This window comes from Rhinichthys klamathensis, unplaced genomic scaffold (genome assembly GCF_029890125.1).
Source record: "Rhinichthys klamathensis goyatoka isolate OS25496 unplaced genomic scaffold, OSU_Roscu_1.1 h1tg000549l_1, whole genome shotgun sequence".
NCBI classification, from domain to species: domain Eukaryota; kingdom Metazoa; phylum Chordata; class Actinopteri; order Cypriniformes; family Leuciscidae; genus Rhinichthys; species Rhinichthys klamathensis.
Genome location: NW_026607020.1, coordinates 907,483 through 1,051,661, shown reverse-complemented (window position 1 = coordinate 1,051,661; position 144,179 = coordinate 907,483). Strand labels below are relative to the sequence as shown.

At 41.8% G+C, this 144,179-nt stretch overlaps 1 protein-coding gene and 1 pseudogene across 5 annotated transcripts; one reads left to right on the top strand and one right to left on the bottom strand.

Annotated features, from left to right (window-relative positions):
- Nucleotides 1–83,071: 83,071 nt before the first annotated feature.
- Nucleotides 83,072–137,734, top strand: sh2d3ca (SH2 domain containing 3Ca). 5 transcript variants are annotated; one of them, XM_056238997.1, is made up of 13 exons: nucleotides 83,072–83,201; nucleotides 85,168–85,882; nucleotides 94,846–94,885; nucleotides 124,168–124,296; nucleotides 127,868–128,295; nucleotides 130,254–130,328; nucleotides 130,632–130,756; nucleotides 132,070–132,560; nucleotides 133,693–133,808; nucleotides 134,027–134,198; nucleotides 134,365–134,476; nucleotides 135,235–135,441; nucleotides 136,691–137,734. In XM_056238997.1, the coding sequence occupies exons 1-13, from the start codon at nucleotides 83,183–83,185 to the stop codon at nucleotides 136,864–136,866; spliced, it is 2,805 nt and encodes a 934-aa protein (XP_056094972.1). In that variant the 5' UTR covers nucleotides 83,072–83,182; the 3' UTR covers nucleotides 136,867–137,734. The 5 variants fall into 5 exon arrangements, with proteins under 5 accessions (XP_056094972.1, XP_056094976.1, XP_056094975.1 ...); XM_056239001.1 differs by lacking the exons at nucleotides 83,072–83,201; nucleotides 130,254–130,328 and having other exon boundaries at nucleotides 85,768–85,882; XM_056239000.1 differs by lacking the exons at nucleotides 83,072–83,201; nucleotides 85,168–85,882; nucleotides 94,846–94,885 and adding an exon at nucleotides 102,253–102,630.
- LOC130073534 (5S ribosomal RNA) lies at nucleotides 111,432–111,548 on the bottom strand (annotated as a pseudogene).
- Nucleotides 137,735–144,179: the final 6,445 nt, after the last annotated feature.

Sequence of the window (144,179 nt, the reverse complement as noted above, 5' to 3'; positions counted from 1 at the left end):
ACAGTACCTTTATACCGTTGTTAAAAAATGTAACTTGCTACTGAGCTACTGTAACGTTACTGAAAATTGTGGATAAGTTAGTAGCGTATGATAATGAGAAAGTTTGAATCTGTTTCCTGCAGGAAGTTCTGGATTGATGGGACTGAAGTGCTCAGAGTTTGACAGAGATTTTTCTTGAGCATGTCAGTATTTCCTTGACCCCCTTTGGCTTAGCTTACCCTCAACTGTCGAGGAACAAAAATGTAATACCACCGCCAAACCCCCCCCCCCACCCCCCCCCCCCCCCCCCCCCCCCCCCTCACATCTCCCCAATTCTACAAGACCAAAAGATCCTTTCATCTTCTCTTTTTCATCCTCCATTTCTGTCTTTCTCTCAGGAGTCACTTCGGCCCTCAAGCCCACACTCTATCACTTCAAAGGATGAGCAAACAAGAGGAAGAGGACGGGGGAGGGCGAGTGAGAGAGAAAGTGATTTTGATCTGACAGACATGCCGGAAATAAGACAATAAAAAAAACGTACAACAAAAAGCCCATTACTTTAGTTTCACAAACAAACTCAATTTTCAGAGTTAGATTGGACGACACGTAATCTACTCTTTATCCAAAGAAAACAACTTATCTGTGTTTTTACTAAAGCCAAACACTGAAACACAAGTGAAACATGTCATTTTACATCAATAATGTGACTTATTTCTAATTAAAACCAAATATTCAAAAAGAATATTCAATAAACATTTAGACAGAGATTGATTTTATCCCTCGGGAATTTAATGGATTGTGAAAAGTGGGCATTAAAACAGAATGGAGCGAAGAGTTGGAAGGGGGAAAGGCTGAAAAAAAAAGGAAAGACGTTTTATAGCCAGTTTTATAGCCTTTAATTTTAATGAAAGATTATGAGGACAAATATTTTTAAACTGAATTATTGAAAAGGAATGAACGAATGAATGAATGAATGAATGAATAAATAGCCTAAATAAAAATATTATTATTCAATTAATAATAAAGCTATATAATATTTTAATTCATTTTTTGGTTTTTATATATTCTTATAGTTAAAACACATTGTAATTTTTTCTCTCTTATATTTTTGAGGTGAACCTGATTTCGCCAAGTGCAACATGTTTCTGGATCAACATCTCAACATCTTTGTTGATCCTGTAAGAACATTCCATCAAGTTTAGGCTTACAACCAGGGTTAGGTGCTTCTACATCAGTGTTATTCACCTTTCATTTCACTCTTATTATTGGAAGAAGTTATGGTTAGGTTGAGGGGTTGGGATAGGGTTAGAACTAAATTTTCAGACAGGAATGTTGTTCCAGGGTCAACAAAATATGTTGATCCAGGAACGTCTTGGCAAAATCACAGTGATCTATTTTTGACAGACCCCCTAGCACCCTCTTACAACACTAAAAACGGCCCCAGAAATTCGTTATTAGAGATGTACTGTTACTTTGCCAATCAAATATTTAATGTGCTACTTGAGGGCAACATGTGGCTAGTGGTGAACCACCATTTCTCTTTTATTTTTCCCTCACACGTTAGCCACACTTTACTCTTCTTCATCCATTAGCAACCATAAATACAAACCGTTTCTGTTCAATTTAATCATGATCTTTCTCAAAACAGTTTATACAACCACACTGCACAACCACTTTACTGTAATGAGACGACATTTCCACACAAACCAATTATCTTAAACCTCAATGAAGCTGTTGAGAGCACAAATCAGGCTGTGAGTGTGTGTAAACCCAAAACTTGAATTGCATGTGGCCTGGCATGAATCACAGCGCTTAGCTGTTAGCTGTTAGCATCCAGAAGAGCACTTAATCTTGCCGTCTGTGAATATTCGTCCGCCAGATACACACTAGACTCTCATCCAACAATTCTCTTCCAGATACACAGACACACACTCACAGGTCACATTACGTTACACCTAGCTTCACCTTCAGATGGGACGCCTACGAGCCGCCCGCAGACGGTTCGCCAACGGTCTGTGTCTGATGTCTTTTACACACAAAATGCCATGAGCTGACTGAAATCTTCAGATCTGATTGTCTGGCTTCGGCACAATTTTCATGATGCACGTTTTTTTATCAGTCCACCAGGAAATAAAGTTGTGTTTACTAGGTTGCTACAATCAGCACTTCTGAAGAAGTACTTGCTGAGGTTCATGATGTCATATTTCCATTTAAAGGGATAATTCATTACATTTTTAAAATTAAACTTCAGATGAAAACGGTCATTTACTCACCATAACACCATTCCAGACAAGTTTGACTTGCTTTCTTCTCTGGAACCGAAAAGAAGGTATTTTGAAGAACTGTTTTTGTTCATACAATGAAAGTCATTGGGGTCCAAAACAAGATTGGATCCCACTGTATAGACAAAAATCACTGACCCTGCGTTTCGACTATGCCTCCTTCTATACTATAGTAAGTTAAAAACAGTATGTGAGCCGAGTAGTGTGTCTGAATTCATATTCATAAAACAGTAGGCGTAAAGTATCCAGATGACCTACTATTTCCGGCGAGATTCTGAAGTGCACATGATGGACACTTTACTATCCCACGAGGCCCCGGGAGAGGATTTGTGAACTCAACTGATGCCGTAGGTCACACATGACATGGTGGATGCAGAACGCCAGAACCAAATATAGTCCCTATGCAATTTCAGACGCAAAGACTTAAAAAAAAAAGATCTTCTTTTGTCTTCAAAGTAATACAGGGTTGGAACAACATGAGTGTGAGTCAATGATTGCTCACTTGGTGCCAGTCTGTTGGTAATTTCACAAGGTTTCAACAGAATTAAGCAGAAAATTCTATATATGGGAAGTAATCGCCCCCCGCCCACATGTGCATATATGTGACGTACATGAATACCTATTTCACATCAAGGAATCAAGAGCAACAATGATTTGCACTCAAGGGGGTGTTTCATATAGGCAAGGCAAGGCAAGTTTATTTTTATAGCACATTTCATACACAATAGTAATTCTTTAATTACCATTGTGTATGAAATGTGCTTTACACAGAAGAAATGAATCAAAAGAAATAAGATAATTAAAACAGTTTAGATATAGATAGTTTAGATAATAATTAAAAAATAATTTAAAATACAGTACAAACAGTCGGACGAACAGTGACACAGTGCTCATTCAGTAAATGCACATATATTAGTAAATAGTAATAGTGGTGTGGTGTTATAGCAGAGGCCGAAGACCTCTCACAGGAGGAGAGGAGGGCGAGCTGGGCCCGCAGGCTTTGCTGGTTGCGGGGCCTGCCGCTTTTGGTTGATATCTGGGGGTTTGCAGCAAACGAGTGGGATAGTTTGGTTCCAGCGTACACCGGTTCTTCCATTCTTTCTGAGAAGCACAGAAGTGGAGATGCTGGAGAGAGGGATAACGTGTCTGGGGAGAGGGGCTGTTGCTCTTGTGTTATCGGAGGCTGTAGTATGCTTTCCTGGTTTCCCTGGCTGTTTTCCAGAAAGTGGTCCTTGGGAGCTGAATCTTGGAGCAGGTCTGATATGTCCCGGTCTGTCTGTGGTGAGCTCTGTGGGCAGGGCTCTGCTGAGACTGTGTCCGTGAGCAGAGGTTGTTGTGGCTGAGTGGTCTTATCATCGTTGTCCTTGTTTGATTTGTCAACCGCATGTCCATTTAGGTGCTGAAGTGAAGTCCTGTGGTCATTCATACTGTGTGTGTGTGTGTGTGTGTGTGTGTGTGTGCCATTCAGGTTGAGTGGATTGGCACACACTGCAGAAGGATGATGGAGGGAGAAGTAGATATTGTCCTTTAGCACTCTTGAACCAGTTCAAAGTCCTTTTAGGCAAGTCATGCCACTCGGCCGCCATCTTGGCAACGCCTCCGGGCAGCTATTTCGGACTAACAAGACCAGGCTCCTATCTAAATGAATGGGCAGAGAGTCAGAACTGCACTTTCACTGGTCACCGGGACATAAAACTGCTTGTATAGAAACAGCAGTAAAATATGATAAAAATCGCTGAAAAAGTTTGATGAATTGCCCCAAAATAAGGTTTAAAAGGCCTTTTTCCCCACAGGTTATACGTTTACTACGCATGCGCAAGGGTTTTCGTCTCCGCTGTCGCAAACCTCAACTGTGCACATGCGTCAGTGGAACCAGACGACAGGTGTTGTGGCAAAAACTCATCTCAAACATACATCACTGCGTAAGAGACACTCAGAGTCAAATTATATAAAATAGAAGTATTTATTCTTGCAAGAATAGGAGCAGTCTAATACACAGTTGTTACCCTGTGCAGAAGAGTGACACACCCCCAGACAGACTGAACCAGCTTTTATCTAAGTTTCAAGGCCTTCTTTCCCCCAGAGCCTTCCTCCCAGTAGTTTTCCATAGACTAAGCCCCCCTGCACCAAATGGCCTTCCGACATCTAGGTCAGAGGTCCCTGTTCGTCTGCTCCCTGGAGTGTCTCCCCCTTCTGCTTCCCCAGGTACATAAACAGAATCTTGTCTCACTACAAGTAAGAGACACACATGTGACATTCTTTGAATCATCTATATTTTACACATTGAATAGGTTCTCTCTCTTATGATATCTGTTAGGGATCAATGACTATTAAAATTTCCACAACACAGGCTTACATGTTTCCCGGCTTGACTGTTAAAAGCAGACGATTGGCTTTCCAGCGGGAGGGGCGGGGCATGTGCATACAACCGCCATCTTTGGCGTTACGGGTTTTCCCTATATAGTTGAATTGAGGATTGAGGAAGTGGCATGTCCCTATATAAATTGTCTCTGACCAGTTTGTTTGGGTGATGGCCATCCTGTTGAAACATTTGCCTCTGACTCCAGAAAAGATTGAAGTTGTCAATGAAGTTCATTCCTTTTATATTGCAGGTTTTTTGCAGCCATGTGTTAAGCCCAAGCAACCGTGAAAACCTGTTTGTTCCTCTTGCTGGGAGTGGTCCACTGATGAATGTCTGAACTTTCAGTCTTTTCAGTGTTTCAAAAAGTTCATTGAAATCCTTCTTAAGGAGTTCTGACTGCTCTTTATGAATATCATTCCTCCCCACATTAATGAGAAGTCGATTCGCAGTGTTATGTTTCATCAGAATGTTCTGAAGTTCCCTGTTTACATCAGAAGTCGTTGCTTGAGGAAGGCAGCACGTAGTTGTATCCCTGCTGCTAATGTTTCTGATTATGGAGTCACCCACTATCAGAGTCCCGGGCCCGGCTGCGCTCTGAGATGAGTGCCGCTGTCTGCTCGACCTTGAGCGTCAGTTAGCATCAGTGTTAGCTACTGGCTGATTCGATCTTTGTTTGATCACATTCATCACGTTTGGGGATTCCTCATCTACATTCATTAATACTTCAAATCTGTTCTCAAGATGTATAGGCGGTGGTAGGAGACCAGTGTTTGCAATCCTTGTCAGAGCCGTATCTGGGGTAGAGGAGGCTACTGCGGCAATATGTGATGCTCGGGACAATCTGATGTCTCGAGTGCCTTTGGGTCTTGCTCCCTGTTTGTGCCATCGATTTGTATGTCGATCAGTTACTTGTGTCTCTACACTCAGTATGGCCTGTCGAGGAGCACTAGATTCGAGGGACTCACCGGCCGTATGCTTGACGAAGCTCTGTCCTGTGTTCCGTCTGGTTTGGTGGTCCCGCAAGTAACTTTGTTTCAAGAACTTGTTTCAAGAAGAATATAGGGATTATATAAGTGTTCACTTCTGCTATATTCTCTAAGATCTCTGGTTGCTTTACAGGTTTTCTGTGTAGGGACCTGCTTTAATTGAGTTCTGATGAGTATTTGTGTTTTGTGTGGCTGCTTAAATGAGGAGTGAATCCTGTGGCCCTCTGGGGCCAACTGCAGGTATCATCCAGTGACAGGGAGCTAGAAGCGAAATGAGAAAAGAAGACAAGAGACAATTGGCACCTTTGGTGTGGAACATTTTACACTGTGTGTTTGTGCGTAGGTGTTTAACCTAGCAGTGCAAAATTAGACCAAAGATTTCTGGTGACAAAACCCTCAAAGTGTAAATTGATTCAATGTATTTTTACGTATTGAGTTTTCTTATATGAAAGCTTTGTGTAAGAAACAGACTGATATTCAAGCCGTTATTCACCCTCAGGCTGTAACTTTCGAATCTTCTTGTGCATATTTAAACAGGCCAGGTACATTTGATCCAATGGCGTTTGTCATCATTAGCGCCAAAAGGGGCATGTCACGTTTTGACGTGGCATATTTGAATACACACAAAATATTTTCTTTTATAGGAATGGTTTAAGTTATGGTTAGTCTAGGTAATTGGTTTAAATCAATTGCTAAATTTCATTCCATTTTAAACTGTGAAATTATTTTCATTTATTTGATTATTTATTAATTACATATTATTATTGTTATTATTATATTAAATCTAATTTATTTTCAGGAGAAATTAAGCATATTTTCCCCTTAAAAGTTTTACCATAATATCTTTATATTCCTAAATGTGATTCTCATTAAATGATTGTGAAGCAAAAAATGAAAATATTATTTTGAATTTAAAAATATTAAAAATGAATATATATAATGAATATACAAAGTTATATATGTATATATATACATACAGTATGTTATATATATATATATACACATTTAAATTGTGTCATTAAAAAACTGGCAGTGAAAAAATGGTGCTAAAATATAGAGTTCATTTGCATTATGCTAAATATTATTTATTTTTCTAAAGGTTTTGACAGGTTTTGTGAGATAAAGCTAATTAATATATATATATATTTTTTTAAATCAACATTTGTCTATGGCATGTCCCCATTTAGATAACTATGTTTAGGGTTATTTTCTGTATTTGGACAGCACTCGTTCTTTCAATCAACATTTGCTCTATTGAAAAGTGAGAATGATTTCTTGTAATCTCATGCCAAAGCAACATCTCAACACTCTTTTATCCCCAGCCTGGCTACACACACACACACACCTGAGCTCCCTAATGGCAGCTCTGGCTTTGGAACCCTTACACTTTGATGAAAATGAGCATGGGTATTTACATAATCCACTTTTAACTTTTAATTGGCTAGCTTTATTAATGCCACTTGCTTGTCTTGTTTAAACCAGCTAATTGCCCCCATATTTAGAATGGCATGTGCCTATCCTCTACTGACTATGATGGAGAAACGGTGGTAGACATGCATTCATCGAGTGAGGCACGAATCCAAAATAAAATGCACGCTTCAGTTGAGAAAACAGCTTGTTTGTCAGGTTTTCACGTTCACACAGGTAAGACAGGTCTTACACTTGCACCGCAGTATTAAGTCTCTTTCGGCATTTGTTTACTCCAGCAGAACAGCTTTGTAACGTTAGCTTTGGCGGCCATTATGCAAAATTCTCAAGGCTGTTCGCTTTTGCAGCTCATTCCTCACCCTGGATTTGAATATGATTTTCATTCAAATGGGATTCTTCTCATTTTTCCCTTTCACACACTCCTTCTCTTCCTCTTCTACCCGCTGCTACTCTCTCAAGCTCTCATCCTATGCCTCTTTCAAGTGTCTGTGCCTGAGAAAAGAAATAAACAAATGAATTCCCATCAGTCAAACGCTCACGGCAAACAGAAGGATGCATGCGTTCGTGCCTGTCTGTGAGCATGTTGTGCCATATTAGCAACTGATGGGTTTTCTCCATCATAACCTGCACGCAATGCTCCCACAATGTTCCCAGACTCATCCGAATTCCCAGATGAGCATCAGAGGGAATTGACTGTAATCCTGCTAACACACGCTCTCGGACGCGTGCCTATCTCCTCCATTATCCCCAGGACCCGCCGTGTGTCTGGAAGCTAAACATAGCTGCCCTCCGGCCCACCGCTGTCTCACTGCTGTCTGACCCCTCTGCCCATGACGCCACCATAATCACACCAGATGGAGGTGTCCATGTATGCACTGTACTCGATTTTGGGCTGTTTATTTGGTTACACTTTATTTCGATGGTCCACTTTAGACATTCTACTAACTATAAGTAACTTTGCAACATGTCAACTAACTCTCATTACAGTTTTAGTAGAGTGTATAGACAGTTAAGTTAGGGTTCGGGTAAGGTGAGTAAGTTGATGTAGTTAGACATTACTTATAGTCAATGTCTGTTGGGGGACAATCAAAATAAAGTGCTAGCAGATATTAAGCAGACAGTGTACTAATACTCTCATGACTGCTAGTTGACATGTACGCCCTGTTTACACCTGCTATTAAGATTTGACGTTTTGGTTATTTGGATCACAAGTAGACGACGGAGACACATTCCCGTTTACACCTGGTGTTTTAATCCGTCTCTTTTGTCCACTTTCGACCACTTCTGTCCTGATTTCTTTGAGGGGAGGGTCTATGTGTGGGTTAATGTATGGGTTTTTCAGATGTTTCAATCTAATGAATGAAATAAACTCACGGAATTTACATATGAACCCAGAGACGACAGAAAAACATACGGAGAGCATCGGCTTTAGTTTCTGCTCTGACAGCCGCAAGACCAACGTACTCGGTTACTAACGTAACCTCGGTTCTCTCTAGAGAGGGAACGAGTCCTGCGTAATAGCTTTACGCTAGGGGAAAAACTCTTTTCCACGAGATATTGAAGCCAAAAATTATCCTTAATTTTTTATTAATGTAAAACGCTTTGCAGCAGCAAGCAGACATAGGCGAAACAGCTCGCGCGCCTATTGGTTGCTCTTGGGGCAAATGCAGCAGCCTATCGAGAGAGACTCTGCGTGACGTAATGACCAATGGGGGCAATTCGCGCCCATATCGTCACGTCCCGCCAGAAAGGGCGTGGTCTCACCCTATAAATATGCTCGTTAGGCTGGTACAAGCTGGTTTTTATCGCTGAAGCGAACCAGAGCGTATTCCAAGCACGGCAAGATACGCAGTACTCGTTCCCTCTCTAGAGAGAACCGAGGTTACATTAGTAACCGAGTACGTTCTCTTACGAGAGTATCTCTCGTACTGCGTAATAGCTTTACGCTAGGGGAACACAATGCAACACGCCGTGCGTACAGGGATCCAACACCAAAGTCCCAAGGGCCGAAGCCCAGGGCTTATGTAGTGCATAATCACCATAAACTCACATAGAGTGGAGGAAGAGAGGCTGGAAGCGTCATTCCCTATAAAAAAGCACCCAGCGGGGCTATCATATGACAATAAAACGCGCAGCCAGGGTGAAAGCTTTCAGCCTGATCTGGGTGGCCATACGTGTGTCAACACTCATGGGGCTGCAGTAAACTCAGCATCTGGGCCGCACAGCGGGGCAGATAGCACTGAATTTTAGACCGCCAAAAGCTTAGCTTGTAAGGCGGGTACCTCCAGGTTATAGTATTTTATAAATGTAGACGGCGAGGCCCAGCCCGCGGCCGTACAGATATCTTGCAGGGAAACCGTGCTCGACCAAGCCCACGAAGAGGCCACGCCTCTCATGGAGTGCGCTCTGACACCCAAGGGGCACTGTAGGCCCTTTGCAGAGTAAGCAAGCGCAATGGCATCCACTATCCATCTGGATAGGCTCTGTTTTGAGGCGGCGAGTCCCTTGGAACGCCCGCCAAACAAAACGAAAAGCTGCTCCGTCTGTCTGAAAACAGACGAGCGTGACACATAAGCTCTCAATGCCCTGACGGGGCAAAGGAGACTCGCGTCCTCCTCCTCACTGAGAACCGGAAGGGCGGACAGGGAAATTACCTAGGCCCTAAACGGTGTATTGAGGGATTTCGGGACATACCCGTGCTTAGGTTTGAGAATGACCTTCGAGTCATTAGGCCCAAACTCCATACACGATGCGCTTACTGAAAGCGCCTGCAAGTCCCCTATGCGCTTCACTGAAGCGAGAGCCATGAGAAACACTGTTTTGAACGACAGGTGTTTCATGTCCACCAGCTGGATTGGCTCGAACGGGGCGCCTTTCATGGCCTCCAGGACCGTGGAAAGGTCCCACGTCGGGACTGAAGGGGGCCTGGGAGGGTTCAGCCTCCGAGCTCCCCTAAGGAAACACACGCCTAAGTCGTTTTTTCCCCAGCGACTGGCCAGACACCGGTTTTGCAAACGTTGCTATGGCCGCCACATATACTTTGAGCGTGGATGGGGTCCTGCCCTTATCCAGTAGCTCTTGAAGGAAGGAAAGCACTTCCGAAACCCCGCATTCCACAGGTGAAAAAGCTCTGGGCTTGACACCATGCAGAGAAAACAGACCATTTCGAGGAGTAGAGCCGCCTGGTAGACGGAGCTCTAGCCTGCGCGATCGTGTTTAACACTCCTTCTGGGAGGCTAGCGGGTACCCGTTGATGGCCCATGCGTGCAGGGACCACAACTCCGGGCGAGGGTGAGAGAGGAGGTCTCTCCTCAATGGTACAGGCCATGGGGCAGTGCTGGTCAGCTGCATCAGGGCAGGGAACCACGTCTGGTTTGTCCAGAGCGGAGCTACGAGCAGCACTGGGCATCCGTTCTCCCTGATTCGTTCCAACACCTGAGGCAGGAGCGAGACAGGAGGAAAAGCATATAGGGGGCAGCGGGGCCAAACATGAGCCAGCGCGTCCTTGCTTTTCGAGAAAAACTCCGGGCAATGAGCGTTTTCGTGGGACGCGAATAGGTCCACCTGTGCTCTGCCGAACGTTTTCCACAGCAGCTGGACCGTCTGCGGGTGCAGCGACCATTCCTCTGCTGGAACATTGTTCCTGGACAGTCTGTCTGGTCCCACATTCAGGTGACCAGGCACGTGCGCTGCTCTCACCTGTGCTGAGCCCAGACCAGGAGGCGTTCCGTCAGCCTGTGAAGGTTTCGTGACCTGACGCCGCCCTGGCGATTTATGTATGCCACCACTGACATGTTGTCCGACCGGACCAAGACGTGGTGGCCTGTTACCTGGGGACAAAAACGCCGTAGCGCTTTGTCGACTGCTATTGTCTCCAAGCAGTTTATGTGAAGGAGCTTTTCCCGTTCTGACCACAGGCCAGCTAGCGGTCTGCCCTCGAGCAGCGCTCCCCACCCCGAGGTGGAGGCGTCCGTAGACACCACCTTCACACTCGAAGCGGTCCCCAGACTCACACCTGACTGATACCAGTCGGTTATTTTCCAAGGTTCCAGAGCTGAAACACACTGTAGGTTGACCCTGAGGCGAAACAGACCCGCTGTCCATGCCCTGGGTGGAACCCGCGCTTTCAGCCACATCTGCAGTGGGCGCATGCGAAGCAAGCCCCACTGGAGTACAGAGGCCGCTGAGGCCATCAGCCCCAGCATTTTCTGAAACCTTTTGAGCGGAACTATCGAGCCGTGGCGGAAGGATTTCGCGACGCGCTGAATATTTAGTCCGCGCTCTGGTGACAGACGTGCCGTCATGGATAGCGAGTCTAACACTGTTCCCAGAAAGGAAATTTTCTGACTGGGAGACAGTGAGCTCTTCGCCCAATTGACTGTGAGGCCCAGCTCCTCGAGGTGCTCGAGTAATGCGGCCCTGTGTTCTATGAGCTCCGATCGTGATCGAGCTAGAATCAGCCAATCGTCCAAGTAGTTCAGGACTCGCATGCCCTGAAGTCTCAGGGGTGCGAGCGCCGCGTCCATGTACTTCGTGAATGTACGAGGTGCTAGGGACAGGCCGAACGGCAGGACTGCGTATTGATATGCCTGGCCCTCGAAAGCGAATCTCAAGAATCGCCTGTGAGGGGACGCTATTTGTATTTGTAAATAGGCGTCTTTCAGATCTATTGACATAAACCAGTCCCCGTGGCGCACTTGCGCGTGGATTTTCCTGGTCGTAAGCATTCTGAACTGGCGCTTCACAAGCGCTCTGTTCAGCTGTCGCAGATCTAAAATGGGTCTGAGACCTCCATCTTTTTTCGGTACCAGAAAATATCTGCTGTGTTTGCTCTGAGCTTGAGATAAAGGTTCTATAGCACCTTTGCTCAGTAGTTTCGCTATCTCGGCTCGAAGTAGATGAGATACTTTGTTTTCCACCGTCGTCTCGACGCGCGCCGTATAACTGCAGGGACGTCGAGCGAACTGTAGCGAATAGCCTCTTTTTATAGTGTTCAGCACCCATTCTGATACCCCAGGAAGCTGTGCCCACACTTTCGCGTGAATAGCTAGGGGTAGAATGAGATCTGGGCTCTGGCCGAGACATAGTGACGGCAAGAGAGCTCCGGCGTGCTGTAACGCAGACACTGTGTTTACAGTGTGTGAGGCGGGGGACGCGCCGATCGCGGCGGGCAGCCTGGCCGCGCTCAAAACCATTATAGCAGTTTGCTGAGGGAGAGAGAGCGGGGCGAGCCCCGTGGGGCTTAACATGTCTGTGAGTGAATGTGGGCGCAGGACAGCGGGCACATTTACTGCACTGAAAAACACCGTCGGCCTGAGCTGACTGAATGCGTGTTGGTTTCGTTTTCACAGAACCCGTGGGACATGTGGTGTGTAGTGTTTGTGGGCACTGAGACGTAGGCACATTCACTACATTTAGTGCACAATCGACATGAGGCGATTTTGTTTGTGCGAGCCCTGCATTTTTGCGGGCTGTGTTTGTGTGTAGAAATGAGCCCTGGGTTGTAGGCATTTTCAATACACTCATAACACCATCGGCTGTGGCCGGAATACCAGAAAATACACCATTTATGTGATTTATCTGGGTCGCCGTGGGAACAGCATTTGTGTGCAGGCAAGCGGGCATGGTACTGGCTTGCTTACTGCAAAATACACTGGAACAGTCACATTTTCTGGAACTGAACGAGCGAAAATTTCAGTGGAAGTCTGGCCACGGCGAGACTGAAACACCGTCGATTTCCTAGGAGGCTAGGAAGACTTGTGTTGGTTTCGTTTTACAGAAACCGTGGTAGAGTTTGTTGGCACTGGGTTGTGGGCACATTCACTACATTTAATGCACAATTGACATGCGTCGATTTCATTTGTGCGAGCCCTGTACCGTGGCGGGCTGTGTTTGTGTGTAGAAATGAACACTGGGCTGTGAGCATTTTATTACACTTATAACACCATCGGCTGTGGCCGGAAAACCAGAAATACAATGATTACATGATTTTTCTGGGTCGCCGTGGAAACGGCCTTTATGTGCAGGCAAGCGGGCCGTGGTACCAGCTTGTTTACTGCAAAATACACTGGAACAGTCGCATTTTCTGGAACTGAACGAGCGAAAAGTTTCGGTGGAAGTCTGGCCGCGGCGAGACTAAACTTTTATCTGCTGCGAGAGGGCGGGGATCGAACACGGGTCTCCCGCGTGAAAGCTTCGGGTTCCGCCACTGGGCCACAGGGAGAACTACACTAGCTCAAGCAGATAAGAGAGCGTCATCACAGTTCAGTCAGGACCACTTGAGTCAAGAAAACCAAAAACAATTATTTTCCAAAATATTTATTTGCATGATTGTTAAAGTTACATTTGGCGGTATGGCTCTGTTCTGAATTACCCATTCTTTTCATGAGCTCCATGAAAGCTAGTCGGGTAACAGCAGCAGCTTCTGGGGACAATCTCCCATTTAAACTGGGAAAGCAGCAAACAAATCCCCCAATTGAGAACAGAGCATGCATCAGTGAAAACAGAATGACACTGATTAAGTTAAACAGAGTAAAGGAGGAGCTAGGGGAGGAGGTGGGTTGCAAGCATGCAGTGGAAGCAGCTAAGCAGACAGACTGAAAAAACTTTAAATAAAGCCCTTGATTGAAAGAACTAATTGAAGGCGTATGAATCGGATCAGCTGATAGGCTGTATCAGCTGATAGGTGAGCTTGACTACGCGGCCTGCCTGAACTAACGCTGAACGCTAGATTTCAGTCAGGACCACTTGAGTCAAGAAAACCAAAAACAATTATTTTCCAAAATATTTATTTGCATGATTGTTAAAGTTACATTTGGCGGTATGGCTCTGTTCTGAATTACCCATTCTTTTCATGAGCTCCATGAAAGCTAGTCGGGTAACAGCAGCAGCTTCTGGGGACAATCTCCCATTTAAACTGGGAAAGCAGCAAACAAATCCCCCAACAGACCATACCAGGCAATCATCCCTGGCTCTTTTGCTAAAAACGAAGAGCCAGGAGAGGATCGAAATGAGCATTCAGGAAGCCAACCTTATTTAGTTTATAGGAATAAGCTAAAAAATATTACGAGAAGATAGCCATGAAATGAAGCTAGATCTAATGAAGCTGTAATTAAAAAGCCAATTAATTACTGAAGCAATATTTATTCAACTACAGATCATCACAAGCATCACTCATAGCTTTCTGAGCCTCAAGAATGGCTCGAGTATCTGGCCGGAGATACCGTTCATAAGCTGCCGAAGACCATCTCCCCATAGCTTTAAGGGTGGAAACGGGAGCAGAGGAAGCAGCCGTTGTAGCAGCCCCTATGCGCAATGAATGAGCTGAAAAACGCCCTGGGGGAAGCCCGCAGTATTGACAAAGCAGGCGGAAGCGGGATGCAAACCAGGCTCTGGACATAGGCTTCCCCTCCTCCGTTGCAAATAATGGGTCCTCCGGACGAGCTTGAGGACGACTCCTCAGATAAGCCAACATAGAAGACAGAGGACAAAAAGCAGAATTAGTTTCAGAAACGTAAACAAAAGCTCCTTCCCTGTTCCTATCAGATTTTGAGTGTTTCAGAAATATGGTGAAGTGGTGAGAACAAACTGAAACATCAGAAATTGTGAGGTCATGTGACGGATTAAAGGAATCTGTGCGTGTTGAGAACTCGCCACCTCTGAGAAAGCCATAGAAAGCAGTAAGCAAAACAGATTCTAACATCATATCAGTATAAATCCCAAAGCATCCCGCTCTCAGATGTGATATTAATTTTCTCAAAAGTGGAAGTGTGAGAGGGAGACGATGATCATTGCCTTTAGGCTTCTCTTTTTTAAGTCCATTAAGCAGGAGACGAATCGATGAATTTTCAAGCAAGCTGGAGGTAGATGGATCCAAGCAGCGCAGGTGGAATTGGATGCCGGCGATCATACTTTTAATGGATGAAGGCTGCATTTTTCGGGACTCAAAACAGTGAACTATAAAAGCACTAACATATGAAACATTGACAGGAAGTACATTTACAGAGAAGGTGGCACAAAAAGAACTAAAATGAGACCAAGCAGTGTCATACATTTTTAATGTCGATGTTGCTAGACCACTGCGCATGTACTTAGCTGCTGAATGAAAATAAGATTGAAGGGTCATGTCTAATCTATTACGGTTTGGCTGAAAGGAGGGCAGACCAAGCTGGTTGATGCTGAACCCGGACACAGGAGGTGGAATTTCTGAAATTCAAATCGAGAAAGTGAATCAGCAACTTGATTGTTTAAGCCTGGAATGTGAGCAGCTCGAAAAATGAAGTTATCCAAGACCGATACCCAAGTAAGGCGCCTGACGAATCTGTTGATAAACGGAACTGATGAGCGACCCTTGTTAATAATATTAACAGTTGCCTCATTATCGCAAAAAAACAGAATTTGTTTTCTGGACCATTGTTTGCCCCACAAAATACAAGCTATCACAATGGGATATAATTCAAACAGAGCGGTAGACATATTATCAGGCATGGATATCAGCTCCTTTGGCCATTTACTAGCAAACCACTGACCATTAAAAACCCCCCCAAAACCGACAGAAGGCGCAGCATCTGTATACAATTTAAGGGTTGCAGAAGACTCCAGATCATCGTAAAGAAAAAAAGAAATGCCATTCCAATTATTAAGGAGCAACGACCAGAACCTGAGATCTGATCTGCAGCCTGCATCTAGGGTAACTATGTCCTTAAGATCTTTAACGGATTTGGATAGATCGAGGAGTCTGGCGATAAAAGACCTGCCTTGGGGAATTATACGCATCGCAAAATTAAGATGGCCTAGAAGAGAAAGCAATTCTCTTTTTGAAAAACGTGTGGCCATCTGAGCATTTCTCATGATTTCTCTAATGCGATTTAATTTCTCAAGGGGCAACGAGGCTTGCATTAAATTAGAATCTAATGTAATGCCTAAAAACTCAATAACTTTAAGAGGGCCCAAAGTTTTCTCCTCAGAAAGGGGAACACCTAAATCGGCGAAAGTGTGTTTTAATGCCGAAATGCATCTCTCTGGCTTTGCATTTTTATAATCCACTAGCAGAAAATCGTCTAAAAGATGGAGCACGTGCGGTATTTTGCAGTTATTAAGAAGAATCCAACATAGCGCCTCTGAAAGTGTATCAAATATTTTTGGACTACTGCGACAACCAAAAGTAAGCCTGACCGAAAAATATAATTTTTCCCTCCATTTAATGCCAAATAAATGCCACTGTGATGGATGTAAAGGCATTACTTTAAAGGCGTCTGTAATATCTGCTTTTGCGAGCCAAGCACCCCTACCTGCTTTTTTAATGAATTTAATTGCATCGTCAACAGTTGCGTAAAAAAGAGAAAACGGAGCTAAAGGAATAAGACTGTTGATACTTTGAGCAGCGTCATTATGGGGGGCAGACAAGTCGAAAATTAAGCGCTTCTTCCCTGAATATTTCCGAGTAGCGATCCCTATAGGATTAATCCGACAAATTGGGAAAGGAGACTTCTCAAAAGGCCCAATCAGGAATCCTTTCTTCACTTCCTTTTCCAACAAAATATCAACAATTTCAGGTTCTTTAACAGCAGAAAGCAAATTATTACAGGAAAAAGAAAGATTAGGCAACCATAACAATCCTGCAAAAAAACCTTGAATAAGTCCCGTTAATAAATAATTGACAAAGCAGCGGTTAGGATGATTTTTTAGTGCCTGTCCCAGCTTTGGAACATTGACTGGGGTTGATGGCTTTATTTCTTTTTCTCCCTTTTCATAAAGCGGGTTCGTCTTGGGCACACAGATTTTGGGTGGCCGTCCCCGCAGTAACTACAAGCATGAACATATTTACAATTATAAAATTTGCAAACATTTTCATTAAATTATAGCACAAAGGAGTAGCGAATGGTGTTACCTTCGAGTCAACATTTTGAAAATCAGGCTTAGAAGTTAGAGGAGACACAGATTTTGGGCATAGATTGAGAGTATGAGAATGAGAGCCACAGATTGAGCAGGAGAGAGCTTGATGACCAGTGAAATGTCTGCTTATGAGGGTTAAGTCGACTACAGACCAGTCCAATCTCTGATTAAAACGTTGAATAAACATCGCAGCTTTTGCAGAGAAAGATTTGTGATAGTCATAGAAGAGAGTTCCTCCATAAGTCAAAGCCAAGTCAGAAATAATAGCTAAATATGTGTCCAGCTCGGCTCTACGAGACGGATAGATTTCGCAAATGACATCTCTGAAAACCCCAAATGCCACGTTAAATTCAGCAAGTGTTAACATCTTTGAAAGCCGGGGATCGCTGTCTTTAAGCATAACGGACACATCGCCGCAATCAACGACACGCTTCTCACTCATTTCTGAGCACAGTAATATTTTTACAAGATTGACATCATTACCTGCCACGATTTGGCTTCTCAACTGATGAGAAATCGCCGCGGCCGGCGGAAAGAATGGAGAGCCTGAAGACACGGGAACTGCACTTCCCATCGTTCTTCGCGGAATAGTCGCCGCATTGACGACGTCATCATCCAGCTGCGGAGTAAACACGGGCAGCCGCGCCCTGCTTGAAGTGGAGTTCTCGAAAGACTGGCCGGAGATGAGAAGATTTGCCGAGGACCTAGATGATGGACCGGACTCCAAAGCCTGAATTCTGGAGTTCATGTCGGAGAGCGAAAACTGAATGCTGGACAATGCTGATAACACTGGATCATGGCTTTGGACTGAAGAAGAGTTGACTGCTCGGTTTGAGACGGCTGGACCACCTGCCCGCTTGGGTGCAACATCAGACGAAGTAAAAGTCGGTTCGGAGTTCTTTCTCTTTTGCGGCTGTTTCCTGCCAGAGAATGGAGGAGGAGGAGGAAGATCTGCTGCTGGGACGTCAATCTTTTCACAGAGCAAAGCAAACAGTTCTTTATGCGTAGCTCCAGTCGGTGTCGGTATATCGTGTCTATATAAGGTTTCCAGTAACTTCGGCAGTGGCCAATCAATGATGCTAGGAGGACTAAAAGATTTACTCGCGAGGCGAGAGCTCCGACGGACAGAAGCGTTGCTTTCGTCTTGAAAGGCTTCCTCTGCTTGATTTAATTGTTGCTGGGATTCTTCAATGGATTCAACTTGCCACGGATCTTCATCAAGTGCGGTGGTAGACATGATCAGCAGCAGTTGAGTGAGTACAGCAAAATATAGGAGTACTCTCATCGTATGCGAGAAACTATGTTTGCAAGCATGCAGTGGAAGCAGCTAAGCAGACAGACTGAAAAAACTTTAAATAAAGCCCTTGATTGAAAGAACTAATTGAAGGCGTATGAATCGGATCAGCTGATAGGCTGTATCAGCTGATAGGTGAGCTTGACTACGCGGCCTGCCTGAACTAACGCTGAACGCTAGATTTTTGTGTGTGTCGGCGTTTGTATGCAGGTGTGCGTGTTATACAACAGGCTCATTGCTGCAATAATGACATTTTCAGCCGCTCAAACTAGGAGCTGAGAAATGTTTAAGAAATGGAGATTAGTCCGGCCTCGGCGGGGACTAAAACACACTCTTTTCTCATTTGCCGGTGACGCACGCCCATGGGGGGCGGGGTAGATTTCTTATAACGTGAAGAAAGCTAGCCGCGGTTTTAGGGCTCGCGGTCTTGATGCTGGCCCGTTTCCTTGACGACTCGCGGACAGAAGGCGGAGGTCCACAGAGCTCGCCTGTTGCGCGGCGGTTGCGCGGGCGCCTCCCAATCGAGGCCGATGCTTTCCACGGCCTGAGAGAGCAGACGCATCAGCTCAGTCTCAATGCCGGTTCTCTTACCAGTGGTCTGGCGGGAAACGCTAGCGGAGGGGAGGTCCACGGAGCTCGCCCAATCCTCGCTATCGGATGCCAGAAGAGAACACGCCTCGGTGGGTTCGTCGAACTCGTGGACGGACGCGGCGGGGGGCAGGCGGCGGCCGTTGTCCGTCAGTGAGCGACTCGAGCGAAGCCGGCGAAGCTGGCGGGCGAACCGGCGAGCTTTGGCGGGCTGGAGAAAGCTCGGGAGCGCGCTGGGCGCGGCGCTTCTTGCGGCGCGGCACCACGGCGGGCTGTGGTGAAGGCTCGGAGAATGATGCCAGGCGAGTCCTCAGAGTCACCATAGGCAAAAACTCGCAATGAGGGCATCCGCCGTCAGCGAGCGCGAGAGCCGCGTGATCCTCACCCAGGCAGGAAACACAGATGACGTGCCGGTCTCCGTCGCTGAGCGGGGCGCGGCACGAGCCACAGGATGGCATCTTTAAAAAGACGCAGCTCTTTTGTGAAGAGAAGTGTGAGTCGCATCAAGTAAGCGAGCAAACACTCTCAGCAGAGTAAAGATACACAGAGTATAAAAGGATATAGAACGCCGGAAAGCGCAGCAGGTACGGCAGTTGAAGGCGGCGAGGCCAGCGACTCCAGAGCTCGTCCCGCTGAAAGGCTTGCTTCGACGGCGCGGCTTCTCACTCCGGATCCAGCGATGCGTGTGCGTCGCTGAAGAGATAAAAATCAGCTTGTACCAGCCTAACGAGCATATTTATAGGGTGAGACCACGCCCTTTCTGGCGGGACGTGACGATATGGGCGCGAATTGCCCCCATTGGTCATTACGTCACGCAGAGTCTCTCTCGATAGGCTGCTGCATTTGCCGCAAGAGCAACCAATAGGCGCGCGAGCTGTTTCGCCTATGTCTGCTTGCTGCTGCAAAGCGTTTTACATTAATAAAAAATTAAGGATAATTTTTGGCTTCAATATCTCGTGGAAAAGAGTTTTTCCCCTAGCGTAAAGCTATTACGCAGTACGAGAGATACTCTCGTGAGAGAACTGAACGCTGCGGTCTCTCGATACAGTTTAAATCCCGTCTGGCTAGCGCACTTCGACGCATTAGGTCAGTGGGCGGAGAGTCTCATACAATCTCTGTTACCGTAAATTGTATGTTTATCTCTGTAAAGCTGCTTTGAAACAATCTCCATTGTTAAAAGCGCTATATAAATGAAGATGACTTGACTTGACTTGACTTGAGAGTAGGCGTCTTTTTTGTCTGTTCGAATGCATTCGACCACATGAGCGTTCACACTACGAAAGCAATCTGGTCAAATGTGTTCCCTTTCGAGAGGTTCCTCCTATTGCGTAAGCTTACGCTATGGGAAAACTCCTTTTCTCGAGAAATATTGAAGTCTTTATGTAAAACGCATTGCAGCTGCACAGCATACAGCAATGAGCGAGGCAGCTCGGTCATTGGCTGTGCTGCGGCAACTTGCACGAACCAATGACGGGGCGACTCTGAACCCGCTTCCAATGAGCGTGCTTCGCGCCCACGCGCGTCAGAGCCCGCCGAGATGGGCGTGGCCAAGGGCTATATATTGGGCGCCCCGTCGTCTGAGTTCTTTAGATTTAATCTCCTTCAGCAAAGAACCTTCTCTTCGCTGGATCCTCCGGATTTATTGGAGTCTTTTCGCCGCCGCCGTCGACAAGCCTACAGCAGGACTGCTTCGAGGACGCCGGCGCCTTCAGCCGCCTTCGATCGCCCTTCTGCTAAGCCATCCGGCGCGCACCATCTATATCCTTTTTCAAAAAGCTATCAGTGTTCGCCCCCGCGACACTTTTTCTAAAAGAGTCAAATTTCTCAAGGCGTTGTTTCAAATGCCTTCCTGCGCCTCGTGTCGAGGCCCTCTTCAGGACGGGGATCGTCACATCATCTGCGCCCGCTGCTTGGGACCGGACCACGCAGAGGCTGCCCTTACTCGAGGCGGATGTCCCGAGTGTGACGCCCTGGGCCTCACCGAGCTGCGCGCTCGCTTCGCCGTTTTCACCGCGAAAGAGCCCACCTCTTCCGTGCTGCCATCTCCTCTAGTCGAGCCGCGAAAGAAAAAACGCCGCTCACAGAGGCCGCCGGAGCACGCGGTTTGCAGTGATGTCACGCCGGGCCAATCCCCGCGTGCTTCACCAACACCCGAAGACTCCCCGCCGCCAGTCCAGTTCACACAGGCGGACCAGCACCCCTCCAGCGGAGCGATGGGGCTCGTCTCGTTTGGCGCGTCAGGGGATGACGATGATAAGGATGACAGTTTTTCCTGTGATGCTGCATCCGACGATTGGCCGGGCTCGTCCTTCGACCCCGCGCCATCGACATTAGCGGGCACGAGCGCGGGCTCCAGCATGGACTCTGAGATCGTCCGCATTCTCTCTAAGGCCGTGGAAGACCTCGGGCTCGATTGGTCTTCCCCGGAAGAACCCGCCCGCAGCCGACTGGACGAGTGGTTCCTGCAGGGGCGCCGACAGGCCCCTCGACAAAGACCCTCCCCCTTCTTCCCGGAAGTTCACGACGAACTCACGAAGTCGTGGAAAGCCCCGCACTCCGCTCGCCTGAAGCCTTCTTTTTCTTTGTCGCTCTCCTCTGTGGACGGCGCAAAAGAAAGAGGCTATGAGGGGACTCCGCCCCTCGAGGAAGCTGTGGCCAATCATCTGTGTCCACCCTCCAACGCTGGATGGAAAGCTAAAGCTTCTCATCCCTCGAAGCCTTGCCGATCTACTTCAGCTCTCGCCGGTCGCGCATACGCCGCCGCCGGCCAAGCTGCATCAGCGCTTCACTCTATGGCTGTCCTCCAGGTTTTTCAAGCCAAACTTCTCCGCAGTATGGACGAGTCTGGACCCGATCCTGAGGCATTTAAGGACCTACGCAGCGCCACTGACATAGCGCTGCGAGCTACAAAAGCCACCGCCCAATCCATCGGCCGTGCTATGGCTAACCTGACTGTCCTTGAGCGCCATCTGTGGCTGACGCTAACAGAAATGAAGGATGCAGATAAGGCGTCTTTTCTCGACGCGCCTATCTCCCAAAGCGGCCTGTTTGGACCAGCGGTGAAGGAGTTCGCCGAGCGCTTCACCGAAGCCCGTAAGGACTCACAGGCTATGCGTCACTTCCTGCCCAAGCGATCTAGCTCATCGCAGAGCCGCCAACGGCCGCCTCAGCAGCAGCGAGCTAAGACGGCGCCCCCCGTCTCTCAGCCCAAACCTGAAACGGATTTTCGACGCCGCTCGCGCTCCGCCAACAGGAAACAGCCGCCCGAGCGACGGGGACCTCGGCCCAGGATTGTGCTGAACCCAGAGCCTCGTAAGTCCTCCTAGCTACAGGGAGGAAAAGGGAGAGCGCGTGTCTCGCAAGAGCCGGACCGTTCTCTCCAAAACGTTTAAAGCATTACCCAGTCCCCTTACAGGCGGTTGGAAATGTCTATACAGCAGCCAATGTGCCAGCCACACAGCTCGCCCACCTGCAAACAAACGCCGTTTTTACGGCGACACACAGAAATCACATAAAGAGCTATTTTCTGCCTGTGTCATTAAAGGGTCACGTGTCCACACCAAAGTGCGCATTCCCACATATCAAAACTGTAAACTCAGTGCCAAATGTTTTCCCAGCTCAGGCTGGACGCCCCATAAATGTAGATTGTGTGCCAACTGTTACGTATGCACCACTACACACAAGCACTGTTCCCACAGTTATAAACACTTCCCCAGTAAAAGCGGGAAGTTGTATAAGAGTAGCGCGTGTGCCCGCTGTTATGCACGCACCCCATCTCACAAACACTGTTTATATGGCCAAAAACCTCCCGCCACGAGCGGGAAGTTTTATGAAAGTGGCGCGCGTGCCTACCACAGTCTATGCACCCCCACCCATAAGCACTATACACACAGTGTTAAACATTTCCCCATCTCGCTCTGTGAGCGTTACAGCGAGCGTGCCTGTAATCTCACACGCACCCCTGCACTCGGCATTCAACAAAGCTGCTCAGCGCGCGCCCGCGCCGCTGACAGCTGTGAGCTCGGTATTAACACAGAACGATTCGCTGGCGGGAGCCATACGTCACTGCGACACGCCCCCGGCCAGCATTCAGCCCATATCTGTGCGAGCGAAAGCTTGGGAAAATATCCCCGACATGCCGAAATGGGTTTTGAACATAATAAAACACGGTTACTCGCTCCAATTCGCTCGCAGACCGCCCCGCTTCACAGCAGTGGTAGAGACGAAAGTGAGAAAAGATGTTTCACATGTTCTACGCACCGAGATGCTCAAACTAATAGAGAAAGGTGCTATAGAAACAGTGCCCCCCTCTATGAGCGAGGCAGGTTTTTACAGCCGCTATTTTCTCGTCCCGAAAAAGGATGGCGGTCTCCGCCCCATCCTAGATCTCAGACATCTGAACAAAGCTTTAATGATTCGCTCGTTCAGAATGTTAACAACCAAGCATATCCTCGCGCAAGTTCGCCCGGGGGATTGGTTTCTGTCAGTGGATCTGAAAGACGCTTACTTTCACATTCCAATAGCGCCTCATCACAGGCCATTTCTGAGATTCGCTTTCGAGGGACAGTCATACCAGTACACAGTACTACCATTCGGCCTGTCACTGGCACCCCGTACATTTACGAAATGTATGGATGCAGCACTTTCCCCCCTGAGACAGCGGGGAGTGCGAATACTGAATTATCTCGACGATTGGCTAATCCTAGCACAATCAGAGAGCCAGTTAGTGACACACAGGTCTTGGATTATCAGTCATCTAGAGTGCCTGGGTCTAAAAATCAATTTTGCAAAGAGCATGCTATCCCCCAGCCAGAATATTTCTTTCCTGGGAATAGTGCTAGACTCAGTGCAGATGACGGCGCGCCTCTCATCAGAGCGCGCGCTCACTATCCGGCGCCTTGCAACATCGTTCAGAGCGGGTGCGCGCGCCCCCGTCAAGCGATTTCAGAGGATGCTCGGTCTCATGGCCTCAGCATCAGCTGTACTCCAGCTAGGATTGTTGCACATGCGTCCTCTCCAACGCTGGCTCAAAAGCCGTGTCCCCACTCACGCGTGGCGCTCGGGCCACTTTTTAATCAGAGCAAATCACGGCTGCATAAAAGCCCTGACGCCCTGGAAAGCTGTCGACTGGTATCAGTCCGGTGTGAGTTTGGGCGTGAACACAAGGAGAAAAATGATCACGACAGATGCCTCCAAAATAGGCTGGGGGGCCCTTTACGAGGGCAGGCCTGTCTCCGGCTTATGGTCAAACCCGGAGAAGCGCCTACATATAAACTGTCTGGAATTGAAAGCGGTCGCTTTGGCTCTCAGAGCCCTGCTCCCGTACCTGAAGGACGAGCACGTTCTAGTCCGAACGGACAACATGACGGTAGTCTCGCATATAAATCGTCAGGGTGGACTCAGATCGAGCTCCCTGCACTCGATGGCCAGGGAGCTCCTCCTATGGTCCCAGCGCAACCTGCGCTCACTGAGAGCAGCGCATGTGCCAGGCGTTCTGAACCAGGGAGCGGACATGCTGTCCAGAGACAAAGTTCTCCCAGGAGAATGGTCTCTCCACCCCCTGACGATTCAGTGGTTATGGCAAACCTTTGGCAGAGCAGAGGTCGACCTCTTTGCCTCCAAGGAAAATGCGCACTGCCCTCTCTTCTTTTCAAAGAGCACAGACGCGCTCGCCCAAGTCTGGCCGAGCCGCCCGCTGTATGCCTTCCCTCCGGTCGCGATGCTACCTCAGGTCATCAGTCGGATCAGGGAGGAGAAATGTGCAGTGCTCCTGGTAGCCCCACTCTGGAAGAACCAGACGTGGTTTCCAGAACTGATGCAGATGATGCAATCTGCCCCATGGCCGATTCCACTGAGGCTAGATCTCCTCAGGCAGGCCAACGGGATGATCTTCCATCCCCGCCCCGATCTGTGGGCCCTCCATGCGTGGCCCCTCAACGGATTCCCGGGAACCTCCCCAGTGGAGTGTTGAGAACCATCACTGAGGCGCGAGCGCCCTCTACGAGGCGCTTATATGCCCAGAAATGGAAGGTGTTCAGTGACTGGTGTAAACCCAGGAACCTGAACCCTGAGACATGCGAAGTACCGAGTGTGCTCGTTTTCTTACAAGAACTGTTGGAGGCAGGCCGCACCCCCTCCACGCTCAAAGTATATGTGGCTGCCATAGCGGCATCACATGAACCGGTCGAAGGACGCACACTAGGGAAAAACTACCTAGTTGTTCGTTTCCTGAGGGGCGCCAGGAGGATGAATCCCCCACGCCCCCCCTCGGTGCCGATTTGGGACCTGGCCACGGTCCTGGACGCACTTAAGCGTGCCCCGTTCGAACCCCTCCGAACTGTGCACCTTAAACAGCTCTCGCTCAAAACTGCTCTCTTGCTGGCTCTCGCCTCGGTCAAGAGAGTGGGCGATCTGCACGCGCTGTCTTCAAGCGCTAACTGCCTGGAGTTTGGACCTAACGACAGCAGGGTTGTCCTCAGGCCAAAACACGGGTATATTCCTAAGGTGCTCTCTACTCCTTTCAGAGCACAGGTGATATCTTTGGCCGCGCTATCGTCCCCAGCAGACGAAGGTGACGCTAATTTACTCTGCCCGGTCAGGGCACTCAGAGTATATTTGGAACGCTCTGCCCTGTTCAGACAGACAGAGCAGTTGTTCGTATGCTTTGGCGGCCGCACTAAAGGTCTGGCTGTGTCAAAGCAAAGAATATCGCGCTGGATAGTTGATGCTATAGCGCTGGCTTATGAAGCCAAGGGCCTTCAGTGCCCCTTGGGCATCAGAGCTCACTCTACGAGAGGCATGGCCTCCTCGTGGGCGTGGTCGAGTGGGATACCCATTCAAGATATTTGTGCGGCTGCAGGCTGGGCCTCACCGTCCACATTTATCAGGTTTTATAACCTACAGGTCCCCTCATTGCATTCTAACATACTGTCGGTCTAACCATCATAGGCTGGGGTGTGTACATGCTGAGCATTGTCTCCTCCCTCATAGAATCACATCTTGAAACTGATGTGGAGGATTTTTCATACATGACAGTACATGAAAATGTGCTTGTGTGTGTCTCTGGACGCCCATCGGGCCGTTCCACGTTGTCCTTTATAAAACCCGCCTTCGGCTGGCTTGTTGGATAATCACTTTGCTCAAAGGCTCAGGCTCCGGCCTCCGGCTTAATAGAAGCGAAGTCAGCACGCACGGCGTTTTACATGGCGTTCCCATAGCGTAAGCTTACGCAATAGGAGGAACCTCTCGAAAGGGAACGACTCGGTTACTAACGTAACCTCGGTTCCCTGAGAGGAGGGAACGAGTATTGCGTAATCTGCCGTGCTTGTGCTTGGTCAGTTTGCTTCAGTCGAATTGAACCTAAAGAACTCAGACGACGGGGCGCCCAATATATAGCCCTTGGCCACGCCCATCTCGGCGGGCTCTGACGCGCGTGGGCGCGAAGCACGCTCATTGGAAGCGGGTTCAGAGTCGCCCCGTCATTGGTTCGTGCAAGTTGCCGCAGCACAGCCAATGACCGAGCTGCCTCGCTCATTGCTGTATGCTGTGCAGCTGCAATGCGTTTTACATAAAGACTTCAATATTTCTCGAGAAAAGGAGTTTTCCCATAGCGTAAGCTTACGCAATACTCGTTCCCTCCTCTCAGGGAACCGAGGTTACGTTAGTAACCGAGTCGTTTTCGACAACCTCTGGAAGTGGTTGAAAGTCGCAAGCTCAAAACGTTTTAGACCCCGTTTACACTTGTATTTAGCATTTAAAATGCTTCTTAAAGGTCCCATATTGTACAGCTTTCAGGAGTTTTATTTTAGGTTTTGATGTCCTTAAGAATATATATTTGCGGTATAAGTACCAAAAACCCTCACGGTCCCACTTTATATTAAGTGGCTTTAAGTACTATGCAGTTACATTGAAATTAATAATTTGATACAACGGACTTATTGTGTATATATGTTTTTACATTGTACTTATATTTTGAAAATACCTGCATGAAATTACAGCTGTAATTAATTTATGTAATTACATTTGTAATTACACTGTTGCCCCTTCCCTTACACCTTAACCTACCCCTTAAACCTACCCATACCACCACACCTGACCCTAACCTTACCCGTATCACACCTCAATAGCAGCAAAAGTGTTTTACAATACAACCTGAACACAATAAGTACATTGTACTTATTTTTCGATGTAAGTACATAGTACTTAAAGCCACTTAAAGGAACACTCCGACTTTTTGGGACTTTAGCCTATATTCACCTTATCCCCCAGAGTTAGAAAAGTCCATAGATACCTTTTTCATCTCCGTGCGTGCTATAAGTCTGTTTGACGCACCCACCGCTAGCCTAGCTTAGCACAAAGACTGGATGTAAATGGTTGCAGCTAGCATACTAATCCAAATAAGTGACAAAATAACGCAAACATGTTTCTATTTACATGTTGTGATTTGTATAGTCACAGAGTGTACAAAAAACAAAGTCACATGAGACACAGACATATTTTAACCGTATAAATACTGGGAACTATATTCTCTGAAGGCGAAGCACTGCTACTTGGGCGGAGTGATAACCGCAGCACCTGAGACGCGCTCTCTGCTCCTCACCACGGCGCGTCTCAGGTGCTGTGCTGCGGTTATCACTCCGCCCAAGTAGCAGTGCTTCGCCTTCAGAGAATTTAGTTCCCAGTATTTATACGGTTAAAATATGTCTGTGTCTCATGTGACTTTGTTTTTTGTACACTCTGTGACTATACAAATCACAACATGTAAATAGGAAAATGTTTGCGCTATTTTGTCACTTATTTGGATTAGTATGCTAGCTGCAACCATTTACATCCAGTCTTTGTGCTAAGCTAGGCTAGCGGTGGGTGCGTCAGATAGAGTTACAGCACGCACGGAGACGAAAAAGGTATGTATGGACTTATCTAACTCTGGGGGATAAGGTGAATAGGCTAAAGTTTCAAAAAGTCGGAGTGTTCCTTTAATATAAAGTGGGACCACCATCTCAATATATTTTTTACAGCTCCTTTTTCAGGAGCTCTGCTAAGAACAGGTCGATTTTGGCCTGTCTATTTAATATTCATGAGCCTCTCTTCTGATTGGCCTGTTGTTTTCTGAGTGACGCACGGCCAGGCCAACCACAGGTAACTAGGGTCATGTATGCTGTAGCTGCTGTGGCTTGGTGATGCTCACAAGTAAGGTAAATAAAACACCTGTAAAGATGGACATTGCTGAGGGAAATGTTATCTGGCCTTAAATGTTCGAGCCGGACTCAGACTCCGAATCGGCGACGACAGGAAACAACCAACCACCTCCTCAAACGCACTTACAAAAGGATGTTTCAGAATGGTAATTCATGGAGTATTATAATTACCATTACATCAATGCTGCTCGCAGATTAAACATTAACGCTAATTTAAACTGTCTGTAAACAAACTCAGATGCAAGTACACTAAACGTTAGTTTCTGTTAGCATTAGCAAAACAAAAGACACACAGAGACTGAATGAACTCAATCTCACCATCTTTAACTCAATAAAATAATATTGTATTGTTCTTTGTAACTTTTATGTGTCTCGTCTTTATTTTTCTTTGTCTATTCTATGCACAGAACTTTGGCCAACCAAGGTGGATTTTAAATGTGCTTTATAAATAAACTGAATTGAACTGAACTGAATATTTAACAGAAAATTTTTAATTGGGTCATCATTTCCTCACCCTCATTTCCTTGTTCCAAAATTTTAGCCGTTATTGCTCTCCTCCATAGTTCCCAATTCTCTATCGCACTTCCTCATATTTAAACCTTGATTCCAAAGCCCACAAGAACCATTGTGGCAACGTTTGGTCGCATCAAGTCTGCTGCAACATGCCCTTGTGAAAAAGAAGTACCGGTACTAATATAATAGTAAAGTAATAGTAATTATGCTTTAAAAGAATATACTTAAGTGCAAACTGAATGTAATGTCTTTTGGGTACTTAATTGCAATTGAATGAAAAGGTATATTACAGTGTAAATTTATATTAGATGCAATTAGTCATTTCAATTGAAGCGTGTATCAGATTGTGTATTTACACCAAGTGCAAATAGCCCACATTGTTGGCAGAGGCTATTTACACTAACTCCACCCACCAATGTCTGGCTGAGAAAAACAAAATTACAACAAAAAAAACCATCTGAAAACAGGAGCAGTGGTGTGGAAAGTAAGGTGGGTGGCGTTAACATTTGACATGATAAACCCAAGTTCGAATCCACCTTTTTCTGAACTCATTCTTCCTATAACTCATATAAAATGCCTAATGAGTAGTGGGAAAAAAGTGTTTAGCGTGTAGGGATAGGGGGATATGGGGATAGGGGAAGGTGAAGAGGTGGGCTTTAGGAATGGGGACAAGTTATGTCCCTATAAGGTGGCATCCATTTTTGATTTGAATAAATATAATCATATACACTGTATATATATATTAATATTATTATAACATATGTTATTCCATACTTTTTTTTATAATGTACCACAGTACATTGAGGTGCAAAGTCTGCAAACACTAAGTTTTTAGACTAAGTGCAAAGGAAATACTGCTATTTTCACTTCCACTTTATAGCCTCTGCCTTAAAATACATTAACTTTAAATCTTATATCAAATCGAACACACTACAGTTGAAATTATGATCAAGTACTTGTGCTTTAGTATGTTAGTCAACACATCAAAATAAGTGTGCTTCTTAAAGCATGACAAAAGATTATTAAATATAATTCTAACTAAATTGACAATAAAGTATTAATTAAGCACACTTCTTTTTAACAATGGACATGACACTTACATTTTTATGTTCAGTTTCAGAATGGACTAGCCAATCAAAGTTCACAACAAGCATATTCATATAATCTCACTAATCAAAATAGAAGTGTCTCCACCTGCTTAACTCACTTAATTCCACCTTTTATCTCCACTGTCTAGGAAACTCTTGAGTTTGACGTATTGTCTCATGCTTGATAAACTCGTCTTCCTATTCCCATGTCCCTCTTATGGATTATTTGAGCATGGAAATTAAGTGAGATGTTTGGTGAAAGAATTATGGGTAAATCAATTAAGACTCAGACTAATGGGGAAGGGCAGTAACCCACTTAGCTCAGCTGTTGCAACAGAAAACTACGGAAATCTGATATTGAGTTTGACAAGGGCAACATCTGGCCAGCTGCACCACAACAGATGCAAGACGGGTAGGACTGGGAGGAGAGAGATAGTGGAGGGAGTGAGATAGAGAGAAAGGAAATAGAGCGGGGAGAGAAACACAGCGTATGTGTGGTGGAGTATCAGTGATGGACAGACACACCGAGGTTCAATTCACACCTTCTGGTGATGATTCTATCTGGAGCTGACACTGAGTTGTGTTACCTCATCAGTTCCTGTCTCTCTCCTTCACTCCTCTTCCTCTCTTACACAATCTGCTTCAGCCCTCTTCACTGCAAAACAAGAAGAAAAAATAAATCGAAAGAAACATTCTTAAGACAAGTACAAGATAAATTTACCTGAGAAGCAAAGTTGTCAGATGACATGTTTTCAGAGAATGTTAGTATGTTAAATTAAGTTTTTTTCTTACCCCATTATTTTTATTATGATTAAAGCTATTTACTCTTTGTAAACAAGTACTTTTGTACACACTTAACATACGATTTTGCGTGGCAGTAACATCTCGGTTACGTATGTAACCCTCGTTCCCTGAAGGAGGGAACGGAGACGTTACGTCAGTGACCGACGAAATGGGGGTTTCGCTAGAGAGCCCAATCATCTTTGAGTATTAGAAAACGAGCCAATGGTATGAAAATACCATGGGTCTGTGGAATTTGCATCTCGAACTCCGTCCCGCCGCGTGGGTATAAAAGGAGCCGCGAGTGCAATCTTGCATTATGTTACCTGCTGAGGAGCCGAGACTGTGCGCTGTGGCTGTTTCAGTGGTACAGCGGAAGTGGCATGCGGACGTAACGTACATAACCGAGACGTTCCCTTTCAGTCAGTCACTACGAGTTACACCAGTGACTGACCAAATGGGGGTCCCAATCTAATCTCACCACTGCGGCTGTCTTCCGGTGTCCTGTGCAAGCCCCAGCTCCTTATCGTGAGGCTAGCACGAGAGAAGGGCCAGGCTAATGCAAGAATACCAAGGTACACTGGGTAGCATATCCCAGATGGAATATGTAATAGCGCTTACTCGCAGGGAGGACTTAAAATAAACATATGACCTGAGTACGGGATGCATATGGAGAACTCAGATGTATCCGGCCCGCAGGGTGTAAGGTTTCAACCTCAAGAGGGCAAGAGGAGTCTTGCTCGAGGGAAAGACACATGTGGGGGTTGCCCAACCGGGGAACCATGCACATGGAGGCACCTAACCGATCACGAGGGCTGACCAACCGGCCATGCACTCTGGTGATGGCATCAACAGTGCAGGAGGAACTCAGGGTCTATGGAGAACTCATCTGAGTAAAATAGCGCACGTATCCAGTCCTCCTTTAGGCTTTATTGCCCCCTCCGAGGGCAGCGCTTGCAGGTTCACCACCTGATCCCTGAAAGAAGGTTTGGGAACCTTGGGCACACATCCAGGCCGGGGTCTCAAGATGATGTGAGAGTTAGGCGGCCCGAATTCCAGGCAGGCTCTTTGGCAACCACTCATAAAATTCACAACACGAAACTTTAAATTCACTTTTTTTTTTTCTTCATTGTCTTTCTCAGCATATACGTACCCAGGTAGTGTGAATGTCAGTGAGACCAGCGCTCTATGAATCTCTACAATGTTGTGAGGTACTGCAGAGAGAGAGAGAGAGAGAGAAACACTCATACACTTCAGAGCAGAGCTGCTGATATGACAGTCTGAAGTTGAGAATAAGAGAGGGAGAGTGAGATGAGAAAGGAAAGCAGATAACATCTGAAGTGCTGAGCACTGCATCTGTGCTGGATGCTGAGAAAGAGCCCAGAGATACTGTCATTAAACACAAGAGACGGGCCTCTGAGGTCAGAGCACTGGCCCCTAATGAGAGAAGGGACAGAATATACAGACAGGAGACAAGCTTACAGTACATACACACTGCAGCGCCCAGAGGACAGCTTTATTGCTCTGAGTTTGCTCTTTTATTGCCCAGAAGAGATCTCAGTTCACTTTAACTATGTGTTAAGTGTTAACTATGTCTGAAAAGAATTCCTTAAACAATATTTAAATAGATTATATGGGAAAATATAGCCAAATGAAATTTAGCCATATTTGCCTCATTTCCTCAGTGGTGAAAATTTTTATTATGACGGAGATCTCTTATTTTTGATGTTTTCTTCCAATCACTGGTTAGTCAAATGGACTTATAAAGCATTGGCTTACCATATCATTATCACAAACTAGTGTGATAATTCCGTTAGTTAATAGTGACAATGCAGCATTAAAAATGACAACCCAACACAACATGACAAAGCAAATGCTCTCAATTAACAATGCTGAGTAACTAGAGGGTTTTATTAGCAAGCCATGCAAGACATGACAGCATGACCCAACAAAAAAACAAAGTTAATATACTGAGCTGTGCAACACAAAAACCTAGTATGGTTACATATTTTAGAATTATTTATAAAATTATAATATATTATATTATTTATTGATATTTTAAATTAGCTTTTATCATCTTAATAGTGAAGGTTTCATTTAAGTTTTGATTTAAAGCAATTTCGGCTAATTGCTCCGTACTAAAAACCAGGGTGAACAAGAATGTTCTGATTAGCAATGCTGCGTGCAAAAAACATAGTAATTTACAAATATAAAAATCAGTTAGTGTGAATAATATCATATATTTAACATGATATTTCAAAAGGTATTCAATAAGAAAATATAGTCTCCCAAAACATACAAAAAACAAAGAAGAGCAAGCAAATATTTAATAGCTAAGCGGCTATAGCAGTTTCCAACCAAAACCAAATCTCTAAGCAGCAGGATGTGCTTTTTTAAGAGTACAGCTCATACAGGAAGCCATCACCATGAACACATGCTTTTACAGAAAGTGTTAATGAGGAAATTCTTTTAATAGACCAAAACGACTAGGCAAGTTTTACATATACTCTCAAAGGAGAGCAGAGCGGCCAGAATATCGACACATAGAAAGCCAAAGAATGTTCTCTCATAAACATAAATGATACACAGGAATGGCAAGAATCCACAGACGAGACAGCGAGGGAGAGACCTGCTGTGGTTCCTAAGAAGGTCAAAGACAGAAATAAATAAGACCTTTTTTTACTGCCATTTTCATAGCTAAATAATGACAGTGAACAGTCTCAGTGACACCTCTGCTAAACGCCTCTCACACTTCTGTCACTCTACGTGCTGAAGCCTTAACATGTCCAGTCTGCACACCCTGTCAGCACCACTTGTTTAGATCACAAAGGGTGAAAAGGTGATAAGTGTGTTTTCAGACACTCATGGATAGTACTATCCACATTAGCTTGCTGTTGTAAGTGGTGTTTGCTAAATCAAGCATCACTGTTACTGTTGCTCATGATTTGTGGATCTGAGCATAGCGACCAAAATATAGAGACTTAAGGGCTGTTCACACCAACACAAATGCTTGGCATGAACATTCAAGCGGATTCTCACATGCGATTTGTCTGTTCGGACCAATGGATAATAAGTGGCAGACAAATATCATATTCTCAAATATTGTTGTGGCTCAAAAAGTAGTTACCTTGGTGTGAACATGTCTTTAGGATGGGCTCTTTTGTTTTTTTCTAATAATCGTACATTTTTGTACTATTCACATCATTCTAATTAATACGAAATTACATTTTCCCATGAGATCAGGTTGATTATTCTGGCATCAAGTTTTGTCTATGCAAGAGTTCACCTATATTTATTATTCAGAAAATGTGCGAATCTAGTCTAAATTAATTTATATGTGTAACGGGGTGCGATGAAGCTGAGAAGAGGCTGGATCCAAATGCAGTGTGGCTTTATAAAACAGGTGACGAACTCAGACAGGAACAGGATACAAGGACTCAGAAACAGGAAAAACTAACGTTAACATCAAACATTCAACAACTCACCAGGACAGGGCAAAAACACAGGGCTTAAATAATCTGGGACAAACGAGCTAGACAGGATAACAAGGGGGCGTGGTTAACAAGAAACACCTGGGATAACTAATGGACAAGACAGGGAACCACTAAACATGACAAGACACAAACCCACATCGTGACATAACCCCCCCCTTAAGGAGCGGCTTCCAGACGCTCAAAAGACGATCCAGGCGGGAGGTAAAGCGAAGGCGATCCTTGGGGAGGGATGGAGGGCCAGGCCCGTGCAGGGGAACGGGACCAGGACATAGCCACGACGGGCCGCAGAGCGAGGGTGACCAGGGTGGAGCAGGACGCGATGGCGGCCAGGGCGGAGCAGGACGTGATGGCAGCCATGGAGGTGAAGCCCCTGCAGACGACCATGGCGGCGCAGCCTTCATGGTCTCCTCACCGGACCCTTGGCCCCCCCCCAAAAAATACTTGGGGAAATCCACGGGTTCAGGAAAGCCCTCCCGGAGCTTGAAGGGCGCAGGCAGGGCGAGGCGCAGAGGCGGAGCCGGCAGGGCGAGGCGCAGAGGCGGGGCCAGCAGGGCGAGGCGCAGAGGCGGGGCCGGCAGGGCGAGGCGCAGAGGCGGGGCGAGGCGCAGAGGCGGGGCCGGCAGGGCGAGGCGCAGAGGCGGGGCCGGCAGGGTGAGGCGCAGAGGCGGGGCCGGCAGGGCGAGGCGCAGAGGCGGGGCCGGCAGGGCGAGGCGCAGAGGCGGGGCCGGCAGGGTGAGGCGCAGAGGCGGGGCCGGCAGGGCGAGGCATCTGGGAACGCCCTCCGGAGCCTGGCAAGCCAAACGAGTCCTCCTCTTCCTTCTGCGACGGCGCTTCACTGGGCTTGAATCTTTCACTTGGCTGGATTCACTCACTTGGTTAGATTCGGCACTTGACTCACTTGTCTCGGCACTAGACTCACTTGACTCGGCTCTTGACTCACTTGACTTGGCACTTGACTCACTCGATTCACTTGACACAGCACTTGATTCACTTGACTTGGCACTTGACTCACTTGATTCATTCGGCTCGGCACTTGACTCGGGACTTGATTCGGGGCTAGATTCACTTGACTTGGAACTTGACTCACTTGACTCGGGACTTGACTCGGGACTTGACTCACTTGACTCGGGACTTGACTCACTTGACTCGGGACTTGACTCACTTGACTCGGGACTTGACTCACTTGACTCGGGACTTGACTCACTTGACTCACTTGACTCAGCGGCACTTGACTCACTTGACTCGTTCGCGCCGGCTAGCACGCGTTCAAACTCCGGTTCGGCCGGCGAAACCTCCGCCGCGGTCTCTGGATTAGCAAATTCAACAGAACCAGTGCGGAATACGGGCTCGAGGGGTCCGACACGAAGAGTGGGTTTGGCGGAGCAGACGTGCAGCGCGGGTTCGGCTGAGCAGACGTGAGGCGCGGGCTTGAGGAGCGCGGTCTCGGCTGGGCAGATGTGAATTGCAGGCTCTCGCCGCTTCTTCTCTTCCACGCCCACAGTAAATGATGAACCGCTCCAGAAGAGGGCCAGGTTGACATACCCCTCCAGGGTCCAGCTGGTACAGTCATCCGGCATTAACTGGACAACGTCCTCGTCCAACCCGCTCCAAAACAAGTCCATGAGCTCGAGGTCGTGGCCCCAGACGACAGCACGACATAAAGTCCCTCACGTACCTCTCGATGGACTGGCCTTCCTGAAATATCGAGGCAAGGAAACTTCTGAGGGCCTGGTTGCTGACAACTGCTGGATCCATATTGTGGTGAGTTGTTCTGTAACGGGGTGCGATGAAGCTGAGAAGAGGCTGGATCCAAATGCAGTGTGGCTTTATTAAACAGGTGACGAACTCAGACAGGAACAGGATACAAGGACTCAGAAACAGGAAAAACTAACATTAACATCAAACATTCAACAACTCACCAGGACAGGGCAAAAACACAGGGCTTAAATAATCCGGGACAAACGAGCTAGACAGGATAACAAGGGGGCGTGGTTAACACCTGGGATAACTAATGGACAAGACAGGGAACCACTAAACATGACAAGACACAAACCCACATTGTGACAATATGGCATCTAGTGCTCATTTTAGGTACTTTAGGATGCAAATGCAGAGATCATATGACATTATATAAGTCCAACTAATGCTGCTGTGTCGAATCCTGATCTTCATGCAGAAGGACCTGTATGCAAAATGTGTGAATAATATCAATCCACAAATCTGACTTGTGATGCAGCCTGGATTCAAAAATTCATCTGCCCAATTGAACTGAACCAACACTGAACTGGCTTGAGCTGAATAATGACACAATTGTTTTTTAGAGCTGCTACAGCAGAATAATTACTTGTCTCATATTTGATGAAGTTTGCATAATTGATTCTGTTTTCCTGTTTATTACTGTGAAATTGCTTTGAAACAATCTGTATATAAAGGGATGGACATGGTCAGAAACAATGCTCAGGTAGGCCGTGGCATTTAAACGATGCCCAAGGGGCCTAAAGTGTGCCAAGAAAACATCCCCCACACCATTACACCACCACCACCAGCCTGCACAGTGGTAACAAGGCATGATGGATCCATGTTCTCATTCTGTTTACGCCAAATTCTGACTCTACCATCTGAATGTCTCAACAGAAATCGAGACTCATCAGACCAAGCAACATTTTTCCAGTCTTCAACTGTCCAATTTTGGTGGGCTCTTGCAAATTGTAGCCTCTTTTTCCTATTTGTAGTGGAGATGAGTGGTACCCGGTGGGGTCTTCTGTTGTTGTAGCCCATCCGCCTCAAGGTTGTGCGTGTTGTGGCTTCACAAATGCTTTGCTGCATACCTCGGTTGTAACGAGTGGTTATTTCAGTCAAAGTTGCTCTTCTATCAGCTTGAATCAGTCGGCCCATTCTCCTCTGACCTCTAGCATCAACAAGGCATTTTCGCCCACAGGACTGCCGCATACTGGATGTTTTTCCCTTTTCACACCATTCTCTGTAAACCCTAGAATTGGTTGTGCGTGAAAATCCCAGTAACTGAGCAGATTGTGAAATACCCAGACCGGCCCGTCTGGCACCAACAACCATGCCACGCTCAAAATCGCTTAAATCACCTTTCTTTCCCATTCTGACATTCAGTTTGGAGTTCAGGAGATTGTCTTGACCAGGGCCACACCCCTAAAAGCAACTGCCAAGTGATTGGTTGATTAGATAATTGCATTAATAAGAAATTCAACAGGTGTTCCTAATAATCCTTTAGGTGAGTGTAAATAAAGGTGACTTGACATAAATGTTATTATTAATTAGACATGTTATTTCTCACCTAATTGTTTGCTTTAGTGTTAGATGATTCTCATTACCAAACATGAATTAATCTCTGTAATTTAAAGAACTCTGTTATTTGCAAAGAGTATACGCTTAATATGAACAAATAGCGTGAACACAAGCTCAGGATACATGGCTGTCATGCTAATTATGGCTAACACCTGATACAGGACCTGAGCACATATAAACAGCATAAGGGACAACATAAAATCACAAATTAGAACCATTTAATAGTTTCTGCTATACAGCAATGAGATGCAATGGGGGAATACTTTCGCTTATAGGGATACTTCATCCAGAAATGAAAATTCTGTAATTTACTCACCCTTGTGTTGTTGTTTTCTTCTGTGTAACACAAAGATTTTTATGAAATAACTTTTCTTTGAAGTCTGCTGCTTTTTTATTTCTGTTCTTCATTTCAGGAGAAATATCTGAGACACAGCTGATACGTAAATGAAGTCTAACAGAACCTCCTGAGACAATACAAGAGAAAGTTTAGAGCTAAAACACGTCCTCAAGGTGAGACTAAATGTACAGTATTCTTTAAACTCGGGAGCTTTGTGGAGAGTGTCCTGATATTTAATGTGTTGTAATCGAGTGGTTATAGATCCACGCTGGTAACCGAGAGGTTGTAGGTTCAAAGCCCGCAAGCGATGATTAATGAACCAGCATCAGTGTGTCCTTCTACAAGACACCCACAGTGTGTCCCTTCCTGAAGCGCCCCATGCTTCTCCCTTCACAGCATCATTGATGAATGTTGCTTGGGTCAAAATGAATGCTTATTTCAAACAAACTGTAAAGTCATCTTTCCTCACCAAAGAAGTCATTGTTGCCTTCACATCACAACTACAAAGATCACAAGTTCTGATGCAGTGCAATGATCTTGGGATTGAAGAGTTCTTCAGTAATGTATTCATCCGCATTTATATAATACAACGGACCTGAATCAGCACTGAACTGAACAATGACACTATTTGCTTTTAGAGCTGCTGTACAGCCGAAATGAACTGTTTGCATCATTTTCCTGTTATCACTGTAAAGCTGCTTTGAAACAATCTGTATTGTATAAAGCGCTATATAAATATAAAGGTGACTTGATTTATTTATATAATTGTTCCTGAGTAGGCACCATTCATGTCGTCTGGACCAGAATGTTCAATTCAGGTTTCTCCAGAGGGATTGTTCCAATTATAAGTGCTTGGATAAAAGCATCATTGGGTAATTAGTCAATTAGGGGTCTGTTAAGCATAATTCATTTCAGAATTCATCCAATTAAACTATCCACATACATGAAATGGTCCATAGCTGTAGCTCTCCACAGTCACATGAGGACCCTCAAAGCGCTTTCACATAGACGTGATGAAATCGCTGCGCTGTTGGTTGCTATAGTGGGCGTTCTTACTCAACTGTTTCTTTTCACCCTCAGGACCCCTAGACAGCTCATAATCACTACACCTCCATACACACAATATGGTCCTCCATCAAACAGAAACAGACACAATATGTGGCACTGAGATGAATACAGTGTTGAAAAGAGAAAATGTATGTGTCGGTGTGAATGACATCCATGTGCATTGGGTTATGCTTCCTGCATCACTCAAAAAAAAAATGTTTTGTGGCACTGTTCTTTTTACCCAAATATATTTTTTGTTCAAGTAACACACATATATTTCTTTTACCACCAAAACACTATTGTATTGCGTTTAATTAACTTAACCTGTGTAATTTTCCACAATACTTAATTATCAACCGTTAAACTAATGTGAAGGGTTTAATTTCGCGATTCAAAAAAATCCGGATGTGACGATTTCCAACGTATTGGATGAAGATGCGCGTGAAGAAGGTGGCAAGGTGTATGGCCTCGGAGAAAATATAAAGTTAATCTAAAGGCAGAGTTTTTCATTTCTGTTAGTATTTCGGAAAATCTTGGAATGCTTTAAATATATTGCAATGAAAACAAATATTGTTCAAATTGCTTCAAATTAGCTTAAGCAACACAATTGCTATACATTTTGTCCCGTTTGGGTTGGATTACATGAATGATTTGTGTTGCATTAACTGAAACTGGGCGGTGCTTGTTAGTTCCCAGCATGCTTTGCATATAGCTGAATTAAGAGAGAATAAATGTTGAAATTAAGTGATATTGTATGTGTTTTTGAGAAAATTAGGAAAGGGGAAGACTTAAGTGTGTAATTGTGTTTAATGTTCAATTACATTGCAATTATTAGAACCATTTAAATGAGTGGGTTACCATTGTGGAGAAGAGTGGAGCATTTGGTTAGGATGTGGGACTGATTCAGATAAAGTCTTAATCATTTTGTTGAAAATGCATATAAATCTTAGCATTTAAATGTTAATAAGTGCTATTATTAGCTGATAGCTAACTATAGTCTAGAAACATACTTTTATTTATCAGTGCAGTTTAAAAAAAAAACTAAAGCATGTTCACTAAACTTAACCGCTTTAAGTTACAGGGAAGCTATTCCATTGATTTGTTTGGACATTACTATTTCACATAGATTATCTCTCATTCAGTTGTGTTGTCACAACACAAGGAGCTTTTGAACATAGATTCAAAATAATTTGATTGTGTGGAACCACTGTCCATAATTATATTAAGTTAGTTTAAAGAGTAATTTTTTTGAGTGATCGTACAGTAAGTTTAGTTTCTTAATGCTACTTACAATCTCCTACAGTAAGAATATTTAAAAATAGTCAGGTATTTGAATTTCAGATAAAGACCGAGGCATAATTTGTAGAAACGCATAATTGCACTGCAAACATGCAGGATTTGTGCAGAGGTGTGAAACAATGGGTGTAACCTCACACTGCAGTTTTAGTCATTTAATGCACATTCTGGTAATGACTTTAGTAGCCTTAAATATGTTTTGTTAATCAGGCAAGTGGAACAGCAGAGTGAGTAACACACATCATTACACGCAAGTATTCAATTACTCTTGTTTCTAAAGTCCCAACATGCTGATCATGGGAGATATGAATGCTAAGGTTGGGGCAAACAACAGCAACTATGATGGGGAAGCACGGCTGTGGGCTGATGAATGATAATGGCAGGCGCTGTGATGTCACACACCGACCGGTCTGCACAGTGCAGCTTCAAGCCAAACACACCTAATAACACAACATCTCGAGACAGCGCAATGTATCCTGACTTGACAAAATGTCACACAGCAAAGGCTACATCAGAACTTACAGTATGGCAAGAGTGAGCAAGTCCAATGTTATTTTTTGGTGTCACACCACAATTGCAAATGTCTATCTACACTTTCACATGATCTGTTCAGGTAACCGACAGTACAAGGGGCAGAACAGTCAAGTCATTTTAGTTTCGCCTGCTAATAAACAACATTATACAAATATCTCTCTTGTCATTGTTTTGACAGTCTGAATCAACCAAGTGTAAATCATTATACACAAGCTGTTCGTGTGATAATAAATTGGCATTTGCAGATTTCATAGGATTTCACTATTGCATAATGGCATATTCTTTGTGATACCAATATTATAACCACCATTACAAGCCTAAACCCCTGCTACTGTTTCTATTAATTCAAATGAAGGCAGTGCTATAATGTTGTTATGAGTATTATGCATACTGTTGCTAATATGTTAAGTAAATAACAAGCATTGGAAAACAGGTCGGACAGTGTGTCTAATGGCTCCAATATGGCATAAAATAGGCTATATTTATAATATATATATATATATATATATATATATATATCATAAATATGTTGTATTATTTCGAAATATACAAAAAAAAAGACTAATAATATATGGACAATACAGATTTTAAATTATATTTACATAAATATAGTTCCAAATTAAACTCCAGAATAACTCCTACTGGTACCATTTGCTGAATTAAACAAATGTCGCAAACCAATTATTCAAATGAATTTTTTTTTTTTTTTTGCCACTGAATAAAGGGTGTTCAGTAGGATTTCCAAGAGCAAAGAATAACACATGATTGTGAGTGAAATGGAGGATGAGACACAGCACAGACGCAGCTGTTAAACACATTAAACAGTGAAAGAATAACAGAATGAAGAAACAAACTCACTCGGTGGCCGTATATCATAGTTACTGTGCTCATATTACTTTCACAGGTGAGAGACGCAGCTTTACAGAGTGGCATCATGGGAAAAAATCAGCGTCACTAAAAATAATGAAGTGTGTGTAGTTATGTTACCAAGAGGAATGTGAGGATTACTGGGTCAGATGTACTATTTCAAGAAGGTATGTTGATTATAAAATGTCTGTCTAAATACTTGATTCTGATTGGCTGGAAGGTGTGCATTAAAAACATAATGCATGTAGTTCCAGTCAGTTCAATCACTGTTCTATATTAATGCGCTGTTTTCATTGAAGCACACACACACTGGCAAACATAGATCAGAGATCAGATTTCAGAAACATTCAGGAGCACAAAAACGTGTAATCAACGCTGCTCGCGACTTTTAATATTAAAATAAATTCACTATACTGAATCCCATACTTTATATCTCTAAGTTTTTGAAACTTGCAGATTCATTGTTAGTATACCTTACAAAAAACCTGCAGGATTCCTGTTGGATATTTTTGTAAGGGGAGAGACACTGCACAGACGCATTTCTCTCTCACTCTCATTAATTGAAATAAATAAATGCTATAATTCATTCATTCAAATGAATGTAATTTTGCCTCACTACTAGCCTATCTCTGTGTGTAATTTAAAGGGGCTATATGTAGAATTCATAAACCTGTGTTATTAGTGACACCGGTGGCCGTTCAGTGAACTGCACACGTGCACTATTATTCAGTTTGAACATTAATGTGTGTCGGCAGTGTGTGTACACAACCACCCTATAATGGTAAAAATCCACCCACTCCTCTTTTTTAATCCCCATAAATCATAAGCTGTGTCTCAGAATAAGCCGTTTCTGCAGTATGATGTCACATTACACAGGCTCCGCCCACAACTATGCCCTATTAGCATTAGTAGAGAAATCTGAACACAGTCCGCCATTTTGATCTCCTCGCCAGAGCCTTTAACAGCTGCATTCAAGTAATACATGTATTCGTAATAAAGCTGCTAAAGTCATTCAGTCAAGAGCAGTGAGGGATTTTCTGTTTTTCTTTTGTTGTTTAAATCGTATTACCCGCATATACAGCACTGTATATTACGCTGCTGTCACTTTAATACACAGATCTAATAAAGACTTGATTTATTTTCTTGCTGTTTACGTTCACGGACATAACCGCCTGTGTTTATGTGAACTTTGTGTGTTTTTGACATAACCTTGTTGTGTGTATTTGACAGTTTAAGCGCAACAAGACGTAAAAGAGAACTTAGTTTAATACTCACGGGACGCGTTAGACGGCGCGTCCCGTGAGTGTTACAGTAAGTTCTCTTTATTCTCATTATTTATGAATCAGTCACTTCATTTACATCATTCACATTTTTGTATTGTAAGTTTCTGCTAAATCTATCCTTTGGCGTTCCTAGGAAGGAATAACGAGAGAGATGTTATTTTGGGCTGAACTATTCCTCGACGGAGTGAGCAGTCAGAGGCCGGCCGCCTGCTGCCCTGTGCTTTTATTCATCCAGTCTGAGAGCAGCTGCGCTCTCCTTATCGCTCTGTTTCTCCCTGAGAGGGAAGAGAGAGGTGAGACGGCTAATTATAGCCCTGCACAACACATTATTCACACATTAAGGTGTGAGCCAACGGAACGGCAGATGATATTTTGCTTTAAAATCCTTAGGTTTATTTCAATATCAGTGCTCAGCCGAATCTCGCACCTTTCGCGATTCTCGTCGTCACTTTCGGCAGGAGTTTCTTCCTCACTTACTTTTCTTCAAGTCTGAGGCTTCATTGCTCCCTGCCAATGTTATCACTCTCACACAATTAGCATCAATTGGATTGGTTTGGCGAAGGTCTCGGATGAGATTGAGCCGGGGTTTATAAAACACAAGGTGAAAAACCTGCGAAGAGGCAAGACTGAAAATTACAGAGAGAGAAAATAAGTAAACAGACAGACATTTGATGCGCAACACGATCCACCCACTGTTTTTGCTGCCTTGGTTTGCTAGCAATTTTCCCATTCATTTTCTCCACAAGGATTTCAAAACATCCTTTAATAATAATAGTTCAAAGCCATGGACCACACCAACAAGCATATATAACATATATCTGCCAAAAGCTTATTTTGTCAGCATTTCGGAGTATATTAGCATATACTGTAGATGTTAGCCTCAAAGCTAACAAACATTAATTAAAAGCTGCAAACTCAAATTGCATTTCATAGAATGAAAAATATGAAAAATATTTGCAACTATACAAGTAGTTGGAGAGCGTAAAAACTAAATGCGCAATTTTTGTGAACGATTCTTGTCTCCATGGTCGGTGATTGGTGGATCTCTCTTCAGGATTATGGGTAATGTATTTTTTCACTAGAAATTCAGTTACTTAATATAATTTTTGTTTAAAGTAAAGCTGAAATCACTCTGTCTTGTCGCTTCCAAATAATCATTGTGTATATTGTTGCTAAACAAACACTAAATCTCACTAAAAATGGAGTGAAAGGTGTATCTTTAAAATCAATTAGGCTACTTTATTAAGAAAAAGCATGGGATTTTTTGTTACAGAGTAACTCTATATGTGCCTGACTGTTTTTACCTGCTTACCAAGCAAAAAAAACCTGGATAGTCTGTGGTTGTATTTCTGACAGTCTAATGTAAAATGCATTAGACGAGAGGATTTGATTTCCGTTCCACGGTTCTTCCACCTTCTCTGCCAAACTCTCCGTCTCCTTCTATCATGTGTTAGTTATGACTTTATCAAGGCTTGACCTTGACCGATTCCTCAAGGTCTCTGCGCATCTCCAGAGATTCATTAGTGCCTGCTCCTCTTTACGAGAAAATGAAACAGAGAGAAAGAGAGAGAATATAGACAAGCAGCTTTTTAATTTTTTATGCCTGACATTGTAACCACTTTTCTGACACTTACTGTTTTACAGCTACTTGTGATAAATCTCTAATCTTTATTATTTCCTTGTTTAATGCTTTTTTTATTTGAACCTCGTGAATTTTTAATCACGAGCTTCAGAACACAATTCATGGTTACGTTTTTTTCCCCGTTATTATCATGACATTGCGGGTGACTTTGGAATAGGGACTTGATGAGAAGAAATTTGAATACAAATAACTATGTTTAAAGGGATAGTGCTTCCCAAAAGAAAAGTTGTCATTTATTCACCCCGTTTTATCCAAACCTTTGACTTCTTCTGTGGAACATAAAAATAAGGTAATTAGGTTTCAAATCTTTGCCAAAATCCGCCTCAAAGCATCTTGTGTACTAGATTTCCAATAGATTCTCATAATATTCCCACAGATAAAAATAAAAAAGAAGCCAAAAATGCATTAGAGAGAGAAGCTCAATTTTTCTGTTGGGTTGAGAGTAGCATAATATTAAAACTTAGCATGGGCTCCATTAAGACTCCTCTAGATGTGCTGTTAAATGGGATTTGTGCGTAGTTAATTGAACGAATGAATTATTAAACCACTAAAACAGACTGACTGTTGGGAGGCACTGGTGTACACAGCCGCCCGCCTTCAGAGCTAAATGTGTTGATGATAAAGATTGAAGTGGGGAAAACTGGGGCAGAGAGGGAGGGAGGGAGGGTGAGAAAGAGACAGATGAGGTGATATGGAGAGTAAAAAAGGGCACAAGACACACTGTTCTGGAAGGTGTCGACAGAGAACTTCCTCCCACCTTCATTTTCACCTCTAACACACTTTCTGTGAGCGATAGGTGCCATGCCACAAACTTGACTGTTCCCATTATAAATGAAGCTAACTGTCTACACTTAAGGTGTGTTTACACTGATAGTGATTTAATACATGCAGTCACATACTGTTGGCTGCTATTAGGTGTTTTGAAATGATAAAGTATTTCATAATGTTACTGTTTTCACTGTATTTTTCATCAAACAAATGCAGCCCTGATGAGAATTTCTTTCAAAAATATGAAAAAATATTACTGACAACAGAAACTATATATGACATGTTAGCGATCAACATGACATAAGGTAACATTGACATAACGTTGGGTATGTTAAGTGAGCGTTTGATAACTACAAGCACCTGCATGATTCTGACACCCACGTAGAGAGTTACACATACTATCTCTGATATATCACGGCTTTTAGTTTCTGTTATACGTGTACACACACACACACACACACACACACACACAATGGGTTGACATGGCAGGCTTATCTATCTGGCCTTTACAGATAACCCCGGACACACCACAGACACTTACTACACAGCTCCTATTTATCTGCATCAAAATTCAATAAAAGAACAAGGACACATTAGAAGACTGAGAGAAAGGCCAGTAAATCATCACTGTGTGCATAATAAACGTGCTGGACACTTCAAATACATCCCCTACACATTCACACACACACACACACACATTTGTTGTGGCTGATGTTACTGACAGAGCAGTTCTTCTGTGAGACACATTGACTGCATTAGTGTTTCAGAATGTGTTTATCATTCTCTCTCTTCCAAAACCTACTGAGCTTGCTGTCTAGTGTTTACATAGGCTACACCTTCTAAGGTAGCATTGTGAAAGGCAAGGAACCTCATAAGTGACCGATTTGCAAGTCTGCAATACAAAGTCCTGATAAGCACATGGGAACAGAACACCGGCACACCAAATATGTATTGCACACAAATATCTGCTAATTCAAGTCGTTTTTGGATTAGATTAGATTATATATATTTATGATCAACATTTCTCTCAATTTTGCCAGCCATCTTGGATGCTTTTGCAATGCAGAGCTTGTTGCAATGCACTTTGGGAAGGCTTCATGTGCTGCGCTCAGAAATCTGGCCAAAACTTGTAACCTTAAAGGGATAGTTCGCCCTTAAATAAAGATTAAATCATAATTTACTCAACCTATTGTTGTTTTAATGCCATAAACTCTTCTTTCTGCATGAAGCTTTTTAAAAATGATGCAAAAGTATCACAGAATGATCATGTGCTGTATATTCCAAGTGGTCTGGGGGTATACCGTACAATAGGTTAAGTGAAAAACAAACCAAAAGAGTTATGAGATGAGAGTTAGTAGACGTGTAGGTAGGTATAGTCAACAGAATGTGTTAAAGGGACCATCAAAATAAAGTGAAATTATTTTTTCTCACAACTTGTGCTTTTTCTGGGCAAGATAGTGAACTGCACAACACTAATCAGTCTCACGAACACGCACGCCATGCACAAAAGACCAATTGCCAAGGTCAAGAATTTCGTTAAATAATAATGGTACATTCAATTTCGGTTGTTTTTATCGCATTCCCCCAGAAAACTTGTAATATACAGCACATGATCATGCTGTGATAAGCTTGATGCTGGTCACTATTTGCATTATATGGAAGAGCAGGGCATTTTTTTTATTCTCCTTTTGTGATCCATAAAAGAAAGATATAGGCATACGACAATAGAACAACACCAGGTTGAGTAACCTAAATGATGACTTAATTTTTTATTAAAGTCACCATGAAATCAAAATAGTTTTTTATGTAATATTGCTGTATTTATTATAAATGATTTATCTGTGCACATCATTAAATTCATGTTTCCTCGTAATCTTTAATCAAAATAACTTCCCCTCCCTCTTCTCTGATGTGTTTACTGGAGTGAGGGCGGGGCAACCTGTCACTCACATGAGATCCACCAATAGCAAACCACAACCATCCAATCAATTCCCCACGGACAAAAGCAAGTCCCGCCCTACAGTACATTTATTCTAGCTTGAGAAGCCATTTCACTTGGGTGTTTGTCACAATAGGGGAGAAAAGACTATTTTTAAAGAGAACACTTGGCCTTTCAATAGCATGTGAACATAGGTACTGGACACATGCACACTAGAAAGTTTCCAGAAGAAATAAAAATGTCTCATGCATTCCAGTATCTCCTAACAGCCTCACACAAGTGCTCATCACCTCAGTCAGTATTAGTAGCACAGTTTTTGAACCGCATATGACAAACATTTAAACCCTTTTCATTATAACGTTTTTCACTTTAATGTGGTGTAAATTCACAGTTAAGACTGAAATAATAGTCGCCACTCTGCCATAACTGTTTGTCAGAAGTGAATGGCCATTACTGCTGAAAATCTGCAATCTTCTGCCAACACTTGTGGCAAAACATTTCATTAGCCATTTGCCACAAATTAACTGTAAGCTTACCTCAAATAAACAGTTTGTGCAAAGGCATTGTTGTGCTCTGATAATCACATTGATTTGTCCTTTAGTAATTCTATCTTCTGCAAGCTGTTAAAGGGATAGTTCACTTAGAAATTATTTTTTGATATGTTTTAGCTTACCTCAAGGCCATCCAAGATCTTTGTTTCAGCAGTAGTTTCAATTTTGATATTTTTAGGTCAAACCGTTCTTGTCTGTCAGTCATATAATGCAGGTCTATGGTCACCACCTCAAAGAGCATGCACAGAGAAGTCCAAATTAAACATGATTTAATGACTCGTAAATGTACACATTGATGGCCTAAGACACGAAACGAGCGGTTTGTGTGAGAAAACGAACAGTATTTATATCGCTTTTACCTCTTGTAACGCACAGACCGAAGCGCCCGCGCCCTCAGGTCACTTGGACGTGGCTGTGTTTACAAGAGGTAAAAACGATATAAATACTGTTAGTTTTCTCACACAAACCGCTCGTTTCGTGTCTTAGGCCATCAATGTGTACTTACATTTACGAGTCATTAAATCATGTTTAATTTGGACTTCTCTGTGCATGCTCTTTGAGGTGGTGACCATAGACCTGCATTATATGACTGACAGACAAGAACGGTTTGACCTAAAAATATCAAAATTGAAACTACTGCGGAAACAAAGACACCTACATCTTGGATGCCCTTGAGGTAAGCTAAAACATATCAAAAATGTATTTCAAAGTGAACTATCCCTTTAATGTGCTCGGCTGTTTTCCTGTGGCTACAATCTTGCATACATTTACTTGAACATTATATAGACATTATAGCTCTGTTCCAAAACCTGAGTTGTCTTGCTGTCACTGCATACATATACAGCTGCCTTCTAAGAGAATGCTAAGCCTCATAAGTGGCTAGACACACATTACAATTGTTGAAGTTAACATGTTGCTAAGCTAACAATACCTGCGTCCTAATTCAGAGGCTGCATCCGCAGGCCGATTGCGTCACTGTGGCGTGACGAAGGCTGTCCCAATTCGAAGGCTCCTTCAAATGCGTCCTTCGTTTCCCGGGCAATGACGGGTACAATGGATTCTTCGTGTAGAAGACCCCCTTGTATAATACACAACTGCAACTATTAAAGGGATCATGACAGGGATTTTATTTAATTATTTGAATATGTTCCTTGAGGTTCACTTGAGGTTCACGAAAACAATATGCGGAAAAGTCATTATTTTCAACCTTCATTCGGGTCACTCTGTCTGAAATGATCTGTCTCTCCTTTAAGGCTTGTCTGTAAACAGAGGCTGTTATGATTGGCTAACGTCATTGCATAGAACATAACACACACTCGCTATTGAACGTAAGTGTTTTGAACTTACTGTAATTTCCAGACAAAGCATTATGAAATCATTGATTTACTTACAGTTTGTGATGCAGCTGCTGTCTTGCTGCTTCATCTTTCAACAAAAGCTTCTTCCGAACTCTCCATTACACTGCCTCGTTTACAAAACTGCTGTCAAATGCTCTGAACAAAGATGTAATCTAGAGGTATAAGATACATATACATATACAAATGCATTTGCCAGTGTGAAGTCACAGATCCCACAATATATTAAAACGAGCCATTTTTGGAGCTTGATTACAGAAAGGCTTTGCATATAATGAGGATGACGTTTTAAGCAATGAAACTTGCAAAATGTTTAATGTTATAAAAACCTCTTATATGTCAAAACATCACTGAAGTACAACTGTTCCCTTTCGAAGGGAACTCAACAATACGTCATCGACGTTATGGGGAACGCCTCAGGCGTGACAGGTGTCTGAAATCAAATATCAACTCACAGCAATCATGTTGACCGGCGACAGCCCGTGCATCATCAGCTCGAATGATGAGCGCGTCAATCTGGATGTATTAAAAGGGCGCCTTGAAACCGAGACAACATCTTTTCGTCTTCAGGGACTGTTTGTCTGTTTTGAGTAATCAACAATGAAGCGTGCAGAGAAAAGGAAAAATACTTTCCGCAAGTGTGCCGACCCGTGTCCCAGATATTTGACACCGGAGGATTCACACGATCTGTGCGTTTTTCTGCTTGAGAGAAGAGCACGCGCGGGGAGTTCTCGAGGGAGCTTCCTGCGCAAACTGTGAGCGTTTTTCTCTGAAAACGTTCCGTTCTCGTCTGTCCCACTTCTCGAGTGAAGTGGGCGCGGCATCTGAACCCCGCGGTTTCGGTCCCGCTCGGGCTGAGGCTCAGCGGCGCTTGAGCTTGTGGGGCTGGCAGATCAGCTGGAGAGGGGCGTTTACCTCGCAGATGATCTGCCAGCTGACGAGGATGAGTTACAGGTCGATGTAGAGGAGGTTCTTTCTCTTTCTGATGGATCTGTGACTGGTTCTCTTCGGGCCGGGCAGGAGTCGGCTACCGATGATATCAGTCTGGTTAGGACTGAACTATATATATAAAAAAAAAAAAAACTCCGACCCTGCCATCCAAGCCGCTTAAAATTACATCAGGCGGCTATGGTGGCCACGGAGAGGCATCTGTAGCTCAACCAGGCTGACATCGGGAAGAGAGAAAAGAAGCCTTTCTCCTCGATTAGCCGGTTTCGCCTTCTGAGCTTTTCGGACCTTCCGTTGAGACGGTGGTCGAGAAGTTCAGGGAGGCGAGGGCGCGCTCTGCGGCGTTTAAGAGCTGCATGCCGCGGAGGTCCTCGGCCCAGCCCAGGCAGCCGGGAGGGCCTGGTCCGTCGTGGTCTGAGGATCACAGACAGACTCAAAAGGCCAGTGTCGCTTCCCGTGCACCCCCTCCTCCTAGCTAGGGGAGCAGTGCGCGCAGGAGGTATAACTCCCGCGGGAGGCAGGATCTCAGGGAGGTGATCCAGAGGAAACGTTCTCGGACTGAACGTTAGACATCACCTCCCTGGATCTTGTCTCCTAACCATTGTGAAACAGTAGAACTCAAGTTTCTGAGTTCCTGAGTCCTGGTGTGCTTCATTCTGCACGCTGCAGGTTTTTATGTTGAGTGAAAACGTTTTTTTTCTGCGCAAATAACATTTTTCTCTTCTTTTTCAGAACTCGTCTCCTGTACAGAGCCGGGGACATGTTTGGCAAGCAAAGGTAATGTATTGTAAGGTGAGCTGAGCTCCCACATGTGGTCGCCAGGTAACAGGCCTTCCAGGCTATGAGCTTCCATATGTCAGGTCACAGGCCTTATCCAGCCTTCCTGAATATGAGCTCCCACATACTGTGGTCGCCAGGTTACAGGCCTCACCGGCCTTCCTGGTTATGAGCTCCCACATACTGTGGTCGCCAGGTTACAGGCCTCACCGGCCTTCCTGGTTATGAGCTCCCACATACTGGGTTTCAGGTTATAGGCCTTACTAGGCCTTCCTGAATATGAGCTCCCGCACGGTGGTCGCCAGGTTGCAGGCCTCGCCAGGCCTTCCTGGTTATGAGCTCCCACATGCTGTGGTCGCCAGGTTACAGGCCTTGCCAGGCCTTCTTGGTTATGAGCTCCCACAGGCTGGGTTTCAGGTTACAGGCCTTACTAGGCCTTCCTGAATATGAGCTCCCACATACTGTGGTCGTCAGGTTACAGGCCTCACCAGGTCTTCCTGGATAATGAGCTCCCACATACTGTGGTCGCCAGGTTACAGGCCTCACCGGCCTTCCTGATATGAGCTCCCACATACTGTGGTCGCCAGGTTACAGGCCTCACCGGCCTTCCTGATATGAGCTCCCACATACTGTGGTCGCCAGGTTACAGGCCTCACCGGCCTTCCTGATATGAGCTCCCACATACTGTGGTCGCCAGGTTACAGGCCTCACCGGCCTTCCTGATATGAGCTCTCACCTTCTGTGCTCGACAGGTTACAGGCCTCAACGGCCTTCCTGGTTATGAGCTCCCAGATCCTGTGGTCGCCAGGTTATAAGCCTCACCGGCTTTCCTGGTTATGAGCTCCCATATATTGGGTATCAGGTTACAGGCTTTACTTGGCCTTCCTGAATATGAGCTCCCACCTACTGTGGTCGTCAGGTTACAGGCCTCACCGGCCTTCCTGGTTATGAGCTCCCACATGCTGTGGTCGCCAGGTTACAGGCCTTGCCAGGCCTTCTTGGTTATGAGCTCCCACAGGCTGGGTTTCAGGTTACAGGCCTTACTAGGCCTTCCTGAATATGAGCTCCCACATACTGTGGTCGTCAGGTTACAGGCCTCACCAGGTCTTCCTGGTTATGAGCTCCCACATACTGTGGTCGCCAGGTTACAGGCCTCACCGGCCTTCCTGATATGAGCTCCCACATACTGTGGTCGCCAGGTTACAGGCCTCACCGGCCTTCCTGATATGAGCTCTCACCTTCTGTGCTCGACAGGTTACAGGCCTCAACGGCCTTCCTGGTTATGAGGTCCCACATCCTGTGGTCGCCAGGTTATAAGCCTCACCGGCTTTCCTGGTTATGAGCTCCCATATATTGGGTATCAGGTTACAGGCTTTACTAGGCCTTCCTGAATATGAGCTCCCACCTACTGTGGTCGTCAGGTTACAGGCCTCACCGGCCTTCCTGGTTATGAGTTGTCACATGTCAGGTTTCAGCTTTCAGGCCTCACCAGGCCTTCCTGAATGTGAACTCCCACTCACTGTGGTCGCTTGGGTGTGGTTGTGAGCTGTCACCTGCCAGGTTGTAGGCCTCATTAGGCCTTCCTGAATGTGAGCTCCCACACATTTTGACTATCAGGTTACAGGCCTCATCTGGCCTTCCTGATTATGTTAAAACCATACTTATGGTAAGTCACACGACGAAACGTCTTGTGTACTTTCTAAAATCCATTTTTATGGAAGGGTCATGCGCTGTTTGCTTCGGTCCCTTCCTATGTGGTCCAGACCCAGGTCTTTCACCGCTGGTCCCACTCTAGATGCGTCCTGTCGTCAAAGTTTGTTACGACAGATGCCTTTTCTGATCCAGGTCTTCCTGGATTCGGAATTACTAAGTACATGCACTTTTGTTTCATGTACTTTCTAAAATCCATTTTTATGGGAAGGGTCATGCGCTGTACGCTTCGGTCCCTTTCTATGTGGCCCAGACTCAAGTCTTTCACCTCGGGTCCCACTCTAGATGCGTCCTGTCGTCAAAGTTTGCTACGACAGACGCCTTTTCTGATCCAGGTCTTCCTGGATTCGGAATTACTAAGTACATGCACTTTTGTTTCATGTACTTTCTAAAATCCATATTTATGGCCTTTCTGAAACTAGCCCCACATGGTGTGGTTATCAGGTTACAGGCCTTGTCAGGCCTTCCTGATATGAGCTCCCTCCTACTGTGGTTGTCAGGTTACAGGCCTCGCCGGCCTTCCTGGTTTTGAGCTCCCACATTCAGTGGTCACCAGGCTTCAGGCCTCCTCGGCCTTCCTGGTTATGAGTTGTCACATGTCAGGTTTCAGGCCTCACCAGGCCTTCCTGAATGTGAACTCCCACTCACTGTGGTCGCTAGGGTGTGGTTGTGAGCTTTCACATGTCAGGTTGCAGGCCTCATCAGGCCTTCCTGAATGTGAGCTCCCACACATTTTGACTATCAGGTTATAGGCCTCATCTGGCCTTCCTGGTCATGTCAGAACCATACTTATGGTAAGTCACATGATGGAGCATCTTGTGTACTTTCTAAAATCCATTTTTATGGTAAGGGTCATGCGCTGTACGCTTCAGTCCCTTTCTATGTGGCCCAGACCCAAGTCTTTCACTTCGGGTCCCACTCTAGATACGTCCTGTCGTCAAAGTATGCTACGACAGACGCCTTTCTGGCTAACTTCTTAATTCTGATCCAGGCCTTTTCTGGACTCAGAATAACTAAGTACATGCACTTTTGTTTCATGTACTTTCTAATGTAGCCCCCACGTGGTGTGGTTGTCAGATTGCAGGCCTTATCAGGCCTTCCTGGTTATGAGCTCCCATATTCTGGGTATCAGGTTATAGGCCTCACTGGCCTTCCTGATATGAGCTCCCACACACTGTGGTCGCCAGGTTACAGGCCTCTCCGGCCTTCCTGATTTGAGTTCCCATATACTGGGTATCAGGTTACAGGCCTCACCGGCCTTCCTGATATGAGCTCCCACATACTGTGGTCGCCAGGTTACAGGCCTCACCGGCCTTTCCTGATGTGAGCTCTTAGGTACTGGAGCTCCCCACATAGGGGGTATTCAGGTCTTTGGCATCAGCAGACCTTCCTGGTTTTTGATCCCTCTTCCTCAGTGTTCAGGACGAGCACTGGGTAGACCCATGGATTGAGTGGACGACTTCCGTCTTTTCTTGAGGTTTAGTTACACTCTCCAGGTAGTCCCGTCTCTGTGATCCGGAACTGAATGATTTTTGCCAGCTTTGCAGGCCTTCAGTTTTGGATGCCTTTTCCAAGGCAGTTTCCAGAGGCTCTGTCTCGGACAGACAGGCTATGGCCATACTGTGCGTCTTAGTATAGATCACCAGGCCAGCCTGGTGGCATGTCAGGAGGTATGCTCTCCTGAATAGTGACTGGCTGGGAGTCCCTTGAGTCCCCTAGCCACACTCCCTAGAAGGGACCCCTTCTATTAGGAAGTTGTGGTCCAAAGCCTTTGAGCTGGCCCAGATATACCTCCCATGAACTATGTTCTGGCAGTTTTCTCGGTTCATTAGCTTGGGCTATGACCGGTAGGGAGTGCTGTCACTGACAGCCCAATGTGACCTAGGGTGAGTGGTTTTAGTGTCCTTTGTATTACTGGTTCTGACAGTTGTCACTGCCATTGGGCATGCACTCCCCTCAGTATGGCGGCGTGGGTATTTCGTTCCCCATAACGTTGATGACGTATTGTTGAGTTCCCTTCGAAAGGGAACGTCTCAGGTTACGACTGTAACCTATGTTCCCTGAGAACAGGGAACGAGACAATACATCTCCCTGCCATACCTCGGGGCCTGCCTGCAACAGTCCCTTCAGACGATAGGATGTTGTCACGGTTTCAAGGCGCCCTTTTTATACATCCAGATTGACGCGCTCATCATTCGAGCTGATGATGCACGGGCTCTCGCCGGTCAACATGATTGCTGTGAGTTGATATTTGATTTCAGACACCTGTCACGCCTGAGGCGTTCCCCATAACGTCGATGACGTATTGTCTCGTTCTCTGTTCTCAGGGAACATAGGTTACAGTCGTAACCTGAGACGTTTTCAACATTTATAATAATAATCATAAATGTTTCTTGAGCATCGAATCGTCATATTAGAGTGATTTCTGAAGGATCATGTGACGCTGAAGACTGGAGTAATGATGCTGAAAATTCAGGAATAAATTACATTTTAACATATATTCTAATAGAAAACAGTTATTTTAATTTGTAATAATATTTCACAACATTACTGTTTTTACTGTATTTTAGATTTTTTTTAAATACAGTCTTGGTGAGCAGAAGAGAGTTCTTTCAAAAACATTAAAAAAATTGTTTACAAATATTTGACAGATACTTTATTTATAAATCAAATTGACTCTGGATATATATTTGTATGTATATATATATATATGTGTGTGTGTCATTCATCATCACACAGAGATGTTGTTGTGATCACATTGGTTTCTCCTTCAGTATTTCTATTTTTTTGCAAGCTGTTTATGTGTGTAAGCTTGGCTGTTTTCCTGATCTCGGCAGGCTTCCTGTGGCTACCGATGGCTGCACTCCTGCATAGATTTACTTATGTAAACAACGTCAGACTGTTATAAATGACACCAGCTTTTATAAACTAACAAATAAAGATTTATACATTTATGACAAAATATTTGTGTTCAAACTGAAGTGCAGCTTATACAGAGAACATGCAGACTGAATTTTCAGCATCATTTCTCCAGTCTCACATGATCCTTCAGAAATCATTATAATATGACGATTCGATGCTCAAGAAACATTTATGATTATTATTATAATAAATGTTGAAAACAGTTGTGCTTCTTCATATTTGTGTGTTTGAGCACGGCAAACAAATCAAAAAGAATATCTTGTTTTTTTTCAACAATTAATTTGGAAAAGGCATTCAATACAGTTTTGAATGAAACACAACCCTGCATGTCATGCACATTACAGAACCAACTAATGCATAAAATGTCAAAAAAGGCACACACAGGGCTTTTAATGACGGCCCCAGAAAGCTCCTCTCACCACAAGCCAATCAAGCAGCAGAGTAAATATGACCATCTGACGGCATGATGTTTAATTATGAATCGGTAGGCGGCCGCACAAACAGCGACATCCATCACTCCCCAGTGTCTGCATCACTCGGCCAGGGGGAGGGAGAGAATCACTCAGCCCAAAATCGAAGGCTTTCAACCCTAAACAGCAGTGTACCTTCCTATATCCACTTTAACCCGACGGCAAGCCGTATTGATCATCAGTCTGCGAAAATGCACACGTGCAAGAATGCAAAATTCAAGGGCAGTATGTCAGTCAGAGTTTGAAAATCGTCAATATGTCATGCATTTGTGTTTGATATTGTAAACTCTCAATTTGAACAGGTCTTAAACAAACATTTTTCTCATGAACCATCAACGCGTTGACATAATGCGCAATCGAAAAGCATCTGTGGCCTTATTGATCAGCTCTTCACCTGATATCGCTCAGGTCTGTTATAAGAGACAATTTGCCGCCTTGGTGTAATTTTTGCAAGCAGTGGCGAGATGCTGTAATAATGCAGGCGCATTGATTGACGGATTGATTTAAAGAGAGAGAGAGAGAGAGAGAGAGAGAGAGAGAGAGAGAGAGGGGGCTTGGCTTCTGCTGACCTGCGGTATTGCGATCAAGATTCACGCCGGCCCTCTGAACCTCAGCGCACTTATTAGATTTGCACATTAATGTTTGATGACTTTGCTCATCTGCAGCAGCACAAACCAATCAGCTGCAGCCAAAGACACTCAAGGTCAGATGACGACGCATCACTTCCCCCTGTGGAGGAGGGGGCGAGGGCGGGGAAGGGTTAGGTGTCACCTTTACAACCCGACAGCCAATTAGAAACCCAGTGGGGTGCATTGTGGGAGTATGCTGGGTTCATGTGATCGTGATATATGATATACGCATCAACTCTACTGCACTGGAGATTATATGTTCGGGAGGATGGGAGGCAAAACAAATGGCCCTATTTGTCCAGTAGATTTAGTCAACACATTTCTGAAGTGAATGCTCTGTATCTGTCTCCTGAAGTGAGAGAAAGCAGAGAGATGGATGAATATCCGGAGGATATAAAGGAAGACAGAAAGCAGGCGAGAGAGCTTGGGAATAGAGACACACAGATATCTCTGTACTGAAAGGACCAGCTTGAATTTCCATGCTGGATTACGCTGGATAGTGCAGGTCTAGCTGGCGGATCATATAGTATTAAAGGGACAGTTCACCTAAAAAATAGTTCAGCAACTTCACTCGAATATGAGACTTAGGCTATGTCCACACTAGTGCGTTTTCGTTTTAGCATGGTGTTTTAAAATGAAAACGATCCTCGTCCATACTGGCGTTTCCAGAAAAGATCTCCGTCCACACTACGCGAGCGAAAACGCATGTCACGTGACCATTCATTGGCATGCACGTTCCATGTAGGGATTACGCCGCTTGAAATAAGTTTGTTGCAGATTGCTCTGATAATTGCCTCTTGCTCATGTAGGGAGCTTGTTTAACTGCACAATGGCTACGAAAAAGGACACCAATGTCAAAAAAGCTTGCAGATTCATCTTCATGTTATTGTTTACACGGTCGTGGAGGCTGGTCTGTTATTGTCGTGTTCCGGTAGCTTAATGGTCATATGCTAGGGGGTTGTTGAAGAATCAGGTAAGGATACGCAATGATCCAATCAGGGAGCGAATGTGGGCAGCCATGCCTTCGTTTTGTCCGTCTACACTGAAACGCAACCCCGGAGATTTTAAACTAAAAAGGGGACTCTCCGTTTTCAAGGGTCGAACTTCTTTGAAATTCATGAAACTCTAGATGGCTCAGGCTGATAGGTCCTTAACTCAATCTGCTTGCAATCATATCATTCTCTAGGGCACAGCTGATTGGTTCCTGCTGTATCAGTAGCGAATGAGCTGGTCAACCTTTAAATGGTCAGCATTTGCTGTAGCAGTTGCAGTGAGCTTTCAGAAACCCTCCACCTTCCCCAGCTCCACCTGTATAGATGACAACAGCGTGTTGTGTGTGTATTGGCAGTAGCAAGTCCTGCCAAATACCAAACATATTAAAATTTTCATATCCATTACCATGCCAAACACTTGTCATGACAGAAATATTGTTGTGGACAATAGAGGGCTTTGGAGTCAGAAAGGCTGAGAACCACTGACTTAATTTTGGAATATTTCTAGCATTTCACATTTAATATAAGGTGATTTTTAAATATGCTAATCAAAATTGTAAATGCATGTCACTAGATCAGTAATGCATTTCATGGATTTAATGACGGATTTTATAATTTATTTTATAATTTAATGATTTTAAAAAAAATACTCAAAATGAATAGCAAAAAAAACCCATCTTATGACACTAAACATCAACTGATACATAAAGTCTAATAGAACTGGCTCATATAGCGTAACTAAACCAAATGTGTTTTTTTTGTTTTTTCCTGAGGACGGTTCTAAGCAAAAATGTGTGTTTGTTACCCAGAGGCAGCATTGTGCAATTAAATCAGGGTTAAAGAAGCCTAGTGAGGACACCAGCATCCAATACAGTGTCCAAAACACAACATATGCTGCTGACCAGCCCTGCTGTTCTTTTTTAGCAAAGATTTAACTTGGAAGAGATGAAAGTGTTTAAGAGAAGAAGAGACAGAATTAGGTATCCATTTGGAGGCTGGTGCGTTGGCATCTGTGTCTTCGCTCTTGGCACTGGAAGCGTTTGGAGATGGAGATTTTCCTTGAAGTCTTCTGTCGCCGCTCGCCACGAATAAAGCCTCCATCTGACACTCAAAGTTAAAATGTAATGCCAAAACACTCTTGCAGACTGAGTCCTCAAAAACTTTAACACCGCCCTGCTGTGTGGTACTTAAAAAAAACTCAGACCATCTGTTTCACCTTTCTACAGCCGTCCCTCCTCCACAGCAGGACTTTCCCGCTCTCAGAGGTCCTGCCATGCATCCAAAAATGAGATAACTTAACAAAAAGCTGAAATCAGCATGTGCTCCCTGATGCAGCTCTAGGGTGAGACCCCCTGGTCCCAGAGGAGGAGCTCCCTGTAACTACACTTCATTCCCTTTCAAGAAGTTCAGCCTACGAATCCCCCATTGGGAAAATGTTTAACAACAATCTCCTAGCCAAGAAACTAACATTGCCCCCTCCACAGCAGGACTCTTCCACTCCCAGAGGTCCTGCCATCCATCCACAGCTAAGATCACTTAACATAAAGCTGAGATCAGCATGTGCTCCCTGATGCAGCTCTGCCGTGAGGCCCCATGGTCCCAGAGGCGGAGCTGCACCACCAGCCCCTGCGAATATACGTGGTTTCTCTTTTAAGGAGCTCGATCCACAAATCCCCCAGTGGATCCTATTGGGCAAATGATTAACAACACTCCCTAATGTCGCCGCCTCCACACAGACACGCTCCAAATTCACACCCTATAAATCCTCCGTCCCCATTGCCCGGCAGAGAGGTAGCATCACCTAGGGAGGGCACAGGCAGCAGAGCGAAAGAGAAATAACACGGCTGCAGCTGCTTTCCACAGCCTCATCATGCAAAATTACAACAACTGGCACCACAAAAAGGAACATGAGCTCTGAAATGTCAGCAGACGCAGTAAATTACAGGACACACCAGTGAGACAGTTACTCAGATGAGAAAAAAATTGAGTGTTAATGGGAGAACGATCTGCTGCAGCACTTCTGTTTATGTTTTATATTTTTTTTTAAAGTAGCACTCACTGGCTGTTGATTGATACATTTCAATTACACTTGATTGGCAATTTAGATGTATATATTTTATATGTAAATGGCTGCAAAAAAAAAGAAGTTGATGGATATGTGCAATGTTAAAATTATAATTTAAATTTCTTAAAGAAAATACACTGAAAAATGCAATTAAAAAAATTCTTATATTTGAATATATTTTATATTTTATTCAGGCCTAAATTTAATATAATATTTCCCTCCATTTAGATTACACAGTTTTAACATAGGCCTAAACAAAACAATACACTTATTGTGATACATTTTTGTAGATGCAATTCATACAGAAATCTTTTCAGAAATCTCATCGTTTAGGCCTAAACATTTTGTGGCAAATACAATTGCAGATTTGTATTTACATGAGAAGCAAAAATGTTATGTCTCATATAGGCAAATAGTCTTTTTTGAGCATAAACACTAATGTATTAGATTGCATAAAACGAGAATCACAATCCAGTGTGCAAATATTACAATAGCATCATTCTTGGTTAGACAATAAATGTAACTTTAGTTATCCTAATAAAGTTGGTAAGTTTGGGCTGAATTAATTGGATAATTAAAAACTTAAAGTGAAACAATATTTCAATGTATTAAAATATAAATACAGTGCAGCCTTGCAAGCACAGGAATGAATCTATTTGTCTTATCTATGTCACCAACCCAATCCATCTCACTTACTCCGGTGGCTTTTGACCCTTGAGTTACTGTGTCCTCTCTTGAGAAATCGCTTGCTCTTCATGTGTTCCTGCTCATGGCACTCCAGGGAAAAAGTCCCGGCTCTGTCAACATATCTGCACTTCCTTAAGAGCACATTGTGCATCCCTAAGGCCTTTTCTCCATCCAACAGGTAAAAATGGTCCAGTCATTTTAAAAAATAACAGCGCACCTCTCCCCAACAAGCCGTATGTTTTGAGGTATCAGAAGCACAAACTGTTGAGGAAACTGCACCAACCTGTCACTGAAAAACCCTGTAAGCTTGTCAGCAATAGTGATGCTTGTGGTGTATGTATGTATGCAACTCATTTCTAACTAATGAGGGTTTTAGTAATTGGACAGCTGTGTTAATGTGCAAAAAGCAAAAGGCCAATTAAACAGAGCTGTACAAAGCTGATGCATGACAAGGGTATAAATAACAGAAAGAGCTCCACCATGTGGCAAGCAATGGATGTTCAGTGTTCAGAGTTGAACACAACATACCAGAGTACCAATATCTGGAAGTGAAAAAGAACAGTCATCTTATCATTTACAGTGGAAAAACATGTATAATATTTAAGTCTTTGTGTGAGAGCACTTCAGTGTTTTTTCACTGGAATTACTGCTTTACAGGTAATATATGGTTCAATGTTCAGTCTTATGTTGTTAAATGAATGTTTATTGCATTATTTTAATGCCATGTGTTTTTGATTTTTTTTTTTTTTTTTTTTTTTTTTTAAATAAGATACTAAAACTGTCACTATGGGCTGTACCCTTTCAAGAGGTACACCTTTGTAACTAAAGATCCCCGACAGAAACACAGTGTCGGCCCAGATCCGGCCCACATCTGGACTGACACTATGTTGCTGTCTATGCATATTAGTACCCCAAAGGTATTGGAACCAAACGTGTACATATTAGTTCCTAAATGGTACATATAGAACCTTTTTAAAGGGTCCCAGAGACAGCTTTTCTACCTTATTTTTTCTATACATCAGCTTGTGGAAAAGCTACTTGTAAGGAACTTTGATTAATCTTTTTAAGGTGGTTGAAGGTAAAAAAAAAACAGATTACAGTAATTTTGTATACTTACAGTATTTCAGTTAATGAAATATACTTTTTTACAGTAATTTTAAAGGTCAATCTGCAAAACTTAAAATGTTGCTCCTGTATTTTCTACGGCAACCAGAATTTTTTTTACTATTTTTTACTGTAATGTGTTTTACAGTGTATCTTGTGTACTGTTTAATATTGTTAATTACACAAAACATGTATAAAGTTTTTTATTTAATAATTAAAATGCATTGCATTACGCAGGGACACCATACCTATGCACTGCGTTATATTGTTTCCATCGAATTTAGTAGGTCAGGGTATTCAGCATCCATACATATTACAGCACACCTACTACTGTAAACTGCAGAAATAGTTAAAGTAGTGTGCTAGTATGCTATTCCAAACATAAATATAAGCCTAAATATTACGCACAGGCTGTTGTAGGTAGAGTGAGTAATCCGACAGTCAATAAACCTCGTCCTAGATATCATATAATTGTCTCTGCTCTGCAATCAGGGCTCATTTTCATCAAGGACCCCTCACTAGTGTTTAGTGCCTAGTGGTTTATGATCTGAGCCTTTAGCTAAAGGGTTCGAGTTTTGATCAGCAGGCTGATGAGAAATGGGAATTAACCAGCTACTAAACTAATCTCAGATCTGTGTTTCCTGCATTAGCAGTCAGAGGCTGTGAGCGTGGAGAGACCCATGGCTCTAACATTAGTTTAAATGTCTCTCAAATGATTCATCCGACCCCTTACGTGCTGCAGCTTTTAAACACACACACACACACACACACACACACACACACACACACACACACACACACACACACACACACACACACACACGCACACACGCACGAATAAGTCTCATTCTCTGGATGAGCTGTCTGCCCTGCAGAGACAGTAATGGAGAAATGAGTAGGTGGGCATCAAAGACATTGGGGGAAGAGACTTTTGTGAGGCATAAAAGTCATTTCGAATGTCACAATAATTTGCATAAAGTGGGACAAGTGTGTGTGTGTGTGTGTGTTTGTGTGTGTGTGTTGAAAGTGCGCATTCTGGGAGGAGATCTTGAAGGACAAAAATGAGATGAGAACACAGAAAAAAAAACTTTCTTGTTTCAATTCTTTACAGAATAAAGTTTCATGGAGAAAAAAATACTAACACTGCCAAGCACAAAAAGGAAGAGAGTGTGAGTCACTCCAAAAAAAAAAAAAAAAAAATTGAAAATGAGTGGGCCTACATTGATATACTGTAATGATGTCTGTCATTTTAGGTAGATAATCAAACTCCCTGACATATGTTCAAGTGTTCATTTTTTTAATAAGTTTGGTTTTAGTTAGGGCACGTTTACACAACTATGATGTACTAAAACCGGAAACGTTTTTTCCGTGTTTTTCGCATGCAGGCGACAACATTGTCATAAAACGATCTCCATTCACACGGATCTGCGAAAATAACAAAAAATGTTGTCACTTTGTAATGAAAAAAGGAAAAAACACAAGCCTATAAAATGAACACGTAATACGCATACATATAATGTCATTGTTTTTTTCACTAATTCATGTTTTTGTAGTTTACACAGAGACGATAACGGTATAGTTTTCAAAAACACTTTTAAAAGTTTGCGTTTTCAAGCCACCAAAACGCTGTTGTTGTGAATGGATCAAAATGCGTAAAAAGTTATGTGATGCTATAAAAATGGGGTGTAACGTCATGATTGACAGCTGTGCTTCCGGCCTTGAGATCGGCTCGGGACATCCCGTAATCCGCGGACAGCTTTACTTGCGCGTGAAATTACCCATAATGCCTACAAACCAATGAGAACAGAGAACAATGATGACGATGCATAACAACAGAGCATAGGCGCCAAAGCTGATGTGGATCTGCTCGCCCAAATCCCTCCAAAACTGCTGCAAATTGCTGAAAATTACCGTTGGTTGTTGGCAAATAAATAATTTACGTACAGTTACTCACATATTCCCAACATTTTATTATGTAAGCTTTATGCTACACCTCAAATGACAAGGGAATTTATAGTCATGTTAAATTAGCCAGCCCCCTAAACTCATTCTTGCAAATGGCTTGGAGCATTAGCAGATCTTATGGACTGCATAATCCTGCTTCATTCAATGCTTTTATTGAGACAATATATGAATATACAGTGTCTAAACTAGGCGATGTCCTCTATAGCAATGACTTTTTTTTATTTCTGTTCCAATGGGTCAGACACATTCATTATCTTAAAAGAGAATTTCTGCCTAAATCTCTTTAGATGTATTTTTGGTCTGGTTCACATTGATGGCTGTCCTGAGGTCAAGACAACACAACAGTTGAGGTAACATTGGGTTTTCCAAAACCTCAAATTGTTATGACCTCTGCAGAAACAAAAAGGCAACCTGAAGGTCTCATGTAAAAGGTGCTGGTCTACATTAGAGCATTCACTTTCATTTTTGATGACATGAACATGAATAGCTTGTACAAAATTAAAAAGAGAGAGAGAGAGAGAGAGAGAGAGAGAGAGAGAGAGAGAGAGAGAGAGAGAGAGAGAGAGAGAGAGAGAGAGAGAGAGAGAGAGAGAGAGAGAGAGAGAGAGAGAGAGAGAGAGAGAGAACCTACAGTTCCTTATATGTCTTTTTCTTGTGACTTTAAAACATCTTGGGCTAATTTAATTTGGAAAAAAACTTTTTTGAAAATCTCATAAAACTTGATCATTAATGTGGTTTCCCCAATATCTATGACTGTTGTTACAGCCCTGGTACTTTGAGTCTGAAGTAAGAAAATATAATTTCCTGAAAGTATTAAATAATGGCTAATGGCTATAAAATGCATAATTCCCTGATAATGACCCAGAGGAGAAACATGCAGAAGTTTTCCATGGGGGTTTCCTGTGACCTGCATAAAGGTAAAATGTCTTTGAGATATTTTAATTGCACAATCATGTCTATGAAGCAAAATGATTTACGGTACATTCTTGACTATACAAGAAACATTGTTTAGTTTACTGGGTTTTCGGTTAGTACTAGTCTGAGTTAATCATAATTGACCTCACATGAAAACAATCTCTGATAAAATAATGTCTAAAATAGTGATGTTGTGAATGATAGTGATGGTGAAGGTTTTTTTTGTTTTGTTTTTTATATAATAAGTTTATAATTAATACTGCATAAATGCATTTAAAGCAAAGTAACTAAACAGTGAAATAGCATTTCCTTATCTTTGGTGTCAAAGGTGGTATTGTTAAATTTGATGCATTTAATTAAATTTTGCTATTGTCACAACACTAATTATTTAATTATTTAATTATTTATTTTTTGTGTTGAGGATAAATTACACAATAAAAGCCTTGAGAAAAACAAGGGAGAGCCAGTAAAGAGAGGAGCACAGAGAGAGTGAGACGGCTGTAAACACACACCTGTCTGCAGGCTGCAGGCATGAGACACACCTGTCTCATGCCATCTCAACCTTCATCATTATCTCACACCTGGCCTGAACCTCTTTGCCAACCTTCCTTCAAATATAGCAACTGTTGTGACACACCATCTACAATAAAGAGGACACGGGAACAGCTAGACCTGTCCAGTCATTTTATGAATTAAGCTCGTAATCATACTTTATCACTAGAACAATCTGGAATAACCCTTTAAATGTGAATTTATGCAATCATTTAAGACATTGCTCCTTAAAGAACCTTTTTGGCATAAAGTGATCTTTAAAATTAGCATACGTCACTTTGTGTTTGTTGCTGCCGCGTGAGTTTTGATTCTTAATCCTCGGTTTTCTTCCCTAAATCAATTTTATAACCTATTATTTTCTCTTCTTACAGCGGGTGAACATATCCTCGATAGTATTATATATTAAAAAACTAGGGGTGTGACGATACCCTCATGTCACGGTTTGATACTGAACACACGATACGATATTATTGCGATACTCCAAGACATTTGGTAAAAGGTGAACAAAAAATGTACTGTTGATTAAAATGCTAAATTTGATATTTACATTGTGGGTGTAAATGAATATAGGCTTGGATATGGTGCTGGAAACCCAATACACAGGACAATGGTGACACCAGAATGATTCTGAAGCTGAAAATACAGAATTATTTCAGACGAATATGCTTTCACTCTGTCACTAACTACTAGATATATTTAAAATAATGTAGTCCACTTTTTACTGGTAATATATACAGTAAGACATTTGGCATTATCAGAACCCACAAATATTCCCCCAATTGCATTATTATACATCATATTCAACATTATATAGTAGTTTAATGTAGTACTGACACTACATTTTTTTCCTTACACAGCTATTTTATATTTTATTTTGGGTGAACTAATGTCACTATCCACGATACATATTGTTTTGCTTTTTTGTAGTGCGATATATTGTTACACCCCTATTAAAAACTATCGGAATGCTTTGATATTGATAGTTTTATCCAATTTCCTGAACATCCACTGTTAGCTTTAGCCTGTTAGCATCACTAGCGTGGTCACTGCTACTGCTTGTCTTGTTTACACTCTTCTCACTCAGGAAATTACTGGCGAATGAATCGGATGTGTGTTTACCTTGGAGGCTGTGGAGAAGCAGCTAAAGAACTATAGAACATTAAACCTTTGTTTCTAAGAGGGAAAAGGCAAAAAGTTAAATAAAATAAAGTTTGTTTTAAATGTCAGTACACATGATAATAATTGTCACGAACTGCTCTCAGACAAGAACTCAAGACAAGACAAGGCTACATAAATACAATTCAAAATTATTGGATTTTTTTTATATTTATGTTGAATATTCAATATTTTGACTTTTTACATTTAACATAAACCAAAGAAGAGATGCCATAATCCTTAAACAGTGTGATGTTGTACACTGTACAAATGACATGTTCGGCATCCGTAACTCTGCAGGATAAGAGAGAAAGAAGAAGTTAAATGGAGTGGTGTAAGTGTGTGTGATGTTTGCCACCCTACGCTAATCCACGACTCACCGAAGCGCAACTAATCTGTGGGGAGAGTGACACGACGGACTAAAAAACACTGTTTACAATCACATAAACACAGAGAGAGAGAGAGAGAGGTGGGGTAAACCCTCAGACCCTCCAGTCACATCCTTATTGAAAACATCTGTCATTATGCTTTCTCTCATGCCTGGCTTTTCCTTCTTTATTTATCATGTTCAATGGTGATCTGAATTCACTTCACTAACTATAATACCAGCTATACATATAGACATAATCTTTATTCTCTGCTTGTATCACTCTTTTAAGAAAGAGGAATTATGGGTAAAGAAAAGGTTAGCAGTGTAAATCTGATCCCGGTCTCTCAGTTCTTAACACTTCTTGATATTTATTAATTCCCTCGCTCTTGTGTTCTTGTCTCAGCCTGTGATCCATCATCAGGGTTAAGGTTTGGTTGGCTTATCCTGCAAGCTACAATAAAAACATCTGTGTATCAAATTCTTCACTTTCAAATCTAGTGCATGTTGGGTTGCCAAATGCATGTAAACTCACAGCGCTTACAGTTCTACCAGAAAGACTCGGGAGAATAAATACTGTAACAATAAATACATTTATTGATAGCCCAGCAAGCAATAAAGTTCTTTGGCGTAGGCCCCGTCCATAGCTCGCAATCCGAGGGTCTGTACTCTGCATTTCCTGCCTGAAGACGAAGGCAGGGGCGCAGCCGACCCCCAAAAGTAGGTGGAATAATAATCCACCGGGACGGAGCCCACCCCCAAAGAACGGTAGAGGAAGTAAACCCACCGGTCGTGAATCCTGGAGATCCTAGAATAGAAAAGAAATTAGAATTAGTGTGGTTTTTTTTTTTTTTTTTTTTTTATATATTTTATATAGCCATCTTTGAAGAGTCACGTGGCCACGGGCTATCTTTTGATAGGACACATGGGCCACAGGCCATCTTTTGATAGAACACATGGGCCACAGGCCATCTTTTGATAAGACACATGGGCCACAGGCCATCTTTTGATAGGACACATGGGCCACAGGCCATCTTTTGATAGGACACATGGGCCACAGGCCATCTTTTGATAGGACACATGGGCCACAGGCCATCTTTTGATAGGACACATGGCCACAGCCATCTTTGATAGGACACATGGCCACAGGCCATCTTTGATAGGACACATGGGCCACAGGCCATCTTTTGGAAGAACACATGGGCCACAGGCCATCTAGATGGGACACATGGCCGCGGGCCGTCTAGAACTATAGTGTGAAACGCCGTTAAAGCGGACACTTAGCCCGCAGGCCGTCTTGGTTTAGTAGCTAAACCATGCTATCATAAAAAGTGCCAGCCACTTTGGCAAAAACACCACCACCAGTAGATAAATAGGAATTTACCTAGATCATGACTGGAGAGCTTGCTGAGCTTCGAGAATAGATTTTGAATCTGGTCTTATGTAGGATTCAAAAGCCGAGGAGGACCACCTGCCCAGGATTTTAATAGCAGCTGGAGAGATGCCACGCTCGGCTGCTGTAGTAGCGGCTCCAATCCTGAAGGAATGTCCAGTGAACTGAGAGGGGGATAAGCTGCAGCTTTTGAGAACAGAATTGAGGTAGGACCTGAACCGGTTTTGAGAGAGAGGTGCTCCGTTGGGTAGAATGAAGAGGGGAGAGATACCGGAATGTCTGGGACGGATTTTAAGGAATTTAGCCATAGAAGAGAAGGGGCAAAATTCGCTACTGGTTTTAGAGATCGTTAAAGTAACGCCTGAACCTTTGGAGTCGTTCTTAGAATGTTTAAGAAAGAGTGTGAAAAAATTAGGGAAAAAAAAAAATCTGAAAAGGAAAGACCGCGGGCTGGATCGAATGTATTGGTAGGTGAAGTAAATTCTCCTGGACGCATGAAACCGTAAAAAGCTGTTAGAAAAACTGCTTCTAGCAGAGTGTTAATATAAGTGGAAAACAGGCCGTTGCGAACTGAAACTATTAACCTATGGATTAAAGGTAACGTCAAAGGCAGCCTTTTGTCGGAGGACACAGTAGACGTTTTGGCTATGCCTTTGAGCATAAGGCGAATAGGAGTGGCGGTGAAAAGGCTGGGAGAATCGGGATTGAAATATTTGGCGTAGAATTAAACGCCTGCGAGTAGTTTACGAATAGAAGATATTTTTAAATTACGTTTGTCGAAATTGAACACGAGAAAGGAGCAAACGGTCGAAATCAAAATAGGAAAGAGAGGAAGTTGGAAGGCGAAACAAAACATTGAAAACGAATACCAGGCGGAAGCATAAGCTTTGAGAGTGGAGGGAGCAACGCCTTTAGATATCTAGAGTCTAGCTGAGCAGAGCAAATCTTCTAATATAGCGTTGTGGCGAGCATGGGAGGGCATGGTGTTGGATCCTTGTTGGCTGCGGGGCAGAGCCGTTTGAAGGTCTGAAAACGAAAGCGAGAGAGAGCGTCAGCGACAACATTGAAGTGGCCAGGAATGTGAGCAGCTTTGATGATAAAGTTGTAAATGACAGATTGCCAGATTAGCCGACGCAAAAAAGGCATGATCATCGGGCAAGATGATCTGCCTTTATTAATGATAGCTACGGTAGCTTCATTATCACAAAACATAAGAATTCGTTTCCTAGACCACTCGGGACCCCAGATTACGCTAGCTACAACTAGGGGATATAGTTCGTATAGCGCTGAAGAGAGAGGATTGGATGTTGATTTGGGGAAATCGTCCGGCCATCTCTCTGCGAACCAGTGCCCTTGAAAATATCCCCCGAACCCGACAGACGGAGCCGCATCGGTGAATAGATGTAAATCTGCGGACGATTCGAAAGCCTCGTTATAGTAAAAAGAAATGCCGTTCCAATCGTTTAGTAAGCGAGACCAAAATGTGATGTCAGATCGGCAGCCCTCGTCTAACTGGACCGGATTACTGAGTTCAGGCACGGAATGAGCCGCTGTTAGAAGACGCGATATGAAAGCCCTGCCTTGCGGGATGATGCTCATGGCGAAATTTAGATGGCCCAGCAGGGACAATAAATCGCGCTTCGAAACGACATGTAGAGAAGAAAATTTTTCCAAAAAGGATCTGATTCTTATGAGCTTTTCTGGGGGAAGAGAGGCTTGCATTTTAACCGTATCGAGGGAGATACCTAAAAATTCTAGGATAGTGGAGGGGCCCAGAGTTTTCTCTGAAGAGAGGGGAACACCGACGTCGCTGAAAACCTGCTTTAAGATATCAAGAATGGAAGAACGTGGAGAGGGGAAATCGATTAGCAAGAAATCATCGAGTAGATGCAAAACGAACGGAAGTTTACAGACGTTCAGCAGGATCCAACACAAAGCTTCCGAGAGACTGTTGAAGATATGAGGGCTGCTCCTACACCCAAAAGTAAGCCTTACTGCAAAATAGAACTTTGAATCCCATTTAACGCCGAAGAGTGGCCAGTCAGCAGGGTGTATGGGCATGATTTTAAAAGCGTCTGTTATGTCTGCTTTAGCCAGCCAAGCGCCATGACCAGCTAGCTTGATTAACTGTATTGCGTTGTCCACCGAGGCGTAGTGAAGGGAGAATGGTTCTAGCGGAATGCATTCGTTAACGCTTGGTATTATGCTGGAATGAGGGGAAGACATGTCGAAAATGAGACATTTTTTGCCGGAGTATTTACGGGTAGCGACGCCAATAGAGTTAATCCTAAAAGGGGAAAAAGGAGGAGAGGCGTATGGGCCGATAACATAGCCTTTATTGACTTCTTTCTCAAGCAGAGTAAAGACGACGCCGGGCTCGTTCATAGCTGATTGCAAGTTTTTTGCTGAAAAAGATGCGGTGAGAGGTGAGAGTATCCCCACCCTAAACCCTTGGGACAAACCAGTGATGAGATAGTCAACAAATGATGGATCGGGGTGAGAAGAAAGGTAGCTAGAGAGGTTTTGGATGTTGATGGGTGTGGATGGATGTTTTCTCAGAATTTCTTCTGAAAAGGGGCTTTCTTTTTGGTTTGAGGTTTGTATCGCCGTGGGCAGACAGATCTTGGGTGCGGGTCCTTGCACAGGCTACAAATATGAGCAAAACGACAATTATTCAATGAACACACAGATTCGTTAAACAAATTGCAAATGGGATTGTCATAAAATGTTTCAGCAGGGCGACCTCTGCTGTAGGAGCTGCGTCTTACATTTACAGAACCACGGACAGCGTCCGAATCAAGGTTGGTAAAAGCTTTCGGGCAGAGAGCAGCTGAGTGTCTGTGAGCGCTGCAGATAGAACACGACAAACTTCTTTGACCGCCGAAGTGACGAACTAGTAGTTCAGTGTCAGTGATCGACCAGTCAAGTCTTGAATTGTAGAGTGAAATGCAAGACGCGGATTTAGCAGAAAATGATTTATGGTACTCGTAAAATAAAGTGCCTCCGTACCTTTGGTTAAAGTCTGCCATCATCGAAAGATAAAGGTCAAGCTCTTCCCTTCTATTTGGGAAAACTTGGCATAGGGTGTCCCTGTAAATGCTAAAGGCGATTACGAACTCTCCGAACGATAAATTGCGTTGCAAACGCGGGTCTGAAGTTTTGAGGAGCACTGCCACGTCACCACAGTCCACCATTTTTCTGTCAGCAGCTGGCGAAGGGAGAAGTAAGGAAGCCAAGTTGATATCCTTACCTTGGATAATATTTGACCTGAGATGTGGAGATACTGTAGCAGCAGCGGGAGGAACGAAACTCCTACCAAAAGCTTGAGCTGGTATAGATGAGGAGAGATTAAAGCTGGGAGAAGCCGGTGGAGCTGAGACATTTTGAGATGACGACTGAATCCCGAGGAGAGGAGCGGGCAGAGAGGCCGATGTAGAAGGTATGTTTGTTGAGATGCTACCGGAAAATGAAGGCCGGGTTGTAATGGGATCTGGGCTGTGGTCAGGGATGCCAAAAGAATTTTCAAAAACCGACATCTTAGACTGTAACCCTTTAACCGTTTGGGATAAATCGTGAACAGCAGAAAGAAGCAGCTGATTAGTATCGAGAGAGACAGCTGAATGCGGAGGAGATATCTCTTGTGCCGGTAGAGCTGGGCGTTTAGCTGAGCAAGATGTGGATTTTGCTGATCTTTTACCACTGGCTTTTTTCGGCTGGGCGGTGGTCACGGCGGCATCTGGATGAGGAGTAGATGCAGGTGGATTGCCCAGAGCATTCTGGGCTAAGAGCAGAAGATCTTCTCTTGAAATTCCTTCGCTAACAGGGATGCCGGCGTCCTCGAGAGCGTTTAGGATGAGTTCGGAAGACCAACTCGCCCATAAAGAGGTGCGGCATTGAATACGGGTACTGCGACGTGAAGCAGAAGGAGATGGCTGAACGAAATCCTCTGAATCGGAATAATCACAAATTGATTGCGTGTCCTGAGACATGGTTTGGTTCTACTACTGAGCTTAACAGCTGAATCTGCATGAAAGCGTCAGCATCTGCGAACTCAGACATGTGTAAGTACTGGTCTTTTATACCACAAGTCTTAGACACGATTGGATAGATGAGAAGGTAATAAGTGACGTAGCAATTGAGTCTTCCTGGCAGAACTTAACGCTAGAGCTTCCATTTCCTGAGAAGCAGCATTTACTGTGAACAGAGCCGCTCTGAAAACACGGTATAGTATAAGCTACACATGTGTAAATGAATCCAGTGCCACTTCACTCTGAAACATGTGATGATATTCAGTTCAACAGCAATATCGCTTGTGTGATACTGCTCAACTGACATCTTGTCCTTCTCAATAAGATATTTCTAACAGAAACGTCCAAAACCTTAACTTGTCAGATACAACAGACAATGAAAATCTTCTGTAAAGGGATAGTCAACGTATATAGTATGGCTTTTGTCACATGGAGGAATAAGACCGATTGCAAGCGTCCTCGACTGAGTCAAAAAAGCAATATGTGTATTCACAGAGTCCTGAGCTGAGCCTCGGGTAGCAGATGTTTCTTCAAATCCCTTTATCAGAGAGTGAGCAATTATACAAATTAGATTCTTCATATTTGTTTTCCTTCCTTGTCTTCATAGCTTCTGTTTTATCTGTTGATAAGAACAGCGAAAGGAACAGTTAGATATACAAACGGCCTGTGGAGAAAGAGCAAGGTAAATATCTGTAAATATGAGATAGTGCTCACTAGTAGTTAGTGAGCTTTAGATTAAGAAGCACTGGTATTAGCATTAGCATGTTTTAGCATGATAACTTCACATTCATAAAAAAAAAAAAAGGCAAATAACGGTCACAAAGGGTTTTACAGCCCAATGTCCTTTTTAAGTTCCACAAAGTATTTTTTATACCCTATTCTCTAGATCACAAGATCTAGGGGTTGCGACTCAAAGACAGATATGTGCCAACCTAAACCCAGGAAACAGGGAACATTTTCTGAACTTTGGCTAACGTTCTGGCAAGCTTTCTCTCAAAGTTATGAACAAACGTTCTTCCAGTAACATTAATAGAACATTTGTTCAAAGTTATCAATTCTTTAATAATGTTTCCCAAATGTTAGCACCAAAAAAAAGTTATTTTTTTATACACCGACCATACTGGTTTGCAGGTCAATATGTTTGTAAATAAATTGGTAAATTAAATTTTTTTGTGCAAACAAAGCACTCGCATCGCTTCATAAAATTCACATGGACTGCTTTAATGATGTATTTCCTGCCGTTCCTTCATTTGTGTTCCGAAGATGACTGACAGTCTAACAGGTTTGTAACAACATGAGGGTAGGCTAGTCTAAGTAAGTGTATTTTGGTTATTAAATATTGATACGTTTAAAGCTGCAGTAGGGAGTTTTGAGAAAACGTTGACTTAGACTGAAAATTTAAACAAGCACAACTTACAGTTCCCACCCCCTTGCTCTCTGCTGTGCTACAGCCCTCCCCCACAGCTCCTCCCCCACAGCTCCTCCCTCCACAGCTCCTTCCCCACAGCTCCTCCATCCACAGCTCCTCCATCCACAGCTCCTCCCCCACAGCTCCTCCCTCCACAGCTCCTCCCCCAAAGCTCCTCCCCCACAGCTCCTCCATCCACAGCTCCTCCCTCCACAGCTCCTCCATCCACAGCTCCTCCCTCCACAGCTCCTCCCCCACAGCTCCTCCCTCCACAGCTCCTCCCCCACAGCTCCTCCCTCCACAGCTCCTCCCCCCACAGCTCCTCCCCCCACAGCTCCTCCCTCCACAGCTCCTCCCCCCACAGCTCCTACCTCCACAGGTCCTCCCTCCACAGCTTCTCCCCCACAGCTCCTCCCTCCACAGCTCCTCCCCCACAGCTCCTCCCTCCACAGCTCCTCCCCCCAGCTCCTCCCCCCACAGCTCCTCCCTCCACAGCTCCTCCCCCCCCCAGCTCCTCCCTCCACAGCTCCTCCCTCCACAGCTCCTCCCCCCACAGCTCCTCCCTCCACAGCTCCTCCCCCCACAGCTCCTCCCCCAGCTCCTCCCTCCACAGCTCCTCCACAGCTCCTCCCCCACAGCTCCTCCCTCCACAGCTCCTCCCCCCACAGCTCCTCCCTCCACAGCTCCTCCCCCCAGCTCCTCCCCCACAGCTTCTCCCTCCACAGCTTCTCCCCCACAGCTCCTCCCTCCACAGCTCCTCCCCCCAGCTCCTCCCTCCACAGCTCCTCCTCCACAGCTCCTCCCCTACATTCAGTAGTAGGGACGAAACATCAACAATATGCTTTACATTGACTAAGGCCTGCCCATACTTTGAATACAAACTTGGTCCTCAAATCATTACGTATTTTGCAATACATGTAATGTAACTTTATAACGTTGCACCCTTTCTATTCAGTTGTATAATACATCTGCGATGCTACAATACACCCATTTCTAATGGATGAAGCCTTGGCCTGGGAGAGAGGTCATCAGGTGGTCCTCACCCTTCACTGGGTGTTTCGACCCTTAACCACAACACCCTCCAGCTGGCGGGTCAGCAGTGACTTCTAGCTTATGTCCTCTCTCTTGTGCCAGAGCCAACAGGAGGCTCTCTCTGACGCTTCTCCCAGCCTACGAATGGCTGCTTTCCTTAAGTGGCCCCTCAATCCAACCTTTGTTAATAAATTCCATGCAGATTGAGCGGGGAATCCCCGACATCCGACTTCCACCGTCATCAGCCACGCCGTCCACCCTTTGTCCCGGCAGTCTTGAACAAGTTGCTGGTATTTGCCTTTTTTTGGCTCAGCAGTGGTCTTGCTTTGGCTGGTTGTTTCTTCCTCCTTTCTTGCTCCAGAATGTCTGCAAGCACTGCCAACACCTTGTCATGGCGCCACCTGTATCTCCCCTGTGTCAATGCGGTCTTACACCCTGACAGAATGTGCGCCGTTGTTCCTTTCCTGCCACACAACCTGCACAGTGGGTCCTGCCTCATCCTCCACCTATGCAAGTTTACTGGGGTTGGTAAGGTGTCGTACACTGCTCGGAGTAGAAAGGATATACGGAAGGGCTCCATCCGCCACAGTTCACTCCATGTGATTGTCCTCTTGGGGAGGTTCCACCTCGTCCAGGTGCCCTGGGTTGCGAGCTCGATGGATTTAGCTTTTCTCCCTTCTTCCTCAAGGTTTCGAACTTCATCCTGGATCATGGTTCTCTTCTCCCTAGGGGTGGACTTTGACCACTGCTGGAAATGTGCTGTTCCTAGACCCTGTCTTCCAGTGCAAGGGTTTCCGATGATATCTTTGGTCATGAGAGAACATTCTGCCTGGGTAATTTCCGTGATCTTGTTCTTGTTCTTGTTCTTACTCCTGCTTCCCTGGTGAGTTGGTCTTGAGAGTCCCTATATGTCAGGGACTGTCTGCATTTGGCGACTTTAAACTCCTCCACCACTGAAGACAGGGGAAGCTGGAGCTGGCCTGACTTTATGTAGAGCCCCAAGGATGTAAAGCTCGGGGGTATTCCCAACCATTTTCTAAGGTGCTTGTTGAACTTCCTCTCCATATTTTCAACAGTTGATAGAAGCACCTCGTATACCGTGAGAAACCACATGAGTCTCGGGAGCAGGCCATGTTGGTAGATCCAGCACTTGTATTTCCCAGGCAGGCCAGACTTGTCAATCTTTTTCAGCCATTCTTCAACCTGCTTTCCTGTGCTGGAGATGCTGTTCCTGTCTGACAGGGAATCATCATACCACTTTCCAAGGCATCTAATTGGGTTCCCCTGGATGTTCGTGATCACTTCCCCTTGAACAAGTAGCTTGAACTTTCCAGTTGTTTTGCCCTTTTGGATCACCAGGCTCCTTGATTTTATAAGCTCTATAAGTTATAAATAGCTAGTAAGATAATATAACGGTAACTAACGTAACAGTATGCAAGTAATTATTCTAGCGATATGTAGGACTAATGCTAGATAAGATTTGCTAGTATATTATTTCAACAACATGACAAGCCAGTGAATTAGCAGGTTTCAATTGTTGCTTTGCACAGTGCGTGACATGTTACGCGGCTAGAGTTTTAACACCGAGTCAATGGGCTCTCTCTAATTCTTTCTTCTTCGCTTGTTTATCGTCATCGGTCTTTTTCCTTTTACCCGCCTTTGTTTTATGAGCAGGTGCCACTCGAGAAATTGGCAGTTTAGGTTGTTTCTCCGCCATTAGCACAGCTGCGGCACATCGGCAATCTTGAGTTTGGTTTGAACGACGGCTCGCGCTGTGCAAGAGAGGGGTGTGATCAGCGCGTACACGAGCGTGATTGACACTGCTAAGACATTCCTCCTGGCTCTGATTGGTTGTTTGACCGGGAGCGTGTATTTCTGCAAATGGCAATAGGACCACTGGGAGGAGCCAGAGGAGCTTGATTTTTTCACAGATTATCTGTCTCATATTCTACTGTCAGGACATAATGACAGTTTTAACAAATGTGTAAAAAATATTTCTTTACATAAGTTACCTACAGCAGCTTTAACATTGTTTGGTTTTACAGTGATTTTTACCACAGTTGAGAACAATATGAATCTGGCTGAGTGGCTGTGAACTCAGGGGTCTGATATGTTTTATTAACGCTAATGCTAACCTCTGTTACCCTGAACATGTCCACTCCACTCTGGATAAAATCCATTTTAGGGTCGAACAACCTTATGGTAATGACACTTTAGTGAAACCTAAAAAAAATGTTAACTCTCACAACAAAACCGTAATGTCACACTGACAAGTGTGTGTGTTGGTGTACATGTAGCTTTAGCCATGTGCACCGTCACCACCACAAGTACTTTCCATTATATTCTGACGTCACCTGTGAATCAGACCTGCACATTTAAGACAAAAATAATGCCAGGTTATGTCAAAGCTATATGGTGTAGTAACAGCACTCTACGTGTCGCTCTAGCCCTCGATCTAGCTAAGTTTAGACATCTAGCTTCAGAGAAAGTTTGTTTAAAGGCGCCATGAAACGGAAGTTGCGATAGTCTTTTCTTCCCTATTGTGATGTACGATATATCTGAGTGAAACGGCTTCTTGAACAAGAAAAAATGTAGGGCGGACTTGATTTTGTCCATGGGGAATTGATTGGATGGTTAGATGATTGTGGTTTGCTATTAGTGGATCTCATGCGAGTGACAGGTTGTCCCTTAAAAACCCTTAAAAGCATTTAATGAAATCTTGTGGCTATAATGAAATTGTCCAGCAGACTGCTTAAAACTATGACAGATCATATATATATATCTGTCTCTGCAACTTTAGCAGTGCTCCATTTGACAAACTGTCATTTATTTTGTTAAAACGCCTCCAGTCATGAAGTTATTAACAGGCTTGTCACTTACAAGATGTAGCCTACAGTAATGTTCCATGACTTAATTACAGCTGATTGTTTGTTTGTTTTTTGCCTAATTTTGCTCATAATTTGGTGCACATTAAACTCATGTCTAATAGGCTGCTAATAGCCTACATGCTCAGTTCATGGGAACCTGATAATTTGCAAATATTAAGCAGTACAGTATGAGTGTGGTAAGTCAGTGATATTAGACCGCTGCTGTCCTCTAGTGGTCAGATCTAGAGTGTCAGTCATATTGCTACAGTTTGCATTCTAGGCACTAAAAGGATAAACTATGCTAAAAATGTGAAAGTGCTTCGTTTTGAGTATGTAGTAAAAGTAGGCTATGCCACTATTAGGATGCCATTCATGCACCCAGTATTGGGATATTCCCATCATTGACACATACTACAGTATTTACTTGTAGAAATAGCATGTAGCAAAATTGTATTTAATTCATTTGAAAATTACTGTTGCAGCTTTAGCCACATTTTCACCGTTCTTAAACTGAAAAAAGATGGGTCAAACTTTTTCTGTTCTTCTGTTTCGCAAGTCAAACAAGCTTGTACAAGGGAATACTTCAAACATCAAACTGAAACAGAATATAACAGCATCCAGCAGTTATTGTATTATTATTAATAAACTATTATAGTTTTTACTAATATTTTGAATTAGCTTTTCCTTTCATATTTTCAATTATAATGTTTAGTGATGTTATGGGATTTTGTCATTTTAGTTTTTGATTTTTTAAATTAACTTATTTCTAAAAAAAAAGAATGTCCTTTATTTTTATTTCGGTTTAGTTTTAGTACACTTGGTAATTTAAGTATTTACTAAGTTATTAAGTAAGAACTTATTTCAGTTAGATGACCAGGCATCATTTAAAATTTCTTTTCATGTAATGTTTGTATTTTATTTTTATTTCAGCTTCATATCAATTAACAAAAGTCTTTTTGATAGTTTTAGTTAATGATAACTGATATTCAGGCACTTTTGGTATACTGTTTTCAACAAACTATGATTTGGGACACTAATTATAATCTTGTATACTATGATGTGGTGGTATGCAAATTGGAAAATTTAACTTGCTACGACGGAAAAACTGCATGGTGTCATGACTCATAACAGATGCCACATGCAGCGTATTAGGCATATATCGTTGGTTTAAACAAAACCCAGGACACTTGTGTGCATGTATGAAAATATATGATTAGGAATATGATCTGTAAGAATGTGATTTGTGCGTCGGTCTTTAAAACCTTAAATTCTTACTTTACAGTATAAATTACAGACTCAACGAAACTAGCAACTCCCTTTGAAACTTCTCACTTTCTCTCTCAGTATCTCAAACATACGCCCTCATGTTCATACAGGAAGTAGGCTCAAGGCAGATTACAAGAAAGGAAGTGAGATGCAACACATTTATAAACAACACTGTAGCAGCTTCTGCAAATGTATCTAGTGTGATATTATATGTGTGAAATGTTAAGATGAAGAGAAGTCCTCCAAAAACAACAGGTTCATCATAATTAACAGACTTTAATGTGGCCACAGTTCACTCCACAGAGGAATGTAATATGTTTAATATATGTTTATAAATATACAGTGTGTATGAAAACATGGGATTTAAATAAATAAAGTGTAACAGTGTAGAATATGGTTCCATTTGTTAATTAGTTAAAATTACTTACATTTTTAAGTACAATCAACTTCGATGTTTAAGTCATATCAACTTAAATTACATTAAACTGACTTAAAAATGAGTTCAATCTTGTATAACTTATCAAAATAAGTTAAGCCATTTTCAACTTTTTTTATGAGTTAAAGCAATGTAAAAACGTCTTGGGTTACAACTGTAACCTATGTTCCCTGAGAACGGGGAACGAGACACAGCATCAGAACACTATGGGGAACGCCTCCGCGTGAACCGGTGTCTGAAAAGCTTATCTAATCACGGCAATCCTATTGGCCGGCGACAGCCTATGTCATCATCACTAGTGCGACCCAAAAGTATATAAGGGGAGCCTGGAGAACATGTCAACAACTTATCGTCTGAAGGGACTGTTCAGCAGGCATCCCCGAGGCATGGCGAAAAGACCCAGGGAACATAGGTTCAGTCGTAACCTGAGACATTCCCTTTCGAAAGGGAACTCGCACTGTGTCAGAACGCTATGGGGAACGATCTACTCACGCTGCCATGCTGAGGGGAGTACATGCCAAATTATGGCTGTGACAAAAAAACGGCAGTTTCACTGAAATGCCAAAAACACTCCCCCTTCAGGTCAGTGACAGTATTCCGTACGGCCACTGCCCAAGCTATAAGCCTCAAATACCCCTTTTCCACCAAAGCATTTTGAGTGTTTCGACAGCCAAAGAACCGGTTCTCGGCCAGGAAAATTGGTTCCAAAGCGGCACCAACTCTTTGCTGGACTAGAACCGTTCTTTTACCACGTCATGCTTACATCGGGGGCTGGGGGCGGGTTACTGTGAACAACAACACGACGGGAATGGGAAAGCTAATACGTATGGCGACATACTAGGGATGGCTCGATACCACAATTTTGGCTTCGGTACGATACCAGAACCTAATACCTCGGTATCGATACTAAATCGATACCACAGGTAAAAAATAAAATAAAAGAAAGTCTCAAAATTTAAGTGACACTTAAAAATCACTGCTTGAAACTCTCCACTACCAAAATGTGCAAAGAAAAGGTATCAAAATGTAAAAATAATAATAATAATAATAATTCAGTCAGGGAACATAGGTTAAATTTTGATTTTGAAAAAAAAAAACCTGAAATTATACAATTAAAATAGGTTAATATCTATAATAATAGATTAACATATAATAATGATAGAATAATGAAATGACATGTAAACCATTAGCTGTCATGCATCAACACAGAATTATCAACATTTATTGCATTTATTCATCTTGGTTTGGTTACTGTTTGGGTTCATATTAGTTTAATCCATTGCATATTGTAACATGCTAAACATGTATTAGTATATTTACTTTGCTAGGTCATTTAATTACTGATTGATATAGATTAATAAATGCTGTAATACTGTTGGGTCAGGTTACCTAATGAATGTTGACAAATGTAGCTTAATTGTAATATTAGTAATATTCATATTACTACTATTACTCTCTCGTCTTATTCCTCTAGGGGTCGCCACAGCGGCACTATTATGCCATTCATTTTACTATCACTAATACTATAGCGTCTAATGCAAGCAGATTTGAGCTTTCGTGTTTACTGTATCATATAAAATTGATAAGCTCTTACGTATGTGCGCTTTTCAGTGTTCAATAAAAGTCTAAATTAAATCAGTTGAATGATGGACTAACCTGTCGATCTCTGAACTCTTTGAACAAGTCAAGATGAGCAACTGATAAGTCTAGTGCTTAGGCAGATTTGATGTGTTGCCTCCCCGTTTGCAGAGTGGTGCATTGAGATCTGTTTCTTTACTTTTCTCATTACTTTTGTAGGCAAAGTAACGCCTTATTTCACTCATACTGCTCTCTCTATTTATTAATTTTGGGCGTGTAGAATTTCGTTTGATCCATCGTGTTCCTCTGTTGTCACCGTTTGCCGGTTTCGCGTGACCCGCGTCAGTTTAGGTAGCACACTGCCGCCTAGCGGTGGACTTCGAAACAGCAGCGCATCAAATACCGAATTGAACAAAATTATGATATTGTATGATATTGAAATATAATATATACCGGTACTGCAAAAATACCGGTATATATACCGCGCATCGCTACGACATACACAGTGATGTAACGACGTCGTTCGCTAGGCTCTCTAGTCAGTGGAAAAACAAACAGGTTCTGAGAAGGTTCGCAAGTTGAACCAACTTTGAACCAGCACCAGTTCCGAACCAGTTCTTCTTTGGTGGAAACGAGGTAAAAGAGGCCTCCGATACAATGAAGGCCTAGCAAGGCTGCTCAAAGGCTTTGGAACCAACAACTTCCGTGGAAGGGAATATGGCCAGGGGGTCCAAATGAGTCCTGTCCAGTCACTTTCTGAGGGGGACATGAAGTCAACCCCACATGCCACCAGGGAGGCTGACCGGGTCTAATTTAATGACCTAGTCTTGCCAACAACCTGTCTGTTTCCTAAACAGAGTCTCTAACATATTTTGCCTCACCTGTGGAGGCATCCGATAGGGAGGACTGCAGTTAGTGGCAGTGATCGCTCACAGACCGGATCAGCTCTAGGGCTGATCTAACAGGGAGGCCTCGTGAGAGTCCTTCGACCTTCTGACCAGACTTAGGGAGCTAAGTATTCATACAGACCGATCCTCAGATAGATTCTGGAACACTATACTCAAAACCTGATAAGTATTGACAAGGCTCTGGGCTAGGTTTTGCCTTCGCAATGCTAATCATCGAACTCGTTGGGGATCCGCCTTCAAGGGGGCCTGTCAAGGTCTAACTACTTGATTGTGGGACTGTTAGCAGAGCTAGCCACAGAAGTCAGGTGCTCCCACAGACATCTCTGTGGGCCTGGTTATACTTATTTCACATTGCTGTGTACTCAGCAAAAAGTGCTATTGACCCTTTAAAGCAAGGGGAGTACAATCTTACGCTACCTGATTATCGAGGAGGCCTACTGTAAGGCCTACAGCTTCGACTTTCACAGACGTCAGCCCGGGTAGTGCTTTTTGAACAGAGTTTCTAGTATTACTTGCCTTACTTGTGGAGGCATCCGATAGGGAGGACTGCAGATAGTGGCAGTGATCACTCACAGACCGGATCATAGAGACAGGCATCCTGGAGAGAACTCAGCATAGCCCGTTCAAACCCTTGCAAACGAGGGGAGTGACTCTACTCCATCCTGGATCTACACGGTGCTTCAAAGCCATGTGGAGGCTGGGCACTCTGAAAGGGACCCTAATAAGGGGAGCGCCTCCAGCTCTAAGGTTTACATTGCCAACAGGCAGTGGGTCCCTCTTCCCTCAAGAAGAGAGCAGACGAGAGTGGAGTTTTCTCAAGGGAAAAAACTCACAGTGGCACAAGCAGATCCCTCAGGAACTGATCGTGCATGCTCTGAGCCCAAACAATAAACACACAAGTTGTGTGTCATCAAGTATCAATATCTTAGACACGGATGCACACACTTCCTGAAGCGTTTTTCACAAGCCATGATTACCTTTATAAGTTTTCAGGGTGAAGCGTACAAACAAAACGGTACCTTCAGACGATAAGTTGTTGACATGTTCTCCAGGCTCCCATTATATACTTCCGGGTCGCACTAGTGATGATGACATAGGCTGTCGCCGGCCAATAGGATTGCCATGATTAGATAAGCGTTTCAGACACCGGTTCACGAGGAGGCGTTCCCCATAGCGTTCTGAAACAGTGCGAGTTCCCTTTCGAAAGGGAACATATGTTGTCACAACTTATTGATCATATAATTTTTTACAGGGCATAGGAACTTAATGAGTGTACATGGCTGTTTCAGAAGACTTCTGTGGAAAAACTGTGTTAAATAACTTATTTTGATGCATTAAAGCAATGTAATAATGTTTTACAGTGTTAACATGAAGTAACAATTAATAATGTTTCTGTATCTGAAGAATTTATTAATCTTAGTTCATATAAATATCAGCATCTACTAATACATTATTAAAACAAAAAATTGTATCTGTTCATATTGTTCAATAGACCTGAGCTAGCATGAACTAACAATGAACAGTTGTGTTTTTATTAACTTGTTAATAATGATTAATAAATATTGTAATTAATTTGTTGCTCATAGTTAATGCTAGTTAATGCATTAGCTAATGTGTTAAATAAAGTTATGTAATGAAGATGTAATGTTTCTTAAATATAGATGACTGACTTTTGCCTAATTTTTATCATAATTTCAACTCAAGGCTAATAAACAAACACAAAATAAGAGGAAGAAATGTTGACATAATAAGATTATTCACTATTTCTAGTTCACTATAGCTGTAAAACTAACCTTGTACCAAAGGTCAAGTGTTATACGATGAAGTGGTAGGTAAGCATGCACAAAAACAAAATGGCTCTTTATAATAAGGTATGGAATTAGTACAAGATGCACATTTTGTTAGACGTGATTTTATTCAGTCATGTCACCTTTGACAGAGTGACCGAAGAAGCTCTCGCATGTCATCATCTAGTGCTGTTGAGTAAATGTGGCATTACAGATCACATGTATCCGCCCAGCAACCACAGGAAGTCTTTCTTTTTTTGCAGCTGCTTCTTACACAGCATCAGCAGGAAGTGCACGCTTCTATATGTACACACACACACACACACACAACACACCTACAAGAGCCAGAAGTGAGGACCTGTGGCCCCCCATCCCGGAAAAACACAAGAGTCAGAGACCATGATCAAACGCAAACTGAGTGAGTACATTTGATTTCTGCCATAGTATGTGATCATTCAGATTGGCATCTCTATGCCATGTGGCTTGTTCTTGTGGTGAAAGTCTCTGGTCGGTTAAGCAAGTCTATTAAAGTTCAAAATGCCTTAAATAACGACCCACTGTCCTTGTCGAATCTATCAGCGAGTTCTAAAGGAGCAGGACTGTTGACATGATTGATTTTTATAATGGCCTTAAAGGGTATAATGTTCCGCTCTTATGAAGGTTAGTGTATTTGAAGGCACTAGTGCATAGACATAGATACGTTTTTAAGAGGCTTTTTGTTGTTTTGCTCGCATGCCTTGAGGTAAAGCCAAAGCCAGGATCACACCATTCTGAAGACAGTGATGGGATATGGGAATACCGTAATGACATTTGGGGATTCAGCTGCACCAAGCAAATGAATGTACTTTAGACTAGATCAATATGAGCCAAATTGAACATCGACCAAGAGAAAACAAACTCATGATGAAATTTTAAAGTCTTTTATATCAGATTAGCTTGAGTGTTATAAGGTCAAATAAGTACAAAGTAGGATATATTGATAAACTGCAACTGAGAGATGTATTGTGTAAAATTGTGAGCAAAACATGTAAATGCACAGTCATGAAAAGCGAAAAACAACACATAAAAGTCACATTTTTAACTCATCAAAATAAGTTAACCAATTTAAAAAATTTAAATCTTAAAGTCAATCCTATAACAGATAACAATTTAATACACATTTATAACTCAATACATTGTGTTATATTTCCTTGTCAGTAGGGGAAAAACAAATAACGCTGCTACAAGGGTGTTTTTAACACATCGGCTGTGGGAGAGATGTGATATGATGTGAAGGAGAGATGTGAAGATAATATCTTTCTCTCTTCTGACCAACTTGATATCTCTCTCTATTTATTTCCTCTTTTGAAAGTCATGTAAACTCTATAACATTTTTTTTTTTTGCTTTTGCTTTTAGAGCAAATGGGAATACAAAATTATATTTGCTGTCATCCCCCGTTCACCGCTATAGAAGTTTACCCAACTATGACGACTTCCGCTTCTGAGAAACCCAGGAATGTGAAAAGGGTCCAATTATTATATTTCACACTGATATTTCCTTCTTTAATAGTTGCTTTTACTATAAATGAGTAATCATTTCACTTTAGTTGTTTAATCTTAAAATGTAAGTGTAAATAAGCTTTAACTCCTCATTCATTTTAAATGAACAGGACCTATATGATTATTTGATTATTGTGAATGTAAAAAGTAACAGTCTTAGCACACAAAACCCGTTTCTTCCTTAATATCAGTTATATTTTTGCATAGCTTCAAGTACAATACCCAGAAATACATTAAGAACTACATCACTTTTAATAGTCTCATGTGTTATTGATTTCAGTCTGTCTGATGATGAATATACTCAGTCTGGACCAGACCACTTGACAAGAAACAAAACCAGAACAGGGCTAAACTCTGACGCTCCCCCGAGAGCTATAATTATTAAGATTAATGAGTCGACATTCCATCAGAGACAGAGAGAAATTTAAGGGCAGGCCCTGACATGGAAGATCATGCTAGAAACAAATTACGATAATGCTTTATTTTAAGACTAGCCTTCCTGTTTGTACAGTATCTTAATGTCCTCCCCCGTTCATCATTATCACTGTTCTGCAACCATGACATGATTTTCATCAGAAAGAAATATTCTGGCTTCATTTATGAGAAGCTGAGTCCCTTTACTCTTAGAGACTAAAGGGACCAATGAATGTTTTTTTCCCACAGACAAGGTCAGGTCTTGTATATTTACTTAAGAGGCTACATGTTTCTTTCTCACATTGAAAGAACTTTAGGAATGGCAGGGACCCTATAGGGTCAGTCCTATAAACCTTTTACTTTTTAACCATTCGAGACACTTAGAAAACTGCAGAGTTTCAGCATGCACAACATGTTTTCTCCCTTCTCAGGCTTCAAGTGGTTTGGTAGCCTCACCAACCTCCGGCGTAAATCGGATGCCCAGAAGGAGGACAGATCCGTCAAAGAGCTGGCCGCTGACGATATGGGCATGAGTCCACGGAGCCAGAGCTACGCCAGCTCCAGTGAAATGTACACGCACATGGGTACCATGCCACGTCACCCGAAGAAGGACAAAGGCTTGAAGAAGAGCAAGTCCAAGGACAAGGACAAGGACAAGAACAACCTCAGTCGGAGTCAAAGCACGAGACCTTCACAAGACCATGTGTTTGATTCACCCCTTCTCAGCGTACTTCAGGGCCTGGAGGTCCTGGAAAACCCCATTATGGAGGACAAGTTAACTGCTGGGACTAGAGACAGTCACATCCAGTATCGTGACCTTCCAACTCCACCAACTGTGGATGGACACTCAACAAAGCTGGAAGATGAACATAAGGAGCCTGTAGCTGACTCCAAGATACATGTCGATCCACCGAGTGCATATCTAGAGCCTTCACCCGATCTATGTTTGAGCAAAGAGTCAAACGTCCAGCCAATCCTGCCCAGGAAAAAACATAGAGAAGATACCTCTGTGAAGGGTGCTGGGATGGACAGTGACTTGATTCAGTTGCCTCTGAAGATGAGCAGCCAGATGGAGCAGAAGACCGCAGTTAGAGAGGATCCTGATATAGAATCAGACTGTACACAGGAAAAGATGGAGCCTAACAGGTAAAAATCAGCTACATTACTTGATTTCTCAATGTGATCTTTGTTTGTTGTATACTTTAAAGTCCCCCTGTGGTGAAAATCAAGTTTTTAAGGTTGTTTATATGTCCATTTGGTGTTTTCTAATATGTTTTAAAACAAACCATGTGTACATTCATAAGTCAACACAACGCATTCTCATCGCAGGCGTCATAAACTGACACTTTTGACATTTCGTCAAAATCCAACGCACATGGCACCCTTTAGCGTCAATATAGGTATGGGTAGGTTTAAGTCTGGGGTAGGGTTAGGGTTAGACCACTAGGAGGCGCCTTCTGGCCAATATAGGGTTAGACCACTAGGAGGCGCCTTCTGGCCAATATATATCTGCGTCTTATATTGACGCTAAAGGGTACCATGTGCGTTGGATTTAGACAAAATGTAAAAAGCATCAGTTTATGACGCCTTGGGATGAGAACCGGCTCGTCAACACCATTGCTGAGTGTTTTCTCCTTAAAACTGCAGTGAACCAAAAACACGGTTTGAAATCGCTGGTGTTTCTGACGTCACAAACTACCTTGTAACCAATCAGGTCAACGTGTGATCGTCAACGAGGGGAACCCTGAGCTGGTGTGAGTGAGTGGAGGCGGGGCTAATTTACATATTCATAGAACAACGTATAATAAATCGGGCAAGGGTTAGAGTTACATTCAAGCTATTTTGAGGTGAGTTTTAAGGGATAAAATGATTGAGTAGGGAGACCGGGGACTTTAAGTACAGTAGCTACGTTCATTCAGTACAGTACATTTAAAGTCGGCATGAAATGAAAGTTGATATAGTATTTTACTGTATTCCCTATTATCTACTGTATAGATCTGAGTGAAACGGCTTTGTGAACAAGAAAAAAATTAGGGTAGGACTTGAATTTGTCCATTGGGAATTGATTGGATCAACACTTATTGAGTAAAAACAGTATTGTAACCTCATGTGATGAAGCAGGTTGTGAGAAGGAACGGGAGATCAACTCACTATACTCTTTGAATTCTTCAAATCAGCAGTTGGAGTTATTTCAGAAAATTCTTCTATTAACTTTTGATTAGTTTTTCCAATGAAAATTCAACACAAAGTGCGCACATCTAACGGCAAAAAGCTCAATGAGGGTGCTCAACCACAAAAAAATTATAATAATCTGTAAAAAAGGAAGGAAAAGTTGGCAGACCACAGCTCCAAAAATAGAAAAATATTTATTTCATGTTCTAACCATAGGTGACGTCTCGAGCCCAATGGCTCTTCATCAGATTATTTTTTCAATGGAAAACAAGAACAAGAAAAAAGCAAGTTATACAGCGTCTCTAGTTGTTTTCACTGGAAGTTGGAAGTTTGGCAGCTGCGCTACAGAAATCTGACAGAAACACTGAAGTAAATAGTGTATGGAAATGATACACTGTCGATTTTAGTTGCATTGGTGTAAAATGTCAGTTTACACATCCAAGTGCACGGTGTTCACTGCCTCTCTACACATCAAGGTTATTTTGCATTTTTAAATTAGTATTTATTTTAATATCATTTTCAAATTTCCAATTAATTTCAGTTTAGGTTTCATTAATGGTTGTGTTAGTTTTAGTTTAGTTTTTTATTTTGTGAACACATTTATATTTAGTTTTTTTTATATATTTAGTTTCCGTTTTAGTTAATTATACTTAAGCAGAGTTACAGAATACTTCCAGTTAAAGACATTTCATTTCAGCAAAGTTTGCAGTTTACATTTAACTCTTGTACAAACCTCTTAATAATAAAAAATAAAATAATTGTTTGAGATTGAACAAAGAACCAAACAAATGCAACTTTAAAGTATAAAAGTAAAAATTGTTCATTCATACTCATTCATATTATGAAATCTTGTTAAACATGTGGTGTATAAGAAAAAAAATATATGCGTATGATTATTCTTTTGTATTGGTTAGATTAAACCTTTTAAATATTATTCTCGTATTGATCCATTTATGCTTTTTGTCTATTGTATATTTCAATATCATATACTCATAGTTATACTCATATTCATGTGTTCTATTCAGACCAGGCATTTAGTTTACTTCTTCTCTGACAAATGTGTGGGTTTGTTTGACAATTTTCGTTTTCTGCTCAGTGTGGTATCCTGTCTAATATGTGTGGTATCTGGTTTATTATTAAGTTTCACATGAGATGGTTATCTTACCTGGAATTAGGCCTACAGCTGTATTTGCATACACTCTACCATGATGGAAATACTTATTTGGCCATTTCGGCTTCTTAAAATAAGGCTGCAAAAGACGCGAGAGCAACGTACGGTCACATGTCCACATCAAGCTCGTGTTTACCGGTGTTTACATTGAAAAATAAAGTAGCGCAGTGACGCAGTCTAATGGAAAAACGTGATTTTCCGGTACAGGATGAGAGCTTATTAATTACGAAAACTATTATTTATTTTTGCTAATTATTATTTTATTTCAGTTAGTTTTTCACTAACTGTTGTTAGTTTTGTTTCATTTTAGTTTTTCATTTATGTTGAAATTTTCACAACCTTGCTACACATCTGTCTAAACCGGAAGCGAATGGCGCGACACAAAACCAAAGAACATAGAACCATAGGCGTAATTTGCAAGGGGGTAATCCATCAGTTGAAGCCGCGCGGGCGCCCCCATTGTAGCAGAACTTCACTTGCTGTTAGCATTCCATTGACTCCCATTCCTTTTGGCGTCACTTTGACAGCGAATAACTTTACATCTGAGGCGTCCAAAGACTCCATTTGTCCATTATTTATTTCTAAAGAAACACGACAATGTATAAAAGCCTCCATCACCTTGTATCTTACGTTATGGCCCCGTAGAAGCAGTTTTTGTAAAAATAGGCTAACGATTGCGTCATAACGAATCGACTCTCCGTCGCACAGTAGAGAAATTACCGTATAGACAGGAGGAGAAGCTCACGCGCAATCGGGGGGACGTGGAGGCACAACGTCCGATAAAGTCGAGGGAGAAGCCCATAGAGAGTCATAAAGTTGATCCTGCTGCGAGCTCATGGACAGCTAATACTCACTCTCTCCGTCTCTGTGAGATTCGGAAGGGAATTATTCAGATTTAACTCGGCACAGCTAGAAGACATGCAGGTTGCTCACGTGACAGGCTCAGTTTGAGCCTGCGCAGTACGCCTGGCTATCAGCTTTTAACGGGCTTCAATTTTCTCCGTTGAAATCAATGGGGTCGCTATGTCCATTTCTTTTACTGTCTATGGTATTTGCGGGTGGTGCGAGTGCCACACAAGCCCTGAAAAGTGAAGCCAAAACTTTTTTTACAGTCTATGGGTGGGACGGGTGGGACATGTCCCCACCACTTTTTATCAGGGTCGATATTGTCCCCACCACTTTCTGAAACATTTCGAGACACGGATGTACCTAATACAACTAAATAAAAAATCGCCAGTTTACTAGCAGAGCATTCATTTAGTTCGCTATTACCGTAAATAAGAGACGATTTAGAGCTAAAATGTGTTGTTTTGAAATCAAGCAGGATAGCTCGTTGCCGCTGCGATCAGTGGCGCGGATACAGTGTTCTCTTGTGACTCGCGCACAGTCTTCACTCGGACGCGCGCTTCAATCTATTGTTTTATGCCGTTGCGGAGACTCTATTCATTCCAGTGAAATCACAAAACAAAATGCACACAAACATGTCCCTGCTAACCACTGATGAACATATTCAGTTTTGATGAGAAAAAAACTACGAGTGCGGATTAGAAACCCGTAACCTCTGACATGCTTGGCAAAAGTTCTACCTATAGCTATGCATTTATTCACATGAAAATTCTCGGCACTAACAATATGTATTAGTAGATCTCATTAAAAGACTAATTAAACCCAATATACGTTACTATTGAAATTGATTTCTAGACATAATGTTATTTTTCCCTAAAATTGTTATTGTACATTTATCTAATTTAGCATTGTATTAGCAGAACAGAACCAGAACAGAACCATACCGCCAATCCAAACTGTATGGTAATTGGTAAATGGTAAATTCCCTCCATTGACCCATATCAATCATGGCATCCTAATAATCCCCATCCACTGAATGGGCTCGATCACTCTCTCTCCTCTACACCTGTAGCTGGGGTGAGTTCAGCGCACTGTGGCTGCCGTCGCATTATCCATGATTGCAAAGCGATTTGGGTGTACAATAGTAGATAATAAAGTGCTACATAAATGCTTCATTCATTCCTTCAACTCTTCACAGATAAATCAGGAAGCTGCGCTGTAATGTCAGACGAGAGTAATCCTCGTGTGTGACCACATGCCGTGACAGCGTGGTTTTGAGATACAATATATATCCTCGTTCCTTTGTGAAACCGGTTCTGGCTCATTGTACATGTACATCAGGATTGATGTCACGCTTGAGATGATCTCATGAGATAGAGGCTGAGAAAAAACATTACCGTGATTCTCCGAGATCTGCTCTATGCATTTGGACATGCAATAATACAGTTTATCTCAGGGGCTCGTCCTAAACGCCACTGGAAACCTTTGTCTACTTTTTTTAATAACAAAATGCCAGAATATTAGGGATAGTTCACCAAAAAATACTTTAAAAATAATTTACTCACCCTCATGTAGTTCCAAACCTGTATGAGTTTCTTTCTTCCGCTGAACACTAAAGAAGATACAGGTGAAACTCGAAAAATTCGAATATCGTTCAAAAGTTCATTTATTTCAGTAATTCAACTTAAAAGGTGAAACTAATATATTTTATAGACTCATTACATGCAAAGTGAGATATTTCAAGCCTTTATTTGTAATCATTTTGATGATTATGGCTTTATGAAAACCCCAAATTCAAAATAAGAATATTGTGAAAGGTTTTCATAGCTGTAAGCCATAATCATCAAAATGATAACAAATAAAGGCTTGAAATATCTCACTTTGCATGTAATGAGTCTATTTAAAATATTAGTTTCACCTTTAAGTTGAATTACTGAAATAAATGAACTTTTGCACGATATTCGAATTTTTCGAGTTTCACCTGTATTCTAAAGAATATGGGTAACCAAACAGTTGATAGACCCCATTGACTTCCATAGGATGGAAAAAAAAATACTTTGGATGTTAATGGGGACCAACAAAGTGTCATCAGCTGTGTTCAAAGGACCTGCCCTTATGTTGTTGAATTTTGGATATTCAAGAAATTCATAAATAAGATGCCCTGTTGAAATATGTGATATATGACTTTATTTAAACGGCAAAGGTAAAGCATCTGCATCCGCACTCATAGTTGCTCTGGAAGCTTCCTCACTCCTCGTTCCTCGCCTCCTCGCGGTGCAGTTCGAGAATTGAGATGTCCTTCGAGATGGCTGAGCTCGATCGGTTTACGGGTCACGGGCTGGAGGACGGAGGAGCGAGGAAACGAGGAAGCATCAATTTGAGTATTGAAAAGCACCCAGTGTTTCAACAGTGACCCTCATAAATTCACATTAGAGGGCAGCAGAGAGCAACAGGATGAACAGGGATTCGCAGGAAAGTTGCGGTTCATTCCTCTCAGCTTCCACAAGGACTTGACAGACTGTAGTCTGGGAACAGACTGGGACATTTAATTTACAATTTTAAATTAGGAAACGCCTCATTGGGTCTTTTTTTTTAAGAAAAGGTTGTTGGTGTTGTCATTGTCTTTTATGTGTAAGTGTTAGAGTAAGTTGCACAAGGATCTAAGGTGAGTTTATCATTGTCAGTATGCTGTGTGTGTCGCAGAGTAAACGTCAAAAACTCAACATGGTAATTGTAGTTTTCCTCTAAAATTATACTGCTTCTACAAATAACATAACACTTTTCATAATCTTTCTGTAATTTAATTTATTTGACTTTTTTTTAACTATGATGACAGTGGTGGCTAAATTGTATGCTATTTTTAGCTTTATTATGATAGAAGTATTTAGTAAATAGTGAACTTGAAAAAAGAATTAGTTCACTTTTTTATAACTATATACTTTGAATTCAACATTGCCTTTACAAAAGTGTCCATAGTTGTAATATCAAATTATAATGCTTTGTTACTTTGAGTTAGTTCTTAGTTGAGTTTTTAGTTAGTTAGTTTTTAAATTGTTAATATTTTGGTTGCTGTGCAACATTATCTGTTTAATCTGATCTGTTTTATCTGTTCTCGTTGTGTTATTTATTTCCTTGTTCACTGGAACATTAGATTTAATGAATATGTTCATTATAACATATCCAAATAACGGAAATGCTTTTATAATCTTTATTGTTGTTTATTATATATGTGGGCAATTGTGACAAAGAATTTCCCCTTGGGGATTAATAAAGTATTACTGAACTGAGACATTATATGGCAAAAAAATAATAATAATAATAACACGGTATTATTACGGTACCTTGTCTTGGGGAGGCGTTTTAATACACTCAAACTGTATGCTAAAGCATTGTACCCTGGTTTGTAATAATTAGACCCACTTGGTCATAGCTCTTTATAAACGACACCTGGTTTGTTGTTTGCGAGCAAGATATTTTCCCTGTCATTTGTGATTATGGCTGAAAGAGAATAATGATGTGAGGTCAGCCAGCACGGCTGGAGGATGTGAGAAATGTCTTCAGGAAACAGTGTGTTAAGAGTCTTCCTGTGTTTGTATGCAGTGTTTGTAAGAGCTTCACCAGCATCACTTTACCAGGACAACCTCTGATAAAACAGTATCGATCATCTTTCACTAAACCAAGATCATATAGTCTAAATTCAAGTTGTCACCTCATAAAATCTTGGTCGTGAGAGTGTTGAAACTTCTGTTTTACAATTCTTTGATTGACTGAGCATTAAATCAATGTCTTCCCAGTGTGTTTGGCAGTGGCTTCCACACACTTCTGCGTTTATGAAACTTTTCCCACACTGAAAGTCATTTCTTGCCAACAGTGAATTTGCTGTTGCAGATTTATCAAACATCACTCTTCCCATAAGTTTGTTTCTCTCATACAAATGTTGTGGTATGTTTTTTCCTCTTTACCAAAAGCTGTAGGAAAAACTGGGGCTAGTTATCACACTTTTACACCAAGGAAAATTCCTCAGGTTTACTGTCACCTGCCCGTATACGGGCAACCTCAATTTACTTCACTATATTACTATTAAATCCTAATCTAGTCATGACAAACTATATATCGTTGGAAAGGTCTAAGACTCCTTAATAGATATTTTAGCGCTGTTTTTTCTTACAAACTATGTATGAACAGTAATATATGAATTTATGACAAGAGTGCACCTCAAAAAATCGACGTCATTACAGGAGTTTATGACCTTTGTCACAAAAAGTTGACGCACACACTTTTAATAATTGTAACTTTGGTTTTTAATGCTAAAAGTTCATAATAAAACATAATCTAGTATTTGTCAATAAAAAAAGATAAAATTATATTTTAAAAAGTAAAGTAAAAAGTCCTCTAAAAAGTATAATATATATATAATATATATATATATATATATACATGTATATATATAATTGTTTATTATTATTATATCACATATTTTAGTAGTTATCATAAATTAGGTATCATTTGAAAGCTTACGAACTCAGAATTCATCCTGTGAAACCCATTTTGAAATTGGACGTTGCGTTACCAGAAACGTTTTTTTTTTTAGGCCCCTCCCCTTTTTGGGCATCATCTTTCATAATTTATTATCAAAAATGTTCTAATCTTGACAAAACACATATTGTCAGAAAGGTCTCAAGGTTCCAAATTTAGTGACAGAAGTGATATTTGGATAGAAATTTATTAATTTGTTATGGCAGAATGCATACAATTAAATTCAAGGGAATGCAATGGCACCCGGTGGGTATTTTTGGTATTACGCCTAAACAAAATCTCATGGGAACTTCAATGTTTGTGATATCAACTTCAAATTTGGAACACAACTTGGTTAGATATATGGCTTTGACTTTCTGTCATTTTTAGGCTGAAACCTATATTAATTTATAAATATTTTTAATAAAAGAAAAATATACATTTTATTATATTTTCATAAGAATAAACTTAAACTTCAATAACTTTTAAATAATTTAATTCTATTAATTTATTCCACTTCAGCAATAATCTGCCAAGAGTCTTCTTTTAAAAGAGACATAAGTCTTTAGTACAAAGGCTTCATGAATTACAACCGTTTAAGTTTGGGTAGTGCATTTTTTAGTGTATTAAAGTTAATTTCGGAAACTTTTGAACATTCAACAAGAAAATAAATCACAACATATCTATGTTGATATATTTTTATATAATGTGTATTATAGGCTGTTTAATTGATTTTGTTTAAAATTGATAATATAAAAATGAACAAATCAGTAATATATTGCTCTTTCATTCTAAATACCCCACACAACCTGAAATGTTAAAAAGAAATCTTGATAAAAATAATGCTGCTTTTCTCATTTTTAATGTATTTTAATTGGTCCGGAAAAAAAAACAGATTTGTCTGTAAAAATAAATAAAAGAATGATTCGATCATATGCCATTTTACTAAAGTAATATTCCAATTACTGTGGTCAAATGCTCTGTGTCTGCAATTCCTGTTTTTGGTTCAACCTCATCTCATCGTGTCATTGATGTGGCGTGCAGAAGGAGGAACGTGAAGGAACACCCTTTTCACTTCCTTTGGATGTTAAAAAAAGGTCAAGTTCCTCTAAGCATCTTCTGACGTGAGAACAAACGAAACAGGAAGAGTAAAAAAATAGCTTTTTGATGACATCAATCTCATTACAAGTCTCATTCTCTCCCTAAATTCCCTAAGTTTGACCTTGAGGTGGCTTTCCATATTTTTCATGTCAATTTATTTAGCTAGTTTGCAATGTAAGTAACAGTGCATAAAGTGGGATAATCTGCAGTCCGCTTTGCTTTGGAGGTTTATTTTACAAATATGACTAGCTTACGGTTAACTATATTGCGCAATATATAATATGAATCGTTTTTCTTTTCACAGACAGCTGGACACCACAGACAACCAAGGAGAATACGTGGAAGTAAGTCTTTTTTTTTCTTTCTCTTAGCAAGAAGTCACTTGGTAAAGTGTATTTAAACTAGGCAAATCTCTCATCCTTAATAAGCAGGAGCTGGAAAGAATTCTGTTAATATATCTATCTAGTACTTCAATCTGTCTGTTCTTTGAGGCTTCCTCCTGACAACTTGCTGAATATGGTTATTTCATGCTTAATTAGGCAAAATCCCTGTATTCATTAACTAAATGCACCATTTGGAGATGTAATAAGAAATTAATCTAATGAGTACTTTTGGAATGTGCTGATTTGGTGCAAATTAATGTCCTTCCTGTGCCTGCCCTTATTTACAGTCATTAAGATATTAGATTCTGCATTTAATTGCTGTGTAGTGAACCCTGCCGCCTCTAGATGGCGCTGTAAACTGCTCTCCTGAAGCTCTGTGTAAGGGAAGGTTAGGTGTGGCCAGGCCCACATGACCCTCAAGCCTTCAAAACACACATTCTCATTCACACACACATGCACTGTAAAAAAATTGCTGTAGTTATGCAGCTGTTTGCCAGTAACTTACTGTAGATTTAAATTGATGTAAATTTACTGGCAACAGTTTGTTCAAAGTTAAATGAACATCAAACATTAACAAGTCTTTGTCTTTACAGAATAAAATTATAAAATAACAATCTAATGCAAAGCATTCTGGGAACCAGAAATCTTCATCAACCTTTTTCTGTTTTTTTTTTTCTTTCAGATTTTGGTTCCAATGCTTTGCATGAGGCTGTTATTTTAGTTTTATTCTGTAAAGATAAAGACTTGTTAATGTTTAATGTTCATTTAACTTTGAACAAACTGTTGCCAGTAAACAGTATAACATCAATTTAAAACTACAGTAAGTTACTGGCAAGCAGCTGCCAGTAATACTGTAATTTGTACAGATTTTTTTTACAGTGAAATATGTGCACACAAATACTGAAACTTCCTCTTTGTCTGTGACACATGCACACGGTCTAATGGGTGGGAATTGTGAGGAAGTAAACAATTCTGATTCCTTAATTCTTTTAGTACTTTTGAGGATGAAACATTTGGGAAAATGCTGATCTCTGCAGTTTGCTGCCAAATGTAGCATGTAACATATTTCATCGTGTATTCATTTGAATTCCATTATTTAAAAAAATTCTGGAAAGATAATAAACAACCAGTCATTAACTATAATGATTAAAAAGTACACAATGCAAATTTTGGCCCTATCGCAGTTAAAAAACAAAACTGCATGATTTTGGTTCACTAAAAAGAACCAGCTGATAAGAGTCATTCGTTCAGAGATTGAACTGATAGAAGTGGTTTTTGATTCCCACATAGATTTTTTACATTGAAAATCAAGTAGCAACATGGTCATGAGGCCATCGAGGTCCGAAACTCTGTGCATTTTTCATATTAAAAAATACAATTTAAAGTTCTCAATGCACTAATGACTAGTTAGAAATTTAAAACTCCTATGTGAATGCATGTATAATTCAGTTTAGACATGTCACTGTGAGATGCTGGCAGAGTGAACAGGGCTTGAAAAGAGAAACACAATGATCTTCATTATTTTATCTGTAAGAAACAGTATAATGCTATAAAACAAATGACATAAGTACACATATCTGTGAACAAGTGTGAAATATGCTAAATATGGAAACACTGGCAATGAAAAAGGCTATTTATTTAATTTAACAATGTCCTTCCCCCAAAACAGACAGAACAGAGACAGAGAGTAGCAAAAAGATTCTGACAAAATACATTAGTGCATTTTATTGTATATTTTCTTATATTTTCTTAACACCCCACCCCAGACCTTTCTAATTTTCAAACCCTGGTTATGGCCATAAGTGGCAATACAACAGGAACATAACTGTTTATTGTACAAAAACAACAAAACATGCTCGAAATCCTTTCCATTCTTTAACCATAATTACTAGAAACTGCCTAGTGTAGCTTTTTTTTTTTTTTACCTTCTATAGTTTTATTCATGTTTTTTGTTAGACAACCTGTCCATGGTTGGTATGTGTCAAATTTGACTAGTTTCTACCAAGTGACAGATGATCTGTGGTAGATTTGTACTAGTTTGATTGGATGCACATCCTCCTTTCCCTCCATTTATAGGATGCCTCTCTTCTCCGCCACAGTATGAAAGTTTAATGGTGTCTGAGTTAAAATGAGTCTCTGCCCTGAATGTTCACTCTAATGGCAAAAAACAGCTCTTTCAACTGGAAACAGAGATGAACCACTGGTCTTCGCTCCAGAACAGAGCGTTCCCAGAGGCCCAGACACTTGAGGTGTTCGTGCTTGCGTTCTTCCATTCAGCCGTTGATACGCGATGTTTATTTTCTGCTGGGCTGCCATCTCATTATCTCGGCTGTTCCTAGATCTCACACCTTTCCCAGCACCTTAGGATTGAACTCCTAACCTTTCTGCTTGCCGCTAACACCAATTAGCAGTTTCCTTTCAATAATTGTATCACTGAAAATCCTACTGAAAGATACCAAAGCTGATGTCTCGTAACAGCACTACAGTAGTTTGTACCACAGTGTTTATATGGTACTCCCAAAGTAATACCATGATTCTGCTTTGATACTTGTCCAAAAACACAAAAAAATCATAGTATTTCCATTGTACCATATCTAGTAGCATGGTATTGCCATACCATGTCCACCAAATCATATTAGGACCATGGTCATTTTTGTTACATTTTATCATGGTTTCATTTGTATTAATTAACTTGCATTAATTTGTAATCAGTTAACGAAATTAACTAATTCGTACTTAAAGGTAGCCTAGAAATCTAGACGCACCCTAGCGGCAGCAAAAATTATTTTGCAGCAAAGTGTGGTCTAGCAACTCTCCATAGACTTTTGAGCTGGAAAAAACAAAAACTGGTCCGGCCAATCAGATCGTGTAGAGTTGGTGGGCGGGCTTAACATAATGACGGCAGAGTTATGACGGTTCCGCGTGATTTCCATAGGTGATTTCCCTCTGCTTGAAAACAAAGAAGATGCTGCTGGTGAACAGCGGTCTTTCGAATCGGCTTTGGCCGCGACTCTGGATGATTTGGAGTTAAGAGAACGTCACTCAAGTCATTCTTAAAAAAGGAAGATGTGTTCGGAGTTTTGACGATCGGATACGGCAAAAGTTTAATAAATCAACTAGCTCCGCTGGTGGAAAAACGCATGGGACTCACTCAGCCACAGCCGTTCGTTGCTCTGGTTGGTTGTAGCGCTGTCCTATTGCGTGCCGAGGGATATTGAAAGACAACCGTATATCCCGCCCCTCGGATTGAGGTATGCCAATTGTGAGTTCCCAGACCTAACATCTTGATGTAGGTCTGGCTTGCCAGGCTAACTTAAAGGCCCACTGAAGTGCTTTGAAGTGCGCAGCATTATTCGATGTGTTGACGTAATTTCCACTGAAACAGGAAGACAGGGCGGGACATATCGAACAGCTCCTCCCCTTTTTTAAATAGCCAATAGTGTTTAGTTTAGCTCGACCAGGGGCCGTTGAACTCGGTAAAGCCGAAGTTTCCTTAATCTCCAACCGTTTCTCCTCCTAATCTCCTTCATATCACTTTAAAAATTTAAAACACAGCATTCTGTGCCGAATTCAAATGTGTCCGATACGTTTTGAGGTCTGCGCCGATTTGTGCATATGATCCGCTCTGTGCTATTGTGTCTCTGGACCGCAGCAGACTGTGTGCGCAGTGGCGGTTCCTGTGACACTAACGTGAAACCAGACTTCATTCGCCCCAATGGAAAGCATATTTACACTGTCTGACTCGTTCCCTATACCCTATATAGTGCACTGTGGACTATTCACTATTTACCATATAGAAAATAGTAATAGTGTGAACAAGTGACCGATTTCAGACGCAGTTTCAGCTTCAGCTTAGTGTAAGGGGCGGGACGCTTTAGATTCTGTAGAGCATTTGATTGGACAGAAAATCTGATGAGAAACTGACGTGCAGAGTGATGTCATCAAAATCATTGATCCATATTGGCGGAAGTGATAGACTACGTTTTGAATGCTTATAGATCTTCTAAATAGAGCCAAAAACATTTTTTTTTTAATTTCATAGGGACTTTAAAAAGAGTTCATTTGGACACAAGAAGTAGTAAGGATAGCAGTTGTGGTGATGCTCCATGGAAATCTCACTTCCACAATGCTATGGGAGATTGCTCAGGAGATTGCCAGGTGGTTGCTCTAGATGTCTTTTTTTACTGGTCAAAAGAGGCCGATCCCTGGTCTCTGTGATATTTGGGATGCAAGTTATGTCTCAGGCCCTTCTTTCAATGTGTTTTGTGTGTTTTTATAGTGCACCAGGCAAAGATCATAATTTAGATTGCTTAGTAAACTAACAGCACCATCTACTCAACAAGCTGCATGATTTGTGCTGTCATGGTTAGGGGTTTTAAAAATGGCAATAGTAATAATGATGCATAAGAAGAACGAGACATGGAGAGGTGAACAGTAAGTGAAGAAAGACAGGCAATGAATTGAGAAAGACAAAGTGATGTAAACTCAGCTGGTGAAAGATGGAGGTTGTGATGCCCCTCTTGTTCCACTCCCTCCTGTTTTTCAGCATGGAAATACATACAGAACAGCCAGTTATTCCATTTAGGCTAAATCAAATCACTATACACAGCTCTGCATTGATTATACTGTAAATTGACTAGACCTCACACACTAACATGCTTCTCATGGTCTTCTATTACTGCTACAGATCAAACCAAACTGCTTGATCAGCAAAAGCAGGGCCGACTTGGGCAGGAGCCATTGCATGGCAACTACAATACCCAGAATTCCAAGCGGGCCGAGCTCATTAATGTTAATGGGAAGGGGGAGGTGAGGCGTTTGGGCCCTGTAGGCAGATGGAGGGAGAGACAAACCCCCTCCACCCTCTCATTATCAGTTCGCTCACAGAGTCTAGCTCCTCTTCATTGTACCACTGCACCCTGCCTGCAGGACACTCACTGTGTAATTAATATTTAACTGAGAGAGAGATTGAATGAAAGATTGAGGAGGGGTTGTGAAGGAAAATCCATGATCAGTAGATACACACAACAGCGTGATACCGAAAACAAGAAATAGAGAGGGAGCTCAAAAAGTAGAGATCTGGGACAGAGAGGAAGGCAAGACAAATCGAGCTCTCTTTATTATCACAGTTGTTTCTCCTATAGCAATGAGATTAAATCAAATTTAGCTAAATGCTGCTTTTCAGATTTCTTCCTCTTTTAGAGTTTCAGAAGTGATCTGTTCCTTTATCTCAAATCATGGTTTCAATGGGATGGAATTGGAAGAATAATGACTGTTTTCAAACATTTCCCTCCATCTGCCATTGGTTAAACAAACAGGTAGTCCCGTCCCAATCTCACACCATTGGTGGAGCAGTTATTGCTGTGCTGTTCTGGTCAGGACACTCAAATAAGTACAGCAATGCTCTGATACCACAAAGCCACTGGGAAATCAAGCGACAAAAAGTCAATTTAGGCAGTAATTTCATCTCACAAAAATCTGTCTGTGGTTGCCATATGTTTGTCACCATGTGTGTGTCATGTGAGACTCCTCATCATATCTGTGGAAATAGCATGAAATCCTTTTTTTCATTGCATGATCTCATGAGAGAAACACACACCATAACATATCTAACCCACACAATGGATTACACCTCTATCTTTTACTCTTCAAGTGCTTCAACTTGACATTCATCCTCCTTTTGTCTTAGGCTGATGAGCGTTCAACATGAAATTAACATGTTCTGAGCGGATTATCTGCAAATGTACAATAGCATTAGTGAGATTTCTTTGCAGAATGGGTTTCGTCTAATTAAATCTTTTGTTTTTTCATTGTGTGACTTCCCCAGTTGATACTGTAAGCATCATTGCTTAGTAAGCTTGTTACAGAACCAAATTTATAGACTCAAAATACTGATGTGATCCTTACAGACATATTGCGTGTCCAGCAGGTGTGTCATCCTGCTCCTGGAGGGCCACTATCCTGCAGAGTTTAAATCCTAATTAAACACATCTGAACCAGCTAATCAAGGTCTTTAGTATTACTACCAACTTACAGGCAATTGTGTTGCAGCCGGCTGGAACCAAACTCTGCAGGACATTGGCTCTCCAGGAACAGTATTGGACTTCCCTGATTTAATGGGATAGTTTACCCAAGAATGATAATTTACTCACCCTATATTTCCGTACTCGTATGACTTTCTTTCTTCCATGGAACACAAAAGGGGAAGTTTTGAGGAATGTCCAGAATGTGAATGGGGATGGATGCTGTTGAGCTCCAAGTATAAAAAGAAACACCATAATAGTCCAATTCAACTTGTATACTGTATTCCACATCTTCTGAAGCCATATGATTTTATGTGATATTCTCATTTTTCACTGATATTCTTTCTCAACCACTGTAGCTCTCTAATCTCATTTGCACGCATTCAATCTTGGCATGGCATGTTTGGTTACAAGACATGCAAGATCCATTGCCATTCGATGTAAAACCTGCCAAGTCTAAAGTTTGAATATGCAGAAGCACAAATAATATTTGAGAGCTATTACAGAGGGAACGATTATCTTGTTGGATTAGTAATTAACTTTCAGCCTATTCCTGTTTGGCAAATGACAGTCTTTCCTTTTTGTTTTGGATGAACTATTCCTTTAAGGATGCTGCTGTCAAAGCTTTCAGTTGGTTGCCATAGCAAGGCGTCCATTTTGATGTCACAATAGTCCCCAGGGAGCAAACGCCCCACCCTAGACTGCTGTGCCAGAGTCAGACTCATTTTATCTGGAGTAAGTGTGCGTGGGTAGTATCCAATAGGGAATATTCAAAGACTGAGGCTCATTAGCAGGTTTTTACTACGTTCCTAGAAAACATAATTTCATTTTCCAAGCACAACTCAGATTCTAAATAGATCCTGCATGCCCAGACTTACAACATCCACTCCCGTTTTTTGCATTATTATTTATTTATTTATTTAACTTGTACACAAACAGTCATGTGTGCCTGGATTTAACTATTTTCTCAGCTTGTTCGACTCAGTGGGTGTGGAAGAGTGTATGTGCATGAGGGTGAGTGTCTATAGACTGACTGCCCCCCTCCTGCTTTTCTTTTGCAGTCTTTCAAACCGGAATAAAAGGGAAAATTCCTTTGAGTAGGTACTGAATGCGTGCGCCACATACCCCTCTCTCTCTCTCTCTCTCTCTCTCTCTCTCTCTGTCTCTCTCCCCCCAGCATTGTTTGGAGCCCTGGAGGAGGGGGTGGGTGGGGTCTCAGTGCCTGCAAGCATCTCTCTCTTTCTACATCCCTCTCTCTCCCCCTCTGTCCCTCCCCCCTCCCGCTGCTTTCATCCAAGAGCGATGAGGTAATCCCTGCCAGCGCTGTGAAGCATAGCAAGCGCTAGAGTGAGAGTAAGAGGCAGTGGAACTGAGTGGGAGAGATACATTGAAAGTCAGAGAGGGAGAGAGAGAGATCGAGACATTGAGAAGGGAGAGAGAGGAAGCCGGTGCAGATCTGGGATGACGCTGGCTCCAGTGGAACAGCGATAGCACTGATCAGTTGCGGCAGTGGCTTGAGCGCGGGGTGAACGCTAGGAGACAGGGCATGACCCAGGGCTTCTAGTGGACTCCAGGGGTGGACGAGCCGAAGAGAGGAGGACCGGAGCCATGACGGAGAGATGCAGCCTGTGGAGTGCCCTGTCAGCGGCTGCCTGCTGCTTCTACAGGGGCTCCTTCATGCAGGTGCAGGTGAGAGGGGGGCACCCCCTGAATGCTTGTGTGTGTGTGAGCATGCATGCAGCCACAGAGTATGTACATGTATATGCTGTGTGATGCGTGAGAAAAGGTGTGGATCTGGATTACATCATCTCTAAATGTGCCATGAGGAGTTCCTGCATGAGAAGTAGAGGAAGATGCATGTCACATTTCCAGTGTGTAGTGGTGTATGTAAGCATACATATTGATTGCTCTGTTCGGGGCATATGCTTGCAGGGAAGGGTGCCCCACAGGGCTATGTGTTTGGCCCGGTACAATTGTGCAAACCCAACAACTGTGTCATTCCACCAGCCTGGGCTATGATATCACTGCACTGTGTGTGTGTGTGTGTGTGTGTGTGTGTATGCGAGTCGATGTGCCGACTGGGCTCAGCTCACTTTGGCTCAGCTGTAACACTAGTGCTGATGATGCACAGTTAGATGAGCGGGCAGGCAGGGCTCTGTTGTCACCCTGCGGTTATGTAGTGGATTGTAATGGGGCTCAGGAAAGAGGAGAATGCATCAAAGTAGCTCTGGAGGTCATGCTTTTTATATCTGAAAGCAAAGATATATTGTTTCATGCAAGGCTCAGAATACAAAAAAAACCTCTGAGGTACTCTATCGAGCTCTGATACATGATCTCAGAACAACATAGGATTTCAGTGGGAAGGCTGGGAAAGGGGAATGGGTGTCGTCTAATTGTCCTCTGTTTCAGCCAACTTGGACTGGATAACAACAGCACAATTTTGGCTCTGAGTTTGGGTGGTGCACTAAGCACTATAGAAAGAAGGACAATACTTGTTTGCCTCATTTACTTTTCTTACCCTCTCTGTTTGTTTTTCCTGTTCCTTTTAAAAGCTAAACAGAGGGCGTTTAAGGTGATGAAAGTATAGTGTTTTGCACTCCAGAGTGCCAGAGTGACACTGTCTTACTATAAATGCACAGCTAGGTGCAGATGGTAAAAATGTGTCCCTAAAAATAAAATGTTTACAGTGCATTTTAGCATAAGTTATAGACAGTTTACAGATTTCACTTTCTAGCCCTAAGGGTACAGTTACTTAACCCTTACCACAATGTTATATATGTCATACTTTCAGTATAATCAAATATGTACAAATTTAAGGGAGGATTTTTTTTTTTTTTTTTTTTTACAGTTTTCAACATTGTACAGGAAAAACTCTTTGCTGTGTATACAGCACAAACTTAGAGGAAGCCATATACACAGTAAAAGCACACCTCACTATGACAATTTGGCATTTACTAAGAACAAAATGAAAATACTCAAATCCATGTAGGGGCCAAAGAGGTCCATAGACTGTCTGTAATGATGTATATGTTCATCCCATTGGCCACCTGAGCTCAGAGCGCACCAGGAGGAGATGGTGGTGTCTCAGCTGTAGATTGATAATAGTCATTCTGAGTTGATTTTCACATGCAGAAAAACAGACAGTGGAGAATTTCTTTGTGATTGAATTCTTTCAGGTAACGACCTTGTGTGTACCTTTGAGTTAAACGGATTTTTGCTTTACAGTTTATGGAATTTTCAGGGTAGTGGTATTGGTAGATATTTTGGTCTGTATAGTAATTTGGATAGCTTCGCTCCAAGTAACCTAAGCCCTAACCTTATATTTCTAAACTTAATTCTAAACCAGCCATAAGACTTTTCTTGCAAATTGTCCAAAAAAGTCTTGCCTTATCCTTAGACTTGGGTTTGAGTCCCAGTTTGGACCCAGAGATTTAGTGTGCAGTTCTCCCAGTGATCTCAGATGTGTCCCTGCATCAACCTCATTACCAGTAAAGATGGTGCAGTCTTGATTTAAATTGGGCTAGGGTACTGCGTGTTTATCAGGGACAGCATCAACCCTAAATCCCCCATCTGTCTCTTGCAGTTGCACTTTGATTGTTTCATCTTAATCCCCCTATTCTCTGCCGGCTGGCAGCTCGACCGTCCTTTCGCCTGCGACCCCACTTGCATATGTGGTGATGCCAGTTTTAACCCCAGGGGTCGGGAACCACATTCACACTGGGGGTCTGAAACGAATACCCCGTTACCATTAACACAGATTCCAGACACATTAAGTCTAGTGTAATTGTCTGCTTTGGTGGGTCATCGCTCTAATCTGGTGCGTGATTCAGTTGCATAGATTCCCCCTCAACCTCTCTCCCTTCCAGCCATTAAAAAAAAAAAAAAAAAAAAAATTTAATTTCATATTCAAATATTCAGGGGTATGACTCTCCCTCTCCCCTCTTTCTTTCTTTCTTTCTTTCTTTCTTGTCCTTTTCTTATGTTTTCCTTTCTATCCTCTCCAAATCCTCTCTGGTGCCGCTGTCTCTTCCCCAGGGCTGCGGCGGCTTAGCAGCTGTTAAACAGAAAAGTTCAAGAGTAAATCTCCCTGTTACTGAATGTGAGGATAACCTAATTACGCAGGGCTGTTTTCTCTCCTAATGAACGCCACGCGGATTTGGAGTGCCAGGATTTTTATATACCTCCCCCCAAACTGTTTCTGTACCAATTTCTTCTCATCCCTTTGATAATGTGGCTGAACTAGAAGTCCCTCAGAGACTGGATTAGTCTTCATTCATATTGTGTATACTTCTCAGACTAATGATGTTTGTTCTGCTTTGCTTATCACACAATTTAAGATGCTGAAGTTGTCAAAAATGCTAAATTAGTCGCAGGCCATCTGTGCAAAAGTTGGATGTGTTCGTGTTTGTGAATCACACTGCCCCAACAAATGCCAACATTTCAACCATTCTAAAGTTGTCTGTTCCTACATACTTGCTCCAACATACCTATCTGGAGGTTTCTAAAAATCCTGAATACCTTGATTGGCTGGTTCATGTGTGGTTAATGTGGGTTGGAGCTAAACTCTAAAGGAAGGTGGTCCTCCAGAATAAGGTTTAGACACCCCTCACCAACAAGATTATCAAATAGATCCAACAAATCCTATCAACATCATTTATTGTGATGTGAACTAGCCTCCGGTGATCCTCAAAATTTGACAGGTTAGTGATATGGATGGTTTAAAGCAGGGGTAGGCAAGTTCGGTCCTAGAGAGCCGTTATCCTGCAGAGTTTGGCTCCAACACTGAAAAAAACCTCTCCTGCCTATAGCCTTAGTAATCCCGAAGACATTGATTAGCTTGTTCAGGTGTGTTTGATTAGGGTTGAAACTAAATTCTGCAGGACAGCGGCTCTCTAGGACCGAACTTGCCTACCCCTGGTTTAAAGCAATGGCTTTTAGCCATGGTCCTGGTTTAGCCCCAACAGTACACATGTTTATGTCTCTCTTATCTGAAACACCCATTTCAGGTCTTGGAGTCTCTACCAATGAGCTGATGAGTTGAACCAGGTGTGTTTAATTAGGGAAACATTCAAAATGTGCAGGGTTGTGGTACTCCAGGATAAGGGTTGGGAAACACTCGTTTGTTTGATGTGACATTTGATTGCTGAAGCAAAGACTATATTCTCCTTTATATTGAAATATTATTAAATACACAGAAAATTGTAGGCAAAGAAATCCGTGGTGAAATGAGATGTGGTTGAGTCCTATAATTGCATTATATCTACGAAACTATGAGCTGGTTGTGTGCTTGTTTTTTATTTTTAAATATTATTTACATTGAAGTGGAATTAATGAGATATGTTTTTTTTTTTTTTTTATCTGAACAGAGATCAGAGGGAGCTTTTTCATGGCTAGCCATTAGAAGTCTTTAATGCTTCTGCCCCTTTAAGAGAGCGGTGAGATCACAGAGAGCCGAAGAGACCCTTTCAGCTCATCTCTGTGTAGCTTTCACCATGTCTCTTTTCTATCCCTTCCTCGACTCATCCTCTCCACTGCTTTAATATCCAAGACAATCACATTGCAAATCCAATAGGTCAGTGCAATTGGTTGTTAGCACTGAACAAGAAGTGTCTCTGTCTTAGGCATCCACAATCAGATGCTTCAGTGACAGTGGATTATCAACACCACAGGAATTAATTTCCTCTGAAGTGAAAGAAAAGCCAGTATCATGAAAGAGATGTCCTAAAGTTTCAGTCCCTCAAAGGATCTGTTGAGCAGGTGGGACCAAAGGAAAGTTGGCTGGAAAGTGCTGTAGGCTGGAGTCAGGTCTCTTTTGTATGTCCACTTGACCTTTATCCTGGTTTGACCTTAGGGTCAAAAGACAGCCGCATGCCCCTTTCCAGTTCACTGATAAAAAGGATGAATGCATGAGATTATGCATGTATATGAGAGGGATCTTCATTAGACATCACAAGAAATATGCTCTCTCTTTTAAACTTCATTAGACAAAGAGGGGCCTTGTCATTACTTGTTTTGGTCACAAGAGAAGAGACCACTTCAAGGCTATCAGTGGGGTCGGAGACAGGTAGAATCAGTCATGCATGTAGAATACACTTAATCGGTGAAGGAAGTTTAAGACATAACTTGTCCTTTTGAACTTCTTCTATTTAGCCTTGTTATTCTAAAACGGTGTTCTGTAAATGGCCTTATCTAGTGTTGAAAATATGGCCAGTATGTGACTTGGCATCATGGTTTATCAGTGCGCAGGGTTTAGTGCAAATAACCCTTGGTCTTGATAGTTTTGTGTGTGGTGATGTTATATCCATTCACGCTGTTGATGTGGTATTTGAAAAATCATGGACATTTGTGTCAGGCATGCATGAAACCAGGCTTGTGTTTAACTTACTGTGCTTGAGCATGCCTGGCCTTGCCTTGCCTACTGTGTTTGAGCATGTGTTTGACCAGTTCAAGCAGGCACCATGCGTTTCCTATCTCTGTGACATTTGAGGACTAGCGACTTGTTAGACTCATAGTCGTTCCATTAGGACTCCAACTTGTTCCTGTATGCATCACTGCATTACCAGAGCACCCATTACTTTAGATGAGCCACTACAGTGAATTACTGTCAACAGCAGAGATTTGTGCCACGCTTGATAACACAATACGTCAGAACAAACATAAAAATGCATTTTATTGTCTGAGATTGAAGTGATACCACCCACCACACAGCAACCAAATCACCCTAAATGGCAAATTGATGAGAAGGAAAGATTAGACAGTTAATTGCTGTAAATGAATTCAATTCCATTTCAGCAGCACCATGTCAAAGTGTGGTGATAACAAAATTGAAATTGCGGAAAACGGCATAGCTAAGTCTTTTAAGCTTCTTTAGACTGTTGTGTTGTCTGGATTGGATTAGTAATAGACTTGTGTAGAGCATGTAATCTGCAGTTTTGCATTGTATGTTAAATTGAATTAACCCAGTTTTGCTGGTAATGTGCAAGGCCGGGACTCTAGTTATATTCATTGCCACATATTGGTGGAGGTCCTCTTTGAGAAGCAGTATGAGGAAGAGAACTGCACATTTTCGAACGTCCAGAAGAGGGGATTTGATAAGATCCTGGAAAGAATCATGTTCATATGCCTCTGCAGCAACTACAGAAAAACAATGACATCATGTACAGGGTGGAGAACGAGAGCGAGAGAAGAGAGACATTCACATCACGATGGGATATTGCTGGCTAATACCTAGTGTGTGGTATGGTTTCGCACATGTTGAGATGGGTTAGTGTATGTCCAGTGGGGTTCACTAAGTGGCACCCATCTCGCACGCAAGCAGTCTGGTGTGTGTTTATCTGTGTAAGGAAGCTCCCCAGCACTCTCCATCTTTACTCAGCTCCCCCAACTCCAGGAGGAGTGCATCATCTGCAGTGTCGCCATGGTGACAGCCTCACGCTCCAGGACAACCCCACCTCCATATCCCAACCCCCATCAGAGGATGCACTGATTAGGTTGCTCCAGTCACCATGTGGCTGCGTGTAAATGTGTGTGTAATGAATGTGTGAACACCGTTAAGCCTGCTGGTGCAGATATTAGCGTGTGTGCGCACACCTGAGCTGCATGAAAAAAGCCCTGGGCTCCACACTTTTTTTCATCCCATTATAAACTCCCATTAGCACTTCATTCTAGTGTATGTCTGAAGTATCATTACGCTGGGACAGTTTAACAGCGTACCGCTAAAATCCAACCTTAGCTGTGAGGTCACGGGCCACCCGCCAATAAATGCCCCTCCCCAGCTGCACATGAATGAAAGTGAGATCTCAGCACTCCGGCACCGTTTACGCTCCCAGCCAATGGCGTGCGCCGCTGCGGAGCTCTCCGGAAGAGATGACATCATCTCCAGCCAATCGTAGCGTAGCTCAAGGGCTGACTGCTGCAGGCTCAACAATGCAATGAGATATACAGAGAGAGTGTCTCACTGAGGTGAGATAGAGAGAAAGAGGCTGGAATGCAAGGAAGGATGTTGCGATATCCTTTCGTTCAGTGCAAACACCAGATATGATGTTGAAACGACCTCAAACGCATTCTGGGTGCTATCAGGGGCAGATGACAGAAGGGCAGGAGTGTGTGTCTTTGTGTGTGTGTATGACAGTGATATCTCTCTGTGACCTGCCAGCCGGCATTACGAGGCAGATCTTATTGTCAATGTGTGTGTCTGTGAATCCCTACAGGGACGATACGACTACTTGCCCAGGGGTTGCTGACCACACTGAATGTCTGTATGTTCAATACGCAGTGGATTTTAACATTCAGTAAACACTTCATAACCTAAGCCAGAGCGGCTACATTTACATGTGCTTATGTGACAAGGAATAAATACAGACCTCGCCTTTTTATCTTGCTCTTTCTCTCTCTAGGCCTGAAACATACTCTACGCAAGTATACAAATGCGAATGCTTAGCCAACGTTTAGTGTGTTGTCCAGTGGTCGTTGATGCCTTTTCTTGGAAACTCTAATTGACATTTAATTGTTTCAATGCTAAAAGTTGCTGTTAGTGTGAATGGTGCTGTGTGTGTTTTTGCATTACTTCGGCTTGTAACAAACCTCAGTATTTAGGTTATTTACCTTAAATTTCCAATGCTGTGGAACTAAATTAGTTATTTGGGTAATCCGCTAAATCCAAAGTCCACAAATTAGTTAATCTAAACAGAAAACTGAACACAGAAACAGGCCATTTATGACAACGCTCACTCTAGCATCCCTTTTGGCAGTGCTGAGATAAAAATTAGTATTTGTGTTGGATTATTAATTGCATTCTGACACATTTTGTAACACAACAGTGTGTGAAATTGAGCTTGCATTCACACATCCCTTTTCTTTTTCTAAATAATGTAATGATCAAGTGTGCTTATCTTTAATGTCAGCACATCAATAGGTCATCACTATTTGTGTAGGGGTTTGTATAATGTGTGTGTAGGGACGGTTTTGACACATCATTGACACCTATACGCTTTCCCTTGCCCTGATGTCCTTCTGAAGGCTGATGTGTGTGTATTGATCAGGGAAAGTGATGAGCATGTGTATGCATCACGTCGTTACTCACTTGATAGTCATCACTGAAAAAAAGATTTGCTGAGGCACACTCTTACACACAGGCTACGATCACACATGCAGTTTAATATGGCCCAATTATCCTAGAGTTTGGATGATAGTGTGAACAACAGAAATCAATGACATTTGACATTTTCAATTCTAATCTGGGCCACTTTCATTGCAGTGTGTCATCATTGTGAAAAGTTCGGTTGTAATTTGTGTGATTTGACATTTAGAGGGGTACTCCACCTGAACATAATTTCCCTTTATTTTTTTAATCAATAAAACTCACACACTGACAGTTTTCCCCCTACAGTTTTCCTTATGAGCAAATTTAAATATAAAAACAGCATAATTTAGTTTTTTTTTTTATGGAAATAATGTTGCCTCTTATGTCGCCACTAATGTTAATATAATGTATTTAATGCCTTGTGAAAGTATTCAGACCCTTCATTTTTTTCACATTTTGTTATGACCAGATGTGTAAAAAAAAAAATCTATTAAAATGAATAATTACATTTGCTTAAATATTCAGACCCGTATCTGTGGCATTCGAATTTGAGCTCAGCAACTGAATTTGATCCTTTTTTTGATCCTCCACTTACCCTCAAAATGAATGGATGTGTCAGTGTAACCGAGACCAGCTAGTAAAGAGGCACGCATGCGACTGATGCTAGAGGCCATGGTGTTTAGGTTCCATGTTAGCACACCCGCCCCTCATGCGGATCAAATCAGAGCGAGGCAAGTATAACTGGAGGGGTTACATTGGTGCCGTGACCCGGATGGGAGTGAGGTTTAGGGGGGTGAGCGTAACAGAGGCCAGCTAGTAAAGAGCTGTGCGGGTAAAAACCTCACTCCCTTGGCCTCAAGAGCTGATCTAGGGACTGACACTAGAGGCTTAACGCATCTGCCTACAATGCCGGAAACACATGTTCGAAGCCCGTTTGGAATAATAATAATAATAATTTATTACATTTATATAGCGCTTTTCTTGGCACTCAAAGCGCTTTCCATAGAAGGGGGGATCTCCTCAACCACCACCAATGTGCAGCATCCACCTGGATGATGCGACGGCAGCCATATTGCACCAGAACGCCCACCACACACCAGCTTACTGGTGGAGAGGAGACATAGTGATGAAGCCAATTGGTATATATATGTGGGGATGATTAGGAGGCCATGATGGACAGAGGCCACTGGGCAAATTTGGCCAGGATGCCGGGGTTACACCCCTACTCTTTCGAAAGACATCCTGGGATTTTTTGTGACCACAGAGAGTCAGGGCCTCGGTTTAACGTCTCGTTCAAAGGACAGTGCTCTTTGACAGTATAGTGTCCCCATTACTATACTAGGGCGTTAGGACCCACACAGACCACAGGGTGAGCGCCCCCTACTGGCCTCACTAACACCTCTTCCAGCAGCAACCTGGTTTTCTCAGGAGGTCTCCCATCCAGGTACTAACCAGGCTCAGCCCTGCTTAGCTTCAGTGTGCAACCAGTCTTGGGCTACAGGGTGATATGGCTGCTGGAATGAGGTGAGTAGAACCGGAGGGTTTACACTGGTGCCATGACCCGGATGGGAGTGAGGTTTAGGGGGGTGAGTGTAACGGAGGCCATCTAGTAAAGAGCTGTGCGGGTAAACCTCACTTCCTTGGCCTCAAGAGGGGAGCTAGTGACTGATGGTAGAGGCTGCGATCTTTAGCATCCTTTTTAGTGTACCTGACACCCATGCCGGAAATGCCTGTTTGAATCCCACTTGGAGTGGGGCGAGTAGAACCGCAGAGGTTACATCAGTGTTTTGTGTGCCATGTAGGGAAGTGTTGCATGTCCGGACTAGTGTTTGATATGGGCCACATTTAAAAGCTAATGTGAGCTACCTCACAAGAAAATTGGATTTGAGCAGAATATAAGAATGGCACGATTTTTTGATTGCATAGTTACACACACACACACACACATGCACGCATCAGCAAAGGTCAGAGAATGATCCGTTAACATTTCCTCAAAGCACAAACACTGCCAGTGCTTGACATGTGCTTCCTAAAGGCCGTCTGAGCTTTTTCCGCCACTTCCTCTCATCTTTTTCTCCCTCTACCTCTCACTCCGAAGGTCTGAGAGATGGATGGTGGATGTGATGGAAGATGCCTGTAAGGTTACTCTCATAAATTCACTTGTATTGACCTTTCAAACCGCCCTTTCACTTTGATATGGCACAGCGTTCTGCTCATGTGAATTCGGAAACAGCCCATGAGATGAACTCAACAGGATTGAGTTTAGCACGTCAGATTAATTGTGAGTCTGTTGCCAATCAGATGAGTAGATCCGTGTTCATAGCCCTTTTACTTTTATTGTCTAACTGATGCTCCCCAGAAGTGCTGCCCAAAGTCTTTTATTGAATTTGGTGTCTTCATAATTTCAGCTGGTACGTCTTCCAGGCTGTGTAATTAATCTACGGCTGACATTTATTGATTATTCAATTGGACGTGTCTTTATATTCCTTTGCCAACTCACCCCTGCTGCAGTTTTCTCCACTGGGGCCGAGCCCAGTGCGGCGTTGTGGGATGTCCGGTTTATTTAAACATAAAACAGCACATGGCCTCACACTTTTACACTAGTCTAATGCCCACACATACAAATGCTGCTACTTTTCATAGACAAACATGTTGGATTCGTAACCGTGTTTGATGGGATTATATTGATGTGTCCTTAGACCCCACAATCCATCAATGCCTTGACCTTTTGACCCCTCACAGCCTGTAAATTGGCTCCTAATTGGTTGTTCTCTTAGAAAAACAGAAAGCAGAGGTGTCTCCGGATTGCAATGGCTCATTTTGACAGTTCATGAATATTAACGCTTGTGCGGTCAGGTCAGGTGACTGTCAGTGTTGCAAAAATATTGCGTCATTGGAAAAATTACTGCCCTTTCCAAATCTAGTGAGCTGGCTTGTTGTCTTCTGCCTGCAGATGTACTCACTCTGTTTGAAACAGGTATAATGAGTCAATTTATTTAACATTCATTTTTTTGAAAAGGGTTGTATGTTGTTATTTGCCTTTGGAAGTCATTCCTTCTCAGCAAGAGTTGGTGATTTGAGGTGATTTGAACAGAATCTGCTCAGTTGTGGCTTGACACTATTGATTTGGGTTAGCACATGTTGCTAAGCTAACGATGTGGTGTTTTAATAATCAAAAATATAGAACACACGCATATTGGGTAAAAATATTTGTATTTTTTTATGTTTAACTTTTTCGCTTTCATTCAGTTTACAATAATGAAAAGTTGCTCACTCAGCTAGTCCACCATCTTTATTGTTTGGCACAGTAGTTTTTCTGGGATTACCTTATGAGCAAAGAATGTTGCCTTAAAATTGGACTTTTAAGTAGCGATTGAGCCTTCCTTTTGTATCGTGACATACAATTGTCAATAAAGGATCATCAAATTAAAACAGTCAAGGGTGGGACTTGGTTCTATTTATTGGTTCGAGGCAGATCTGAATGTGAACTGGTGGGGTATAAGTGGACTAAATGATTGAACAAGTCCAGCATACGTCACCTGAAAGAAAACCTTTTTTTTTTTTTTTTTTTACATTTTATTGAATTATAACAATTTGATAAAAAAAAATTATGAAGGAAAACAAAAACATGGATTTAGACAGATAAAATGCTGTCTATGTAGACAACTAGGCAAAGCAGAGCTATTATGTGTTCACATACACATTCAAATTACAACAGTTAAGCAGTTAAAAATGTCAGCACTTGAGGTTAACCACCACAATCATTATGTATTCTCTGAACATTGTGGTTTTTGGTACTTTTTGTGGGAATTCAAATCTTGAATGAGGCTCCCACTGTTTCTATGATTTCAGCTTTTTGCACTCACTAAATCACGGCGCTAAGATACTATTTGGCTAATACGGGTGCCGCGAATGTCGAGGCATTTATCTGCAGAGATCTGCTCTCTCCAAACCCGTGATGAAAGATAAGTCATGTGTGTTTTCCTGTGGTACTTGCCCCCCTCTATGACACCATATGCCCAAAACCCTCAGAAACACACTTGCTTTGAGCTGCTCCCCTAACACATAGGGACCAAACCACCCGTAGACCCCATATGGCCAGTTTTCTCTTGCTGCCTGTCCCCTCTCTCTCTCTCTCTCTCTCTCTCTCTCTCTCTCTCTCTCTCTCTCTCTCTCTCGTGTGTGAGCCCGGAGGGAAGAGGGTAATCAGGATGTTTCTCCTGCGCCTGTCAATGTAACAGGCCCGTGTGTCACAGAGCTGCATTATGAACCGGCTGTAGCACACAAAAATACACACAATTTTATGGGCCCAACCACAAACCATGAGACGTGGCCTTGCCTAAAGATATGATGTCATGCATGAACATTTTATCAGGGTTAAATAGTATTACAAATGGAGACAGTTGTCATTTCAGGCAGTGTTCTTTATATTAGTTTAACATTATTTTGCTTTTCACATGCCTTTACTTTTAGTTTATCATTTGTCTTATTTAGATTTTTTTAACTTGAGTCTATTTTAAGGGGTCTGAGAACAATTGGGAGCGAAAACATTTATTTTTAGGGCTTTCAAAATAAACATTATCACACTTCATTTTTGTAAAGTAGGTTCAGTCCTGTCAATCATCATTACGAGCATATATAAGCAGCCTTCATTGCGCCGTTCCAGCGACAATTCTTCCCGCATCCCTCCACCTCTCCATCTTCACCTCTTCCCGCATCCCTCCACCTCTCCATCTTCACCTCTTCCTCCCTTCACCTCCCCCTCTCCAACTCTATTTCTCTCATTCTCCCTATATACGTACTACCACTATTGGGGGGTTGAGTTCAGAGCTCGAGCTGAGCCTTGGTTTTGAGCCTCCATCGAGGACAGCAAGCCATGTTTGTTTACCATTAAATATTAAGACTGGATGGGTAGGCGAACTCGTGAAACAGTATAAATGGATCGTCATACATGAAAATAGCTACAGCAATTTTTCCTGTGAATGTGAATCTGTGTAAATGCACTTATGTCGCCTTTCTGCATCTATGTAAAAATGCTGTATATATTTACAATCTAGATGTGTTCAAATGGTCTAGATATGGCTAATTTTGTCTGATATAATAGACTCATAATGTCATGAGGGGGCTCAAGTGGAGAGACATGGATCCCATACGCCAGTGGATACACCTCCACACACTGACAGGAAAGGATATAATGAGTGAATCCACTCTTAAAAAGGCAATCATATGCAGGGACACTCGATTATCCAGCAAATCCCAGTAATTCCCAGCATTCTTCAGTTGAATTAGAGGCGTGGAAGCTAATTCATAATTGATGCTTAATTATCAATCTCATTTGGAATGATCATTACCTATGCATAGGAAATCATTCAAACCCTGAGGCCTGATAGAACACAGGAAACACTCAGGGTTTATAGCAAAGACTTTAGATATACAATGACGGTGCACTCGTATTGCTATGAATGGGAGAAAGTGCAACGCGCAATATGGCAGAATAAGTCCCGTCTTCTAAGTAAAAGAGGCATTCGCCAGTTGGTAAAGCCATCGCGTCACTGCAGCTGCCCTTAGAAGCTCAACAGTGTTCTTAGAAACAGTCAGGGTTATTTAGGACTGTATATGCACATTGGCTGGTCCAGCTTGAAAAATTACGTTTTTTGTCATGATTTGAGCTTTGATATTATTTTTTATTTTTTAGGCTCCACTTTTGACTATTCTTGTGTAAGACTGGCCTTTATTAACTTCTTTCCATTATGTTATGTACACATCATGGATAATCCTAGACAAAACAAGAACTAGACCTTGGACACACTTACATGCAAATGGGAACTCAAGACATGCACAATTTAGTTTGAAATAAAAATTAGGAGACAGTTGTTGTCAGATTGTACTGGGGATTTCAAATGTGAATATGGCAAAGTTAAAGGCTCAGGGAAGAAGCAGGTGGGAACCAGCGAACATTTAACGTAAAGTTTTCCTCTAAAAGTAAAGCCCCTCACAGACGACTGCCGCATAATAAAATCACCAACATAAATGTCCCAGGGTTGGTCATCTCTCGTCTTGCACTGTCGTCACTCCTTTTTTTACCTTTCCAGAGCTCCTCAGTGAGATTTGAAACCGGTGTGGTGCGCAGGTGACGCTCATTAGCATTCGCACCACCAGCCTCGCTCCGTTCCCACGGCTCTCGACCCCGCCCTGCTTGCCACAACAAGAATTTAATCGTCAGCTGGGTGAACCGCTTTGGAGAATTTGATGCTTCCCCATTCAAAGAGACTGGAGCTGTACTTGCATGACTGAAATAGTTTCTTGCCTGAAAGGGACTTTGGTTTAATTGGAATGTATGTTAGCATACCCAGAATTCCCAGCAACACACCAGAACAGCAGACCAGTGGCTTGACATGTGCAGAGAACTCATGTTGTAGACAGAACAGCTGGCTGATGGGGTGTTGTCCGCATATGTCCACCCAAAATTTCCCCCTCATTTCCCCAAGACGCATCACACCGCCCTTGAGACGTCCCATCAGAGAGGACCAGGCAGCATTTCCATGACAACAGCACGACCAGGTGTTTGCTCTCTGTGAGTTAAGGTCACAGTCTTGGCATATGAGACGTCTCCCCTTTCACACACACACACACACACACACACACACACACGCACCCTGTACTCTCTGTGTGACCCTTGGGTGAGCACAGCAAAACAAAATGCCCCCCGTGGCATGCAGATCGCTGATCGTGTTTGACAGGAGCGCGTGTGTGTTTGTGTTTTGACGTGGGACTGACTGTATCAAAATGCTAAAGAGCTCTTTCATTTTTAATGGGTCGAGAGGGTTCCCAATAACAGGAACTGCAGGGCGGCTTTGAGATGACCTAATTCCTGCTCTGCTGTGAGCTGAGGTCGTGTTGCACTCTTAAAAACTTCTGCTACTAACTCTTTAAAGTGCAATGCAAGGGTATGTACTGTATGTGCCTCCTTATTGTGTGTATTACCAATAAAAACTACCATGTTTGCTCCAAAGTTATAAAAGAGCAACTTCTGAGTAATTACATTTTCGGACATGTTCCATGGTAATACCTTTAAAAAAAAACTTGGAGTACCTTGGAGTACCATGTAAATAGTACAGTAATTTGTTATTTCATGTTGACCTTAAGAGTTTAAGTAGACCTCTTTGCGAAACAGATGGCAGCCATACAGTCTGCTTCAAGACCACAAACTTCACAGTCAAGAGGCATTACACCTAAATTTGTCTGCAAAGCATAAGAGGGATAAACAAGTCCAAAGACAGAACGAGAGAGAAACAGGAGCGAAGGGGGGAGGATAGAGAGATTGAGGTTTGATTCCAAGCTGGAAAGACAATTGAGATTATACAAGAGGTTTAAAATGTCACAATGTACATATTCAGGAGGTCAATAACATTGATTGGACGAATACAGCTCACAACAAACTGACTCAACATAACCTGATGTATAAACGGCTTGTTCCTCTGTGGAAATGTCTTGCCTTGGCCTCAGCCTGGGGTTTAAAAATATCGTAACCCAGTGTTAAGCGCAGTGTGAAAAGCTGAGTGGAATCTTATATAGAAAAAAACATTGCTAAACACACTTACACACACATCAAAACTAGTCTTAGATCAGAATTTATTTTTGTTTTAGGGGGTCTGATATCACACTGAGCTTCCAAATCCATTCACGGTCCAGAACGCATCATTCCATGCATACTGATTTAATAAAATGCCCATGCAGTCTGACCACTAACCCTGTGTTTCTTCAAGAGCTTCAGGACATTGACTCAGATAGTCGAAATATGGAGATATGAACTGTCTTAACTTCACACACTCTTTGTTTCTTTAGCTTCTCTGAGACTGGCTGAATTCAAAGTTATATAGTGAATTTAGAAAATATTTAGATTATTTTGGTTGAATTTAAAGGTTTCATAAATTGAAAAGTAGAAAATTCTTCCAAGCTTTATTCACCCTAATGTCATTCAAAATATATAATTGTCTTTCTTCCAGAACGTACAGCTTTCTCTTGTCCTTAGAGTGAAAATAGATGGTGTTTTAGACTGTCAAGCTCCAAAATGAACAAAAAAACACATACTTAAAAAGCAGTCCATACTACTTGTACATAGTCATTTTATATCAAATCATTCAGTTAATGACAGAATTTTCATTCTTGGTTGACTTATCCTTTAAGAAATCAGTGTGATATGAACTTTTAGCCTCTTGTATTATAATTAAGGTCATCTTACTGGACAAAGGAGCTGATCTGAGATCAGAAATATTTAAAGCATGTTTATATGGATGTTCATGTAAACATGGTTATCTATTTACATCTCTAAAATATGGACAACATCAGCTTAGTTTTGTTGTTAATAGAGTCGTATGAGATCTAGTACCTCGTTTGACCTGCATATGTGCTTGTTAAACACCAGAGAGTGTGTGTGGGTGTGTTTGAAAGAGAGATGGACAGACAGAGTGAGATAATCTAAGAAACAGAAATCATTTTAAGATCTAATGTGGTGGGATGTTGGCCAGCAATGACAGAAATGGGGATTTGGTGGAGATTTGGCTAGTGTAAGACAGCAGGGATAGATGAAGGGATACTGCAAAGATGGTTTTCTGGGAGATAAGGGTATGATAGGAGCATTAAGACGGCTTAAGGTGGGATAAAGGGACAACGACACTGCATGGGCAGCAGATGGACAACGTCTTAAAATCGGGCCCCCTGGATCAACTGGAGGGAAAGGTCACAGGACTATGTGTGTTTGACTGTGTCTAAAGAGATGGACAAGGTTCAAAACACATCAAAGTAAAAAAAAAAAAGAAAGAAAATTTGTCATATTTAACATTGTTTACCCAGATATACTCTCAAAGTCTTGAAACCTACTACATACACATGTGTGCTCAAATACCAAGACTTTACATTGAACATCAAATAGCGGCCCAACACAAAATGTCTTTAAACATTAAAACATTAAAATGATTTTGACCATGAATTTCATTGAACCAAAAATATGGACATTTATTGGCCACAGAAGGCATTAAGGCTGTTATTAAGCATAAACCTCTTCTATGGTCAATTAGCTTTTTCAGGTCAACAGCTGTCATGGAGCAACTTGGTGAACAGCATATTAGTAAAAGTTAGGATGACAGATAGTTAAACCCAAAAAATTTCTGTCATTTACGATCACCCTCATGTCATTCCAAACCTGTACGACATATAAGGTGTGGTCACATTTATTCCAATTTAGTGCAAATTTGTGGCCAAAATAGAGTAATTTCAATAGCAAAACACACGATCAGAAATTTCCTGTGAGGGTGAAGGATTTCCCCATCCAGATTTTGGTCATGTGGATTCACGCAAAGCTGCTTGGGTTGAAAGTGACTTCTTCATACATCACTACAATAAACAATTTACTTTTTTATCTGCGAAATTTCACCGAAATTGAAAAAAAATACAGTGATTACCACCTCACCATGACCTCACCCATTTTTGGGTGAACTGTCGTCATGTTTGTAGCTAGCTACCTAAAGAGTAATGCCACATTCGAAGGTACCTCTAGCGCCCCCCTTCCGTACGGAGGTGTGTTACCACCACAGTTACTCAAGAATGCACATTATGTACTAAGGAACCTCTTGCTTGCATTCACATCTACTTTTGTGCTCTACTTTTATGGTCTAAATCATATTCCACGTCAGTGTGGCAGGTGATTTTAACACCAGCTGTCCTGTTATCTCTCAAAGCATTGGGTCATTGCTCAGCTGGGCCGACTGGATTAGCTCTACCCCAGAGAGCAGACTCAATGGCAGGCGCTGACCTGTGAATCTTTATCTGCCATATCTGCGGTTCCTGTCAGCCTAATGGTTTTTTTTGCGTCTATGGCGTTCCTTTCACCCAGAGGGGCAGCTGCACTCAATCACACACGATCTAAGTGATTGCAAAGGTTCTTCTGATTGGTGGAAATAGAATTAGGTGGGTGGGGGTCTGGTTAGATGGAACGCTTTGATTGGTGGAAGAAGAGGATGGGGGTGCTGAGGGAAATTGGTGATGAATCACGGCTGGATGTAATTCATGACAAGCCATGGGGGTCTGAAGATCATCTCAGAATTGGATGGAGTTTGTGCATGAGATTTTCAGTCAAATGTGTCCCACAAGATGGAAAAGGAGGCCAAATTCACAAATCAACTAAAATCTCTGTTTGCTGTTCAGTTTAACTCAAAATAACATGGCCGACAGTGATCCAGAACCCTTGAGGCTCTGATGTCAACCTTGTCTAAAAGGTTTCCAAGCATAAGAATTCATGGTGCATTGTAACACAAATAGAATTATTTTAAAAAAAGATATTGTTTCTAGAGAGTGAGCATCCTATTGTAGATGCCAGATTTAGTTATGAAGGATTGAAGTACAGTTCGCTCGATATATCATTCTATCTTGAGATTTTAGGTCAGAGGTATTCAATTAAAGTTTCAGGAGGTCCAGTCTCCATTTCCCTCTTTGCAAACATGGCTTATATCCCTATTAAATAGAATGAGCAGTGTGCATTATTGTGCATTTCCAAGTTGGCAGCATTAGTACTTTGTAAAAAAAAGAAATAATCAATCCTGAAAAGACAAAGTAGTCTCTCCGAAACTACACAAGGTTAGACGTGAAAGTGTGCATTTGATACCTTAAGTTGTCATTTATAATGGGAAAATACTTCTTTATATACTTCTATGAGAAATGATTTGTGGTCTAGACTGGGGTCTGAATCTGGACCATGGCCTACAACCCATGTTTTCTGGTTTATATGTCCATTGGAAAAGCATATTTAAATGATTGACATCCAGGTTTCCCCCAACATAACACATTTACTGGACTGGACTGCTGGGAAGTATAGATTTTATATCCCAAAAAGTTTACCGTCAGCTCTGTCTCTTTGCATCATGTTCCAGGAAGTATAATTGTTTTGTTTTTCCACAATGCATTGCCCTCTTGCTTTGTAAAATGCTTGAGGTGTGTGTGTGTGGTGCAGGATACACACGATAGGGCGGACTCACACAATAGGAGGTTTCCATGACAACCAGAGCTTCAGTGCTGGGGGGGGGTCAGCATCGGTCCTATAACCCCCTTTCTATCGGTCTTTCTATCTCCTCATATCTTGAAGTTCTTTCTGTCCCTGTGCCTCTGTAGAGGTTACATTGTGTATGTGTGTGTGTGTGCATGTGGTCATGTCATTTCCCCCAGCATGCGCTTCATTAGATTGCCAGAAGTGCTTTCTCTGTGGAAGAAAGAGGGCAGTGAGAAAGACATTTTGGCCCTCCAGGAGCAGCTCTAAGTGGGGCAAGGGGACGTGAAACAGCGCAGGTGTCTCTCTGGAGTCTTCAGACATCAGGGTTTGAAAGCAGAAATCAGCTTGATCTCATTCAATCTCTCTTCAGGCTCTTTAATGAGTGAATCTCTGCAGAAATGGCAATACCTGCATGCTAAAGCTTCTTCAGAACTCCTGTCTCTTCTGATCTCTTCTTTTCGTTTGTCGCAATGATTGCTTTTTCTTTTTCTTGCCTCGTCTCATCTCATATTGTCTCATCTCACCTCACCTCACATCTTCTCATCACATCTCTCCTTTTTTCTTGTTTTGCAGGTGTCATCTCTTCTCGGCTTGTCTCATCTCTTCTTTGGTCTCATCTCACCACAGCTTTCTTTCATTTCTCATCTTGCCATGATATGTCTTGGCCTAATCTTCTCGTCTCATCTCACCTCACCTCTTTTCATCTCTCCTTATGTCACCTCGCATTGCCTCGTCTCTTATCCTCTCATCATCTCACTTCTTCTTTTTATTTCCTGCCTTGCTTGTGGTCTTCTAGCCTTGTTTTGTCTCGCTCTTGTCTCATCATACCTAAATTTGTCTTGTTTTTGCTCATCAAGTTCATTCTCTTTTCATCTTGTCTAATCTTTTCTTGTCTTGGTTCATCTCTTTCTTTTCCATCTGGCCCTTTTCTCATCTAGTCTCTGCTTTTCTCATCTTGTCTCATTTCTTCTTTTCTTTGAATCACGTCTTCCTTTTGTATGTTGCCTTACCTTGTTTTGTCTTGCTTTTATCTTACCTTACTTTGTCTTCTCTTGGCTCATCTCTTTAATCATCTCATGATCTCATCTCACCTCTTCTTTTTATTTCTTTCCTTGCTTTGTGTCTTGCCTTTGCCTTGCTTGCTCTCTTCTCATCTTGTCTCCCCTCACCTCTCCTCTTCTTTTACTTGCCTCATCTTATTTCTTGTCTTTTATCCCTTTTTCTTCTGTTAGTCTCATGTCACCTTTTCATATTCTGTCTTCCCTTGTTTTACCTTGCTCTTGTCTCATCTAACCTCACTTCTTCTCGTCTTGTCTTTTCTGATCTCGTCTCTTCTCATCTTGTCTCATATTCTTTTCTTGTCTCAATTCACCTCTTCTTTTCTAATCTTATCTTTCCCTGTCTTGTCTTGCATTGCTCTTGTCTCACCTCACCTCACTTTGTCTCATCTTGTCTTGTCTTTTCTCATCTCATCTCTTTTTTTTCTCATCTGGTCTCTTCTTTTCTTGATTCACCTCTTCTTTTTTTATTTTGTCTTGCCTTGTTTTTTGTCTTGCTCTTGTCTCATCTCACCTCACTTCTTCTCGTCTAGTCTTTTCTGATCTTGTCCCTTCTCATCTTGTGTCATCTCTCCTTTCTTGTCTCGATTTACTTCATCTTTTTGTATCTTGCCTTGTTTTGTCTCGCACTTGTCTCACCTCACCTCACTTCATCTCATCTCGTCTTTTCTCATCTCATCTCTCTTGTCTCGTCTCTTTTCTCGATTCACCTCTACTTTTGTTTTGTTTTCTTGCCTTGTTTTGTCTCGCTCTTGTCTTATATCACCTCAGTTCGTAGTCTTTTCTCATGTCTCCTCTCATCTTGTCTCATCTCTTCATTTCTTGTCTCGATTCATCTCTTCTTTTTGTATCTTGTCTTGCCTTGCTGCTTTTCTTAGCTCATCTTTTTTTCCTTGCCTTGTCTCATCTTGTCTCACCTAAATATTCTCTCAGAAACACAATATGTGCAAAACTTTATGTAAACAACTGAGCTCATTCCTTAAATAAACACTAATAAAGTTGGAGGAAAGAATTTCAGAAAATTGGAAAAGGGTCTCCTGTGAAAGGCACCTCTCATAAGACAATATGAACTCCTCATATCAGCTTAGTCCTGTTATCACTTGCACACTGGGTTTTCCCTTTGGACCTAAATCGAGAATATATGAGACAGAATATCGTACCTTGTGGCCATCTTCAAGCAGCAAAAGACAATTACAGACGCCTATATGAGATTACAGAGAGCTCTGGTCGGTCCCAGGTGGAAGATTTGGCCCCTGGAGGCAGAGACAAAAGCAATAAGTCCCTACACTTGACCTTGCCTCACTATCTTTATACACTTTACACACACATGCACACACAACTGGTTAAATGACAGTGGGATTGCTGAAATCTAGCATCTTTTCCTGTTCCCGTGTGTAAAAGACAGTCGAAGAGGGAAAGGAAGCAGATGTTTAATCAGTTTACCTCTGATAGAGAGAGGAAGAGACCATTAGAGTGACCCAGGACTACAAAATTGATCCCACATCTCCCATATTCACAGCCTTGCGGAGGCATTTGAGCCCTGTTAGCGCCCTTAGCTTTGTCCGTTGTCTTTTTTATTGACCTCATTACAATGCTGCCCGTGTTTGAATTAGTTTTCCTGTGTCGCAGAGGGTCGAGACCTTCGCCTTGAACTGTCACACACATAGATTACGCTTTATTTCTCTGCTGTCTAAACAGACACACTTGGGACAGTGTTGTTTTTTGGGCGAGACAATGAAGCCTCATCCTGCAGTGTGTTTTTGTATGCTTTTATTTGTTTTCTAGCAGCGGGGTTAGATGTTACATAAATTATAAAGAAGAAATATGTGCAATGAGGCTCTATGTGACTCAAATTACTTTTTAATCTCTCATATGGATTGATATGTCAGTTTGATAAGTGAGGCAATAAACCTTACAATTCTTGTTCAAGAATGTTTTGTTTTTATTTTAAATGATCAATAGTTTGCTTTATTACATGTTTGTGTGTTGATGATGTAGGTCAGTGTGACTTATGTGCTGGTTTTGTGTGTTTTTCGCAGTTCTCCAAGGAGAAGTACCTGCTGGAGTCGCCCCCGGAGAAGCTCAGGAAGGAGCTGGAGGAGGAACTCAAACTCAGTAGCAGTGACATGAGGAGCCACGGCTGGTACCATGGCCATATTCCACGAGAGGTGGGTCAAGTTTTGCTTTGCTATGGTACAATGTTCACTTTCTCAAGCGGACAGAATTTTGACTAAACGGCATAAGGTCTGGTCCACTTTGCAACCTATTCTAGCCTAGTACCTCCCACTTAAAGGGTTAGTTCACCCAAAAATGAAAATTCTGTCATTAAATACTCACCCTTATGTCGTTCCAAACCCGTGGACTATTTTAACAATGTTTTTACTACCTTTCTGGGCCTTGAAAGTTGCCATGACGTTGCTTTCAAGGGAGGGACAGAAAGCTCTCAGATTTCATCAAAAATATCTTTATTTGTGTGAACAAAGGTCTTACGGGTTTGTAACGACATGAGGGGAGTAATTACTGACAGAATATTCATTTTTGGGTGAACTAACCCTTTAAGGGCCTTGCACACTGAGTCCGAACTTCTCGTCCGAACTTTTCGCACGTTAAAAAATAAATACGACCTCACGTCGTGTCAATCACGTTTACAATCTTCCTCCGAAACTTTGGTCCGTCATAAATAAATTCGGATTGGGTTTCGATTTTATGCGTTTTTCGCATTCGTAGCAAGCATTTTGAGAGGTGTTTTGAGAGGAGACCTTTAGACAGAAATAGACTGCCTAACTGACGTGTAAACCGACCAATCACAGTTCATGGAATCGGAAATCACGGAAATCGATTATACTACAATAATGGACCAAAAAATAACTGAACAAAACTTAAAGGAATAGTTCACCCAAAAATGAGAATTATTCCATTATAATTTACTCACCCTCAAGGCATCCTAGATGTATGTGACTTTCTTCTTTCAGCATAAATCGGAGTTGAATTAAATAATACCCTGGCCTCTAGGGGGTTAATAAATGCCTTCTGAAGTAAAGCTATGGGTTGAAGAAAAAAAACATGTTTAAAACTTTATAAACTATAATCACTGGCTTCCGATCGGGTCAGAGGACACTCTTCCGCCGGAACTCGACTCTCTCGTGAACGTGGAAGCCAGTGATTATCGTTTATAAAGTTTTAAATATGGATATTTTTCTTACAAAAACCCATTGCTTCCCTTCAGAAGGTCTTAATTAACCCCCTGGAGTCGTATTGATTACTTTTAAGATGGATGGATGCGCAAAAACTCTGGCACTATTCACTTCCATTCTAAAGAGCCAGGATATTTTTAATATAACTCTGATTGTGCTGAAAGAAGAAAGTCATATACACCTAGGATGGCGTGAGAGTGAGTATGGGTTAATTTTCATTTTTGGGTGAACTAACCCTTTAAATAGACACTTCTGCTCTAGTTTTTTTTTTTTTTTGACACTAAGAACTTCAAACAAAACTCAGAATAACTTTAAAGATTTAATAGCACTAATCTGGCAAATACAGGGATTTATTCCATCCTTAGAATGCATGTTGCATCATCACTATACCTTTTCTTAGGCAGACCATTGAAAGTTAAAAGTTGTCCTTGAAAGTTGTGTACAGCTAGCCAATCAGATTTGAACTGCTGATTTCAGTCAGTGTTTGTGTGCAATATGCATCACATGTTCCGTGAAAGGACTGTGGGCAGTCTATGGCTATGCTTCCCAAAATCCCAATCTGTTCTTGGAGCAATGTTTTGAAAGTGCCAGTGTTTACACTCTTCGGGGAAGCCGCCTACAAATGACTTATAGTTGTCTCTGCATGTTAAGCTGGAATGGAAGACAGTATTTAAACTTCAAAAAGATTACACACTTCAACTTTGACAACAATGGACGTCAATGGGAAGTCCACACCATGATATTAAAACCAGTGTGCAACTGTGCATGCAACTGGAGAAGTTGGTAAATTAGAACTTTTGTTAGCCTTTTTAGAGTGTTTTCTGTGTGCCTTTTATATATTTGTTTGTATATTTTATATTTGCTTGTTTTGTGCATGTTTATTTGGGGTTTTCAGTTGGTGTGTGTGTGTGTGTAAGTATGTTTGTGTCCTTTTTTGCACCATAGAGGCGAAAAACTGCAGCCCACACTGAGTCTACTATGAGAGCAGCCATCTGGGCATTAGCATAATGTATTCCTGCTCAAGCTGGAGTAAAGACAAACTCCAGCCCTCTCTATTAAAACTATAGCTAGTCACCATGGCGATACGCCCCCATGCTGCACTTCTGACCTCACCAATGTACTGTTGCGCCATCTGCTGGAGCAGAGGCATGCATCACATTAAGACTCTGTGTTATTTCATCAACTTTCTCTTAAAATGTGCTTGTGTAAAATATACAAGTTATTTCTGTTGATTCAGTTGCCAACAGCGTGTAGTAAAAAATATGTTACCACAAAAAAAAAAAAAAAAAAAAAAAAAAATGCTGTTGATTACCATAGAAATTATTTTTTTTTTTTTTTTTTTTTTTTTTTTTGTGTTAATTTAAAATAAAAATTGCTACATTTTCACTGGAATTTTCTGGGAGAAATTCCAACCATCAATCCATCCATCCATTCATTCATTCATTGAACATTTCCAGAATGTCCAACAGTCCAACAGTCTGTCATCTCATTTGGGATTCAAGAGAAAATTTGGAATTCAAAAACAAATTTAGTAAATATTAAAAAAAATAGGATTCTAATCATTTAAAACAAGGAAACTTGCTGTAAACTCACAAATAAATATATATTATAAATTTGGTAGTCTCAGACCTAGCAGTTATCTTAAAGGGATACTCCACTTTTTTTGGAAATAGGCTCATTTTACAACTCCCCCAGAGTTAAATTGTTGAGTTTTTACCGTTTTTGAATCCATTCAGCCGATCTCCGGTTCTGGCGGTACCACTTTTAGCATAGCTTAGCATACATCATTGGAGTGGACAAGACCATTAGCATTTCTCAAAAAAAAATGACCAAAGAGTTTTTATATTTTTCCTATTTAAAACTCTACTCTTCTGTAGTTACATCGTGCACTAAGACCGACGGAAAATGAAAAGTTGCGATTTTCTAGGCTGGTATGGCTAGGAACTATACTCTCATTCCTGCGTAATAATCAAGAAACTTCAATGCCGTACCATGAGAGCAGCAGGCGTAATGATATGACGCAGCGCCTGAAAATAGGCCACCTTCCGTCAACACAACGGAACTATTTTCAGGCGCTGCGTCATATCATTACGCCTGCTGCTCTCATGGTACGGCATTGAAGTTTCTTGATTATTACGCAGGAATGAGAGTATAGTTCCTAGCCATACCAGCCTAGAAAATCGCAACTTTACATTTTCCGTCGGTCTTAGTGCACGATGTAACTACAGAAGAGTCAAGTTTTAAATAGGAAAAATATCGAAACTCTTTGGTCATTTTTCTTTAGAAATGCTAATGGTCTTGTCCACTTCAATGATGTATGCTAAGCTATGCTAAAAGTGGTACCGCCAGAACCGGAGATCGGCTGAATGGATTCAAAAACGGTAAAACTCAACAGTTTAACTCTGGGGGAGTTGTAAAATGAGCCTATTTCCAAAAAAAGTGGAGTATCCCTCTGATATTTTGAGCTGTGGTGCTCATGTGGGAAATGTGGGTTTGAGTCCAGCTCTTCTATTAATAAACCCTCTTGTTTTATTTGTATCAACAGGCTTCAGAAACGTTGGTTCTACGAAGCGGCGACTTCCTCGTACGGGACTCCCTGTCGACCGTGGGCGACTATGTGCTCACGTGTCGCTGGCAACAGGAAGTGATCCACTGTCGGATCAGTAAAGTCCTGGTCAAAAGCGGACAAACCAAAATCCAGTACATGCTGGAGCATGAGAGCTTCGACTCTGTCCCCACACTGGTCAGGCACCATGCTGGCACGGGTCGCCCCGTGTGCCCGCGCACCGGAGCCCAACTGCTGTGTCCGGTCAACCGAACGCTGCCGCTGAGGTACCTGGAGGCGACGTTTGCTTTAGCTGGTGGAAGACCAGGATCTGCACATTCACCATCGGCCCAGAGGGGGGCGCACATCAAGAGGCGCAGTGTTACTATGACCGATGGACTGACCACAGAGAAGATCATTCCTCACAGGTAGACCTTCACCATCATCGTCTTCACAACTAGTATGTGGCTAACTCATAGTGCCTGTTTTTTTGTTTTGTTTTGTTTTGGACCATATTAATTTAGCGTTTTTAGTGACCACCAGGAGTTAAATTGTTTCAGAGTACCAAAATAACATTGTTTTGTTTTGTTTTGTTTTGTTTTGTTTTGTTTTATTTTGGACCATATTCATTTAGTGTTTTTAGGGACCACCAGGAGTTAAATTGTTTCAGAGTACCAAAATAACATTTGTTTTGTTTTGTTTTGTTTTGTTTTGTTTTGTTTTGGACCATTCATTTAGTGTTTTTAGGGACCACCAGGAGTTAAATTGTTTCAGAGTACCAAAATAAAATTGTTTTGTTTTGTTTTGTTTTGTTTTGTTTTGTTTTGTTTTGTTTTGGACCATATTCATTTAGTGTTTTTAGGGACCACCAGGAGTTAAATTGTTTCAGAGTACCAAAATAACATTTGTTTTGTTTTGTTTTGTTTTGTTTTGTTTTGTTTTGTTTTGTTTTGTTTTGTTTTGTTTTGGACCATTCATTTAGTGTTTTTAGGGACCACCAGGAGTTAAATTGTTTCAGAGTACCAAAATAACATTTGTTTTGTTTTGTTTTGTTTTGTTTTGTTTTGTTTTGTTTTGTTTTGTTTTGTTTTGTTTTGTTTTGGACCATTCATTTAGTGTTTTTAGGGACCACCAGGAGTTAAATTGTTTCAGAGTACCAAAATAACATTTGTTTTGTTTTGTTTTGTTTTGTTTTGTTTTGTTTTGTTTTGTTTTGGACTATTCATTTAGTGTTTTTAGGGACCACCAGGAGTTAAATTGTTTCAGAGTACCAAAATAACATTTGTTTTGTTTTGTTTTGTTTTGTTTTGTTTTGTTTTGTTTTGTTTTGTTTTGTTTTGTTTTGGACCATTCATTTAGTGTTTTTAGGGACCACCAGGAGTTAAATTGTTTCAGAGTACCAAAATAACATTTGTTTTGTTTTGTTTTGTTTTGTTTTGTTTTGTTTTGTTTTGTTTTGTTTTGTTTTGTTTTGTTTTGGACCATTCATTTAGTGTTTTTAGGGACCACCAGGAGTTAAATTGTTTCAGAGTACCAAAATAACATTTGTTTTGTTTTGTTTTGTTTTGTTTTGTTTTGTTTTGGACCATTCATTTAGTGTTTTTAGGGACCACCAGGAGTTAAATTGTTTCAGAGTACCAAAATAACATTGTTTTGTTTTGTTTTGTTTTGTTTTGTTTTGTTTTGGACCATATTCATTTAGTGTTTTTAGGGACCACCAGGAGTTAGATTGTTTCAGAGTACCAAAATAACATTTGTTTTGTTTTGTTTTGTTTTGTTTTGTTTTGTTTTGGACCATTCATTTAGTGTTTTTAGGGACCACCAGGAGTTAAATTGTTTCAGAGTACCAAAATAACATTGTTTTGTTTTGTTTTGTTTTGTTTTGGACCATATTCATTTAGTGTTTTTAGGGACCACCAGGAGTTAAATTGTTTCAGAGTACCAAAATAAAAAAATTGTGTTTTGTTTTGTGTATATATATATATATATATATATATATATATATATATACAGTATGTGGACATGTTCCATGTTCCATGTTTCAACCCAGGATATTTGTATATTTATATTTGTCGACAATAGTCGCGGAAACACTGCGCCACTCTGCAGATTCTGGACAGTCGGAGTTGACAGAAATCACAGAGAATCACGCAGTGTATGATAGGCACAAGGTTTTTCCCAAAATTATCTCTAAAATTCCCATTGAAGTTTGTGCTTCATAAGCCTAGTTTCCTAATCTTGAATATTTAGTTACATTCTTGGCGTTCAGGTATCTCAGGTCTGAGATCAGGCATATTGGTGTGTGCCCAGTGTTTTAATGGGCCATATACACATGTGCCATAGATGCAGGAGTGATATGCTCATGTAGGATGTCTTGTATTATCAGTGCCGCCCAGTCTGCAGAGCCAGATGAGCCTCAGACAGTCGAGCCAGAGGTGAAACCAGCGGAGGGCAGCAGCTGGTGTGTGTGTATGTTTATGTGTGTGTTCACAGCTGGCACAGACCCCCCCCAGCCCCCCCTCCCTCCCATTCACTCCTCCTCACTCAGTTTTCCAAACAGATGTGGCCACATGGAAACCCTTCACTTGCTTCTGTGCATGCCATCTCTAGTATCACAATAGCACTGAATGTGTGTAGTTTAGTAGGCTTGTAGCTGTGGTATGTGGTTTACCAAAATTAGATGCCAAAAATGCTATATATACCTAAACCTGGATTGTTTTGACTGAAGGGGTGAGGAATTTAAAAGCATGTTTGTCCTTTCCAGCCCCTCTACGGTGCACCATAAGGATGCGATGAGGAACTGTGCCATGAGCATGGATCAGATCCAAGAGTACCGCTGCCCGCTGTCCCCTGTGGGGGAAACCCCTCTGTCCCCTGCCTACAGCTCCAGTGAGTACACACAGTCCATGCACGGGCCTGAAGATTTCATCACGCTGATACTGTGTACAAACTGCTAAATTCTACCTGGTTTAACCTATAAAAAAATGTTTTGTTGGTATAAATTAATGTACATAGGTTGGTCCAGTGATGTTAAATAATATTTTTGAGTTTTATAAAAAACACTTAATTTAGAAGTTAACTTTTTGTGTGTGTGTAGCACTGTTTAAAGTGCCCATAATATGCGCATTTATGCATTTATAATTTAATTTAATATATGCTAGAATACATGTAATTGATTTCAAGTTAAAAAAACACACATTATTTGATAATCATCTTTTTATGCTTCTTTTCATTCTCTGCCTGAAACACTCTTTTTTTAGTTCCTGTCTTCAAATCCCGCTTTTCTTAAAAACCCAGTCTGCTCTGATTGGTCAGCTAACTCAAGTCTGTTGTGACTGGTGTGGTAGAACATTAACTACGTCCTATAATATTTATACTCTTGCGCGTCTTCACGTCGATGTCTGCCGAGTCTAACCCTATATCCTAGCGCGTCTACTCGTCGACATAATTTCATTACATAAAAAACTTGATTGGTTCTTCATAGACAAGCCCTCTTGTTACCAGGTAACCAAAAGGTTTCAATGTTACACATTTGTAGTGTTTCATTTTACACTCACACAACCAAAGTCACAAGTTTTCACTAGTTTCAAACACTACATTTTGTTCAAATGTTGCCTAAAAGGGAAGTAAGGTAAGAGTTAGTCGTAATATTAGACCCAAAGGGGGAAGTCAGGTAAAAGTTTATCATAAGGTTAGATAATCTAAAGGTCAGATTTTTAGAGTCAGAAACATGACCCACCACACTGGTCAACCGCTTAGAGAATGTGTGGGATATGTAACACTCCTTACCATAATCTTACCATAATTATCAACAGCTGTAATCATCTATCTATTGTAACTATGGGATTGATATTAAAAGTCCATACAATGTTTTTTTGCCCTCAAAGCGAAAAGAAAAAAAAAGTGTCTTCTTGTCATCGCAAAATCACCCAAATGTTCTTTGAGGCCTGACTAAAGCAGCTGGTCATCGGGCATCATGCAAATGTATAACACGCTGATGTTGCTAAGTCACAGAAATAATGGCAGGAATAATATTACGAACCTTTTAGATCGTAATATAAATACTGACATAAGCTGATTGTAGTAGTTTACATGCACAGATCGTAATGCACAGCTATGTTACAGGGCAGGTTAAATAAAAACAGCACAATAGGTCCCTTTCAGGGTTAGTTCACCCAGTGCTGTTTTATTTGTCTCTCCAGTTTCCCGCCACAGGCATGGCTCAGGTGGGCGTGTCCTCGCCGTGATCCCGCCCTCTCCAGTGATGCGGCGCTCCAGCGATCCTCATCTCTCGCCGTCCTCCTCCAATAACAACCTCCCCTGCTCGGACACGCCCCCTAGCACATACTCCACGCCTGCCCACGGGTACTCATCCGAGAGTTCGGAGCAGGGCGGCAGCTACTGCGAGCTGAGACCCGGACAAGCCCCCACTCCTCCCTGCAAGAGCTACGTGGAGAGGCTGAGGGTGGAGGAGGGCCAAACCCCGGGCCCTGGAGCCCCAGATGGGGTGGAGGGCTTCATGCTCCCCCTGGTGGAGACCAGCTCCTCCTTCATGCCGGGGAAATACCAGTCCACTCTTCTGCCAGCTGAGAATAAACCTCTGGAGATGAGTGTGTTGAAGAGGGTGAAGGAGCTGCTGGCGGAGGTGGATCCCAAAACAGCCGCCAAGCACATCACCATGGCCGACTGCATGGTAAAACACACAAATAAATCGACACTCCTTATACATTAAAATGTTTTTTATTTACATTTTTATAATTGAGTAGTTTCTTTTCTTTTTTTTTAAAAACATTTCTTGCTTAGAATCTTTGTTTTATCAAATTTCTGGGGAAATGCTTCAGTTGCTTTGTTCACAAAAGTATAACTTGGTTAAAAATGCATACCCGTTATTATTTTTTGTGACTTCTTTTTTATTATATTTTTAAATGTATAACTATATTCAACAATGCCCAAGATTTGCCCAGGATCAAGAGTTGAAAAGGAAGACATTACCAAAAAATAAAAATAACAAACAAAAATGAGAACAAAGTACAGCTGACCGTTTTAAAAGATCAAATAGAGTGACAATAAGGTCTGACCAAGATTGTATTGTTCTTCCATGCACTCTAAAAGTGCAATATCCATTAGATATGACATCCAAGGAGATGTAACTTTTGTTTAATTCAAACTTTTATGTTAGATGCGATTAATCACGATTAATCGATTTGACAGCACTAATATAAAAGTTTTTATATAATAATACTTTAGTTATAATAATAATAAGTTTAATGATATAGAATTGTAATGTATTTGAATTGAATCAGTCAGTGAAGCTGTACATGTAGAGAAATAATAAGCAGATCACTTTTTTCAGGTCCGGTCACATGATCCTATGGACCAGGCTCTGGTTTCAACTTAATGCACATTTGTATCTCTGTTTTGACATGGTTAGCACCCTTAACCACATAACTTACTTATTGACACTTGATTAATACTGCAAATTGTTGTTTATTATCAAATAAATCATTTTTCACAAGTATTATTTTGAGGGCCAAGTTCCCTTTACACATTAATTTTCCAAACGCAACATTACGTGAGGCACATCTGATAAAGTCTGGACCGCGACCCGAACCTTTCATCCGCTTGTGCTCTCGGTGCTGCCTGCCATTAACATCTAAACCTTCAGGGTTAATAAACTCTTTCCACACCGCTGTGTACCACATTCATCAAGCGACGAGTTCGCGGCTAATTAAATGTCTTCGGTTCTCTGACTGTGAATATATTAGGATGGAAATAAAGGGGTGGGGTTGAATATATTGCTCTCGTAACTGTGTGTCCATCGGCAGGTTGCTAGGATACTGGGCGTTACCAAGGAGATGCAGAGGATGATGGGAGTGAGCTCAGGCCTGGAGTTGCTGACTCTTCCTCATGGACACCAGCTGAGACTGGATCTGCTGGAGAGGTTAGGAAACACACACACACACATTTACATACACATGCCATAGACTTCAGTTGATCAGGAATAGCACAGAGATCGGTAATCAGTTATTTTAAATTGAAATGATATTTCGCTGATTAACTGTATTTGTATTAAATAAATGCAGCCTTGGTGATTCTCGTAGCGCTGCAGCTGAACTGTATCAGTGTTAGGAGTGATCAGCTGTATCTCTTGCTCTCTAGGTTTTACACCATGTCTATAATGATGGCGGTGGACTTGTTGGGCTGTACGGGCAGCACAGAGGAGAGAGCCGCGCTCCTGCATAAAACCATCCAGCTGGCGGCTGAACTCAAGAGCAACATGGGCAACATGTACGGGTTCGCTGCGGTCATGAGAGCCCTGGAGCTGCCGCAGGTCAGAACACACACACCTGTCCTCAGAAACTCGACTCTAGTCACACTTCGGCACGTTGAATCGGCGTCGGGCCGTCGGTACAGTTTAGCAATGGAGTCAGTGCAGGAGAATAAAAGTGAAAGTGATGAAAGCGGATCTAATTGTCCGTTCTCTGCTGGTTGTTTAGATCTCACGGCTGGAGCAGACGTGGATAACCCTGAGACAGAGACACACAGAAGGGGCCATCCTCTATGAGAAGAAGCTCAAGCCGTTCCTCAAGGCCATGAATGATGGGAAAGGTAAAGCAGAGCGTCACTCCTTTCACAACGACAAAATAATGTTAATATCCTTTTTTTTATTAGCGATTAGTAATGATATTAGTCAACTGAGACCAGTATTAAATAATAAAAAATAAAAAAAAAGAATTACATTGATAATATAGCGTGTTATTCTTAATATTAATGGAATTAATATTCATATTAATGTAATCATAATATAATTTTTTATTTATTTATAAACTTTACTGAATTTAAATTCATGTTTAGATTTATTTGAAATATTTTATCAAATAAATCAAATTAATAACAAATTAAATGTGATGGATGTATTTTATTTAATATCCTCACCTCGGGTCATTTTGACCCGAAATTCATTTTCTTTCAATTTTGTGTTCATCGGAGTGGTGCAAGACCTTGTCAGTTTTGTCACACTTGAAATTGGAATGCGCACTAACACACACACACATGCACACACACACAAATGAAGGGATGAGACTATAGACCATCCCCAGTGCAGAACACACTCACAGACACACTCATACACCTAGAAATCCCATGTAATGTTTTTTTATTTTTATTTTTAAAAACTCAATCAGTGAAAATGCAGACCACACACAGATATGAAGTGGTTAGATTTGAACACATTTACAACACTGAACAACCCCCCGCAGTTTCAACATGAACCCCTAGAGGCTCTCAAACCCCACTTTGAAATCCCTGACGTAATGAGTGAGGGTTTCTATATTTGATTATAATGAATGATTGTGTGTCTGTTTCAGAGAGCTGTGTCCTCTCCAACACCTCTTTCCCTCACGTGGTGCCGGTGTTGTCCCTGCTGGAGCGCGGTGTGGCGGCCGGGGAGGCGCTGGAGTCGTGGGAGAGCGTGGAGTCTGGTGTGGACGTGGTCATGAGTCACCTGGAGGCGGCGCGCACCATCGCTCACCACGGGGGACTGTACCGCACCAACACTGAGAGCAAACTACAGGGTAAACTCCTCACCCGTGCCTAGACTACACTCTGACTGCATTACAACAGACCAGGAGAGCTGGGATCCAGAAGCAGAAATATTTGGTGCACATGTTTAGTGTTTTTTTGCCATTTGTTTATATATATATACACTACCAGTCAAAAGTTTTGCATCGGTACGATTTTTTATGTTTTTAAAAGAAGTCTCTTCTGCTCACCAAGGCTGCATTTATTTGATTAAAAATACAACAACAAAAAACAGTAATATTGTTAAATATTATGACAATTTAAATTAACTGTTTTCTATTTAAATATATGTTAAAATGTAATTTATTCCTGTGATCAAAGTTGAATTTTCAGCATCATTACTCCAGTCTTCAGTGTCACATGATCCTTCAGAAATCATTCTAATACTGTATGTGGATTTGATGCTCCAAAACCATTCATTATTATTATCAATGTTGAAAACACTTTTTATTTTTTAACAAAATTGTGTAAAATTTTTCTTCAGGATTCTTTGATGAATAGAAAGTTCAAAAGAACAGCATTTATTAGAAATAGAAATGTGATCAATTGAATTAGTCCTTGATGAATAAAAGTATTGATTTTTTTTATTTCTTTCCCCCAAAAAATAAAATAGAAAATTATTACTGACCCCAAACCTTTTGAACAGTAGTGTTTAATGTTACAAAAGCTTTCTATTTCATTTCACATAGAAAACAACTGTTTTAAATTGTAATAATATGTCACAATATTAATGTGGGTTTTTTTTGTTGTTGTTGTTGTTGTTTTTTAATCAAATAAATGCAGCCTTGGTGAGCAGAAGAGACTTATTTTAAAAACATTAAAAATCTTGCCATGTGTGTGTGTGTGTGTGTGTGTGTGTGTGTGTTGTGCCTGACTCTTGCATTGTCAATACAAGACCAAAAACGTATGCACCTCTTGATGGAAATAAATGTTGTGATGTTATTTCCATCAAGAGGTTCATACATTTTTGATCAAGATCTTGTATTGACAATGCAAGAATCAATCCTGGAATATGGCCATGATGCGTCTTCCTATTATATGGTTGTTTAAGAAATGAAAAGCTGCACACTTAGGGTTAGAAGAACTGTTGCCAAACATATAACATGCTATATATGTGTCACATATTGTGATTTGGATTGCTGTGCACTAGCAGATAGTATTGTTTTCATTTTGTTTATGTGGTGGTCACATTCTCTCTCTCTCTCTCTCTCTCTCTCTCTCTCTCTCTCTCTCTCCTCACAGATTTCCAGGAGCGGAAGGAGGTTCTGGAAATCTTCTGTACAGAGTTTCAGATGAGGCTTTTATGGGGCAGTCGTGGCTCGGAAGGAAGTCAGGCCGAGCGCTATGAGAAGTTTGACAAGGTCCTCACCGCTCTGTCCCACAAGCTAGAACCTCCTGTACGACACAGTGAATTATAGCACCCCCACCCCCACAAAATGGTATGTTCCCTGACCCATCTGCCACTCCTACTCCTGGATCGGACCATTATGCTTTTCTTTTTTTTGGGGGGGGGGGGCCTTACAGGCAGCGATGGAGAACATGACAATGAGGGACTCATGCAAAACAATGCACAAAAGGGGACAGGCTTTATGCGAGCATGATAGCGCCCCCTAAAGAACACAACGTGAACTACACGGCAAGGGAATGAAATAAAAATCTAAAGCCAAAATCTCTTCTTCAGTGACGGTGACCAAGGGCACTTCCTTTTCAAAAAGAGAGAATGTGATGAAGTTGACTTTAACCCAAATGGGTCTGAATCCTGTTTCATGTGAATCCACGATTTTGTTCCCATCAGCTTCGAAGAGCAAAGATGTCTTGCAGAGGTGACGCGTCTCCGTACCGGAGATGAGACTGCACTGACGTTACATAGTCACCATTTATTGCTGGAATAGACTGAACACTCACTCACTTGTCACATGTCTGAATGTAAGTTGCCAAATCATTCATTCAAACGGATATCTGCTGGATAAAGAGTCTTATTTTTGACTTTTTTTCGGTACTGTCATGACTTTATTGGTCGAAATGGAGTTGACAGTTACTGTGAGGAATTGGGCCTTCATTTTTGAGTGTCTAACAGATGCTCACATTCACACTCTCCAAGTTTATTTTTGTCTAAAGGGGTCATATCAAAGTTTCCTTTGTGTTTGGAATAGGGTTCATTTTGTAACTTTCAGAACATAAAACTCCAGTGCAAAGAGAGCATTTATTGAAACTAAATAGCAAAATTGGGTACTGACTCCTGAAGTTCATTAGCATAAGACCGCCCACTTTACACATCAACATTACAAATTGGGTGTGCAATCAGACTTTACTCCTAGACATCAGAAGAACTAATAATAGGAGTAAAACTGTGAAAGTGGTCGAATCCACCACATATTGAACTGTTTTTAGGTTGTGTGTAGCACCTACAGCTCTGCAGATCCTTCAGAAGGATCCTAATGTTGGAACTGGATCATTTCCAGTGTAAACTGGTCTATGAAACCGTTACATGGGGCGGAAATAACTATATTAGCAAACTCACGGCTCTCGTGTTTCCCATTTCAAATATGAAGAAGGACATTTGCATAAAGTCTTAAAGGCACAGCAGCAAAAAAACAGCCTGTTTAATTATCAACCAAAAAGAGAGAGGAAATGCTCATGAAAGACTAAATTATGAATGGACATCAGGAAAATTTTAAATAGCAAAAATGATGATATGACCCCTTTAATATCTTTCATGACAGACCATGCTAGTCAATACGGCCATAGCAATGTTTTTTAGATGCATAATGTATATTCTCAATGAGACTATATCACAATGAATGTCATTTTGTAGTAAATTATTTAAGAGACCCATATAACAAAATATTACAGATCAAGTCCATGTCCGGATCATCCATCACAAGTTAGCAAGTACGTTAATTCAAGCATTCAACGTAATGTTATGGCAATAAGGTAAATCACAACCCGCTATATGGAGGCTCATTGTGTTGAAATGCTAATGCATATTGCTCATTTTTAGGATGAGATATTAATTATACCTCATATTGTGCTATATATTGAGGAGAGGTGGTCTATTACTTGATCATATATATGATTTCCAATTCTGCATATATTAATAATAAACAACAAAAAATCCCATAGACTTCAATGAGGGATTTGAGAGATTGGATGTGGGCTCTTTTGATTTGTTGCCACCTAGCAACCACCCTAGCATAAGCATAGCAACACTGTGACATCCTGCTGGCGAGTTTTCTACGAGCAAGTACCAATACTATTTTCATTGAGTGAAAAAGTTTGAAAGAGTTACATGATAGCAACAGTTTCATTAACCCTTACTAGTCCAATACTGTTTTCATATTCTGGTAGATTTAGCCAAACAAAACCCAAAGTCACATACATATACCTCTGTCAGCAGTGTAAATGCTCTACCCTTATTTCCGGGTACCATAAAGAGAAAAGTTCAGCGTATCTGGTTCTAACGCGATCTATTGTGTATCATATACAGGCTGCTATTCACACCCAGTCTATATCAATGCATACTTCCAGGGAATTTTCTGATGGTGTTTTTTCAGGTATCTTAATAAATGCACATCTGAAAGTAGATGACGCTGTCTGTCACAGATAGAGGAGCATTATGGGATGAAAAGTGGATCGTATGCAATTTCACTTTTAGCCAGAAGAGGGCTCTGTTTAGTAAGCTAAAAACAGTACATGGAAGTAAGTTTTGAACCTTTTGAAACTTTTTTTTAATAAGGCCTGCTGGTCTAGGACTGTAACTTGTGTTTGGTTTCTCTACTGTAAAGGTAAATGTGTAACTATTTCGTTTTGTAAATAGTTACCCCTAAACGGTCGATGATAGACGAGGTGGACGAGGTCACGTGATTGCATCCTTTTATTATGTGCTGTACATACTGGTATGTCATATGTTTTGCACTCTTTTTCAAAAAAATAAAATACAGTAAGCTTGTGTTTTTTGTAATTTATTTGCTCCTAAAATTATTTAAAATCGTATTTGATTTTAACTTAGGTTGAAATCCATGTCTGAAGATGCCTAAGATTAGTGTAGGGTATTATTTTCATTGGTCTAATGTTAACTTACACAAAAGTAAGTTTGTCTATCTATCTATCTATCTATCTATCTATCTATCTATCTATCTATCTGTGTCTGTCTGTCTATCTATCTATCTATCTATCTATCTATCTGTGTCTGTCTATCTATCTATCTTTCTATCTATCTATCTATCTATCTATCTATCTGTCTATCTATCTATCTGCGTCTGTCTATCTATCTATCTATCTATCTATCTGTGTCTATCTATCTATCTATCTATCTGTGTCTGTCTGTCTATCTATCTATCTATCTATCTATTTATCTCTGTCTGTCTATCTATCTGTGTCTGTCTATCTATCTATCTATCTATCTATCTATCTATCTGTGTCTGTCTGTCTATCTATCTATCTATCTAGCTATCTATCTGTGTCTATCTATCTATCTATCTGTGTCTGTCTATCTATCTATCTATCTATCTATCTGTGTCTGTCTATCTATCTATCTATCTATCTATCTATCTATCTATCTATCTATCTATCTATCTATCTGTGTCTATCTATCTATCTGTGTCTGTCTGTCTATCTATCTATCTATCTATCTATCTGTGTCTGTCTATCTATCTATCTATCTATCTATCTGTCTATCTATCTGTGTCTGTCTATCTATCTATCTATCTATCTATCTATCTGTCTATCTATCTATCTATCTATCTATCTATCTATCTATCTATCTATCTATCTATCTATCTATCTATCTATCTGTGTCTGTCTATCTATCTATCATCTATCCGTCTGTCTGTCTCTGTCTCTCATCTATATATTGTACAGAAAGAAAGATCTATCTATCCATCTTTCTATCTATCCATCTGTCTATCTATCCGTGTATCTGTCTGTCTATCTATCTATTTGTCTATCTATCTATCCGTCTATCTATCTATCTGTCCGTCTATCTATCTATCTATCTATCTATCCGTCTATCTATCCGTCTATCTATCCGTCTATCTATCTATCTATCTATCATCTATCCATCTATCTATCTATCTATCTATCTATCTAGCTATCTGTCTATCTATCTATCTATCTATCTATCTATCTATCCGTCTATCTATCCGTCTATCTATCTATCTATCTATCTATCTATCTATCTATCTATCTATCTATCTATCTATCTATCCATCTATCCATCTATCTATCTATCTATCTATCTAGCTATCTGTCTATCTATCTATCCGTCTATCTATCTATCTATCCATCTATCAATTCAATTCAATTCAAATTGCTTTATTGGCATGACTGTACATATTACAATATGATATAAAGTATTATAACAACTTAAATTCAAATGTACAAATTAAATTAATTGCACAAATTAACAATGTAACAGGTTATAATTTCTGTGAACATTTGATACCAGTGTTTTAACATATATATATACACACACACACATTACTGAGGGTCACTATCTATCTATCCGTCTGTCTATCTATCTATCTATCTATCTATCTATCTATCTATCTATCTATCTATCTATCTATCTATCTATCTATCTATCTATCCGTCTATCTGTCTATCCGTCTATCTATCTATCTATCTATCTATCTATCTATCTATCTATCTATCCATCTATCCGTCTATCTATCTATCCGTCTATCTATCTATCTATCTATCTATCTATCTATCTATCTATCTATCTATCTATCTATCTATCTATCTTCATTGCTGTGATCTTTAGATACATTTATTTACTGTGCTAAAATGACATATTTAAATGTATATTTTAAAATGATATTACTGTTGTACACTTCTGGGTCAAAGTGAACAGAATTGAAAGAGTGCAGCTCTACAAAGTGAGCACAAGGTGGCGGCAGTGTCAAGATAGTCTCCAGTCAGCCGTAGTGACGTCAGCATCCTCAACTCCCTGCACTTGACCCTACTTAATAACACACATTTTAATATGTGTTTGATGCAGACACAAGAGTAAGTGTGTAGTTACTAAATATAATCTATTATCATTGATGTCATATTATGTTGGTGAATTGCTTTAAATAGCTGTGCTACAACTGCGCCGAATCAAATCTAACCATCTGAATGTAGTTTCTATTCATAAAACTTGTGAAAAAAAAGTGAACAGAATATGCATATGAATAAAGATGAAATATGCATGTCTTTCTTTACCCGTGTGTGGGTGTGCGTGTGCTTGTTTATATGATTTATGAGGAAATTTGTATAATGGCATGGGTATTACAATGGTATTACAACGTAAACTTAGTTTACAAGGACATTTCCTGAGTCCTCGTAATTAAAATGGCTAAAAAAACACACATACTAAACAATGTTATATTAAATATGTAAAAATACAGAAAGTTGTCTGCGATGGGTAGGTTTAGAGGACAAAATATACAGTTTGTACAGTATAAAAACCATTACGCCTGTGTAAAGTCCTCATAATGATAGGTGCACCAATGTGTGTGTGTGTGTGTGTGTGTGTGTGTGTGTGTGTGTGCGCGTGTGAATGCACTGCAACAGAGCATGCGTACTGGCTTTGAGTTGTCGTGCGTCAGGCTAAAGTGACTTCACCAAGACAAGATGGTGGCTACGGAGGGGGGGTTGCAGAGAAACCATGATGCAATCTCTCAGTGTGTGTGTGTGTGTGTGTGTGTGATGTCCCCAGCACAGCTGTGTCAGTCAGAGAAAGGTCCACCAGGCACTGCTGGTAAAGCGGGCGCTCTGACAGAGACACAGGGACATGAGGCACTGAATGCCCACTCAGCACACACACACACACACACACACACACGCCGAGCTGCCCGTCACACACCACTGTGCTCAAAATATTGGGGAAATGCAGATTCAAATCTTTTATTGAAGGCCGCAGTGGTCTGTGAACTCAAACGACAAGTCACACAATAGCATAAACCCACAATCTGCTCTGAAAGAGAACAGGACCTTATCAAAACTGGAATATGGAGTATTATACAATATATTAAGAACCAACTATTTTGGTGTTTTTGTAAAGATTAACAAGATTTCAAATTAGATTTCATGTGCACGTGACTAAAAATGGTGCTAAAATGTACCATTTATATTGGTAACAGAAAAAGTTGATCACTTTACCTGTGAACGTTGAGTAAAATATGTATCTTTTTATTAAAGATTAATACAAATTCATTTTTCATTAAAAAAATTAGATACACTATATATATAAATATGTGTATATAGTATATATATAACCATTGCAAAGTTGATCATCTTTACCAAATACTATTAAAATATATTTAATATATATATATATATATATATATTCGGTAACCAAAAAACAAAAATATTATGAGCTTTACAGAGTAATATTAAGTGTTTAATTTGTTTTAATATGTTTAGTATATTATTATTAATACATTAATATATTTTTATTATATTAATATATTTTTATTATATATTTATGTGTCACGTGTGTGTGTCACATGTGTGTTTGCGTGTGTGTGTCACATCTGTGTGTGCGTGTGTGTGTGTGTGTGTGTTTGAGTGTGTATCGCACTGACTCTGCAAGCAAAACAGAATATTTAAAACAAAAAATAAATGGAAGTTCAAGGTGAACCTGCCATTCTACTGCAGTATTATAGTATGTGACTTTCTATTTGTTTTTCAATCTTGTGAAAATGCCTTTTGTGTGCCTGTGGGCTATTTCTGGGTGAAGTGTTTTCCAACACAACAGGGTTCTGGGCTTGACATTACTGCTCTGAAAATGCCTCAGATTGTGTTAAAGCAGCTGGGTAACGCTGTGACAGGCAGCATCTCATTCTTTCCAGCCGATTTTGATTACATTTGTGTCATTATGTTTTGTTGAATTTATTTCACTCTTTCTCTCTATTTTGTTTTGGATTTATTTACAGACGGAGCCGCTGGTGACAGCCCAGGAACAGCCTGTCATGTCCTGAACGGATAAGTACATGTAAAGTGACTGGATTACATGTCTTGGTGCTTTAACACTTTGTCATCTAAATCTAGAGCTCATGCCGCATCCACAACTACACACAACTACACACACACACACATGCACACACATACACACCACTGAACTCATGTCACTGTCAGTCGTGTGCAACCTGCAAAGTTAACAACTGTGCTTTAAAAAAAAAACACAACAGAAGCCAGGATTTCTGAACACGTCTCCCATCAGTTTGGTTAATCGCGGTTATACGTTAACAACACATGTAGTGAAGTGTACACATACCAGTCTGATAGTCCAAATTCATTGTGATAAATAGTATTTTTTGGAAGTCAGTCCCAAGTGTCCCCTCATGTGACTCTCTGTGGCCCCGGGGCCCCCCCTTGCCCCTCACATTAGCACATGAATGGCCGGCTGCAAAGGGCCAGTTCATCCTCGGACGCCAACAGAAGGCAGGAGATTTGCAATTCAATCTGCTCGTAGTCGGGACAGACCTGTCAGCAGTGTGACAGAGGCGAGGGGGGGGGGACCGCCACATCACTGCTCCATACATCACGCTCGCCTGAGGAGACCGAGGGGACACTGTGGAAACTTTTAAGTCACAATAATCATTATAAAAATAATCATTATAATCAGCAATAGGACTTTTTGGCATTGTTACTCTACATCAGGTAGGCCTGATCTGACAATGGAAACCTGCCATTTTTCTGCCGAATTTGAACAGTAAAAGAATCATGAAACATACAAATGTAA

Excerpts from the sequence above, each read along its gene's own strand:
- sh2d3ca (XM_056238997.1), top strand. Across the intron at positions 94,886-124,167 it reads ACCAAGGAGAATACGTGGAA|TTCTCCAAGGAGAAGTACCT; the intron begins GTAAGTCTTTTT and ends TGTTTTTCGCAG. Across the intron at positions 133,809-134,026 it reads AGACTGGATCTGCTGGAGAG|GTTTTACACCATGTCTATAA; the intron begins GTTAGGAAACAC and ends CTTGCTCTCTAG.